Genomic DNA, 144,179 nt, shown 5'->3' on the forward strand with positions numbered 1-144,179 from the left:
TTTCAAACTGCAAACATTTATCTTTACCTCATCGGGAAAAATTAAATATTTTAATATTATCTTTTGTAATGTTGTGTTACACAGTTATTTAACTTCGTTATAAATAGATGTGAATGGACACAATTTAGTATTAATTCTGTTCACGAGCTAAGATGATGTGCAAGTAATGACATCACGGTATTTATATAACTGAACTGCACCACACGGAAATTGCGGTTATAAAACTAAAAGTAGCCTAAACTGAAAACTCACTAAAATTTTCTAAAAATAGGTGTATTGAAGACAACATTATAAAACCGTACGGAAAACATATTCTAACTCAGTTTAAAAATGATAAAAATTATATCTGAAATAATTTAAAATATATAAATTCTTTTAATAAAAGCCAACATTTAAAAATACTGACTCGTTTTGTTTTGATTGTAAGGTTTCCGTCATCTAGGTAATATTGCAGTTTTGAAAAAAACTATTCAATTTTGATATCTGGCAAAATATGTAGCTTTAATCTTTAACAAGATAGTCTACAGAGAGGTTTTACTTTAATAATTTGTCAAGTAAACAGTTCAGACTTCTTGTACTTTAAAACTTTATTATTTGTTTGTTTTTTTAATTTTGCGCGAAGCTCCACGAGGGTTATCTGCGCTAGCAGTCCGTAATTTAGCAGTATAAGACTAGAGGGAAGGCAACTGGTCATCACCACCCACAGCCAACTCTTGGTCTACTCTTTTATCAACAAATAGTGGGATTGAAAATCACATTATAACGCCCCCATGGCTGAAAGGGCGAGCATGTTTAGTTCGACAGGGATTCGAACCCGTGACCCTCGGATTACAAGAAAACTTAATTGAAATTCGTGTTTTTGTTTGCTCGTTCACCACAAAATAGTCTACCTGGACTTTCACAACAAGGATATGGAAACCCATTTTTTTATTTATAAACGTATAGCCTTACCGTTGTGCCTTTGTGTTGTGTGTGGGGGCAAACCCATACAAAAATAGAAAATTTTATTATATTAATAAATTTCTTATATATTGTCAGAAAAAAAATAGTTAACCAATTTAATACATCAACAAATTAAAAATCGATTTATATAATAACCAAATAACGTAATTTGTAACTATTCAAAATATATTTTAAGTGACACAGAATAAAAAGTTTTAACTTATGCCTTAAAATCTAATATTCCAAATAGATTAAAATCTGAAAAATATTCTATAAAAGTTGAGTATTTATGTCAATTGTTATCATATCAACCAATTTGGTCGAAACATGGCGAACCAATTTGGTCGAAACATGGCGAGTCTGTTAGTAACATTACAACTAAAGTTACTGGGATAGCTCTAAGGTCTTTCAATAACTATTGTCACACCAATCAATTTGGTCTAAACATGGCGACCTGTTGGTAACATTACAACTAAAGCTAGTGGGATAGCTCTCACGTTTATAAGTAACTATAATTTTGAATATTGTTATTATTTAACTTAAGGCATAAGAAGGTCTAACAGCTTTGAAGAATTAAGTATAACTGATAAAGTTTAGTTATTTTGGATAAAGAGTAATATTTAATAAAGACTAAAGGAATTTAAGTAATTGAAAACATAACACTATGTAACACAATTTTTACTTTTTCTTGTTCCTGGACAGAAAGTGTTATTTTCAATCTGCTTATGCCTAAAGTAAATGGAAAAACCTATTTCTCTCTTCAAACTTTGCTTTTGTGAGCTGGGACCGTATAACGTAAACATGATGGGAGACAAAATTTGGGAGCTGATATGTGAAAGTGATTTACATTACAGTTGCAAATCTCGAAAAACTACTCACTTCTAAAGATATTTGTATAACTTTAGTATAAATACATGTAAGTCTTGATTCATATGTTGTTTTATTCAGACCTTATGTGAATGAAAATGTGCAAATTTGCCCGTTTTTACATAGAAAATAGGTTAATTTCTAAATTTCATTATCCAGGTGACAAAAGCAAAGTTTGAAGGGAATAATGACCATTTTCTGTACTTTTACAACATAAGCAATTAAAAAATAACACATACTATCCAGGAACAAAATATGTGTTACATAATGTAATTAGTGAAGTTATGTCTTGATTCAACTGAGATTTAGAGAGACTAGACTGAAAATACGTTTATTGAAACTAAAAAAAATATAGTACTTTAACTGAGAGAAAATATTTACAAATTAGACCATCAAACAGACGTCCGGTATTTTTTAGGTCTTGTTAAAAAATAATAGAGATGGTTGTCCATTACAACCTACAGTTTTAAATACTAGAGTTTATAATTATGTTTTGGTTGTTTTTAATTGTTGAAGAGTTTGATGACTTTGAAAGACAATTTTGAGTTGACTGAAGATATACAACGATTAAAGTTTGATAACAACACTTATTGTGCTAGTTTTGAAGTCCAGTCTTTATATACGAATATACCTAGGATAAACTATGTAATTACGTGTTGATTTGATTTTTAAAGCAACTCCAATGATTTGAGCATTTGTAAGTCAGTGTTTTTGAAAGTGTTGAATTTTGATGTGTTAAAGAACCAGATTTTCTTCTTCATGTTGGTCTGTAGTTGGTCTGTTGCCATGTTCTTCATGTTGAACCTGTAATTGGTGTGTTGTCATGTTCTTCATGTTGGTCTGTAGTTGGTCTGTTGTCATGTTCTTCATGTTGGTCTGTAGTTGGTCTGTTGTCATGTTCTTCATGTTGGTCTGTAGTTGGTCTGTTTTCATGTTCTTCATGTTGGTCTGTAGTTGGTCTGTTGTCATGTTGTTCATGTTGAAACTGTAGTTATTTACTCTTTCTTAGGACAGTCTCTTATCATGAAAAATCAGGTTGGGAGATTTTCTGTAGTAATTTTAACCACTGGTACTTTTACACTTTGATACGTTGTTTCACAGCAGTAATTGTCACTTCAAGTGTACAAAATACCAAACAAATATTGTCCATTAGCTTTTATTTTAATTTCACCAGCTTTTTACTAACTGTGTTTAAAACATTTCGAAACGTCGTTCTCTACACTTGTGTCTCCATGACAGACAGTTGACGTCCATTGTACGAAGTTTTAGATGCGATGTGTTTTTTAAACCTTAACGCCGTTTAGATCATTTTTAAGATTTAATAATCGTATTACTTCACTGAAATAATCAACTATTGTTCATAGTTTTATCTTTCATTGCTGTTGACATAGATTGTTTCTACTAAAAGAAAAAACACTGTTATCTTCGGCTAGATAAACATTGTGAAACATGTTCTGGTGAATGTCGTAATCTCAACAACAACTAACCCTAAGTAGATCCATGCAAAAGAGAGCTGATACATAAACTGAAGCTAGAAACTAATCAATTAAGTTGTGCCTTTAAAAATAATGTTTATTTCACATTAGCTATTCTACAAACATATAATTACTTGGTTATGTTTATTTGCTATTGAATACCCTGGTTGCATGCCATACTCAAGTACGTGGCTGGTACAGAGAGTTGTACAAGTTAGTATGTGTTGGGAGTTAATCTTTCCTTCAATATGTAAAATGGATATTATCCCTGACGCAGGTTATGTACAATTTTGATTTGACTGAGCATTCTAACACAAATAGTCTTTCAATATTTCTCCCAGTCCAAATGGAGTCACCTTCTGCCTTCTCTAGTACAACTTTGTTTCTACTGATCTATCAGTCTTGTCGCTCAAACCAACTGGGAGATGATTCAGCTAAGTTCGAAAATTAATTGTTCAAAGTAAGACTGCATTCGTATCTTACATTTGTGTTTGGACATTTCATTTATTATATTCATTACTGTGCAACTAACTGATTTAGAATCTTGTCGTTATTATGATACTTATTACTTGCCTGCTGGGCATCAATGATTCTGAATATACATATTTTATTTGTAAGTTAGCATTTGGTTCTGTGACAGTGGACTATATTTTTAGATGTTTATTATGAAAATGATTTCGTGTCTAGTTATTGTAGATTTTGTAATGTGTGGATGAATAAAAGGTACTGGCTGAGACCACAGAATTTTTCGTAGCTGTAAATGAGATGGAGATACGATGTGAGAGTGCAGTAAGGATTTGGGGATGCATCTTTATACTCACATTCCCAAACCATCCTCACCACTAAGAGGATAAAGGATTTCTAGTAGAAATTCCAGCTTCTGCATCAACTCAACCTCTACTGGTTACTTCACATACATAGAAACATGAGGTATCAAATTTGGATCACAGTAGTGATGACCAGTCTGGACTTTCAAAGACCAGGTGGGTTGGTCTGTATGGGACACTTAAGCATTTGTTAACTAGTTCAGATATCACTAAGGGTTGGTCTGTATGGGACACTTAAGCATTTGTAAACTAGTTCAGATATCACTAAGGGTTGGTCTGTGACCTTTATGGATAGAGACAGGAGTGACATGCATATTGTGGATGAAGTCTGTGAGGAAAAACTATGAATATGTCAAGTGGAGCGTATATTAAGCATTCCGTGGATTCTTGGAGCAGTTAGAAGTTTTCGTGGCTGGCACACCAATAATCCTCTAAAACTTACGTTATAGTTCAGATTAGTGTATAATGCAACGATGGTGTATATCATTAAGTATCGTAATGTTCCAGATTAGTGTATAATGCAACGATGGTGTATATCATTAAGTATCGTAATGTTCTGCTGCTAGCGTTATTTTTGCAAATTACTTTCATTAGGAATAACAGGTCGTTGGACTTGATAAAAATAAAGAAAACATTTCAAGAAGTACTAACATTGTCTCAGGCAAACAGCAATAGATACGTTAATAACAGACATCCACAAATTCTGCCATTCTACAATAATGGTTAAGTGAAGCAAATTCACCTATTAGAGTTTACGTAGATGTACCAGAGGGTCGTGATCATTTATCCAATTTTAAAGTAGTTTGTGTCCTATACTAGTAAGACTCAGGGAAAGATAGTGCAACGTCTGACACTGATTTAGGATGTCTAGCTTTTGATATAACATAATGCTTAGATAAGAAACAACTACGTGATTTTGAAACAGTTTTGTCATTAATTAGTCCCTGAGTACATGGAGAAATAAAGCTGAAAGTTTAAAAACAAAAGCTTCTGAGGACTTGGTCATTTATGTAGATGACTGTCTACAAAGCTCATCTTTTGTGACCTCCAAAAGGGATCCTAAAGCTTAAGAAATTGAGATCTTCTGTTCAATTGTTTAGTTAGCAGCACTGAACAGAAGACTTTGTCGTGAGAGAGACACAGTAGACACAAATCAATTCTATCTGCTGTCATAACAAATATAGGAGGGCTAAAATGTCTGTAGTAACTCTCGAGAATTTAAATTAATGAAGCCTGAGTTTATTTTGGCCCAAAACATCAGGCCCATCGTGGCCAGGTGGTTAGAAGTTCGACTCATAATCTGAGGGTCGTGGGTTCGAGTCCCCATCACACCAAACATGCTCGCCCTTTCAACAGTGGAATAGTTATAATGTGAGGGTCAATCTCATTATTCGTTGTTAAAACAGTAGCCCAAGAGTTCTCGGTGGGTAGTGGTGACTTGTTGCTTTCTCTCTAGTCTTACACTGCTAAATTAGGAACGGCTAGCGCAAACAGCCCTCGTGTAGCTTTGCTCGAAATACAAAACAAACAGACAATATGAGATTAATAAAACAAAGCTCACCAAGCACACTTTCTCAGATCTAGTTGTAACTAGTTATGAATGTAAATGTGAACTAAACAAAGGAAATTTTCTACTTGAAAATTTGCATAAATATTAATATTAATGATATGTATAAGTTTAGGCATCGAATGCGTGTTAAGTGTATGGTTAATACGTATAATTGGTTTTCGTGATTCAAATTTAATTATTTCCAAATAATACAGTACAAACAAGTTTGATATCTTCTTCCCTTAAATATACATACTAATCTTTCTCGTGTTGAATCTACATGTACTTACAAAACTTGTTAAGGAATAACTCCTGTTCAAAGAACTTCCTTGTAAAATCGAAATTATGAAACCAATAATATCATAAATTTAAATATTAATAAGGCTAATTAAAAAAAATATTTATGGTAACTAAGCTTTATTTTCTCAAATTTGTTTTAATCGTAAACTTACAGATCACACGATTCGGCCTAGTTGGTTAAGACTCTTAATGAACAAATCAGTAATGTGTGGCAACTTAACAAAAACAGACTGGGCCTAATGTTTCTTATTTTTTTCCAAAGTGGAGACAGTTTGCGTATCAGATATGTCATTAGAAATTTTACTTAAAATATGGAAGAATAAATTAATATTTTAAATATTATTCTTTCTTAATGTACCAAAAATATTGTGGTGAGTACAAAATGCTTTAGGCTCTATACACAAAATTTAATGCTATGTTTAAAGAAATATCTTATACACTAAAGCAAAATAACTGCTCCGTATAAAATTTTATAATTGTGTCTCTAAAAACAAATGCACATCAATTTACATCTGTGTTAATTAATAATGATACATTTTTTCAAATTTATAGAAACTTCAGCTTCTCTCATACTCCATTAGCCCGGCATGGCCAGGTAGGTAAAATACTTCACATGCCATTTCAGCCGTAAGGGCGTTATAATATTATAGTTAATCCTTCTATTCGTTAGTTTGAATTTTGCGCAAAGCTACACGAGGCTACCTGCGCTAGCCTTCCCTAATTTAGCAGTGTAAGGCTAGAGGGAAGGCAGCTAGTCACCACCACCCACCACCAACTCTTGAGCTACTCTTTTAACAACGAATAATGGAATTGACCGCACAATATAACGCCCCCACGGCTGAAAGGGCGAGCATGTTTGGTGCGACGGAGATTCGAACCCGCGACCCTCGGATTACGAGTCGAGGGCCTTAACCACCTGGCCATGCCGGGCCGTAGTCGTTGGTAAAAGAGTAGCTCAAGAGTTGACAGTGGGTAGTGATGACTAGCTGCCTTCCCTCTAGTCTTACGATGCTAAATTAGGAAAGGCTAGAGCAGATATCCCTCGTGTAACCTTGCGCGAAATTGAAACAAGCAAACAAACACACTCCATTAACTGATTTAAAGTGAGCCTTAAACACAACGCTAGATATTACCTAAAATTACTAACTTAATTAACAATGAAATTATACTTTAAAATACAGTTTACTACAATTGTCATGAGACATTAGTATCAGGCCTATTACATTTGTGAGTTTTCCACTTCCAGTCCCTCAGGGATTTTCAAGCATTATAAGAGTGTGTAACAATAGTATTTCGATAACATTACGTTTGTAGTTTCCGTCGCCGTCGGCGTGTTTCGCTCAATCTAGGACTTACAAGTATAATTGTTACCACTCTTAGATAGCATGTGATAGCGTAAACTTTCTAACACCTGTTGTTGTGTCAAATGGCTTATATAGATTAGTATTCTGTTGTTGTATCCCGGCCTGCCTGAAGGGCGTCGTGGGTAATGGATATGATGAATATAATGGGGTTGAAATACAATCGTTATACACTCGTATAATACCCGAAAATCAGATAAACATTGTAACATTTAAAGATGTAATAAACCTAACATTAATGTATCATAACAAGTATGGTTAAAATAATTCTTTGGTAACTAGTTTACTTAGTTTTTATTTTATTGGGTTGGGATTCCGGATATTCGACATCTCATCTTCTGATTTATTTAATTATATATATATATATATATATATATTTATTTTACACTATTAACAACTCTGTAATGTTCGATATTACAAACACAGCTGCTTTTACATACCCCAACATTCTAATAATATTACAAACACAGCTACTCTTACATACTCCAATATTCTAATAACATTACAAACACAGGTACTCTTACATATTCTAACAATTAAATAATATTACAAACACAGCTACTCTTACATACTCCAATATTCTAATAACATTACAAACACAGGTACTCTTACATATTCTAACAATTAAATAATATTACAAACACAGCTACTCTTACATACTCCAATATTCTAATAACATTACAAACACAGCTACACTTAGATATTCTAACAATTTAGTAATATTACAAACATAGCTACTCTTACATACTCCAAGGGCCTGGCATGGCCTAGCGCGTTAAGGCGTGTGCTTCGTAATCTGAGGGTCGCGAGTTCGCGCCCGAGTCGCGCCAAACATGCTCGCCCTCCCAGCCGTGAGGGCGTTATAATGTGACGGTCAATCCCACTTTTCGTTGGTAAAAGAGTAGCCCAAGAGTTGGCGGTGGGTGGTGATGACTAGCTGCCTTCCCTCTAGTCTTACACTGCTAAATTAGGGACGGCAAGCACAGATAGCGCTCGAGTAGCTTTGTGCGAAATTCAAAAACAAACAAACAAACAAATACATACTCCAATATTCTAATAACATTACAAACACAGCTACTCTTACATACTCCAATATTCTAATAACATTACAAACACAGCTACTCTTACATACTCCAATATTCTTATAACATTAAAAACACAGCTACTCTTACATATTCTAACACATTAATAACATTACAAATATAGCTACTTTTACATACTCCAACAATTTAATAACATTCCAAAATTTAAAAAAAAATCTTTCAAACAATTACTCTTATAATTCCCTTTGATAAATAATTGTTTTAGCACATTTGTTTTACTAAAACGTAAAATAATACAGTATCAAACCTGATATTTCTAGTACACGTAATTTAATCTCACTCAGTCACGTGACTAATTTCGGTACAACTACATCTTTAAGCGCTACACCAAGCCGGGTTTCTGTGCTACACAAATTAACGACAACATTGCGAGTAGAAAGTAGGCGTTCATAAATTAGATAAACTAATAACGTATACGTTTTAATCCTGTAAGTTGTTGTTCTACTCAACAAAACTTTGCCATCGTGAGAACTGAATGTTTATTTACAGTCACTGAGAACAGATCAAACTCTGTGATTATAACTCCTATTACTGGTAATGAAATTCCATTTATAAAATAACTTACTCAAAATGACAAATTATTAGAAATAGTCCAGTCACACAAAATATTTTAGAAGCACGGTTTTAGCCACTTGTTTTTTTTTTATTTTCAATCATTTATTGTCAAGTTTAGACAAAAAAGTGAAACAAATACAAGCACTTACTTGTGCAAAGAGACATCATTGGCATTAAAGAACGGAATTATGGGAAACACATACACTACATATCTCCGTTCAAAAATGTGAGAAGTTAATTTTACGGCAATACCAGAAAAATATATATATATATAAACAATACTTCCGTAACTGATAAACTGTGAACTGTTTGATCATAATGTACTTTTACAAAATTCTATAAAACAAAATACTTACCTTTGATCGTTCAGTAGAAAGAAACGCTTTATGTGACGACAAGAAATAAAAAATACTCTTCATATATATGAGTTTCATTTCATAGCTACTATTGTTAAGTACACTGTGACACGTGACACGTAAGTTTATGATTATAGTGACCAGGTTACTTACTACAAGTCTCTTTTAAATATGTTCACGTGCTTGCAAAAAAAGGAAAATGGGCAAAAACGTCTGGAGTTATTTACTTGGGATTTTGTGTCTATAGTTAAGCAAAAAACTACACAGTAGACAATTCGTGTTGTGTCAATTGCGGGTATCAAAATCCTATTTTTAACATTATAAGCCCTCACACTTACCACTGAGACTCAAATGGAGGCTTATTTATTTGTGACTAACTTACATGTAATGTTCTTTTAAATACATGTATCAATCATAACTTTTGGACAGAAAAAGTCGATCACAAAGAGAAAGCTTTAATTATAAAACTAGAAATTGTTTTTTGCCTAGAAATTTTATTCATATTTCTCTCAGGCTCAGATCCTGAGATTATGACTTTTATTGAGACAAATATTCGATCCATACTTTTATAAAATATATTGAAGCTAGTTATAAAACGGATAGTTGAAAGGCAGGTTTTCGTTTGCAAGAATTGCTAAGTGTGGCGACAAGATGGCTTATATATATATATACATATGTATATATATTTATGTTACTTGACGTATGTTCTTTCATTAAAACAAAGATTCTACTTTAAATAGGCGAAGCTAAACAAAAAAAATGGAATAAAAAGCCTGCAACATTGAAACTAGAATAACAGTCAAGGAGGGAGAAAAAGACCAAATATACACCTGATTGTCCCAGGTCCACACAAGACATAAATTCTGGTGATGATCTATTGGTGTTGGCCTGTATAGAAAGCCTTAATAACCTATACTTCCTGTTATCAGAGTGCGCAAACAACACTAACAGACGGTGGCGTATCGTTAAAAGTACAGATTGACTGATATCAACATGTCTTTCATATTTCTCTCCATTGGGGATGCTCAGTAAAGAAGAACTGTTTTTAAAACATGACGTAGTAATTTGTTTTGAATTTCGCGCAAAGCTAATGTAACGGTCGGTCATTTACATTATTCATTGATAAAAGAGTAACCCAAGAGTTGTCGGTGGATGGTTATGGCTGGCTACCTTCCCTCTAGTCTTACACTGCTGAGCTTGGGACGGCTAGCCCAGATAGTCCTCGTGTACTTTTGCGCTAAATACAAAACAAATTATGTACGTCATGTTTTGAAAACAGTTCTTCTTCATTGAATAATCCCCGTCGCACCAAACATGTTCGCCCTTTCAGCCGTGGGGGCGTTATAAAGTTACGGTCAATCCCACTATTCGTTGGCAAAAGAGTAGCCCAAGAGTTAACGGTGGGTGATAATGACTAGCTGCTTTCCTTCTAGTCTTACACTGCTAAATTAGGGACGGCTAGCGCAGATTGCCCTCGTGTAGCTTTGCGCAAAATTCAGAAGCAAACGAAAAAACAAACAAGCACGTACATCTGTTCAGTCGAATGCGGAATTAACAGTTTGAAACTGGGTATGAGAAACTTGTAGCTTTCTCTCTCCTGAATTGTGACCTAAACCTTTAATAATATAAGTACAAACTTTTCGTGTGGGAATAGTATGTTTAAATAGTTAGGCAAATTTGCTTTGTTGCGTGTAAATAGAGACTGCATATGACGCAAAGGGACATTCATTTCATTAGAAATATTCAGTCAATGTTTCATTACTCAAATTGAATTTTAACTGCAAATTAAGTTCAGTTGTAGATACACGGAGAAACGGATACTTGTTAGAAAATCTTTTGATAATTGGTATTAATGGTATCTGTAAAAGGTTATATTTGTTTGTTGTAAAACGGAGAATTAAAAAAAAAGAATTGTGCGCACGCGCAACATGTTCACTTCTCCAACTTACAGCCGGAGATTGTACAGAAGCCGATATAAAAGCGCGTGAAAACGCTCCCTTATCTAGTATGCCTCCAAGAATCTCTTTCGACGACGGCTGCTGATCGCACGTGTCAGAGTAAACAGATACACAGGAACCTATACATTGTTTGAATATACTTTTAGCATGAATATAGATCAAGTTTAGTTTCTCTCGTCTAATAAAAAAGCTGTATTCTGAACAGTGACCAGAACACAGTCAAGATGAGGAGGTCCAGTCACAGAGGAAAGACTTCTGGAGCTCTATTTCTTATATTCAGCTTGTTGGTCTTATCTGCTGGTTCCCAGAAGTCTCGAAGGTTAGAAACTTATATCTTTATCCATAAGTCTTACTATATTCCTTGTACGTAGATCTTATTGTAAGGGGTTAAAGGTTAATATCTTCGTGTGAGTTTATTTCCTTCTCTATTATAAGAATGATTTACTAATATTACGTGGTTCATTGACAAAAAAAATTTTGTCAAAGATTTAAAAGTGTACATTCCATGTATATTTCAAGTGATGAACAGTTTTTATAGATTATTTTTCTCTGTGTGCGCCTGTTTGTCTGTACACACGTATTTACTCATATTATAAACAATTAGGATCAGAATAATAATTGATTACGTTTAATTATTAACTACTTTTAGCACACGTTCTCTGAGATCCGAGTCAGAAAACAAGTTTTTTTAACGATTATGAATCATACGGGACATTACAGCATGTGCTATAGCACGAGAAACGAAACATACAAATCACGTATTTTCTTTGAACTACGTTTTTTGTGAATTATAGAACTGTTAGTAGAATTGTGTTTTTGCCTCATGATGTTTCATCATCTCCCGAAACGTCTTAAAATAAGTTATTCCAAGAAATTGTTGTTTTTCCTTTCTGATTTTACTTGATCAGATTTAATACGACTTTAAGATAATAACTGATGTTTTAAGAGACGTCATTTTATATTCAAAATATCGTGTACTTAGCCCGATTCAAATGGAATATGTTAAATATAGCAGTGGAGTATACGTTATGTAGCTGACAAAAGCGCTTTTACTATGCAGAAAACTCTGAGAACTTCTGAGCGTTTGGTTCTTTAGTGTTTCATTCTGAGAAGCGTAATCATAGATAAAATTATTTAAGTAGCTTAAGAACATATTGATACTTGTCGATATCTTTGTAGAGTGTTGATGAATCTAAAGTCATGGAGAAAACGACATTGTAGCACAAGCTTATTTTTGTGCTTCGTGCAACCTGTAACAACATTAATATATAATAATAGTTTTGAATGATAATTGTGAGCGTCATTTAAGATAAGAAAATGTTGTAACGCATGTGATAGGTAATATATATTGTAATTAAATAACCACGCGAAGCGGCTCCAATACAATATATGCTTATTTTGTTCATATGGAAAAAAACAAACAAACCCTACAATAATAAGATTTTGATGCAAATGATATTTGACGCATATTTTTTATCTTATAATAGAGAAGCTGAGCACATTATATTAAAAATACTTGGAGTTTTATTACTTCATTACAGACCGTATCGTCCAATAATGGTCTGTCTGTCGTCCGTACATCTTGACAATAGCTCTTAAGCGGGTTTCCATTGTAAGATTGTCATGCGAAAAGTACACCACAACTTCTTACATGGTTTTCATATTCTAGCTATTGTACAACGATGACAACTTCCAATCGTTCCTTTCAACAGTCCGATCACACAGAAAACTATAGGTGCTTCATCGGTATGTCTTACTATAGAATAGCATGAATACCTGTTTCATTTTCCAATTACTTGAGGTATGCGGCGGTTATGCTGGTGTGTTGTAGAAACAGTATCTTTTTATAGGAAGTTGTGTTACTTTTCCAGAGAAAGATTCCTCTTTATTACGTTGCGTTGTATTACCTGCAACACGAGAGTGACTTACAGACATTTCGTGAATTCTCACCTGCTAGAACACATCAAACTATACTTAAAACGACTAGGTTATTACTTGTTTTAAGTCTATTTCCTTTTCCCAAGATGACCTGGTGCGTTTTAAGTAGAAGAAATATTCTAAATCCTGTTTTCACCACAAATTTATATCAGCTCTGTTTGTTACGTGACTTAGTGATCTGCACATTGAAACTCGTTTTAATATAATATATTCTACTATCTTCACTCAATAAAACCTAACGTATACTCACGTCCTTTATATTTTGGAAAACTAGTACATAAAAGTCAAAACATAATAACTATAGAAACACATTTATTTTCAGAATAATCTAATTTTTCACAAACCTGACCTGAACCAAAGTTACATTATAATCAAATATATTAGTGTGTGTGTGTATGTGTGTGTTTTCTTATAGCAAAGCCACATAAGGCTATCTGCTGAGTCCACCGAAGGGAATCGAACCCATGATTTTAGCGTTGTAATTCTGTATATACTCTTCAAAAAAAGAAACGCAAAAGGCAAAATTTGAGACATATTGTTAACAAGTTTATTCCGGGTAGTTCTGTATGACATGTGTGAAACTTTTCACATTGACTGCTGAACATCCAAAGTCTGCAAAGGCGAAGTCCACGCTCACTAGTTGCCGTTTAACGTCACTCAACGTCAATAACGAGTATGCCCCCCGTGAGCATCAATAACTGCTTGGCATCTCCTGCCCATGGAATCGATGAGATAACGAATCACATCCTGTAGAATTGCTGTCCACTCAGCCTGCAAAGCTGCTGCAAGCTGAGGTAGAGTCTGCGGTTGAGGTTGTTGCCGTCGCAGACGTCGGTCCAACTCGTCCCAAAGATGTTTGATGGGGTTTTCATCTGGTGATCTGGAGGGCCAGGGAAGAACGTTGATGTTGTGGTGTCTCAAGAAGACAGTGGTGAGTCGGGCTGTGTGAGGACGGGCGTTGTCATGTTGAAAAAACGTCGTTGACGTTCACCATGATGGGATGCACATGGGGCCTAAGAATCTCGTAGACGGTTGCGTACGCTCTGATCGGCAATCCTACGCAGCCCTGGTATGGTTGAGGCAGTGGACGTCGCAGTTGTGGTCCTATCCCGAAGGTGACGTAACCGGATGTAGCGATCTTGTGCGGGCGTGGTCACACGAGGTCTGCCAGATCGTGGACGGTCACAAGTTGATCCATGTTGTTGGTGACGATTCCATAGCCTTGTGATGGTGCTTGGGTAAACATTCACAGCTCTGGCAACATCTGATCGAGATTCGCCTGCTTCCAAGCGACCAATGGCGTTGTTGCGTTGTGCTTCAGTCAGTCTTGGCGTAACTGTATTGTGTGTCGGTGGCTTAACACTGAGCTATGGAAACCGAGAACCCGTCACTTTTATAGGGATTTTGCACATGTTGCACTTGCAGAACATGCAGATCTCTCAAATAAATTTATTGGACACGAATGCGTTTTGGCGAAAAATCCGATGTTTTCCTCCGTTTTCAAAGTGCACAACTTTTATTGTCATTTTGGTCTGACAATCAGTGCCTTAACACGTGTAACATTACATACTCTGAGCTTGTAACGTTATTACATATATTTCTCTTTAAAATAACAAAAATATCCCTTTTGCGTTTCTTTTTTTGAAGAGTATACTTACCGCTGTACCACCGGAGGATAATATATTTGTAAATAACTCAAGCAATTTGAATTTCCGCAATTAGATTCAGTATTTCGAAACAGAAATCATCAGCTTTTGAATGTATTTTTTTTATTTTCCTTCGTAGACCGTTAAGTAAAGTTTTGTTAGTCAGAGAAAGATAAAACGTTTGTAAGTAGAATAATTATTAATGTAGACCGTTAAGTCCAGTAAAGTTTTGTTAGTCAGAGAAAGATAAAACGTTTGTAATAATTATTAATGTAGACCGTTAAGTTCAGTAAAGTTTTGTTAGTCAGAGAAAGATAAAACGTTTGTAAGTAAAATAATTGTTAATGTAGACCGTTAAGTCCAGTAAAGTTTTGTTAGTCAGAGAAAGATAAAACGTTTGTAATAATTATTAATGTAGACCGTTAAGTTCAGTAAAGTTTTGTTAGTCAAAGAAAGATAAAACGTTTGTAAGTAAAATAATTGTTAATGGAGACCGTTAAGTCCAGTAAAGTTTTGTTAGTCAGAGAAAGATAAAACGTTTGTAAGTAAAATAATTGTTAATGTAGACTGTTAAGTCCAGTAAAGTTTTGTTAGTCAGAGAAAGATTAAACGTTTGTAATAATTATTAATGTAGACCGTTAAGTTCAGTAAAGTTTTGTTAGTCAGAGAAAGATAAAACGTTTGTAAGTAAAATAATTGTTAATGTAGACCGTTAAGTCCAGTAAAGTTTTGTTTGTCAGAGAAAGATAAAACGTTTGTAATAATTATTAATGTAGACCGCTAAGTTCAGTAAAGTTTTGTTAGTCAGAGAAAGATAAAACGTTTGTAAGTAAAATAATTGTTAATGTAGACCGATAAGTCCAGTAAAGTTTTGTTAGTCAGAGAAAGATAAAACGTTTGTAATAATTATTAATGCATCCTGATTTTAGAAGAGCGACATGTAAAATGAAAGTTAAATATGTGTAGAATAAATAGACTCGCAACTCTCTATAGTAGCTCGTGAGTTTTAGTAGAACTCGACCGCTTCCATTATGTTATAGACGAAGCCTTTAACTTCCCTTTATATAAAAGGTAAGCAAATTTACAGTTTTTCTTCGACATTGTTGTGAGACATTTTCCGTCTCAAATATTTTCTCAGTCATGCTGCGTTAGTTATCAAATGAAAGTTCACATGAAGTTGAAGGATAGATACTTTCATAAATAGACCCGGCATGGCCAGATTGGTTAAGACGTTCGACTCGTAATCCGAGGGTCGCGGGTTCGAATCCCGGTCGCATCTAACATGCTCTCCCTTTCAACCGTGGGGGCGTTGTAATGTTACGGTCAATCACACTATTCCAAGTTGGCGGTGGGTGGTGATGACTAGCTGCCCCTCTAGTCTTACACTGCTAAATTACGGACGGCTAGTACAAATAGCCCTCAAGTAACTTTGTGTGAAATTCAAAAACAAGTAAACAAACTTTCATAAATATACTTAAATAAAAACATAGATCAGTGTGAAATGAATTTTAGAGAGTTAAAATTGTTGGACTTTAAGTTATTTTTCAGTAAAGTGACGAAATTAATTGGCACTTGACGTACTTGAATCGGTTTTCTGCTGGAGAGAGGTTGTCAGATCAGCTTTCTACAGTATTTTTAATACTTCATTGGTCGTAAATCTATGAATAATTCGTTTTTAACTTGGACTTGGATAGAGTTTACCAACCGGCTAATCGTAACCATTGTTTAGTTAAATATATGACGAACTTGTCCAACATTACAGCGTTTATAGACCAGTAGAAGACAACCAATAGGTACCACTCGCCATCTGAAGCTGCTACTCTTAGCCAAAAAGCGGGATTCACTTCTCTTTTATAATGCACCTAGAATTGAAATTGTTTAGGATTTAATAGCACGATGTCCCTAACCCAAGACCCAGTGATTCTCCCAAATTAAACTTACCAATAGGCCACAAGAGGGCCTTACTTTTTGAATGTGTATGATTTAAAACTTTACTCCACTAATTATTAAGAAGATAAACTAAATAACTAAATCATATATTTTTTATATTTTATGCGTGACAAGTATTGGTAATAAAAGTCATTGCTGAAGAAATAAAAAGTGAAACCTCCCTCAGAGTTACATTTCATAGACCATCATTTGAACGAAATAGTATGCATAGGTTAATATTTATCCACCCTTTAATGCTACATTTCTTTAAAACCTTTGAGAATTTATCGAGTTAGTGAAACTAATTAGTCCCTAAATTGGTTATTATGTCTTTAATGTGTGGTTTTTCTTTGACACAAAATTGCTAGCAAAGGAAAACTTTAATCTCCAAGATAAATGTTTTATATTTCCGCTTGACAACAAACGTTTAACTATTGTCAGCTTATAATAAGGTGCCTTTGGCTTGAAAGCCATGTTTTATAAATCATCCATTATTTATACAAGTGTTTTAAGACAACAATAAGTACTTTCACTATTATACTTTGATATACAACGTTTAGTATCACATAAAATATCCACTCCGCGTGAAATTAAAAGTTGCTATTATATAAAACATTGTTTATAAGCTCTTTCCATTTCTTTTCTGTGATGGAAGAAACTGCTTTAAAATAAATTGTCATTTGCAAGTAAACTTTGTTATTAATTTTTCAGTGTTTAACGCCAAAAGTTAAGGAAGCATTGTGAAACAAGTTTAGCAACCGTCCTACCCTGCGATGGGTCCAAGTTAGTTCTGAACAAATTATTATTTGTAAAGTGTATTCATTCTGACCTATAACGAGTTAACATTGGTATATAAAAAGTGAATATATCTAAACTATATTCATTCGTACTTGTAGACAGTATTTACCATAATAGTAAATGTTATTTATAAGCCATCTTCATCGTTATACGTGAAAATAAAAGTATTTGTTTAAAGAATCGCCATCTATAGGCTGCTTACCTAATTAGAACCATGGTTATTAGAACCATCTTCAACATCATGTGTAAAGTAAGATTCACTTTAAAGCAAAACGAATTATCTTAAAATACAAGATTCACTACAGAACAAAACTACTATTTGCATAGTTATTTTTGAAAGTCATTATTTGTGTTTTTGTTATTTTTGAAAGTCATTATTTGTGTTTTTGTTATTTTTGAAAGTCATTATTTGTGTTTTTGTTTCGAGAAACAGAAGTACACATCCAGCAATAATATGGTCTTGGCTAAAATGTTTGTATATTTTGTAACAAATGAAATCATTATTACTAAGACAGAATACAATTACAGTTTATGTGTCAAATTGAGAAACACATATTACATTGAACATTTACGTAATTTATTTTTGCAATAAGACATCATTAAGACATCGTTCTATGGACATCATTAACAATTTATTAGAACAGCAACTAATATTATGTGACACCTGTAGAAAGATATGTATTATAGCATTTCACCTGTCACAACTAAACCTCACTAAAACATATAATATGTAATGACAAAATATAACATCAAATTGTTATGAACAACGTCTGTAATCTTATATCAGTTCATATTTAAACACTAAGAACTTGGTTGGTTTTTCTCGTACTCCATAAGGCGACATAGCATGCTGTTAATAAGGTTATTGATGTAATACAGCGTTATGTCATCCCATCTTATCACTAAAAGGCGCTAAAAATCAACTACAGTAGGTAGTTTCTGGTCGTGGTTAGAGATTTTTCGGCTCAGTTCCGCCCAACAGTTCTCAATGGGATTACAATCTGGAGACTTTGTTAGTCACGGCAACATCATAACGTCCTCCTGGTTGAAATAATTCTGTTAAATACATGTAATATGGGCAGTGGCATTATTATCTTGGAACACAAATTATTGCTAATCCTTGTTCTAGCATATGGTGGAAATACAGTCTTCATGACATGTCTGTTGGAGGAGTCATTAACGTTTCACTAGAGGATGTGAATAGTTGCTCAAACATTTACTGCACCGCTTCGTGTGTGTCTCTAGGAAAGACAGCCTTACCTCACCTGTTCAGCAGGACGAACACTCGATGAACATGGATTCTACTATCAGCTTTAGCAAGCCGGAAACAAGGTCGTCTGAAAACATGGCCTGTCTCCAGTGTCCTAATTGCACGTTGGCACACTGTTTTGCATGAGTAAAACAACGACGTCGATGAATTCTGGTCAATATCAGTTTGAAGATAACCTTTCTCGGACATTAAACTTGTTTTGTTAGTCTCCTATTCACAGTTTTTCTGGATGCCCTGGAATGAATATGTTTATGCCATTCCCGTCTTAAGGTGTTGCAAGACATCTTTTGACCTTGATGTGTTAATTTGGTCAAAACATGATCATCTCAGGCAGTGGTTTTCCGAAGTCTACTAGTAGATTTTCCTGGAACAAAGCCAATGATGTTTCAGGATTCTGGATGCAGTATGCTGGGGGCACCTTACTGCTCTGTAAATGTCCGTGTGATTCATATAATTTCTGAACAGTCGAACAATGTAACGCCCTATAACTTCTTGCACTTGATGAAACATGACACCAAGTACAGAGAAACAGTGTGAATAAATCGTTGGTCTGTTTCGAGAATGATCATACCAAAAGCGCACCAGGCCCGGCATGGCCAAGCGTGTTAAAGCGTGCATCTCGTAATCTGAGGGTCGCGGGTTCGCATCCCCGTCGCGCCAAACATGCTCGCCCTTTCAGCCGTGGGGACGTTATAATGTGACGGTCAATCCCACTATTCGTTGTTAAAAGAGTAGTTGGCGGTGGGTGGTGATGACTAGCTGCCTTCCCTCTAGTCTTACACTGCTAAATTAGGGACGGCTAGCGCAGATAGCCCTCGAGTAGCTTTGTGCGAAATTCAAAAACAAACAAAAGCGCACCTCTTATACAAAAATAGGTGTGTATGTGTGTTTTGATGAACAAATCTCGAAACAACTAATACAGACTTATTTAAAATATTTACTTGTTTGTCCAATCATACGCTATCTTCTCTGTTACTACTCGGGCATTTACTCGATAAATATTTCATGCATGTAGACAATAAAATCAATATGGAACAGTATGCAAATATTTTGGCCAATAATATAGAAAGAAACAACAAAGAATCCATCTTGAAACCTAGCTAGCGGAATGTTTGTACGTGCGTACATGCGAGACGTTTTAAAAGATTTATGCAAGGTTGAGCACCAACTGTGTCAGAACCAAAAAAAATCCTGTTCTATGATTTTAAAACAATTTTCCTGTTGAAGGATGTGAAAGAAAAATCAATACATTCGATCAAATCACATATTAGTTAGTAACAAGAATCGCATTATTCATTTTTGCGGTTCTTTTCATAGTTCAACAGTCGATGAACAAAAGAATGGAAAAAGAAGATTTCTCGTGTCTTGCCTCGTGCAAACTTCACACTTCCGAGGTGTGAAATTTGAACAAAATAAAAAACAACAACAAAGAAATGAAAAAAAAACATCTCAGTCTCTTTTTATTGGTTAACACTCCTACGAAAAGACGTTTCTAGTCCTGATTTCTCCAAGCCCGTTCCCCTGGCTGTGGTTTCGCTAGATAGTAAATAGGGACAGTGAGAATCTCGTTAATCCATTCATTAATGGATTTAAATGGCAATTTCATTTAAATACAAAATTATTAGCCTAATATTAATAACCTTTCAAGTTGCTCTGGGGCCTATTAGGCCCCACTTTTCGTAGGAGTGTTAACATAACGTTCACCAAACTTACGACAAGTATTATTGTTTTGTTTTTTTTTACTTCTAAGTTTAAGTTTTAAAACGACCATTTACTCTTACGAGCGTCCTATTTTTGAAAGAATTGTGCACATACATCATTTACTACCAATGTTTTGTGTCATCTTAACTTTTTATTGAGATTCGCTGTTATATGGTGAGAACTATGGCTATTCTTTCGATTCAGTAAAAACCGAACAGTCAGATGTACGCGTTTATTTTATACCCGCGAAAGCAATATGATTTGGTTAGATTCTTTCACGATAATTTATTTTAAGTTTCCAACATATCATTTAAATATTCACTTATTCTCAGTATCAGCACCACATGATTCTTAGCCCTGATGTATGTAAATCATTCAACACGTGACCATTTGAAGACGAAAATATTTGTGTAGACATATTTCCCACATATCTTTATAATATCAGGCATGTTTCTTTTCAAGGTGTTGCTAGAATTTTTTTGACAAATCGCATTTTCATGCCGCATGCACACGAGTTTGTGTCTTTAGCATATGTCACGCGAAAAAAAGGCTAGTGTTTTTATATGAAAGACGGTAAAATAATTTTGATATACATTTCAATTCATCGCTGGTGAAGGAACATACGAAGTAAAACGAAACGGCTAAATATACGAAATAAAAACTGTCATAATGTAAGAAAACTGCTGTGATACAAAATATAATTATGGGTAATCGTCCTCTGGTCTGAACATTTGCAACGCTATTAAGTATAAAAAAACACATAAAGTTTGGTTTTGTTACCGTACTTAACACATGAAATAACACCACCTTTCAAGTGTTGTCAATACGTAAAACTATTTTTTTATTTCAACACATTTTCTATGCATTTTTCCCATCAGATCTTATAATTATATAAAGATATATCCATTGAAAGGGCATTATTTGCTGCAGCGTTTGCCATAAATAATAACATATGAAAGATTGTAGTAGAATCTATTAAAATAATTCCACAACAACCTCAGTTTTAGGTATAAACGCATAAAAGAGAAACATCTAATGTCAGTGACAAACAGTCAGTAGCTGTGACTGTGTCAGTAGTCGCTTCATTGTCAATACTGATGTTTTTTTTTTCTTGGGCTATCCATACGGCACTTAGAATAAGTGGGTCTATAGTACGCAGCCGCCAATAAAAATTTTCTATCATCTAATGTAAAGAGTGAATAAGATTAATTTGGTAACCCTTCCGAATACAACTAGGACTTCTGGTGGTACTTTCCATACACTAAAGCCCTGTTTAGCTATTATTTAACTTAGCACTGTGTAATTTGAGCAACTAAAATATAATACTTATGGAATGTCTACGTATGTTTTTCTAGCTTGTAAAACTAGCCTGGTTTAACTTTTGTGTTTATGCTATTTTCATACACGTACTGGAAATCTGACATTGTCCTAACGTATGTTATTCTCATATATGTACTGGTGTAACTGACATTGTCCTGGTGGTGATGGTGTGTGTGTGTGAAACGTTATTTTCATACACGTATTGGTGCAACTGACATTTGTCCTGATGGTGTGTACTATTCTCTCACACGTGTTAGTATAACTGAACTTTCCCACTTGTATACTAGCCTTTCCTCACGTATGTGCATAACGAATATTTTGCATTAATGAATACATAAGCAACTAGTTTAAGCATCATCATGTCAAATAATTTGTACAATTTTACATCTAGAAATATTTAGTCTCTTCTTTATTTTATAGATCGAACAAATCTGAAACCAAAGAATAATCTATGTAATAATCGATCAAAAAATAAATATGGTATAAATAAAAGAACAATGACTTTTCTACACTTGTAGCAGTTCACTGTAGGTGAACAATATTTGTTATGCATTTCGCGCGAAGCTATACAAGGGCTATCTGCGCTAGCCGTCCGTAATTTAGCAGTGTAAGACTAGAGGGAAGGCAGCTAGTCTTCACCACCCACCGCCAACACTTACTCTACTTTTTTACCAACAAATAGTGGGATTGACCGTCACATTATAACGACCCCACGGCTGAAAGGGCGAGCATATTTGGTGTGACGGGGATTCGAGCCCACGACATTCAGATTACAGTGCAGAATATGCATTCCAAGATTGTTATTTTTGTGGAAAGAACAAATCACTTATTTGCAACGAAGGGTTGATCAGTTTTGATCAATGTGACGCTATGTAGATAATTAACTGTTTTATTGGCCACAAATAATGTTTGAGCGTTGCTGTTGTTTGAAGTATAATTAAGAATTTCAAAACAATAACAGCGTAATTACAGACATAATATTTGTATGAAACAGTCGAGCAAAGTTCAAGTTAAGACCATTAGAGATAATATTTCAATTGTAACCTTAGCAACAATCAGAGGCAAAATAGATCTAACTAGATTTCCTGGTTCAACGCTTCTCTACGTAACTTCTGCAGACCACTGGTTGTCCGCGATATATCTTCAAGTGATTCATACGAAGGATCCATAATTAGGGAAAAGGAAACGGCAGCACAGTGTCGGTGGACTGTAGTCCGTTGAGTTAAGAAAGAAATGAGCTGATTAGCGAACAAAATGGTTTGATAACCGCTGTCCTTGTATGATACGAAAAATACTACCACCTAGTTATTTAAAATGTAATTGGAGGAGACTTTGTTAAACAAAAAATATCGAACAATAAAGGAAGAACAATTGGCTGTTTGTTTTGGTTAATATTCTCAAGTCTAAAACTAAAGATAATGTTATAACATTGTAGATATAATAAAAAGTGGCCGTTCTACATGATCGCAATGCATCTGACTTCTGTTTACTGACTCATTCAATCGAACTGGACAAGTTAGTCACTTCGCTGCATTTCCAAGCATTTGCTTGTTACAGTGGGCTGAGAAGCAATTCGTATACTGTTAGAGAACACGTGGTTAGGGTTAACTCTGTTGGAAAAGAAGCTGGCAAATGTAAGTAATATGTTGACTCGTGTAACTGATCAATCAAATTCAAAAGAGAAAAAGAGTCGTGGTGTTTTTTTTTATATATCAGCGTTAACGGAAGACAGAATTTAATGGTAGATATAAGTCAAAGGGACACGTATATAAAGAAATTTATGAGTATAAAGAAAAGTACGACGTATAAATAAAACATATAATTAGAGAGAGGCAAAAGACAAAACAAACAAACTGTGTATTTCTTATAACAAAACTACATCTGCTGTGTCCACGGAGAGGAATCGAGCCCTGATTTTAACATTTTCAATTTGAAGACTTACCACTGTCCCAGGAGAGAACTCGAACAAAAAAAGAATTAAACCTATAATAATATATAACGGTCGCAGGTTCAAATCCACGTCACACCAAATACGCTTACCCTTTCAGCCGTGGAGGCGTTATAATATTATAATGAATCCCACTCTTTGTTGAAAAAGAGTAACCCAAGAGTTGACGGTGGGTGGTGATGACTAACTGCCTTCTCTATAGTTTTACATTGCTACATTAGTGACGACTAGCGCAAATAGCCCTCGTGTAGCCTTGCGCAAAATTAAAAAACAAACAAAACAAAAGAAGATATGCAAAATAAACATTATATCCATGGATATACGTACGAATCATTAGAGAATCTATCGTTTACAAGTTTAATATACTATACCAAGATAAACTTCACACACGACACATGATTTAAATTTTACATTTTAGAAAAAGTACTGAATCTTTTCTATTACAGTCTAGGTATCTGTAAATTGTAATTGATAAAAGGTATTGGTTATATGTAAATATTTGTTTGTTGCTGAAAAGATGTTCATGTGCAATGTTTGATGCTAACTATAATACTTGTTGTCGTGTGACGACTGGAAATTTGGAAAGTTTGATAGATGGTATTTCTTGTTCCTGCATATAGTCCGAACGCAAAAACTTTAGTTCGATTTCTTTCCACTCTTCTCAAGGAACGGTCTGCGTAGACAGCATTTCCATGAAACTAATGTTCTTAAAAGCAGTCGTACACAGTTGGATTCGTAACATATCTCTCCGAATTTTATTAAATGGGAATGATAAAAAAAGGTAGATCACATTTAGAAGGAACTTTGTTGTGAAGTGATGATGGACTTTCGACGTTTTCTACGTTACTGACGTACATTTCTTGGTTACGATCTAATTAAGCTAACTTTCTGAAAGACGACTTTCCATACTGAACAATACTTGTTTATCTAATGAATTAATATTTGAGAAATTCATTAATGTAATAAAGAAGTTTTATACGTGATTAATTACTCTCATTTGATTAAACTAGAATAATCTGTACATGAGATTTCCAATTTCTCCGAACTTCAATAATATATACCAAGAGGCTACTCAGAAACTATTGTCATTATTAATGTACGTTGTATCAAACAAAACTTTAGAGGTACGTAATTACAAAAACGGACAATATTTATGTAATTTATGACTTTAGTATAATTAAAAAAGAGATATATTGACCTTTAACTGAGTAACAGAGTATTTAAATCGAATAGAATCGGGCGTGGCCTAACGGGTTGGTACAACGGATAGTGGACCTGGGGTTCGAGCTCCATTGCCATAAAATCAGTCTCAGCACTTTGGAACTGTGTCAAGTTATCAATCAGCACTTTGGAACTGTGTCAAGTTATCAAGCTCAAAGGTGGCTTCAAACTTAGACACTTGTTATTATTATTAATTTTTGTGGTTGTCAAGTTTCTCGACTTATTTTTATGTGCTTTCTGATCACACAAATATCCTACATACACTCTGGGCTTAGAGGTGCAAATTAACTATACAAAACTAAATATTGAAGTTATGTTTCATTAGGGTTAATAATCGTTTTGTTTTGTTTTCATGTATCTGATTTTTTTGTTATAGCTAGAGACATTAAAAGATAGCGGTGGTCCGGGCCTCTAAGAGAGGCTGTTATGTTCATAATGAGATACTATGGTGTAAGTGTATTCTAAAAAGCATCTCAGATAAGGCAATGTTCTGTTTTATGTTAGTGCCTTTTTAAAGTAGTTAACAGGGTACTAGTAAACAGTTTCGATAAACAGTTGAGGTGTGTGTGAAAATGGTAAGACATTTGTAAATAATGTTAGCTGTAAACAATGCGTAATTGTAAGTTTACGTAACAAAATAACTGTTAATTGTTTATAACTTATAACTGTTAACAATTCAGTGTGTAACTGAGTTATACTTTACAAAGATCTGCTTGTTATATAAAATAAAATAATATCACGATTTTACACAAATACACTTATATGTACCAAAAACTTTGTATATTCGTACAGTCAGTAGTGCATAACATGTATACAGCATATCTTCTCACAGCAAACATCTGACGTCTCTAAATAAAAAAATACTTTGTAAAGCTGTTGCGAAAGTACGTTGTTTAAGTGCACATAAACATATTGGATAAATGCTGAACATAGCACCAAAAATAGCCTAAACAAACAAATGTAACGATGCTTCAGTTGTTTAATTTTGCTTTTGTAACGTGTTCTGGAACTATAACGTTTTGTGATGAGCCATGTCAAAGAAGTTTTCTTATTATGAACTCTATCACAGAAGTTACTTGTTATAAACCTGTTACAAAACTTGTTATGAACCGTATCACGGAAGTTTTATTTTGTGTAATCAGGTTTAGTTTATTGTATTATACATGAAACTGATAACAAGGAAAACACCTTAAGTTAAATCTTTGTATTTTTTATATGCTCTAAAAATTAAATTGTTAGCTAGGGAAGGACAAAAAAGTCAGACAGATGTAGCTAAATGGAGAACTTTTCAGCATCTATTTTAGGTTTAGTTAAACCATGAGAGAAGGGATTAACATTGAAAATAGCTTAAGGTGACGTGTATGTTTGTCAGCAAGATATATCAAAAACTCTTGATTATATTTGGATAAAAGCTGGTGTACATTTGGATTGTGATCCATCACAGAAGTTTATAATTTCTAAGAAAATCTCACCAGAGTATATGCTTTTGACAAAGAAACGGTTGTTCCGTTGTTCTTTTCACTTGTTTGTTTGTTCTTGAATTTCGCGCAAAACTACACGAGAGCTATATGAGCTAGTCATCCCTAATTTAGCAGTGTAAGATTAGAGGGAAGGCAGCTAGTCATCACCACCCACCGCCAACTCTTGGGCTATTCTTCTACCAGCGAATAGTAGGATTAACCCTCACTTATAACGCCCTCCCGGCTAAAAAGGCGAGCATGTTTGGTGTGACGGGGATTCGAACCTGCGACCCTCAGATTAATAGTACGAGGGCCTTAACCACCTGGCCATGCCGGGTCTCTCTTTACTTAAAATTAAATTTGTTTTCGTATGTGCCTTTCGTATTCCTCAAACATTCTTGAATACGTGTACTTTCTGTATTAGTCTTTCGAAAACCTGCATAATGACTAAAACTTTGTCGTTTCAAAGAACCGTATGTTCCTGCGGTTATGGTTTAATCCAGCTTTGAGAGAGTAAAACAACAGAAGACAACTTAGTTTATGTAAATTTCCGAAACATAGTGCTGAATCAAGTTGATTACATGGCACTAAAGACGTAGCTTTGAGATTCACTTACGTAAGACGAGATAGCCTATAGCGCCAATAGAGATTTAGTTTACTTAAGACCTTGGCCGAAACGAAATATTATTCTTTATGAAATTAGTAAAAAATTGTCTCGAATATTTCTTGTAGAGCCAACTAAAAGGGGGGACGCAAAAGTCTTATTTCTTTAGTTAACCAATCGACCGTTTGAAGTGTCATATGGAAGTGATTACCTTGTGTAGCTACGTCGTGCTGAACACCTGAAGAGACAATCTACTTCAGTTTATACTTACAACTTGTCAAAGAAGTGAAGGATGTGTAGCGTATGGACCTTGTCCTCAGCTTGTACAGAATATAGATGTCGAATTTCTTTTTAAAAAGTAATCTATAGCAGGTAACAGACGTACAGATAATCGATGCTCGAACAAGCGTGATCAGATCGTGGGGTAAACATCTTTCTTGTAAATGTAGTCCTATTCAATGTTCAGTGGATCGTAGGACAACGTTTTCAGTGGAGGTCCTAAGTGAGTCCTTAACAACGTGTGTTCACCGAGTTAAACAAACAAGTTAAGATCGTTGGGGTTTATCGAACTAGCCAGCACTAAACAGAAAGGTTAGAATGCAATTAGCGTGGAGACTTAGAAAACCATGGCTGCAATAATTACGCTCAATAGATAGACAGAAAAACTGACATGTCTTTAAGAATAAACAATTGAGAAAACTACAAGATAAAAACAATATCTTTACATAAATCAATGAAGTTTATTTTAAAAGTAAAATACTATTTTGCATTTAAATAAAGTCATATTAAAAATTTACACAAATTTGCCAGAATTTAAAAAATATTTATTTTTCTCCTGAATAAATTTGCGAAGTTAAGCACTAATTGCGCCAAACATGCTCGCCATTTTAGCCGTGGGGGCGTTATAATGTTACGATCAATCCCACTATTCGTTGGTAAAAGAGTAGCTCAAGAGTTGGCAGTGGGTCCCTCTAGTCTTACACTGCTAAATTAGGGACGGCTAGCACAGATAGCCCTCGAGTAGCTTTGTGCGAAATTCAAAACAAACAAACAAAACAAAGCTTTGTGCGAAATTCCAAAACAAACAAACAAAACAAAGCTTTGTGCGAAATTCCAAAACAAACAAACATTTAAGCACTAATTACTTCTAATTTTTCTACTCTAATTTGTAGTTTATGGTAAAAGTATAAAGATTAGGTTTTATTGATAATACAACTATAAGTTCAAAGAAACAGTGGGTATTTCGCTTTTAGTTTTTGGAGTTAACTTGCATAAAAAATTAAGCTTTTTTTTTTTTTTCAAAGTTCCATATCTTAGTATGCCTAAACTTATTGTTAAAGTAGATCGAGTTTTATAATGCATAAGAAGGATCACTTGTTTCTACTTACGCAATAAAAGTAAATAAGGCTTGTTTTGGGTTCAAAATTTTCACATTCTTTGTCATGGCGAGTTTCAAGTAATTGTAATGATATTTCTAGATTTATTTATTCAGTCGAAAAGTTATTTTTTGGAAGATCAGTTTTATGATTTTATAAGTAGAAAGATTATTTTTATTATCCGTGGCGTCAGTGCATTACATTCGCGTGTAATGTATTCATGACGTCATATCTGCGCCCTAAGAATGGAGTAAAATAAAGTTCTCTGTGACGGAAAACGGAGGTGAAACAGAAAAATCGTGACCCCTATTGCAAATCTACATGCACACAGGATAAAAATTTCATGATGTTGAGGAGTTGCACATCGCGTAATAATAAAGTTTTTCCAGTATCATTTAAGCAAGAGTTCCATTGCAGTATGATATAGCAATAAAGAACAATTTTACTTTTCTCCTGATGTTAGTTATTAACCATGTAAAAGGATTTGATCCATCCATTATTCAGTATTCTCATCTTTTCTCACAGAACAGTTCATTTGTTTGTTTTTGAATTTCGCGCAAAGCTATACAAGAGCTATCTGCGCTAGCCGTCCCTAATTTAGCAGTGTAAGACTAAAGGGAAATCAACTAGTCATTACTACCATCCACCAACTCTTGGGCTTCTCTTTTACCAACGAATAGTGGGATTGGCCGTAAGATTATAATGGCCCCACGGCTGAAAGGGAAAGCATATTTAGGGTGACGGTGATTCTAACCCACGACTTTTAGATTACTAGTCGAGCGCCTTAACCACCTGGCTATACTGAGCCCTCTCACAGAACAGATACTTTTATTTCGTAGATCATTTAAACTGGATGTGTATTAGGATTAGGGCTGATTATAAATTTCGCACAAAGATGCAAAAGGTCATCTGCGCTAGCCGTCCTCAATTTAGCAGTGAAAGACTAGAAGGAAGATAGCTAGTCATCACCATCCACCGCCAACTGTTGGGCTACTCTTTTACCAACGAATAGTGGGGTTGAAGTCATATTATAACGCTCCCACGGTTGAAACAGCGAATATGTTTGGCGTAATGGAGATTCGAACCTACGACTTGATTTTTATAATCCATCTCTGGTCGGACAACGAGTGTTTCTCAAGGACTGCTTTTCACTATATTCAACAGCCGTTGCGTCTATCGACTTAACCTACATATATCTTCGAATGGATTAGCACAAATACCGTTTCATCCACAATCTGTGTCACAAATAAAATGTTTTAAAAATATATCGTGTAAAAAGTTTAAGTACATGTGACTTGTGTCGTTTTTTTCCATGAAAAGATGTTTGTTCACGATGTAGCATACATACTGTTAGTCAAAACACGTCGCTGTTTTTGCCACTGACCTTCGTGTTCGTAGATTCTCTTTAGTTACAAGATGTAGCGTTTTGCTTACTATGGTTGGAGTACAACTTATTGTAGGTCTTTAGCTCTGTGGTTTCAGTGTCCCATATGGATCCATATTTCTTTGTTTTTCAATGTCATTAAGTAAAAAAGATATTTTTCTTCTAAGTTCTAAATCACTGATTTTAAACTAGTTAACGATGCGACAGTATGAATATTTTGCAATAGTAAGGGATGTTAATTGCAATTTTAAATAACACGAAATAATATATCTGATACATATTCTGATACATTCTGTTTCAACACAACTATATATTGTTCGTGATGGTCAAGTGACTTGGAGATTTATATATTCAAAATCGTTTTAACACAGCCTACTCAGACCTCTACATTTTCAATCTTGGGGTTGTATTATCTGACCCTTTTGTTCGTTTCTAAAAGTCAAAATTATGGACCATTTTTTATTATATATTTTATTGTTGTTATTTTTTGCATTAAGTCTAATATTCAACTATTTCTGCACATGAATGATAAAGTTAGTATATTACGTTGCAGTTGAGTTTTTCAGAGGTAGTATAGTTAACGCAAAACAGTTTCGTTTATCAAAATTGTAATACTTCTGTGATGACAGCCTTCAAAGTCTCGAGCGAAACGCCATATTGTTTATTGATACGTTGGCTCGTGTCAGTTCTTTAAATTATTACTCAGTGTTAGTGTTTCACTTCAGTGAACGTAAAAATAAAAATTAGCAGCCATGAAGCTTATGGCGTGATCAAACTGAGGTAAACAGAATACAGTAAAATGTTGCGTGACGTAAACATCCAAATATAACACACTTCAAACTTGATAACGAGGTATTTTCTATATCGGCTTGTGTTCCTAACATATTATTTGAAAAATGATTCAGGTTTAATTGGCTATATTGAATAATAATATTATCTTACTTACCACGTAGTAACAGCCCACAACTTGTCATTTATGTCCCATATATTAATTGGCACTTATGACATGGCACGAAACTAAAGTATGTTATTATTGTCTTTTCCATTGATATACATCAAAATGTAACTCAGATAAGATAAATGAATGAAGGAAAGAACGTGTGGTATATTAAATTGTTTAATAATGTTTGTAGAATTACTAAATGACACGATATACTGGTAAAGTGTATCATTTGAATTCACTTCTACAGACAGCCATTAATCAATTTATATGTAAATTATCACTCACTTCAAGGAAATTATGTTTATTGTATGCGAGACAAAGTTTTATGTGTCGCATTATTAAATGACACACCGGGCAAGGCCACATGGTTATGACGTTTGATTGGCAATCTGAGGGTGACGGTTTGGAGTCTCCGTCTTACCAAACATGCTCACCCTTTCAGCAGGTGAGGTTATAATGTGAGAGTCAATTTCACTATTGATTGGTAAATTGACAGTAGGTGGTGGTGACTAGATGTGATGACTGGATGTGTTATGCACCTACGTGCATTTCTTCTATTCTTTCACTGCTAGGGTAGAGATCGTTAGCGCAGATAGCCTTCGTGTAGTTTTGGGTAAAATTCTAAGCCAAACCAAACCAAGACACACCCACTGCTACTCGCAAAGTTACTCTTGACGGTTGCTCTATTGTTGCTCGCATTCTAGCATAACAATAATTTTGAAATGTTATTTTTATAGTAACGTGTTATTCGTGATCAACCGACTTTCAAACTCTCTGTTGTTTGGTAATGGCGACACAGCTTCTGTAAGTTAATATGTTGCGCGTACGCAAAACATTAAAATGAAGAATATGATGGGTTATATTTTCTAAAACTTTATATAGATGTACGTATGCTGCCAAGCGTAAAGCAACACGATGGGCTGTCTGTGGTGTGCCCATCACGGATACGGAAGACCGATTTTTAGCGTTACAACCTTCAGACTTACCGCTCAACTACTGGGAGGGCTTGACATAGTTAAGTTGTATATTTATTAACATTCCGGTGTCTTGATTATTCAAACTGTTCAAGAAGTTTAAACCCATTACAAAAAAAAAAAAAGAGACATTATATTGGTAAAGGTAAACAAACACGATTCCAATGTCAGTTGTGCATATTTCAGGAAAAAAAAATACCCTGGTTGCGCAGTGTACCAAAAACTGATATCTGTATGGATGTTAAGGGCTTGCAATTTGAATAATGAATAAATTGTGTATTTTCCCCATGGGTCCAAACGTATGAGATGCCCTGTATACATCTATATCAGTTGCATTATGCTCTGTATACATCTATATCAGTTGCATTATGCTCTGTATACATCTATATCAGTTGCATTATGCTTTGTATACATCTATATCAGTTGCATTATGCTCTGTATACATCTATATCAGTTGCATTATGCTCTGTATACATCTATATCAGTTCATTATCAACAATAAATTAGAACTAACAAACAAATTTCATATTTTAATATTTTCACTTAACTTTCAAACTACAGCAGAATATCCTTAATTACATGAAGGCGAAAATAAAACTTTTTTTTTTACAACGTAATTAGATGCTAGAAAAAAATCCTCTTCAAAATTACTGAAGTAAGAATAGAATAAATATCTGAAAAATCAGTTCTCCTCTTTAATTTTGTATAGATCGACCGATACACATATTTATCTTTAATAATTTGACCTATTAATAATTTAATTAATATAGAAATTAATGTATTACGTAATAAGTACTGGCAGAAATGATTAAATACATGTTCTAATAGATAAACAATCTCGTAATCTAAGGCAAACGATTGAATCATTTAAAGAAGAGAGAAATGATTGATAGTTTCCGAAGAAAAGAGACACCAATAGAAGTACTTATAATGTTTGTATTTGCTTTCAGTTACCATTCACCGAGTAAAGCCGTTTCCAAACAAAGGTTGTTATTGTTGTTGTCTTTGAATTTCGCGCAAAGCTACACGAGGGCTATCTATGCTAGCTGTCCCTAATTTCGCAGTGTAAGACTAGAGGAAAAACAGCTAGTTATCACTACCCACCGCCAACTCTTGGGATACTCTTTTACCAACGAATAGTGGGATTTATTGTAACATTATAACGCCTCCACGGCTGAAAGGGCGAGCATGTTTGGTGTGACGGGGATTCGAACCCGCGACCATCGGATTACGAGTCAAACGCCTTAACCACCTGGCCATGCCGTGCCAGCCAGACAAGATCTGTGTTTGTGAAACACATTCTATGTTTTGGTGTTTAAATATTGAACTTTCAGTAAAGGTATATTTCAGTATATACACATATATTCATTTCCCTGAAAGGGAGCCGAAAGCATCCTAAGGAGGTCACCTATTTTAACCTTTCGCACCACTTTACAGTAGTGTATTGTCTGTCAGTTGACACTGAAATGACCTCACACAAGGAACACTTACCGTTGGAATTTATTCTGTTTTGATGCCAGTAAAATTGCGCATGCCATGAGTCATGAGATGAATTATGCACTGTGTAGGCTACAACACAACATGACATATGAAGTGGAAAAGCAAGAAATAAAAATATTTGTTACTCCTAATTTTAGTTTCATTAACACTTGAAACAAAAAATTTGGGGACCCTGCGGAAGTACTTCTGGTACACATGATCATAAACAAATCGATAGACGTTATCAGTAATCTGAAAGCATTTTACTGATACATTTTCTTATATTAACTCTTATAGAAAGGTAACAACCATATTATTGTTCGATTAAAACCTTCGTTATTTCTAGAAAAATTGATACTATTGTTTATCCTAGAGGTCTTTAGATACTTTCTCTATCATTGTTTTGTAAATGCATAATGAACGAAGATGAGTTTCCGTGTAATTTTATTTATTTAATAATTTTCATATATTCCTTGCACTCATCTTACAAGCACTTACCTGTCGCCTTTCCTAAATAAATAAAAGTGTTCTGACAAGGAGTTCATTATCAAACCTAAATATTTCCTACGGTGATGAGATACATCAGTTACACGTACCCAATATACCATAAGTATTTTCTCTGTCTGTAATCTAAGATCACGGTCTAAATAGCTTGAGTTTATTAATTATGTGCCTGTCTTTTTTCAGTTATTAATACACTAATTATTGTTATCGTATATCCTTTAACGTAAATCAGACTACATATCATGAACCACAAGAATGGTTCATAATAAGGTTTATCCAGGCATTTCACAAATCTCCTAGTGGAACATACAAGCAAAAAACATCTTAAAATACAGATTTATTCTTCACAGTCTTTTGTCTCAATGGTTAAGGCTGATAAAATATTGATAATATAAAAAAAATGAATATTTTATCCAAACTTGAGCAAACTGAAAAGAAGAATGCCTGCAAAGGTCATAAGATCTTCTGATTGTTAAACAATATTCAAAATTCATCGATTTGGTCCTCATATTGTTCTTGTTTGACATGCCTACAGACACACGGATATGAATATTTTATCCAAACTTGAGCAAACTGAAAAGAAGAATGCCTGCAAAGGTCATAAGACTATTTAACGTTGATTCTTAAAAGAGAAATGGAAATTTTATCGTTTTTTTATCATTAGTGCCTAAGGTTTTCTTGGAATCCATTCAAACCTTACATGTCTGTTGCGATCGAGATTCGAACCCTCGACCCTCAATTACGAGTCGAACGTCTTAACCCACCTGGCCATGCCGTGCCTTAAACGTTCACTACATTGTTTTAATAGTTATTTTGTTAACATTTCTCTTAAGTTTCAAATACAAGTGATTTGATTTATCCATGCAAACTAAATATAAGATTATTAATAATTATGAAACTTGCTACTAATTCATTATTTTACAAATACCAACTAAAACATACCTCTATAACAAAAACAATAGTAGACTTAAAGTTAAATTCTACATTAGGGGTCTTAGAAATATTCTTTTTATTTTAGTCTACAGATTGTGTTTCTGTGTTTTTTTAAGAATTATAATTTGTATAGAAAAATCTCTTTTCTTACAATATGATTGAAGTAGCTCATTATATGAGAATCTTCTTCGAATCATTCATTAATTGCAAAACACGACGAGAATGAATGTTTTAAAATGATTGGCTTTATAATTTGATGTAAGATTTGAAAGATACAAGAAATAATCTAATTTTTTGGAATTTGTAATATTAAGTTAAGTTTCTAGCTCTTTTTATCGGCTACTGAGATCAAATAAAAGCTCTTATTTAAACTTGAGAAGAAAGAAAAGATAAGAGATTGGTTTGAGAACTTCGCACAATTCGAATCTGCTTTTATTCGGACATGGTTATATCAAACTTTACATCTTAACTGGTTGTTGTACTCACTGATTATGTTGATATTATTTAGTAGGAAATAAACCAAAACTTCAATATTTAAATGAGCATTATTTAAATTAGGGACAGTTTTTACAGTGGGAAAAAAAACCTGTAACTTCAATACCTAAGTAAACATTCTTTAACTTCGAAACAGCTTTCACAATGGGAGAAAAACCGAACCATCACTGTATAAGTACACGCTCTTTAACTCAGACGTGCATGAAGTTAAACACAAAACTACACAATAGGCTCTCTGTGCTCTTTCCATCACGAGTATCGAAACCCAATTTCTAGCCTTGTAAGTCCGAAGACATACTGCTTTGCCACTAGGGGCGCTTTAACTTGGACATAATTTTTACAGAAACGTTCTATTCTGTTGATATTATGCACATTTTTTATATTTAGTTCGAATGCAAAAATGGAATCTTTTAGATTTTAAATAACTAATATAATAGTTATTTTACAATAAAAATATTATGACTATATTTTCTTTGCCCTAAGGTCACAGAAAATGTAAGTTATTTTCTTTAAAATTCTATAAAGCTATTGTAAAATGACAAAACAATGAAACCTGTGTAAAAGTAAAAACCTACTTGAAGCTTAAATATTTTGTGGTAATTCTCGAATTCGAATCGAAGTCGCTATCTCCGAAATCCAGAGCTCAACCACAAGGTAAACCTTTGACCCTTTCTTTAAATAAAACACCACCAACCGCCAACTGTTGGGTTACTCTTTTACCATCGAATAGTGGGATTGACCGTCACATTATAACACCCACACGGCTGAAAGGGCGAGCATGTTTGATGTGACGTGGATTCGAACCCAGCTCACCATAATTTTAATGTAGAACTCTACGAATTTCAAACCCGCATCTCGATGGGTTAAGATATTTTTATTAATATTATAAACCTAAGAGGTCTCAAGATGACAAAATATTTAATTCTTAGACTTTTAAAGTTCGGTACATAAGTTTATATTTGTTATACTTAAGTGTGAATGACATTTGTGGGCACGAAGGTTAACAAGTGAAAAAACAAGACCATAGAATTCAACCCTCATTCAGGGCTGATGATGAAAAGAAAAGGCATACAAGAGCTTTGTCCGTCTTTCAGTTAATAACGGAATCTCTCTCATTCTTCTAACACGCTAACAGCTGAACGCGGCGAGCAAGGTCAGTGACGCTACAGGGTGAATATGGTGATTCTTAGCCCTCAATAATAACGGTGAGAACTCTCCATGCCAATACATAGACGTTGTCTTTATATAGTGAACAAATAAACGACAATGTTGAGTCTCGCTGGTTTTGTATAACGTGGTTTATTTGTTCTCAGCTAACCCTAGATGAAGGACTTAAAATGTCAATAGGAACTTTATTCTGTGTTAAACTTTCATGCATCAACAGCTTCTGGTTGGATTTTTCATCTGGATTGTTGTGTTTATGTGAGACGTACAGAAACTAATATTATACATGACGCACGGAATTTATTTTCTGGATTTTCTCTGCAGTATGCAATTTCCAGTAATGATAGTTTTCACACGTATCTCTTGCAATAGCTGACCGTGGTTCAACGTTTAACGTGTTGAAACAAAAACAAATAATCCACCTCAATTTCAAATATTGTTCGTTCAGCTTGCCATACTTGAATGATTTTTTCTATAGAACGTTCCAAACTTGCCATTCTATATCTTAAGGAAAACAAACGCCCTTGATTCAGATATAACACAAGAGTTTTAAAGTAAAATAATATTTATTTATTGCGTTGTAGATTAGGCGATGTTGTATAGAAACAAACACACGTTAATAAAGCGAGAATATACATCTGAAAATATCCAAGATGTTTATATTTGAAATGATAAACACGAATACAGTTGTACATCTAGCTTGAAGTGTCTGAGATTAATATAATACATACAGCATTTTTATAAGGATAAGGGTTAATTATATCACTTACATTGTATAACCTGTAATAATTTGATTTTATACGAAACTTGTTGGCTCGGCATGGCCAGGTGGTGAAGGCATTGGACTCGTTATCCAAGGGTCGCGGGTTCTAACCCACGTCACACCAAACATGCTCGCCCTTTCAGCCGTGTGGGCGTTATAATGTTACGGTTAATCCTACTATTCGATGGTAAAAGAGTAACCCAAGAGTTGGCGGTTGGTGGTTATGACAAGCTGCCTTCTCTCTAGTCTTACACTGCTAAATTAGGAACGGCTAGCACAGATAGCCCTCAAGTAGCTTTGCGCGAAATTCAAAAGAAACAAACGAAACTTAGTAACTGCTTGATATAATCAAAAATATATATGGCCTCCGAGTGATTTTATTTTACAGAAAACCTCTAACTGGTCGATGTACGCCGAAAACTGTACCTTTGTACTAAAATTTTTGTGGGTTGAAGAATTCTGCTCTTTTATGTTAAGTTTAAAGACATAAATAAACAAACAGATGAGTTATGTAACTCCATCAGAATATCTTGTTGTCTTTAAAAATGTTTTTTTCTCAAAACGACCTTGTTTCTCAGGTTGTGATGAATAACTAACAGTCGCCTTAAGAAACTCTAAAAATATTCTGTTCAGAGCTTACTTAAAATCACTGTTTCTATTACGCCTGTTAAAAGCGTAATATATTGTTTTAAAAATCTTTTGACATTTCACACATATGGTATAACTGGATTGAAAGTTGTCCTTTATCGTTCTTATGAATAATGTAAATAGTTCAGCTAGTTCTATTCAAATATACATCTATGTTTGTTTCAAATGTCCGCTCAAAGCTATACAACAGCATTCTGAGTTAGAAGGCCCTAAGTTTGAGCTGATAGAGCAGACTATGCTTCTCGGCTACTTTCATTATCATTAACCTCTATAACTTTCTTACAACAGCTCACTCGCCCCATTTTGAAAACAAAACAAAACCAAAAAAGTACGAGATCTAATATAATTGAATAATCAATACATTTAACATGAAAAACTTTTGACAGCAAACTTCAGCATAACTGAAATAAAATTCTGAAGTTAAGCATGTTTTTATTACTTTTGTATTATATGTTTTCTGATATTAATTAAGCGTCAAACACGAGGTTGTAAGATATTTATAAGATGTGCTAATAAATATCATTGAAAAAAATGATAAAATATTAAAAGTCATAACAGTGAGAAGAAATGAATATTTTAAAATTTGTAAAGGTAGGAAAGTTAAATCTAATTACAGTGAGTAAAAGATGAATTAATATGAGAAGAAACAGATGTTTCTCTGTCGTAATATTTTTAAGGAAAACTCCATCAAATCATGATGTAAAGATAAACACAACCGTATGTCGCTCCGTCAAATCATGATGTAAATATAAACACAACCGTATGTCGCTCCGTCAAATCATGATGTAAAGATAAACACAACCGTATGTCGCTCCGTCAAATCATGATGTAAATATAAACACAACCGTATGTCGCTCCGTCAAATCATGATGTAAAGATAAACACAACCGTATGTTGCTCCGTCAAATCATGATGTAAAGATAAACACAACCGTATGTCGAAAACTCGTTTTATGAAATGTTTTACTGTGCATTAAAAATAATGTTTTAAATTTGTTTATAATAATTTAGAAAGAACCCTGAACCAGATTATATTACTCATTCACCATGATTCTAATTTCATTAATCCCTGGGTGAACCATTCGCCCAGTTGAAAAGTACCCACTTCTAACCCTTGCGATACTTCGAATGAACTCGTGTAACGTACTGATAGTCTACGAGTTTCCATCAATGGGATACAAACCATGGAACCCTGGATTCGCAGTCCGTCCGCCATGTTAACCTCTACGTGATACCTAACCCCTGAAACTAATTAGGCATATAATTAATATTTGGTAGATTTTATAACTGGTGCATGGTATAAGATTGTACAAAAATATATTTTACCAGTAAATATCTAAAAATTTAGCAATTGAAGTTTAAACAAGCATGCAAATAGATGAAAAAGTGCAAGTTTTTCAAACTAAACTACTGAATTCTTTATGTCATATAGCTAACTTCTCTAAGGTAAATCTTGACTTCCACCGTATCAAAATAACCCACGCATCTTGGTTTTTTTGTTACTGCTTCATTTAACAAATTCAGATTAAATATTTTTTCTGTTGTCGTTGAATTAAGCACAAAGCCACACAAAGGGCTATCGGTGCTCTGCCCACCATGGGTATAGAAACTTGATTTTTAGCGCTGTAAGTCTGTAGATATACAGCTGTGTCACTGGGAGGCAAATATTTCTGTTAGACAGACATGGATAAAGTTTATGAATGGTTCATACTTTAATTAAATTTATATTCTCAATAGATTGTACTCTATTTTTGATAGAAATTGTTACGTATTATAATTTATTTTGGATTTGTCTCCGATTTATTATGTCAAATAGCAGGAAATTTTAATTTTAACTTGGAAGTTAATTGAATATCTATATGTATCAAATACATGATATTTGCCAGTAAAATTGATACACTCAGTTTTCTTCTTAATACATTTTAATATACAAACAACAATACAATTTATGAAAACGTTTATTTCAAATAATGATTTATTTACAAACACTTTACAAACTTACAAAATTTACTCTGAAACTGAATATTTTATCGATGGTTCACGATGAGCGAATTAATTCTATATTGATATTGTTACACTTCACTTAATAGCTAATCATCTAGCTCTATTCTTGGCTGGCATCATGCCGTTTATAAGCTGACTTTTTTTTGATGAAGATATCTAATTTCTCGTAAAATACTAACATTTGAAGTTAATTAACTGAAGGTAAACGGTTTGTAATTTTAGAAATTTCTAAACGTTCCTGCAATTTTTCGGTTAATAAGAGTTTACTAGGTGTAAAGTATACTAACGGTAGCAAACCAACAATGTTCTTAAAACTGTCTCTTGGTGCGTCGATTTATAAACTTTAGGCGAGGTTCTCGAAAGTTCAGTTGGTAACAATATTTTACTAAACACAACTAATACGTTGTTGGTTCTAAAATTTATAGAATAGACAGTAATTTTGCAACAGTTAAATATATATTTAACTAAAACAAAAATCGATATTAAAATAAATATATCATGGTAAATTCTTTACAAAATAAAAATATATTACTTAGTTTAACAACGCATCATCATTTACATCATCATAATAATGTGATGCTCGTTTCTGACGATGTAGGTGAAAAAAAGGCCAATTTCACAATTCTACTACACCGAAAACAATTGTACCTGTATCTATTGTAATTGTAAAACATGACAGTATAATGAATAATATGAATTACTAGACAAATAATCTTATTAACATAAGTTCCAAAGAATTAGAAGGATTTAACATTCGCTTTAAAATGGATAATACCAAAGAATAAAAAAATATTATTACTTCTTATTCAATGAAGAATTTTAATAGATTGTAATGCAAGAAACGATTGCTAAGTATTATATTAACCTTTTTCTCTCTTGGTTCTTGAGTTAAATATGGATCAGTTTATTTTGTTTAAAACTTTGAGCAACAGATTGCAAAAAAAAAAAAAAAAAAGCGGACACCGACGAAAAATTGAAAATTCTTGGTTTTCGTAATCATTTCTCTAGCCTTCCAAATCCTATTCAGTGTGCAAGATGATGGTTTTCCAAACTATATTTCAGTAAACATGACAAGGAAGAGTCCATTCTTACTTCATCAGGAAGTAGAAAGGGGGCTCTTACAGAAATACGAGGTCTGTTAAAAAAATACGCGGACTGACGTCATAAAACAAAATGTACTTTATTTAGAAGTTACAGTGTTTCCACTTGTTGAAACAGTCCTGGTACGCATCTTTTGTAATATCCTCCAGCTCCTTCGTCGCATTTGCCTTAATCTCGGGAATCGTCTCAAATCTTCTTCCTTTCAAGGGTATTTTGAATTTGGGAAACAAGAAAAAATCGCAAGGAGCAAGGTCAGGTGAGTAGAGGGGTGGGGAAGAACAGTGATCGAGTGTTTGGCCAAAAACTCACGAGTTCTGAGGGCTGAATTTCGCAGCAACGCGGTGCATCCTCAATTTTCGGTCACAATCTTGTAACAAGATCCAACTGATATCCCACACTCTTTAGCAAGCTCCCTGACAGTCAGATGTCGATTTGCCCGCACCAGGGTGTTGATTTTGTCGACGTGTGGGTCGTCAGTTGACGTGGAAGGACGTCCAGGACGCTCATCATCTTCAATGGACTGTCGACCATCCTTAAAACGTTCATGCCACTTGAAACATGCCGTACGCTTCATAGCAACATCACCGTAAGCCGTGTTAAGCATAGCAAAAGTTTCAGTCGCAGATTTTCCAAGTTTAACACAAAATTTCAGAGCAAGTCGTTGCTCCTTCAGGTCATTCATTCTGAAATCCGCCAAACGAAAAAAATCGCACTTCACTTAAAACCGCACTTCACAAAAAAACTTAATGAAGATATCTGCAATCGGGAAATGGCGTCGTAATCAGCTGATCTGTGCAAACCTAGCGACACCAAGCGGATTCCCCTGGAACCAACTGGAGCCGCGCAATTCAAACAGTCCGCGTATTTTTTGAACAGACCTCGTATATCGTTCTCACACTTGTCTTCAGTGAATCATAAAGAAATCCTTTTCTTACAGTTCACGTGCCACTTCTTCCAAAGCACGTGACTTGTATCACACGACAGACAGTCTACTTTCTGGTTGCAGTGAACTCAACAAAACTGTGGTAACACGAACAAAGGTTTCCTTCCATTAAAGTTATAAGCAGTTAGATTATCAAAATCGATTAAAAACTATTTTAGTATGTCGGTTAATGTGAAAAACATTAAGCAATTGACAAAGTAGATTTTTACGCTCTGGAAGGCATGTGTTCTTTTACAAAAGGAGATAACACGTGATCCTTACTTTAGGAAGCAGAATTCGATCAAATCGCGGGTTTTTATTTTAACTCTTTCGTTTTATGACCTGAGTTTTATGCAGTGTATGCAACACGGCCTTTAGAAATTCTGGGAATAAGTTTCATTTTACTCTTGGTTGCAAATATTTTAGTTTTGCAATAATTATTGCGAACGAGTCCTCATTAAATTAGCCCAGCATGGCCAGGTGGTTAGGGCGTTCGACTCGCTATCTCAGAATCGCGTGTTCGAATCCCCGTTCCACTAAACATGCTCGCCCTTTCAGCCGTAGGGGCGTCATAATGTTTCGGTCAATTCCATTATCCGTTGCTAATGGAGTAGCCAAAGAGTTGGCGATGGTTGGTGATGACTAGCTGCCTTCCCTCTAGTCTTACACTACTAAATGTGTAGCTTTGTGCGAAATTCAAGAACAAACAAAAGAATGTCACTGAGTTTTTTATTGCTTTGAAGTAAAACTCGATATTGCGCAGTTTCTTCGCGGTGATTGAATCCCAAATTCTAATGTTACAAGTCTTTAAGATAACCCAGAACCACCAAAGCACATACCAATGGAGTACTTTATGTTTTGTCACCAATGCTATTGGAACTAAATCTTTTCATCCAATAATATCTTATCATTGTCTAATTTGCGAATCTAGATTTACTTAGGGAAAAGAGGTTTTAACGTATGCGTTTCCTTATAGCAAAGCCACATCGGGCTCTCTGCTGAGTCCGCGGAGGGGAATCGAGCCCCTGATTTTAGCGTTGTAAATCTAAAGACTTACCTCTGTACTATAGGGGAACGTTTTTTAATATTGCTTGTATCATTTTTATAATTTTGGTCATGTTTAGTTGGAATTAGAAGAAACAGGATCAAACGTATAGTCAAGTCCTCTTTGTTTAAATCTCTGATATTTGTATTCAAGTTGAAATAACTCATAGATCCCAAGTTAGGCTAATATATGTGTAGGAATTCTACTTCAATATATTTTAGACGCCACTTACAATGTTCCTGTTCTGTGACTTGCACTTACGAATGCGTTGAATCTGCTATTCTGCATACATTATATTAATTCCGCTACTTGTTTTCAGAGGTTATTGTTTTTTCATGACACATAGTGGCATAAAATATTTATATTTTAATCGCATTAATTTTAGTAAATTATTTTTATTTTCTAAAATGAAACAAAAAACAACAAGTTAAAGCAGTTAAAAATATTTACACGTTTAATGTAAGACTTCAGTCTCTTAATGTTTTATTTACCTACTAGAAAATTCACAGCATAAGAATTTAACTTACCTCAAACTAATCAACTGCCTGTTGCGGAGACACACGTGTAGAGGGCGACGTTTCGAAAAGCTTCCGCCTTTCGTCTTCAGATCAGTGCGTATCTAAACACAAACGAACTTAGCAGGGGTTTAGTTTAGAGAGAAAGGAGTCTGAAGAATTATCTCCCAAATAGGGGTAGTCAGGAACGTTGTGGTTCCTCTTCGTACCCTCTCGTGAAAGATTATTTAACTTTACGTGGGAGTTTCTATTTAAGATGTTTTGATGATACAACTTAGTTTGTACCTGAAACAAATTCGAGGGATTTTAATGTAATCACAGTCATATCAACAGCAAGACTCTGACTTCACTAATCTCTTCTTGTTATTGGTTAGAGATTAATGGGATATTCACACCAACAGCTATTGGCTGCATTTACTTCTATAGAGGTAGAAATACAAGTACCTGTAGGTGATAATGAACTGAAAAAATAGTTGGACAGGTGCTATATCAAATACCACACACTTCCTAACTTTCACACAACTTAATTATAACATAAGATACTATTTCAGTATTCATTAACGCCTCACGAAAAGTTTTGTAAGCTTTAAACCTCACTACGTACATACTTAAAAATCATATACACTGTGAAATGATCAGGGTGACCTTAAAGAAAGAGGTAGCAGGCAAAATAGTGACGGTAGGTGTTACTCGTCTTTTACCACAGAACTCTTAGTGTGTCCTTTTAAGATGGCTCATCTGATTAATTAGTTAACGGGTACTGCAAGGAGAAATGTTTACAGGCTAAAGTTCAAACGTCACGAGTTAAAGTATGAAGTGGTTATAATTAAAAAAAACGGCTCTTCTTATCAATCTTGTGATGGCTGTTAGAGTAGAAACTTTAGTTGAATGTATGTATTATTGAAATGGTGGAGGTCAGTTTTTGTTGAATTTCTCCGTATACGTATATATACTCTCCACCACACTGCGTGTATCTTGTGCTTTCGAGAACTTGATAAAGTTTTGTTTTGTTTTTCGTGTAAGGACGAGACGCCATTTATGAATATAATTAACGTTAACTAACATCAGATATAATAAATTCTTAATAATATCATTAATAAGGGTGAAGGTGTTATGAATCTTTCATTCATATATCCCTTGTTCCAAACTATAATTTCACAAAGTTTGGTTGAGATTAATCCAACAATCTAAGAGTAGTTACGTAATGGACAGACAAACAAGCAGACATATTTTTTGCGTTATTTATAAAATGTATCGTTTAGGATGTTTCAGACGTTTGAATATTTCCCGGAATGAGTACATTAAGAGGTGGTGTTGGTTCTCCCAAAGGTTTTAATTCCACTTTACCATTATCACAATAGAGTTCTGGCTTTTCATTGTGTTATTTTTGTGCCCTGTAGAAATGGCATTCTCTATATATATTATTCCAACATTATATACAGACTGTAATTCATAATTATGGTTTGGATAATAATGCAGGCCTATGAATTTAAACTTCATAAAATTCGTTTTGGTTTTAAGAACAGATTTTCCATAATTCAGATTTTGAAAATATTTTTTTTTCTATTCTGTATCAAATTATTATTTTTTTTACCAGAACGAACATTTTTTATTATGCTCGTTAAGAAATTTCCTGATGGAACAACAGTAAGTCTTTGCAGATAGCACAATGTGATTTTGCTATATAAAATATTCAAACACAAATGCTTGTTAACAAAAAAAATAAACTGAAAAAAATGGAAGAGCATTGATGTCAAACCAATATACAGCTTTATTCATCTTGTCTTTTTTGTGAAATCTACGTTTTTTAGTCTATAAACTACATATTGTGGATTTTCTTTTGTGAACTGCATATGGAGAATCTTCTTTTAATAACCAACAATTATGCTGATGTTCCTTGATATCATCACTGGCTTGATGAAACCTGACATAACATAACATAAATTTTGTCTTGGTGAAACTTTTCACCTTGTTTTTCACTGACAGCTCCGAGACTTTCTTGGAAATAGTGAACTTGTGAGTGTAAGAAATGAACTTTCAGGCTAATATTACAACCCAAATTTTTGAATTTATCAAACATGTTATTTTCAATATTTTTGTAATTTGGGTTCTTGTTATTTCTAAAAAAATTGTCAATAATATCTTTATAAACAATTCACACTTTGTTTTCAACTTTGCTTACTGTTGCTTCGAACTGTTAATCCTAATCTGAGGCCCAGAAAATATCTTTTCTTTAATTTTCAGTTCTGAAAGAACTGGAAATTGTTCACATAGATACTTGATACAGTCACCATTTTTTGTCTAAAATCTTTACAAAATGCTTCATCAAGTCATGTTTTATGTAAAGTGGAGGTAATAAGACTCTCCTTGTGACAACCAAGTTTTCATGTTCTTTGATTTTCAATCCTGGTATAAAGCTGACATGGAAACTTGGCATAACCGGATTGTTGATCCAGCAACATAGAATATTCTTTTAAGTCTCTACAGAATAGCCAATCATGTTCTTTATATTTGATCTTATTAAAAGCAAGTTCAAGCTTTCCGTACACATCCTTTAAATGAATCGAGTGAGCTATTGTAAAAGATGTATGTATATATATATGTTACCACTATGAAGGAACACACCTTTTAGCCTCCTTTTAGAGAAATCAATGAATAACCGCCACTCACTTGGTTCATAGACTGTAGATCCTAGCATTGGTATCATTTTAGTAATATTGTTGTAATAAAATCAGTGAACCTATAGCGAAAAGTATGGTATAAACTCTTTCTTACAATATCTATGCCATTAAAATGATATCCCTGGAAAAAGTAAACTCTAAGCTCAAAGTATGTACCCCCAAATCTCTGAGGAATTCTTTGGAAGGTCTAGACTTCTTACCCAGTTAGAAATTTACCTTATGTGTAAAATTATGGTTCACCAGACGTTTCAGATTGAAAACAACCCCATTTCCATTTACATCAAATTCTGGTGGAATAGGTACAGGTACATTAGGTCAATGAGTAACAGGTCTTAAAGGAGATTGAAGGTTCAGATAAGGAATTTATTTTTATTTCGAAAGTTGTTGTCTTGGAAATTACTTGATTTATAGGCTCACGACAGACGATTGGAATTACAAAAGGTAAATGCATTTTCCTACCTTTAGTTCCAACTGTTCTACTCAAACAACACAAGCCTTGTGTGGAGTCCATGACTTCTCTTTGTTCCCAAGTGTAATTCAAAGTACATGCAATAGGTTTTCATGACGAATTCTGTGATGTTTTACCTTTGTTTCTTTACAATAAATTTGCCATAGATATAAATGAATATGTTTGGGTCATGCACACAACTTCTTGTTGCTATAGCGATGAATGAATAATATTGAAAAGAAAAAATAATGCCAAAGTGCGCGTGCACAAACAAATACTATCGAGAAATTACACGTTAAGCAGCCTTTTAACCGTTTATATACTAGCGGTGTGTTTCTAGTGGGTTATAGAACAATTAATAAAATTAAAGTCGCGATTGATCTACAGAAAACTATAGCCTGTGATTCTCAACATTTTAAGCATAACAAAATGTGACCCAGTTTCAATGGCGTTTCATTAAAATTCTCTACGTGGTAGAGAAAACTACATATCTTTTTTGTTTCAACGTACAGAAAACACTGTCGAATATGTAAACATTTCAAGACGACAAAACAATGACAGGCTTATGTAATCATAATCTGTTTTAAAATACATTCTACATCTACATTTAGCAGCCATAACTTTTATTTGATCTTGATGTTATCTATCTTGTTCTACTCTAGCAGCAGTTCTGTAACTGATTCTTTCATTCTGCCGCAGTTTCTTTCTAGTTTGGCAGTAGTTTCTTCTACTGTGCTTTTCGTCTAGTTATCATGTCTCTCTGTTAACTCTGCCTTGCAGTGGTTTCATCAGCTGTCTCTTGTGCTCTTTTTCTAGCTATCATTTTCCTGTCTTGGAGTAATTCCTTTTGCCGTTTCGTGCGATTTTCTTTCTTTCATTCTTGTAATTATTTTTCTTTTTTTTTGTGTGAATACAATGACTTCAAAACTCGTTTCAGCACCATGCATGACACATTTAGGTAGGGACACAGTTTGTACGTGTACTTTACAAAGTTCGCTGTTTTGGAATCAACTAAGTAACACTATGTATATAAATATCTATAAATGTAGTTAACTTATGTCAAGTATAATAAAATTTTAATAGCACCAATAATGTGTAGAGAGTTTTGAACTTCTCCCTAACATGCCTCTTGTTTCAAACCAACATCCGATTAAGTTTGTTTGAGGCTGGTCCAGCGACCTAGGAGCAATTATATAATAGAAGGACAAACAGATTTTTTATCCTTTACAAGTATATATAAACAGGTAAATAATTTTTATGTCTGTTGTACTGAATGTATTGCTTCTTAAGTAAGCCCTGTCTGGATACCATAAAATAGCTGGAGGTCTCTAGCCTTCCCTACTTTAATTTTTATTCTAGCAGAGTTTTTACAAATTGCTGAACCAACTGAGAATTTTTATTCCTCTTCAACAAACTATTTGTTTTGTTTTTTTCTCTTTGTCAATAACAATCAATTGTCTTCTCTTACGCATTTGTTTCATTAAGGTACATTCACGCTGTTACAGTTTCATATGCGAAACTCTAGTTCATGTCATTAAAAAAAAAACGTCCATTTTCTGACTGTAGTTTTTGTTCTGTAACATGTGAAACCGAGCTTTCTACTGAAAAATAATTTATAAAGGTCTATGGGGTTTCTTTCGATTACCTAGATGCTGTTACCTTTGAGATAACTCTAGATACTTTCTCTAATTATTATTATTGTAATTAATACACCCGATCAAATATTACCAGATTTCTACTTGTGTTTTCATAGTTGGTTATAATTATACGTGGACAGCTTCGTTCAGAAAGGATTGCTTGTTTGTTTTGAATTTTGCTCAAAGCTACACGAGGGCTATCTGCACTAGTCTTCTCTAATTTAGCAGTGTAAGAATAGATGGAAGGCAGCTAGTCATCACCAACCACTGCTAACGCTTGGGCTATCCTTTTACCAACAAATAGTGGGACACTTTATAATGCCCCCACGCCTGAAACGGCGACCGTGTTTATGTGACGAGGATTCAAACTCGCGACATTCAGATGACAACTTTAACACTCTAACCATCAGGCTATTCCACCAAACATTCTAAAAGGACAGTGACCTTTTTGTCACTCTATTTGTTGTTTTAACTCAGCTAAATTCTTATAACCAGGGCAGCTGGTAACTATTTTCACATCTTGAAGATATGTCTCCACTTACCTTATAATTATTATTAATTATTCTATAACGTTATGTATTTATTTCACATTTCTAAATACATATAACTCATAGTTGGCCTCGGCTGAACACTTCATTTGCACTTAGGTGACTAGGTCGCGAGCGCACCAAGCGTGATTATATTTCCAATTTTTTAAATTCAGTTATTAAAATTACAAAACGGTGTGCTTTACTCTTATTATTGGTTGAATATACAGGTGTGATTTATATATTATAGAAAAAATCATTTAAATTAATCACTACTTTCCTGAGTTGTCGAAATGGTTTTAAAACTACGGTCACGTGGTTCTCTTTTGAGTTTTATTCCTTCAACTTATAGCTGGAATGTCTTTTTGCGTTACACGAATATGTTAATACTTGGTTTGTTTTGAATTTTGTGCAAAACTACACGAGAGTTGTCTGCGCTAGCCGTCTCTAATTTAACAGTGCACGACTAGAGGGAATAAAGCTAGTCATCACCACCCACCGCCAACTCTTTGGCTACTCTTTTACCAACGAATAGTGAAATTGACCATTACATTATAGCGTCCCGCGGCTGAAAGGGCCAGCATGTTTGGTGTGACAGGGACTCTAACCTGTGACCCTCAGATTACCAGGCAAATGCCATAACCAGCTAGCGATGCTGGGCCCAAATGTGTTAAACGAACCTAGTATTGTACGTTCTATTTGCAAAAACACGTGTATACGCTGTAGTGTTTTTGGACAATTAAATATGCCAGTCACAAATCACATAAATACGGTAACAAATATTTTAGAAGGTTAAATAATGTTTGGATCCAACAGCATATTTGAAAATGCTCCTTTCCGGCATTTTTAATTACATTTAAGCAGTTAAACTATTTTTCCCCAAATTTAGGAAACAGTGAGTGAACTTCAGTTTCAAAAACAGAAAACAAAAGTTAAGTGTTAAAACCAGCAAGCGGTACTTACAAAGATTCAACTGAAGTAAGATATGTGAAGGAAGAGTTTAGTACGCATGTCTCAGGCTTCACCTCACTTTCAGTTATCTTTCTTAAAGCTTAGAATATTTGTTAGTAAGTCCTTAATCAGAACATAACATTATTAGATATCTGTGCCCTTGAGCGTAAAGGTTTTGAAAAGAAAACCAAAACGCTTCCTTTTGTGTTTAAGCAGTCTTCATCAGGTGTTAAAATAAATCATTTGCCTGGCAGATGAGGCCCTAAACGTTTAACGCAACGGGTAGGAATATATTAAACAAGGCGACGTAGAACAGATAGTATACACTTCTTAAGATTCAAAATTAATTAAATATTTAATAAATCATTTGTGGACATCAAAGATGTCATAATATTTCTATTAATTTACACAAATAATCAAAATATGTCAGGAAGTTTTCTTCAAGTTTATAATAAGGTTCCTGTTCCTTTGAATTTCAACAATGGTCCCTTAAACGAACAAGTTCTTGACAGTGATACATCAATATGCAATAATGAAGAAAAAACCAAAACATTTGTTTGAAAATAGTAGTTCGTTTAGGGTCATGCTCATGCACCAACTGCTTTACTTTTTATTAGACGAGGTTCTTTATCTTCCTCTTAGAGTCTAAAGCTACGGGCATTTTTCCTTTTGAAAAGACATGTTTGTGAGTGAAAAACAGAAATTACCAGACGCTTAACTTAATGATTGGTTGTAAAGATACAGTTAACAGAGATACACAACACTATGGAAAGCTTCACTGTGCAGTATCTTCCTCGCTAATGTTATATATTATTGTGAATAGAGCTGTTGAAGGCCCTCAAGCATTGCTTAAAGTGTCTAACGTAATACATTATTTGTGTAAAACAACACTCGAATCTAATTCTAGTAGGGTGTATTTTTGAAATGTATTGTTTAGAGATTTATTCCCAAGTTTCTATGCTAACAAAGCTCTTCAAAAGTAAAATGCTGAATTTAAATCAAATCACAACAAATCAGTGATGTCGAGAAAACCCACTTGTAGAGAAATATATATGTAAAAACGGCTTGTTTGGGTTGAGAAAATATTTTACATAGAAATACATTTTAAATATGTTACATAGAAATACATTTTAAATATTTTCTCAACCCAAACGAGCCGTTTTTGCATATATAATCCACAACAAAATTTTTACAAGTCTGGCATTGAGAATTTAATGTGTCTACAATAATGGATTATTTAACGATGGGATGTGTTGATTTCGAAAAACATCAATAATTACAAAAGAGAGAGAGTATGTGTTTCTTATAACAAAAACACATCGGTCTCTGTGCTAAGCCCACCGAGGGGAATTGAACCCCTGATTTTAGCGTTGTGAATCCCTAGACTTACCGCTGTACTAGCGGGGTACAAAGACAGAGACAAATTCTGTACATAAACGTAGCTTGTCTCGTCGTCTTCGTTAGATACAAACAAGTAAACAGTGAATTTGTAAATGAGTTAGGCCTGATATTCTGTTTAACAAAAAATAACTAGATACTGTATTGATAACATAAGGTAAAAGTAAATATTACTAATACAAACTCATCCGACGTTTAACATCAAAGCAACACTTAAATTTACAATAACTTGTTAAGACTAGGCTAAAGGTCCAAACCTTTAGAATGGCATTGATTTGAAAAGACTGATATACGTACAATTTCTTTTTCGATATTCAACTTAACGCGGTCGGGGTTTCTACTCAGTTTCAAACCTGACTATGTATAATGTATCATAAAAACTTTGTGTTCCATAAACTAAGGCTTTAGAGATAGGGAATTTTAAATATTTTAAGTTTCATTATTCAATTTTCCCCACTTAGGCCTAGTCACAGAAGATCTACCCATGGAACAATAAATGACTTAGACATGCTGGACGACCTGCTACGAGATTACGACAGACGAGCTTTACCCACCAGTCATCTTGGTAAGTATACTAAATATCTTTTTTCAGCATTTTCCTTTTTTTATGGTTGAAGGGATTTGTTTATAGAGCAAAGCCGCATTGATCTATTTGCTGTGTCAGCCCGGGGAATCAAACCTCAGATTTTAACGTTGTAAGTCCTTAGACGTGTTGTTGTCCCACCGGAGACTTTAGGGAGAGAGTAGGACAAATTTATTACATTTAATAATGAAACTAAAGCAAATAAGTTGAGGCGTAAAGCAAGAGAAATGAAGATTTTGTCTAAATTCCAGGGCCCCGGCATGGCCAGGTGGTTAAAGCACTCGACCTGTAATCCGAGGGTTACGGGTCCGAATCCCCTTGACCCCAAACATGCTTGCCCTTTCAGACGTGGGGGGCGTTATATTGTGAAGGTCAGTCCTACTATTGATTAGTAAAAGAGTAGCCCAAGAGTTGGCGATGGGTGGTGGTGACTCGCTGCCTTCTCTCTAGTCTTAAGCTGCTAAATTAGGGACAGCTAGTGCAGATAACCGTCGTGTAGCACTACGGGAAATTCAAAACAAACGAAACGCATCTAAATACCATGTTTTAAAAAATGGACACATTTTACGCAGGTGTATTGAAGAAATAAATTTAATGTTTATTAGAATACTGTAAATTTAAAATGAGACTGTCTCTAGTTTCAAATTACAATAATAATATTTATTGTATAAAGACAAAATAAAATACTTCGAAGACAGTTTTATATACTCTACACGGGTGGACATCCTGCTCCACGTAAGTCTACCAGTTTACAACCCTAAAATCAGGGGGTTCGATTTCCCTCAGTGGACATAGCAGCAGGACAAGTGACGTCCTACTGGGTCATTATCACGAGAACAATATTGTGTATGAGTGACGACCTATATACAATTTTGAAAACCATATGGTCAAATATTCACACAATTTATGTGAAACAATTCACTCCACCTATTAATAATATTCCTCTCTAATCCTTCATTGTTACTCAGTTATTTTTGTTAAATTTGATTATCTAAAAAAGTTTACGAATATTATCACCACTAATTTTTGCAAATTGTGCTAAAATAACATTTTTTCATGTTGAATCATATATGCGGGTTCGAATCCCCGTCGCGCCAAACATGCTCGCCCTCTCAGCCGTGGGGGCGTTATAATGTGACGGTCAATCCCACAATTCGTTGGTAAAAGAATAGCCCAAGAGTTGGCGGTGGGTGGTGACGACTAGCTGCCTTCCCTCTAGTCTTACACTGCTAAATTAGGGATGGCTAGCACAGATAGCCCTCGAGTAGCTTTGTGCGAAATTCAAGAAACAAAACGAACGAATCGTATATTTAATTTTCCTATTATGTTCAACTGAATACTAGATCTTTGTGTTGTTATTTCTAAAAATAATGACTTTTACAGTTTCCCATAACGATGCTTCATTGAACATATGTGTACATTATCGTAAGAACTTAAATGAACGAAATCAGTTCTGACTTCTCATAAAACAAGATATTTGTTCTACTGTCCTAATAAATATATATTATTCAGAAATTGGATATAACTATATGTTATATTTTTCTTTACATCAGGTATCCCAACTGTTGTGTCATGTCAAATATACATCCGGAGTATCGGTTCCATTAACCCCGAAACAATGGTAAGCATTATCCTTTATCTTTGTTTCACCAGTTGTTTATAAGTTACTGAAAGGTGAATTATACATAAAGCCAGCTTAAAAACACATTACTTCTTTACAAGCATCTGTTATAGATAAAATATATATTTTTAATTTGTCTGATTTGCAATTATATTCTTTATGTAAATTTTAACATAATACCTCAAGGGTTATCTGAAATGTGAACGTGTGATCAAGTCGTGAACACTCTCTTATATAGATTTAGTGTTGGTTTTCAACATCTGAGGTCTTTAACTTGAGGTTAATGACGTATATAACTATAAAAACGTTGCACATAAAGAGAGGTGTGTTTTTTTAGTTATTGAATTTTATGCAATGCTATTCGAGGGTTATTTGCACAAGTCATATCTAATTCAGAGCTGATTGGCTAGATATGAAGCAGCTAGTTAATAACATTCCTCCCCGCAAACTTTTGGGCTACCCTTTACAGTGAGAAAAGGAACTGACTGTCGCATTATACGCCTTCGTGTCTGAAAGGACGAGCATTTTTAGGAACAATATTCGAAACCGCAACCAGAAGAGTTCAACTCGAGTTAAGCCATATGACGAACAAATAAGGTTTGTATACAAAATGAAATATAGGAAAGATAAAATATATTTAAGTGATTAGGATTACGTAACAGTGTACTAATTTTTTAAGACAAACATCAGAAGAAATCCATGTTTCTTTTATATGCAAAAACGGCTCGTTTGGGTTGAGAAAATATTTTACATAGAAGGTCGAAACGTTGTTCGCTCTTCTATGTAAAATATTTTCTCAACCCAAACGAGCCGTTTTTGCATATAAATTTCTCAACAAGTGGGTTTCTCGACATCAAATCCATGTTTCATAAATTACCTTTCTTGAGCATACCTTGTTCATTGACGTACATTATTAGACCAGTCTTTGTTTCAATACATACGTTATTAGAATAGTCTTTGTTTCAATACATACGTTATAAGAGCAGACTTTGTTTCATGACATACATTATTGGAGTAGTCTTTGCTTCAAGACATATGTTATTATAGCAGTATTTGCTTCAAGACATACGTTATAAGAGCAGACTTTGTTTCATGACATACGTTGTTAGAGTAGTCTTTGTTTCAATACATATATTATTGGAGTAGTCTTTGTTTCAATACATACGTTATTACAGCAGACTTTGTTTCAAGACATATATTATTGGAGTAGTCTTTGTTTCAATACATACGTTATAACAGCAGACTTTGTTTCAAGACATATATTATTAGAGCAGTCTTTGTTTCAATACATATATTATTGGAGTAGTCTTTGTTTCAATACATACGTTATAACAGCAGACTTTGTTTCAAGACATATATTATTAGAGCAGTCTTTGTTTCAATACATATATTATTGGAGTAGTCTTTGTTTCAATACATACGTTATTACAGCAGACTTTGTTTCAAGACATATATTATTGGAGTAGTCTTTGTTTCAATACATACGTTATAACAGCAGACTTTGTTTCAAGACATATATTATTAGAGCAGTCTTTGCTTCAAGAATACGTTATTAGAGTAGTCTTTGTTTCAATACATACGTTATAAGAGCAGACTTTGTTTCATGACATACATTATTGGAGTAGTCTTTGTTTCAATACATACATTATTAGAGCAGTCTTTGTTTCAATACATACGTTATTAGAGCAGACTTTGTGTCATGACATACATTATTGGAGTAGTCTTTGCTTCAAGACATACAATTCCATGCAAAAGTATTATTCTCCTTTCAACAACGTTACAGTTTGATGAAATACAAATAATGTAAACAATATTTTTAATGAACTTGTTTTTATTCAGAACTCTAATGATCAAACTTAACACTATGTGTGAAGAGGGTAGAATGTATATTCAGACTCCTAAGTCAGTATTCGCTGGAAGCACTTTAGCAGTAATTACTGTTGTGAGTCCTTTTGGATGGGTCTCCATCAGATTTGCACAATGGTACAGTGTAAGGTCTGCCAATTTTGAAAAGTTCGTTGAGGATTGTTGATGGACTCCAATCTTCAAATCTTTTCATAAATTGTCTATTGGATTCATGTACAACTTGGACTCTCCAGAACATCTACTTTCTTCATTTGAAACCATTCCAGTGTAGCTTTGGCCTTGTGCTTCAGGTCATATATTTTATCCTTTTAGATCACTGCCATGGACACGTACAGGGGGCATAACGTCTGTTTTGGTCTTGAAAAGTGTGATATTAAGTAAATGTTCTATGGAATATGCAGTAACTTCATCTATTCCAAACATGCTCGCCCTCTCAGCCGTGGGGGCGTTATAATGTGACGGTCAATCCCACAATTCGTTGGTAAAAGAATAGCCCAAGAGTTGGCGGTGGGTGGTGATGACTAGCTGCCTTCCCTCTAGTCTTACACTGCAAAATTAGGGACAGCTAGCACAGATATCCCTCGAGTAGCTTTGTGCGAAATTCAAACAAACAAACAAACAAACTTCATCTATTATACGTTAGTGAAAAACGTAAACGTTCATATCAATTACAAATTTTCTGATATAAGTGCACGAATAATTATATTACTTCTTATAATTTGAGATCATATGTAAAATAAATTAGGCAATTACGTTTTAATACGTCATGGTGATATGACATGCAATGAACGAGATATGAGTTATTATACAACACCACATGCATTTCTGTATGATTCTGGAAGAATTTCTTATTTATAAATGTGGCACTTAAAGATTTAAGTTTTATAAACACGAAGATGATTTGACGGTACAAAGTAACTAAAATTGTATTGTTTAAGGGCTACAACAATGTAGAATGAACAAGTTCAACTAGAAATTGACATTCAACGATACAGAATGAACAGGCTATACTCGAAGCTGACATTTAACGATAAAGAATCAACAGTAATATGTAATCTCTACATATATTCAGTTGCTTAATAATGTAACATTTTGACGAATACAAAACATATTAGATAAAGACTGCGGATAAGACATACACTGCTGGCCAAAATCTTAAGGCCAATGAACATAAAGAAAAAATATGCGTTTTGCGTTGTTAAACTCAACCACGTATTTGAGTAGAGCTTCGAAAGATGAAAATAAGAAAAGGGAAAATAAAAAAAAGTTTTTAGCATTTAATAGGAAAAATGTGAACACTATGAAATAAGCCTAAATACTAGACCATACCAAAAAGAAGTCCTAAACAGAGTAGAATATGCCCAACAAGAACTCTCAGTAGTGAGTTGCACGGCCGTCATTGCGAGTAACTGCAAACATTCGCTTTGGCATGGTCGATATAAGCTTTTGCAGAAGGCTGGCTAGAATGTAATTCCAAGTGGTGAAGATGGCTTCACGAAGGTCATGCACTGTTTGGAATTGACATCCATTTGTATAGACTTCCCTTGCCATCCAACCCCAAACATTTTCAATGGGGTTCAGTTCGGGCGAACACGCTGGATGGCTCAAAAGAATCACGTTATTTGCCATGAAAAAGTCATTCGTCCTGCGGGCATTGTGTTGTTTGTTTTTTTGTTTTTTGTAATTTCGCATAAAGCTACTCGAGGGCTATCTGTGCTAGCCGTCCCTAATTTAGCAGTGTAAGACTAGAGGGAAGGCAGCTAGTCATCACCACCCACCGCCAACTCTTGGGCTACTCTTTTACCAACGAATAGTGGGATTGACCGTCACATTATAACGCCCCCACGGCTGAAAGAACGAGCATGTTAAGCGCGACGCGGGAACGAACCCGCGACCCTCGGATTACGAGTCGCATGCCTTACGCGCTTGACCATGCCAGGCCCCGGGCATTGTGGATTGCAGCGTTGTCTTGCTGAAAGATCCAATTATTTCCACACAACCGAGGCCCTTCAATCAATTAAGATGCTCTCTCCAACATGCCAATTTAGCCGGCTGCTGTTTGACGCCCCTGTATAACCTGAAGCTCCACTGTTCCATAGAAAGAGAAAGCACCCCAGATCATGATGGAACCTCCTCCACTGCGTCATGTAGAAAATGTCTCCGGTGGGATATCCTTATCGTGCCAGTAACGTTGGAAACCATCTAAACCATTTAAGTTGTAGTTTTTCCTATCAGAGAACAAAACCTTATTCTATTTTTCTACGTCCCATGTTTGGTGCTTCTCATCAATGTTTCGTGGAAGGAAGGACACGTGGCCTTTGAAGACGTTTACGGTTTTTAAAGCCTTTCTCTTGTAGATATCGTCTTACTATTCTTGAGCTGCATTCTGCGTCCGTAAGGGCCTTAATCTAGTTTGACGATCGGCTGATGTCTTGCCGGACAACCTGTTGAATTTTCCTGATCAACGCCGGCGAAAGTTTCTTGGGCCGACCACTTAAAATTTTCGTTCCGTATCCCTCATAGTTTTTTAAGAAATTTGCAACATCAGTTTTACTACGCCCAATCTCACAAGCGATGGCACGTTGAGAGAGACCTTGCTTTTGCAGCTCGACAATTCTGCCACGTTTAAACTCTGTCAACTTTTAGCCTTTGCCATGTTTTTACCCAATGTAACACAAGAGATATCAGTGGGAGATGTTTACAACGCTAATGCTTGAACACAAACAAATGACTAAATTTCGTTACGTGTTTACCGATTAACACTTCGTTTCGGTATGGTCTTAAACTTTTGACCAGCTAGTATTTTGGCTAATTTTATAGTGTTCACATTTTTCCTATTAAATGCTAAAAGAGGTTTTTATTTTTATTTTCCCTTTTCTTATTTTCATCTTTCGAAGCTCTGCTCAAATAAGTGGTTGAGTCTAACAACGCAAATGCATGTTGTTTCTTTAATGTTCATTGGCTTTAAGATTTTGGCCAGCAGTGTATTGTAGACCAAATACATGAATTAGTGCAACAGCTGTTAAAACAAAAACAAAAATTTCATATCCTTCTGAGAATCTTTTTAATTTATTCTATAACTGAACTCTTCTATTAACTAACGTGATAAATCATGTATAGTCTCACATATAAAGCAAACGATTTATTGCTTCTGTCAGAGTAATAAACGTTCTTCTTTTATTATAACGACCACAACTAGTTTTAACTATATAATTAATTCTAACGTAGTTTTAAAACTGTATAACTGAGGTAAGTGACGTGAAAATTAATTTATGAACGAAGATGTCTTTCATTTTATATTTTATCAGCATATTTAAAGCATTACCGAAAAACGTGGAAGTAAGAACTCCTGAGTTCCTACTTTGAGATTCATTTTAACAAACAAAATAAATTGTTTTTGTGGCTAAAGAGTGTATATTCTATACACGTATTTATACTTTATCACATGTTTTTAATCTGAAGAAAAAAGTTTTTCATCTAAACCATGCGAGAACTGTCATTGCTTTGAATTCTCTGTTCTCCGGTTTCCTTTAAATTCAGAAACAATTTGCTCAATAGAAATGAAAATTTCCGATTTAAGCCTTTGGAAAGCAATGTTATTTGTTCAGATTTTTGTTAAAAGGCGAATTCATGAGATTTTTCTACTCAGTGAATTTATTAAAAAGAAAAGGTAAAAGCACCGAAAAGGATTTACATACCAGTAAATGAAAGATAAATATTTCTCTTTGGTTACAATTTATGTTCTCACAAGCTGTTGGAATACGTTTATATGTGTTAACTTTAATAAACATAACACGTGGTTTTCTGTAAATTGATTAGTGAGCAATTTTATCTTGGTTAATTACTCTCTTACATACTGTACTATAATCTTTTTACTACAGCTGATATAAAAATAAGATACTGTTTCTAGAAGTGAGTAAAAGACAGATGTGAGAAATGACGTAATTAACACTAGGCACGTGACTCAAATTGAAATCATTTTATAATTATTATATTTTAGACCGTATAGAAAAGATGCTTCAGGGACGTATTTGTTACCCACGTATATATATATATCCACATTCACACACATATTTCAAAATAAAGATATACTGATTTTTCTTTATCGTACTTTTGTTATTTTATCCTATCATATAAAAGTAAATAAAATTCGATTTAATTTATTATAAAATTAGTAATAAACCGACGAAGTCGAGAACTACGGTTATTTAACGCCAACTATAAAATGGGTCAGAAAGTTAGAATAACTCGTCATTATGTTGAGTGAGTTATTGTTTCTATTTCCACTTACGTATCTAGTCACGTGCCAGAGTAATCACCAAAGCATAATATCAATAACTAATATTTAAAAGCTCACTTCAAGTCTTCCACTCTAATAACCATTAGTATAACTACGATATGCACATTTATAGCAAACTTCTCAGTACATATATCACATATAATGTGACGTATTAAACCCACCATATTAACACTGGTCGATATTTTCGCTCCCTTCTTAAGTAATACGTTTTTTTTAGGATGTGTATGCGTTTGAGCATGCTAGAATTATTTTTTATCATTTCTCTTAATATTCATTGTCATTTCTCTGTATGTAACATTTAACTTTAAATATTTAAATATGTACATAAAATGTACAGAAAACTAATGTTAAGAACAGAGCCTATTTCGTGATTGTAAATAAATTGTAAACCTTATAAAAGGAATCAATATTCAAAACAAACTTGTTAACTGTAAAGACGAGGAACCAAAACATTGATCAAAACATTTCATTATTTTTTAACTGTCAAAAATACCGACTTCATGAAGTTATCTCAATTCATGATTAATCAGAGGTTATTTTAGGACATGAAAAGTTATTTCCCTTAGTTTTATCCGTTGAGGTGGATTCCTGTTCGTGGTGAGAGGACCTGTCAGGGAAGTTTGTTTGTTTGTTTTTTTGAATTTCGCACAAAGCTACTCGAGGGCTATCTGTGATAGCTGTCCCTAATTTAGTAGTGTAAGACTAGAGGGAAGGCAGCTAGTCATCACCACCCACCGCCAACTCTTGGGCTACTTTTTTACCAACGAATAGTGAAATTGACCGTCACATTATAACGCCTCCACGGCTGAAAGGGCAAGCATATTTGGGCGCAACAGAGATGCGAACCCGCGACCCTCAGATTACGAGTCGCACGCCTTAACACGCTTGGCCATCCCGGACCTTCTCAGGGAAGATTCTGTATTTTTAATTTATCTTCTCTTGAATATGAACATTCACCGCGTGTTTCTGTCTGTGGCGTTCCGTGATGGGGAGGAGAGGATCCACTTTGACCTTAAATAACTATAGATGGGTGGTCTTGGGGTTGCCATCACCAGGATTAATCAGCTGTTTTTGTTTTTTTTATTAAAGTCAAATGAGTACCATTGTTAGAAGTTCTCAAGGGGTGTTGTGGACATTGTGTCTGATTCTTGTGTTTGGGTGAAGCGCTCACGAAACCTTGGCGTTAATGCAGTGTTCTTGTTTGACATCGTAGTGGGTTCTCTCGTAGTACTCCATGGTTGGTGGGGTAAATGAGCACTGAATTTTCCACTCTTTATCATGGATTGAGCAGTCTTTGAAGAAATAAAGCCATTAAAAACACGTAATTGGTGAACGACCACGCATAGATGACTCTATTACAAAGCCACAAGAAAACACACAAACATACACACGCGTGTCAGGAAACTGCGCTCTGGAGACATTTTTGTGAAAACATCTACACCTTATCGTGAGTTACCATTGAGATTGAAGACCATTTTAAGATATATCCAGTGAGGTTAGTTCAAATGACACTTTGAATTCTTCCGGATGAGTGATCGTTGAGAGAGATTTAAAGAACATTCCCGAGTTGGAAATCCTCGCTGGCTTCTCCAGCCAAGGCGTTACTGCTGTGAAACATATCTCCACCCATAAAGAAGAAATTATGATATCGACAAATACCTTAACGTTTGTGTTTACATCACCACATTCACCTTTCTCTTTCAAGGCAGGTTATCTGATCTATAAATGTGGCTCTACGTTCCTAAACTTTTCACATGTTTCCAATGAGTGATTTAGACATTCAAAGGCATTTTGTCGTGGTTCTTTGACGTGTGCTCATTGTAGTGACAAATAAGACTATGATACTTACGAGTTTCACACGGACACTCTCTGTGTCCATTGCGGTGTATCACACTCTTGCTATTGATTTTGCTCTAAGTGGGTGGAGAAGGAAGTACAATGTTTAAGTACTGTCCATAATATATCTTACAATGACGCGGGAAGTTATTGTTTCCAATTCCATCTCGGACATGTGCTGCTGCACTACGTTCCACTGCTACATTGGGAGGACAGACAAATGTTCTGTGTCTCCAAAAGAGTCGTTCTCTAGCCATGTGAGGAGTCTTTTGCCCTCTATAGATAAGCGAGTTGACAAGTCAACATCTACTCCTGTCTTTGTCCCTACTAGTCTCTCCAGCGACTTCCTGAGACCACCTTTTTTTGGCCTAAAAATTTAGAATAATTATTCGTTCGCGCTCTTAGTCGCTGGAATCCACGTCTACTGTTAGAATCTGCCCACTCAACCTAGGGCAGGATCCAAGAAAGTCAACAGACCTCCTTCTACTAAAGAAAAACAACATGATCGTGAAATGAAGAGTTCTCCATCCATTTTTTCTTTACTTTGGTATAAATGGACAATTTATTACAGCGGATTTGTCAAGGTTTTCATTCTCATTTGGAGTTCATTAAGGTATTGATTAATTCCTGTCATTTTACATGTCTCTCCTTAGAGAAAACAATTCTGAAACCTGCCAATAGAGTCATCTTTTGGGTGTTTTATTTATACTGGAATGACAGGTTGTGTGATGGACGAGTGCATGGAAGGCTGATACCTCCTGACCAACCAGTGCATGCCCCATCTGTCTTTGCCACACGATACATCCCAGAAGACTGTAGCAATCTGTATTTCCTTGAATCATACAACTACTGTCTGTTTTCTTTACCTTTAAGATTGATCTTACCTATCTCCTGGTGATCAATCAGGCCTTGATGCTCCTATTGAACAGTCGCCATTTCCCTTTTTTACTCTTGAGAGTGGTGCTAATACTAATGGGAGGGGTCGTTCAATTGAGCATATGGTCTCGGATCGTGACCTTTCTCTCTTCAGTATTAATTATTTTATTTACTTTCCTGCACCTAAACAGTTTTTTACTGCCATTGACCTCTCATTCTACTCTCCTACCTTCATTTTTCTCTCACTTTTCTTGGAGGGTTGACAATGATCTACAGATAAGTGATCGTTTTCCTATCATTTTGAGGGAGATTGGCTGTGGTCGATGCCACCAGACCCATGGCCTTAGTGGATGTTGGACCAGGCCAACTAGCCCTCTTTCACCACGCTCTTAGAACTTGACCCTGCCATCATCTGTCTGCTATTGATAGATGACTACGTAGTAACATTGACTAATTATATCATCCAGGCAGCTGTTCAGTCTATTCCTAAAACCTCGATACGTTTTCCACGGTATTCTTGATTATGGCAGAGTCTTGCCTGCCAGGAGGCATGGAAAGCTCAGAAATTGACCTGGGATAGCTTCTTACAGTATCTTTCTCTTTCTAACCACATCCTTTATTAGTGGACCCGTTCCCACGCTCGGAAAGTCAAGTATCGAAGGCAAAGAAAACTTTGATTTAAGTTCACAACTAGAATCTCTTTTACCACCAATTCTAAACTCACCTGGGATAAGATTCGAAAGGTCCGTGAGAGTTAAACTTTCAATCCCGTTTCCATCTTGCTCTTCAATGCACAGGATGTTGCTGATGCACATAATGTTGCTGATACTATTAGTAACAGCTTTTCACGTGCATCCTGAAATTTTGTTTCTTACTCCGCCTTATAGGCCATCAAGTTCTGAGCATAGCGATCTCGTTTACACTAGTGAAGCTCAAACTTGCTTTTCATTGGTCTGACAGTGCATCAGTTGGACTTATTGATGTTCACTATGAGGTGCTGTGCCATCTCTTTCCGGCCTCTTTTTGCTATTCTTCTGGATTTTGTAATTGGATCTGGCAGGAGAACGTTTTTCCTGACGCTTGGCGTCGAGCTATTATCGTCCCTTTCTCTAAGTCTGGGAAGGATCATAAAATTTCTTCTACCTATTGTCCAATTCCCTTAAATAGCTGCTGTCTTTGTACGATCTTAGATAGGATGCTCGTCTTGTTTGGTTCCTCGATTCAAATAACCTCCTATCGCCCACCAAGTGTGGTTTATGTCAACAGTACTCCACTGTGGACCACCTTATTCAGCTTGAAACATTGATCAAGAAAGTGTTTCTCAAGAGGGAACATCTTGTTTTCATGCTCTTTGTTATCTGACTATGTGGAGGTACGGCATTTTGCGGAACCTCTGTTCGTGTAAGTTGCGTAGCTATCTACCTATTATTATACAGAACGTTTTTCTGGACAGGCGTTTCCAATACCGTGTAAGTTTGACACGTTCCTGTTCTTTTCCACAGCAGCTTGGAGTCCATCAGGACTATGCCTTTAGGGTCACACTTTTAAGTATCAAGATGAATGCTATCACTACACATATTCTTCCTACTGTTGGAAACTGGCTTTATGTCGACGACTTCCACATCTTGTGTCGGTCGTCAAACATGAAGTTTATTGAGCAGTAATCTCAGTCTGTCCTTAACTGATTGTTGAAGTGGACAACAACAAACGGTTTTACCTTTTCTTTTTCCAAAGCCATTTGCCTGTATTTTTGTTCCCAACAAGGTCTATATCTTTTTGTTGGTAATGTTATTCTTTCCATGGTCTCTGAAGCCAAGTTCTTGGGGCTATCTTTGACCATAAGCTGACTTTCATTCCTTGCATCAAGAGTTACGTGTCACCTGTGTCAAGTGTAGGAGGGCACTGAATATCCTCCATGCCATTTCTTTTATCTCTTGGGAAATGGATCAATGTTCTATACTCAATATCTATTGTGCCCTCATTCGATCCAAATTGAAATATGGGTCTCTGGTCTATGGTTCTACCAGAACCTTGACATAGAAGACTCTGAACCCTATTCAGCATCTGTGGCTTCGGCTTTCCACACTTCTTCAGTCCAAAGACTGCACACTCAGTACAATGAATTTTCTCTTCACCACTACCTGTGCAACTTTCTTTGCAATATACCATTAAACTTCTATCCTTACCACAACATTGCACCTGCGGTTATGTCTTCCTTTATAAGTGGGCTTTTCTCTCTCAGAATAGATAATCTGCCATTCTACCCTTTGGCCTCCATATCTAGGTGCAGCTAAATGAGTTGGATGTAACACTGGATGACGTTGCTGTCTCCACTGATTAGTCCATCCCGCCATCGTTTATTACCATCTCCACCTATGACCTTTCTATGAGTCATCTGAAGAAAGCGGATATTCCCGATTGGAAGTACTACCTTCTTTCTTTTTGCTGAGCATCTATCGAACCATTCTTTTATTCCTGTTTATACAGATGTTTCACAATCAGATGACTTAGGTTTGCTGTGTTTTGGTGGTTGCTCACAGAATCCCCTTTACAGGTTCTGTGTTTAATGCCGAGTTTTATGCCATTTCTATTGCTCTGGATTACGTACAAACTATGCAGCACACCAATTTCACTATTTACATTGACTCTCTTAGCTCTCTTCTAACTCTGCAATCTTTTTGCACTAGTTCTAACCGTGTTCTTGTAGATATGCAACAACGGCTGGCCAATTTTTCTCTGTCTTCCATTCGAATTCACTTTTTATGGATAACTAGCCATGTCGATATTCGCGAGAACGAGCTCGCTGACACCGCAGCTTCTTTAGTGTTATCACGGCCATGCCTGTAACACACATGAACTACGGTCCAGTATTGAAGGCTCGGTTCCACACAAGTTCGCAGTCGACTTGGAGTTAAAGTAGCAACATTGTAACAAGCTTTTCCAAATCAAGTCTTTTGTTGTTCTTTGACCATCTTGTCTCCGTAAGGATTTGAAGGAGGAAGTTGTCCTAACTAGGCCATGGATTAGTCACAGATTTTTAATACATCATTATTTTTTCTGGAACTGATCCACCAATGTGTGGCCTTTGTGACACTCAAGTCACAATAGCCCACGTTTTACTGAGTGCCATCGTTACGACCGTGAGTGACCACACCATTTTGACATGTATTTTTAATGGGTTTATCTCTGACGTTGGACATTATCACTGGCGATAGTGACACTGTCCAACTTCCTTGTGTTTGTGAGTTTTTACGAGCCCTTAGCCATTTTAATTCTATCTCAGTATTTTGTATATTGTTTCGTTTCAACGCGATTTATTTTTATATTTTACAATAATTTTAATTTTACCTTTTCTACCGCTTGTTTGGGGAAGATAATATATAATTGCTAATATAAGCCAACCAACCAACCCTCAGTTCTAATTGTAAAAAAAAATAAATAAGGCCATAAAACTGCAATACACAAATGTTAATCTGAAAATTTGTATTTATTTTCCCATGGACCAAATGAACCTCCATACAAATTTTGGTAAAGATCAATCCACACTCTACGGAGTAGTTACGTAGATATAAAACAGAAAGTATTATTATATTTATGTAGATTTCTCACCGAAGTAAATCATTATTTGTGTGAAATACTTTAAGTTCATCTCAGTTTCCCAAGAGTTATTTGTTTAAAACCACTTCAGAAAAAAACAAACAAACTAGAAAATGAAGAAACTGTTGAACTACATTGTCCACAGATAACTCTAGTGAGGCCCGACATGGCCAGGTAGGTTAAGGCGTTCGACTCGTAATCTGAGGGTCGCGGGTTTGAATCTTCGTCGCATCAAACATACTCGCCCTTTCAGCCGTGGGGGCATTATAATGTGACGGTCAATCCTACTATTCGTTCGTAAAAGAATAGCCCAAGAGTTGGCAGTGGGTGGTGATGACTACCTGCCTTCCCTCTAGTCTTACACTGGTAAATTAGGGACGGCTAGCGCAGATAGCCCTCGTGTAGTTTTGTGCGAAATTCCAAAACAAACAAACAAATAAATCTTGTGTGTACTTCACGAAACAACTGTGAAAACAATTGATAAAACTAAGGACAATATCTGAGCCGTTTCAAATACAAGACTGCAAATTAAAGTAATGTAAAAATTTGTCGTTTGAATAAGCATTCTTCATTGATGCCTGCTTTAATAGAAGTGTAACTTATTATTCTGATACATTATAACTGGAGAAATCATTGTTCACAAGATGAAAAATAATCCTCTGTGAGATGCAACTTTTGAATTCATTCAAAAAATGAGGGATGTTTGAGTGAAAATTAGGTCATGGGTAGTAATTACTGTTGTTTCAGCGCAAGGCTACACAATGCCATATCAGCGTTCTGTCAACCGCGGGGAATCGAGCCTTGAACTTTAGTGATGTGAAAGTTTAAACTTACTGCTGCCACTCCCCCTGTGGATAGGTTATGATCAAAGCTATGAAAATTGTCAGAAATAGATTTTTTTTAATTCTCAGTAAAAAATGTATTTATAAATTTCCAAATGCAAATTTTAATGACAACCTCATACAAGCTACAAATTAACAACTAAAAGTTGTTGCGGAAAACTGATGGCCCTAATTATCACGGAAACGTAATTTCTTGAACTATTTTCATCAGTATTCTTACAACTTTATAGATTTGTCAGACTGTTAACATTTTATCACGACTGTAAGTAGAAGAAACAGTCATTAATCTATATTTCCATACAAACAGAAAGTTAAAACATCTTAGTAGAACTTCAATATAGAAGTCTAATTTCCCAAAAATAAAGGTATTTTTTGCCTTGTATTTTTTCCGAGGAATCCATTAATAACAACCTTTACGTATATTGAAGACATACAAGTAAGTAAAATTGAAATGTCATTTTTTGAGCCTTGTCTGAACTCTTTAAAAATAAATACATATGAGCTAGTTTACTTTATATGTAAAACTCTAATGGCGAATCTTCAAGCGTGTGATACAGCTGTCATCAGACCTAAGAACCTGCCACTGAAGTTACCTGAAGCTAAAAGTTATTATTTGTTTAGTTATGTTATGTTTGGATAGTTTGCTGTTTTAAGGTTTTTCGAAACGGTTGTAAGATTGAATAGTTAAGAATAAAGTCAATGTTCTTTCTGTTTGTAATATTTTAGGGGAAAATATCATAATTATGCGAAATTATGTTTTAAAATACATTCTATATATTTGCACGTCACTGAAAAATTTTCAGTTTTATTCGAATAGTAACTTAGTTGTTTATTACAGGAAACTGTGGTTGTTGTTGTAATATATAAATGTTATTTAATATTATGAACAAAAATTATTTTTGTAACACAAATACTGTTTATTATAATAACAAGAGTTACTAGCAAACTGTTTGTTTTGTATGTTTTTTTTAATTTCGCACAAAGCTATTCGAGGGCTATCTGTACTAGCCGTCCCTAATTTAGCAGTGTAAGACCAGAGGGAAGGCAGCTAGTTATCACCACCCACCGCCAACTCTTGGGCTACTCCTTTACCAACGAACAGTGTGATTGATCGTCACTTATAACGCCTCCACGGCTGAAATGGCGAGCATGTTTGGTGCGACGGGGATTCAAACCCGCGACTCTCAGATTAGTAGTCGAACGCCTTAACACCCTTGGCCATGCCGGGACTAACTGTTAGATTGGGCTTACAATGCAACTTTAGTTTTAAAATTTATTATGGATACATTATGTTATAAAATAAAAATAATGTATCACTTATATTATTTATACTGGTTTAGCTACACCTGTGAAATAGGAGAAATAGTGTGATTTAAAGTTTCTGTTACACATACTTTGTTTTAATACCTCCGTCAGAGGGCGCGACGGAATAAAATAATTTTAAATTTCTTTATCACATAATTTAAGGTTTTAAAACTCATTTGATAAAACGTTGGAGCAAATGCAAGAGGTACAGTAATCAATAAAAACTATATATCATTCGTAATCAATACGCTTTGAAAGCATAAATTTTGAAAACTGCAATGGTCTAACTTCAACCAGAAGATATTAAATTGACGTAGACAATTTTTTTTCTTATAAAGTTTTTTTTTTTTCGAATTTCGCAGAAAGCTAGAAAATGTTTTTCTCTACTAGCCGTCCCTAATATAGCAGTGTAGAGGAAATACAGCTAGTCATCACCACCCACCACTAACTCTCAGGCTACTCTTTTACCAATTGTTCATTAATTCGGTACCCACGCTGAAGTAGGTATTTTCGATTGTAAGTCCAATATATTTTATAAAGTTAAGCCAGCTTACAAGGGACAAGTTATTCTTAAATAAAAAAAGGAAAGTGTAACATAGCTGAGATTTCTTGTCTTTGACAATTCATACTTGAATTATTAAAAGAAAACAACTAATTGCAATGTTTCATTGTATCATATAGTATAAATTAACCCTTAGCTTGTATTTGTACAGAAGCGAAATTTTTGTTCACCGTAAACAAAATATAATTTCATTTGATTTTAGCAATGTTTTACACTTGAAGTCTCGTCATATGAGTTCGATACACTCAGCGGACACAGAGTAGACAACCCATTATGTCGCTTTGCATTTGTAGGCTTGTAACGGCGGCAGGATACACTTGGCAGACAAGGAGCGGACAGCCCGTAATACAGTTTGGTATTAAACGTCCATAAAAAAAAGTCTGTTTTATTACTGGGACTGCTTCCAAATCTATATAATACCTGTGTATCGGGTTTCTTTTTTTCACAATTATTTTTTTGTTTTGTAGGTATACTGTTATATTTTTCAGTAGGACAGAAACATAGGAACTTCGATGTTTCAAAACAGAAATAAAAAGTGACAGTTTTTCTTCTATGGCTGTATACTCATAGCAAGTGTCAGAAATAAAGAATAAAACAAATGACCTTAAGTTAATAAATGATATATTTTAATAAGGTTTACGACAAATTCAATATCTCAACTATCGCTTTGCGAACATTTTTAAAGATATATGTGTATTCATACGCATACGACTTCCGAGTTCGATCATCTCCAAGTCGAGCGCCTTGACCACCTGGCCATGCCGGCCGTGTGTCGAGAAAGGCCAACGTTGGTTCAGACTACTGTATACAGTCGCGAGAATGACCATTTGTAGACTAGTCTACTACAAACTAACGTTGAGAATGACCAGTTGTAGATCAAGCTATGTAAACTAATGTTGAAAATGGCCAATTGTAGATCAGACTATATAAAACTAACACTGAGAATGACCAATTGTAGACCAGATTATTGCAAACTAACACTGAAAATGACCAATTATAGACCTGATTATTTCAAACTAATGTACATAAGAACCAGTTGTAAACCAGGTTACTATAAACTGACTGAGTTTAAGCATTTTAACTCATGTATGGCTCCTATATTTCTTTAAACATCTTATCTGCGTACTTGAAAGCTTTGAAAATGTTTGTGGTTATAACTGATTTAAATTGTGTTTGAAAATCCTTTTGTTCACTTTTCAGTCGCATTAAAGGCGGTATAAAACTACTCAGTCAATATTTATCTATCTATTCGTTAGCATAGTAAGACGAGTAACTATGATTAGTCTTTACTAACAGAAAGTGATGTAAAGAAACATATTAGGTTCTAATTTAAAATAACGACTCTGTTTCGATCCAAGATACTGGGCTGGTCATGGCCAGGTGGTTAAAACACTCGATTCGTAATACGAGGGTCACGGGTTCAAATCCCCGTCGCACCAAACATGCTCGCCCTTTCAGCCATGGGAGCGCCATAATGTGACGGTCAATCCGACTATTCGTTGGTAAAAGAGTAGCTCAAGAGTTGGCGGTGGTTGGTGATGACTAGCTGCCTTCCCTCTAGTTTTACACTGCTAAATTAAGGATGGCTAGCGCAGATAGCCCTCGTGTAACTTCACCCGAAATTCAAAAACAAACCAACAGACTGTTTAGTATTAGTTTTTAAATTTTGTAAAGTGTTTAGTATTTGATGTTAGGCCTGGCATGGCCTAGCGCGTAAAGGCGTGCGCTTCGTAATCTGAGGGTCGCGGGTTCGCGCCCGAGTCGCGCCAAACATGCTCGCCCTCCCAGCCGTGGGGGCGTTATAATGTGACGGTCAATCCCACTATTCGTTGGTAAAAGAGTAGCCCAAGAGTTGGCGGTGGGTGGTGATGACTAGCTGTCTTCCCTCTAGTCTTACACTGCTAAATTAGGGACGGCTAGCACAGATAGCCCTCGAGTAGCTTTGTGCGAAATTCCAAAAACAAACAAACAAACAATTTGATGTTAACTCTGAGGTAAGGAATAGACTGCCATATATATCCTTACGGTTTGTGTTCTGTAGTTCCTGAGTAAAATCCCCAGCCGATAAAAGTTTTCACATTTGCATTTAAAATACAGCACATGCCACAGAAATCAAATACAATGATATGGGAGTCGATAAATCCGCCAGTATTTTGAAAGGATATTAAAACAAACTCATGTAACATCCCTACCTGGCCAGGCATAACCAGGTGATTAAGGCACTCGACTCGTAATCTGAGGGTTGTGGGTTCGAGTCCCCGTCACAACAAACATGCTCACTCTTTCAGCCGTGGGAGCGTTATAAAGTTACGGTCAATCACGCTATTCGTTGGTAAAAGAGTCGCTCAAAAGTTGATGGTGGTGGTGATGACTAGATGTTTTACCTCTAAATTAAGGACGGCTAGCGCAGATAGCCCTCTTGTAATTTTGGGTGAAATTCAAAACAAACATCGCTATCACATAGTGTATTCAGCATTACCAGTTAACAGTTAAAACGCACGTTTTCTGATGAATTTTGTAATTTACCAAAAAACTTACGTCCTAAAATACAATCTCAGATGATTGCGCCTTTTTGCATTTCAGTTTTTAAATCGCAGCCTGATTTACGTAGCTACTGTAATAGAATATAATTCATCTATCATTTTATAGTGTGTGTGTGTGTGTTTTCTTATAGCAAAGCCACATCAGGCTATCTGCTGAGACCACCGAGGGAATATAACCCCTGATTTTAGCGTTGTAAATCCGTAGACTTACCGCTGTACTAGCGGGAAGCATTTTTAGGGTTAATCGTATCTGCATACTTGAAGTACAATCAGAATTTTTCTCTACTTAATTACAAGCCCCGATATGTTTGAGTGGTTCTACTTGAAAGTGTAGGTTCGTCTGTTCTATGTTAAAACCCCTATGACTGCATTACAAGGGTATCCTAAGCTGAAGCTTAGTTACCACTATAATGAAAATTCAAATCTGATTTCTCAAAGGCCAGGTCATATGGATTTAAAATTCGTGGACTTGAAACTTTTAAAGAACTTGAACTTATGTTTTATTTTTCCTAAATATACATTTATTCTTTCTCTTGGGCCCGGTATGGCCAAGTGTGTTAAGGCGTGCGACTCGTAATCTGAGGGTCGCGGGTTCGCATCCCCGTCGCGCCAAACATGCTCGCCCTTTCAGCCGTGGGGGCGTTATAATGTGACGATCAATCCCACTATTCGTTGGTAAAAGAGTAGCCCAAGAGTTGGCGGTGGGTGGTGATGACTAGCTGCCTTCCCTCTAGTCTTACACTGCTAAATTAGGGACGGCTAGCGCAGAAAGCCATCGTGTAGCTTTGTGCGAAATTTAAAAAATCACAAAAATCTTTCTCTTGTTCTTTTTTACACATTCACTTGGTTTGTGGATGTCATTTAACGTTTCCTCTTAACTTGGTTTAATTACAAAGAACATTTTTGAATTTTTTTTCCACATACTCGCTAGATAAAACACATTGTCCAACAATCAGATTGTCTTCAGTCAATCACATCTTCTAATAGTTAAACATTCTGGTAAACATTCTTTTTGACGTTATAGAGCACGAGTTACGTTTTTTTTGGAATGTTTGGTCAGTTATTTTTGTTTGTTCTTTTTTTTTTTAAAGAAAGAGCTAATTTGCTTTTTACGTGAAATCTCTATATCAAACATAAAAATATTTCGTTTTTCGCCGTAAAAATATAAATAACACTGTGTATTATTCATTTGAAATATGTATAACACTCTTAAGTTTCTGCTAGAAACAAAACGCAACTAATTCTGTCTCCACTGTTTTGGCAGTTTATGTACTTTTGTTTTGTTCGAAAGACTCTTGGTACATTTATAAATTCGATACTTTTCACTCTCAGGATTATGAAGTGGATCTGTATCTACGTCAGATGTGGCACGACAGTCGTTTACAGACACATAACTTGTCCAGACCACTCGATCTGAACGATCCTGTCCTGGTTAAACGAATATGGAAACCGGAGGTTTTTTTCGCTAATGCAAAAAATGCAGAGTTCCAGTATGTAACTGTCCCTAATGTATTAGTGAGAATCAACCCTTCTGGAGAGATACTCTACATGCTCAGGTGAGGATGAATGATACATTTAATATGAACAGTAAAAGGTAGTTACTTATTCTTGCTTTAAGTTAAAATTGAGATAACATTTTGTTTCTTTGGTTTTGGAATGTGTTTGCTCCGTTTGTGGGTGTTAAATAAGTATGCGACACGCTTCAATGCAGTAAATGCCTGTGGTTGGTTTATTCTAAAGATATCATGACGTTCGAACTTCTCGAACTATTACACTGACAGCTAGATGGAAACATGTTTGTGTTCTATTAACGAATGATTACAAATGTTTTTTTTTATGTTACTGAAAGGACGAAATGTTGCTGTTCTGTTATATATTGATTAAAATGTTATCTCTCTGTTACTGTTTGCTTAAAATATTAATTTTATGTTATTGACTTCTTAAAACTTTTACGTTCTATTACTGGAGAGTTAAAATGTTCTATTTTGTTATCCAATGACTAAATGGTTGGCCATTCTGTTACCCAATGATTAAAACGTTTCTGTTATCCTACTATGTGGTTAAAATGTTACTGTTCTGCTACAATGTGGTTAAAACTTGCTGTTTTTGTTACTTAATGGTTAAAATGTTGGTATTTTGTTACTGACTGGCTAAAAAGTTAATGTTCGATTATGCATGGTTAAATTTTTACTGTTTATTTATTGAATTACGAAAATGTTACTGCTCTGTTTCTGAATTGTTAAAATGCTGTTATTCTGTGAAGTAATGGTTAAAATGTTGTTGCTCTGTTAATGAATCGTTAAACTGTTGTTGTTCTGTAACGTAATAGTTAAAATGATACTATTCTGTTAATGAATCCTTAAAATGTTGTTGTGCTATGACGTAATGGTTAAAATGTTGTTGCTCTCTGAATGATGATTTGTTAAATTGTTGTTGTTCTGTGACGTAATGGTTAAAACGTTATTGCTTTGTTAATGAATCGTTAAAGTGCTGCTGAATAAAATACATATAATTTTTAGTGATAAAATCAAAACAAAAACACTGTACATATGAAGAGTCTGTCAATGTCCAAGCTACTAAACATCAGTTATAAAGATTGGTAAGAACGTTAACATATAGCTTTGTGAGTACCATACTGATAAAGGTTGTTTTTCGTTTCCAAAAGTAATTCATTTCTTACTTTGATATATTTGGCTATTTCTAAAACAAATAAAATAAATATCATTAATAAATTGCATAACAAGAAAAATAAGTTTTAGTAATACGTTAGATTATTCATACTTTGTTACATGCAGTACTGTGAAAAAGTGTTAGGGCAAGAGAATATTTTGTCATTCTTTCTATTTTATAGCCTAATTCTTCCATTCCATTACAGAATGTAAATTCCCACACTATGGTAATGCTTCACTGATCTCTCTCGACAACAGAGTGAGCTTGCGCGAGGACACTTATATTTCTTTAGAATTACCATATACTTGTTCCAAGGGCATGTCGTAAGGGTTCTATTGAATAAACATACTGATCAAACTTGGGGTCTTAAATAACTGTCATGTTATCCTATGCAGTGTTTTAACTTTATAGAAAGAAGATAGCATATGGTTCTGGTATATGCAAGAAGAAATCGATTTAGTGGCACTACACAAATAAACTTTGATAAAAAAAACAATGTTTAATACTATATATTGTTTTGTTGTTATGCCAGTGCCCAAAAAACGTAAAGAATTGTCTGTAGAGCAGAGAATTTATATAAAAGCCTTGCGTGATGCTGGTTAGACTCTCCAACAAATTGCTTCAGACTTGAAATGCTCCCCCAACACTGTCAAGCACACCCTAGATCTTGAGACCGAGACAAGTAACTTTGAAACCAGGAAAGGAAGAGGCAGAACACCTAAACTCAATTATACTGATGTTAAGTATCTTTGTTTATGTTGTATTTGGGACATAAAGAAGACTGCCACTGATCTCAAGCATGAGATAAACGACCATGTACCAAATGACAGAAAAGTATCCCGGTCTACAGTGTCAAGAAAACTCTATGAGAATGTAATATTTGTTCGTGTAGCAGTTAAAAATCCTTCACTTCAATCTCCAATTGTTTTTAAGAGACTGAAATTTGTTTAAAAAGTATAAAACTATGAAAAGAGTGTTCTGGGCGAATGAGTCCAAGTTTAAAATTTTGTTTTGAAACATAGACTGTACATTATGCAAAAGAAAAGTGAAAGATACTTACTGCAATGCATATCACCTATCACGAAGCATGGGGGAGGTAGTGTGATGGTGTGGGAGTGTTCGTTTGTTAAAGCGAGAGTAAGTGTTTGCAAAATAGATGGAATAATGGACAGCATATTAATCATCAGATACTGATCTCTCATGGTATAATCCTGTTGTGTGCGTATTATTTGTAAAGGATTCTACAATCAAAAAGATAATGTCTCATAACATTCAGCCAATCTGTGCAGAAATTACTTAGCTAAGAAAGAACCTACTGGAGTCATTCAAGTGGTGTAATAGCCATCACAGAGTCCAGATCTCAGCCACGTCGAGCATATTTGGAAGTTGATAAATCAAAAACTACTTTCAAAAGAAACTTTGATTAAATATATTATAACAATGAATAAAAAACCGTCTGCAGTTATTAAAGTATAAACAGGAACACACAAAATATTAACTGTTTGCTGAACTCAAACGATTCCACTGTTGTAGTAAATATAAAGATAAATAATATCTTGATGTTCCACCTCTGATTTATCTCCTATTGTTCGTTGAAAGAAGATTGAGATCTAGTTTTTGACTTTGTCCTGGTACTTTTTCACCATACTTTACTCTTTGAATAAAGCTGTTAGGTATTAGTATTTTGTGTACTTCCAAGAATCCTGTGGTTATCGGAAATATCAGACATTTTCCACCATCTAAGTACAAGAATAGCTTGAAGGAAATCCTACCTTTTTTTTGTCTCTCTTTTCAAGAAACCCGTTTTTCGAAAAGGAACGTCGTATCAGGTTTATACAACATTTACTGCTTAACTTGGATTCGAAAATGCACTCGTATGCCTCAGACATGCGACTAGAGTTGATGTTACGCTGTTAGTAGCGCTTACTCTTGATGTAATTTAATTCTTTATTTTGTTATTACTACTGGATAAATGCGATTTTCTACTAAATAGAATTGAAAGCTAAATCTTTTGCTTTCGTTAAAGTAATAAAACTACTATGCGATACCACTAAAATATAAACAATGATCAAAATAAAAGTTAGAACATTTCTTTGTCTTAGAGTAAAGCCACATTGAGTTATCTGAGCTGTTTACCGTAGGGAATCAAACCTTGGCTTTAACATTGTATCTCCTTAGAATTACCATTGTCCCATCGGATAAAATGTCAGAAAAAAAGTTTGAATTTTCAGATTTAACTAAACTGTAGACTCACTCGGTACACAATGGTTAAACTTTAGCCAGAGTCTTTTATATTCTTCCTATTTGAACAGTTGCCTTCTTATTAAGATACTGATATAATCTTATGTATCTTGTTAAAAATACATAAAGAAACTTAGGGAAAAGAAGTTAAACCTCAGATTATCGACTGGTTTTATATTATGATCTACTTGTGGGGATTTATGCAGTACATAATACTGATTATTATGTGTTTTTGGTGTTTGTGTTTGATCCGTAAGAAATCCCTGCATGGCCATGTGGTTAATTCGTTCGACTCGTAATTTTAGGCTCGCGGGTTTGAATTCCTGTCACACCAAACATGCTCGCCCATTCAGGCGTGGAGACGTTATAATGTGATATTCAATCTCACTATTCGTTGGTAAAAGAACAGCCCAAGAGTTGGCGGTAGGTGGTGATGACCAGCTGCCCTCTCTCTAGTCTTACACTGCTAAATTAGGGACGATTAGCGCAGATAACTCTCGTGTAATTTTGCGCTAAGTTACAAAATAAAACAAAACAAATTGACCCGTATGATACAACGAATTCTGTGACGAATAAAGAATGAATCCGCTACTTAGTTCATAAATATTCAATATAACTTAGTTTAGAAACTAATGTCCCCATCAATAATTTTAGGGAGTATAAAATGTAACATTATTCTTTATTTAAAAGTTTGAAAATACATATATATTTTGCCTATGTCGTCATATGTATTATTTATGCACGTGTAAATGACATTATTAAAATTCTCACATCATACGTACGGTATTCAGACAATATACCAGCAGAGACAACTAACAATATTTTACGGTGACCATATCATTTTGAAATTTAATAAATAATGCACACAAGCTTTGTTGTCAATGGCTCAGAATAATAGCGACAATATTTTAGGCTTATGTCTTTTTTCACGAGAGTATAGATAGGTGCTATGAAGTGTAAACAGCATTTGTTAGAATTACTAGAAAGTAGAAATTCATAGCCTGTCAGATGTGTTGCTATAGAATACTTAATGGCTTTCGTGGACTGTTTCTTATACTCGACGAGGCTTTGAAAAACAACTTCAATCCGATGCATGACCTTATCAGTTCTCTGGATAAAGAAAGAAAACTTTAAATATAAAACATGGTCTTCTAAAAGAGAATGTTTGTACATTGTTAAACGAAAAGCGAATCCACCCCTTTGTGGCTTGTGGCATCTTATTATAAAGCTGAAACGGTATAGTGATATAAAATTTAACATCGAATAATGAATCTCTTTCAATTCTTGTTACAGGGTTGTGGTATTCGCAAGTGAAACCTGTTTCCCGACAAGCATTGGTAGATAAATTTGTAATAATAGCAGAGTTTACGCTTTAAGTTATGAAGGTTTTTGTGAGATATAATTTGACTTAGTAGTCCAGAATGAAGCTGAAAACCTTATAAACAAATGGGCAAAGTTTTTCTTTTAGGAGATAAATAGAAAATCTTTGTATGTAACCACTTTTAAGACAAACAGTTCTTTCCTTATCAACATGACCTTAATTTTGTCGATTTCTTTCTTTCAAACTTTGTTGTAACAAATTAAAACACTATTATCCAAACAAAGGAAGCGAATACATTTTATAGATAACGAAATGACCGAAGAAAACGTGCTCAAATCTACAATGTAAATTCACTTTCTTTGTTATCTTATCTCTGTAATCTCACAGTATTGGCCAGTTATTATTTTCATTCAACCTTATAATGGTCAGCAAATGATATTTTACTATCAATCTGTTCAACTCAGATTCTCCACAAAATACTGAGAAAGGAGACGTCACCTTCCAGATATAACAAAGAACGAATTAAGCAGAACAAGGTAATGTTAAAAACTTAGTGGACCACGTATCACCGTCATCACAGTACAATTTTTTAAAGATTCCTATAATCCTGAAGACAGTAGAAAACATATGGTATGATTGCATATCACGGAAATGTAACTACAGATTCTGCGCAAAGAAATATAAACTGCCATTGTGAACACTTCACATAAGAAGTTGGTAATAAAACCACGTTTGTTTTGAATTTTGCTCAAAGCTACACGTAGGCTATCTGCGCTAGCCGCTCTTAATTTAGCAGTGATAGACAATTAGTCATCACCACCCACTAACCTTTTGGCTACTTTTTTAACTAAGAATAATGTAATTGATCGTCACGTTATAAAGGGCGCGTTTGCGAAACGAGCGTCCTAGCTATCAGACCATCGCAGGCAGTTGAATACCAACTTACAGTTTAGTATATTTTCATTCATACACAATGTAATAACTTTGCATTACCTAAGGAGTCAATTTCATTTCACATTTCTCAAGAAAAAAGTAATTATTTTCTCATAATTGTATTTTAAGTATAAACGTGCTCTGTCAGAAACAACGTGATATCATACTTTAACTCCTGGTGGTTTAAAATTGTACTTCGTATTTTTCTTCTATTTTTGTTTGGTTGGGTATAGTTTAATATATTTAATATTCGGGTCTGGATTAACTGCGATTCGAAACTTATTTAAGTTGTTAAGTATTTCTAGATCCAATTTACATTTTACAGTCATTGTACACAGATTAATATTGGATAGATCGCTTGTTTCTAATAAGCAGTGTACTGGACAGTACAATGCTCTAGACCAGTGGTTCTTAACCTGGGTTCAATCGAACCCCAGAGGTTCGGTGAGTCAGTCTAAGGGGTTCGGCGGAGGTCAAGACACATACACTTTGTATGTGTCCATTCTGTTCACCCCACTCGTATGATTCGTGACGTCATGCTCCATTTGGCCATCATTGGCTGCGGCTGATCACGTCACATCACTTGGCCTTAATATCTGTGCTGCAGGGAACTTCGTGTGCTTAGCAGTCGACTTGTGACAGTAATAATCGTGCGTCATTTGTGATTTTTTCCTAATTTTTCAATCCCTTCACACTAACTATGTCGAGCAAAAACAGAAAGTGGTCGGATGAATACGTACAATATGGATTCACATGTATAACGGAACATGATGGGAGTCAGCGTCCTCAATGCATGATTTGCAATGCCAAGTTGAGCAATTTTAGTCTAGCACCGGCAAAACTAAGAGAACATTCCCTAAAGCTGCATGGAGATGGGTAATACAAGAACACAACGCTTGCTGAATTCAAGGTAAAGAGAGCCGGGTTCGATGAAAAGGCTACTTTGTCTGTTCTCGGCTTTGTACCCATCGACAAACCGATCCTCACAGCATCGTACGAAGTTGCGTACTTCATGGCAAAGCAGGGCAAACCACACACCACTGGTGAAGCACTCGTAAAACCAGCTGCATTGAAGATGGCGAATACCATGCTGGGAAAAGCTGCTGAAAATAAGTTATTCCAAATTCCTCTTTCAAATGACACCATCAGCAGCAGAACAGATGACATCTTGGCTCAAGTAGTTGCAGATCTGATTTCAAGCCCAGCAAAATTCAAGCTTCAACTCGACGAGACCACCGACGTTTCTAAGCCAGCTTGTTGTATTCGTGCGCTGTGTGAAGAACGACGAGATAAAAGATTTTTTATTTTGTAAGCCTCTTACAACAACAACTAAGGCAGCCAACGTGATGAAACTTGTGGATGACTTCTTCAGAGACAACGATCTTTCGTGGGTTATGGTTCGGACAGGTTGTTCGGACGGAGCTCCAGTCATGCTGGGACGAAACTCTAATTTTGGTGCGCTGGTGAAAGCCGATGCATCACACATCATTGTAACGCACTGTGTTCTGCACAGGCATGCGTTGGCAACAGAAACTTTGCCTTCAAAACTGGCAGAAGTATTAAAAATTGTAGTGGAATGTGTGAACTTTGTGCGAAATAGTGCCCCGAAGCACCGCATCTTCAAAGAGCTGTGTAATGAAGTGTTCTCTGAATTCGAGGTACTTTTGTACCATTCTAACGTTCGGTGGTTATCCTGGAGAAAGGTGCTGAATCGTGTTTTTGCCATGCGTGTGGAATTAGCCCTGTTTTTGCGAGAGCACCAACATTATCATACAGATTGCTTCAAAAAATCTGAGTTCATTCTCATTTTGGCGTACATGGCCGATATCTTCAATGCTCTCAATCATCTCAATCAACAGATGCAGGGCGGTGGAGTCAACATCATCGAAGCGGAAGAAAACCTGAAGGCTTTTCAACAAAAGCTATCGTTTCCAGAATGATAACTTCGCAAACTTTTTCCTGCTGGACGACTGTGTAAGTAAGATCGAAGATGTGTCTGAAATCGGAGATATTTCTGTACCCGGGGAACTAAAGTAACCAACTACCATGCACTTAGATGAGCCCGCAAAGTCTCTCGACGGATGCTTCCCCACCAGAGAGTCATATCCAGCATGAGTAAGACAGTCATTCACGTTTAGAGTTGCGACAGCAGATGTCATTGATGAATACCTCGACGAAATCATTGAACTTCAGCAGAGCCAGGCTCAACAGCAACTTTTCAGAACAACAACGCTCTCAACGTTTTGGTGTTACCAAATCGTAGCGTACCCTCTTATTGCTAAGAAAGCCCTTGAGATACTCATACTGTTTGTTACAACGTATCTTTGCGAGCAATCCTCTTCGAGGATGGTAGACATAAAAACGAAGAAAAGGAACAGACTTTGTTGCAAAAATGATATGAGAGCGGCAGTTGCCAAGGTGAAGCTACGAATTTCTGAACTTGTCTCTGAAAGATAACAACAAAAGTCACATTGATTTGCAGTAACTATTCATTGAGTTATGTTTTTGTTTTTGTGCGAAATTCATGTTTTGTTGGTTTTGTTCTTTGAACACAGTGATATTGTGTGCAACTGATGCGTGGTTCATTTTGTGCACTAATAAAATATCTACTTATGTTTTGAATTTGAAAAAAATCATATTTTTTTTTCCAATTACGAAGGGTTCAGTAAATGCAAGTACGAAACTTCCGGGGTTCAGTACCTCCAACAAGGTTAAGAACAACTGCTCTAGACATTCTGTCACATTAGACTTTTCATGTATGTTTCACACCATACTGTATCCTTTCTGTCACGTTAGATTTCTCATGTATGTTTCACACCATACTGTATCCTTTCTGTCACGTTAGACTTCTCATGTATGTTTCACACCATACTGTATCCTCTCTGTCACGTTAGACTTTTCATGTATGTTTCACACCATACTGTATCTTTCTTTCTGTTTCACACCATACTGTATCCTTTCTGTCACGTTAGACTTCTCATGTATGTTTCACACCATACTGTATCCTTTCTGTCACGTTAGACTTCTCATGTATGTTTCACACCATACTGTATCCTTTCTGTCACGTTAGACTTCTCATGTATGTTTCATATGTATGTTTCACACCATACTGTATCCTTTCTGCCATAGTAGACTTCTCATGTATGTTTCACACCATAGATCCTTTCTGTCTCATGTATGTTTCACACCATACTGTATCCTTTCTGTCACGTTAGACTTCTCATGTATGTTTCACACCATACTGTATCCTTTCTGTCACATTAGACTTCTCATGTATGTTTCACACCATACTGCATCCTTTCTGTCACGTTAGACTTCTCATGTATGTTTCACATTCCATTACTTCTCATGTATGTTTCACACCATATTCTATCCTTTCTGTCACGTTAGACTTCTCATGTATGTTTCACACCATACTGCATCCTTTCTGTCACGTTAGACTTCTCATGTATGTTTCACACCATACTGTATCCTTTCTGTCACATTAGACTTCTCATGTATGTTTCACACCATACTGTATCCTTTCTGTCACATTAGACTTCTCATGTATGCTTTTCACCAAACTGTATCTTTTGTGGCAAAATTTCTAATTTTAATACCGAAAGAGCTGTAAGTATTCAGGATTCAAATAAATATCATCAATAAAGGTATAACGCACCAGTTTCATGTTGTCTTTAACATCAATAAAAATAACTGGTTATAACTGAGATGTTTAAGTACGATTTTCATTTAATACAAAAACAAGCCTGGCACATTCGCACTCATAACAGTTATACTTTACTAGTTGTATGTTTTTGAATTTCGCGCAAAACTACACGAGGGCTATCTGCGCTAGCCGTCCCTAATTTAGCAGTGTAAGACTAGAGGGAAGGCAGTTAGTCACCACCACCCACCGTCAACTCTTGGGCTAATCTTTTACCAACGAATAGTGGGATTGACTGTAACATAATGACGCCCCCGCGGCTGAAAGGACAAGCATATTTGGTGCGACCGGGATTCGAACACGCGATTCTTGGATTACGAGTTGAGCGCCTTAACCACCTGGCCATGCCGGGCTTTTACTATTTGTGAGTCACGAAATCTTCGTTGAAATCAGTTTGTAAATCTTTTAGATGTTTAAGTGGGTTTGATTTAAAAGCGTTGGTAACGGTCTTAAGAAATAAAGCACGCTACGAAAGTAATTTGTTAACTTAGAAGTTTTACGAAATATTGTTTTTATTATCAACAGAACGTTCACCACTTCTTATATATTATTATAAATAATTGTCTGATGTTCTCCTTACAAAAAGTAAAATACAAATTTAAAATCGAAAAACGTCGCTGAGATACCATTCTCGATAGCTATAGTCCTCGCCCAGACTTTCTGGCCTGAGGCGATCTGAAAAGAGTAGTTTTGTTTGCTTGAAGTCTGAGAAGCAGAAAATCATTGCTCTTTCTCAGCTGTATATCTCTCACAAAAATTGTCTGATTTTTTTGTATCAAATAATCACTTACACCATTAAACAAATTTCCCTTTCGTGAGATACGAGTTATTGATTAAACGTAAGAATAATTTTCCAGTTTATATACTTACAGTTAGGGTTAGACACAACACAGAGAGCGCATAGTATCGTTTTCTGTTTAGCAACAAACATACAAGTCTACGTCCCATTCTGGCGTTATAATGCATGTGAAAATATTTCTTATTCACAACCTTGTAGTAATTCAAAAACAAAACTAACAGTACGGTTGAATCAAAAGGTTTTTATGGAAGTGATTCATCAAACGTACTGCGTTACTTTCTTACAAAGCCACGTTTAATTTCGGTTATTAGTAAGAGTTACGAGTTTAACTGACAGTTCGATCTTCTTGCACAGTGTTATCGCAAATACTGATAATTGCAACTAAACTATAACTGTGACATTTTGTTTGTTTGTTTTTGAATTTCGCGCAAAGCTACTCGAGGGCTATCTGTGCTAGCCGTCCCTAATTTAGCAGTGTAAGACTAGAGGGAAGGCAGGTAGTCATAACCACCCACCGCCAACTCTTGGGCTACTCTTTTACCATCGAATAGTGGGATTGACCCTTACATTATAATGCCCCCACGGCTGAGAAGGCGAGCATATTTGGTGCGACGGGAATGCGAACCCGCGACTCTCAGATTACGAGACATTTTGCTTTAATAATGCAAAAGATTCCCATGAAAAAGAACAGAAAAGCATTTTTACGAAACATTTTTTTCCCATTAACAATAAAATAACCAAAATAACTAATGTTTCTCCTTACTTACCAAACTTACAAATTTTAATTCTCATGTTTAGTATGAAACTACATAGGTAATTCTATTTAATAACGTAAAACTTTGGTTGATATTACTTTCGACGATTACAGATAAAACACAATTACTTCAATGGCTTCTTATGAGGGTACTGTTAATTACCTGTTCAGATTTTTCACCGCATCCGTGAAAGATTAATACTTGTTGTCCACTGTAATTAATATGAAACTGATCTTTTCGAGAGTTTAATCCATGAACGTGAGTCTATTGATAGTAAACTACCATGGTTCTTTCTTCGCAAGTGTAATTTGATCCAAACGTCGTGCTTAATTGAATCTTTTGTTTAATTAGCAGTTTCGTTAAAAACACTGCACTTGTAGTTGACCTAAATTTAATCAAATTGTTTCAGCTACAACGTGAACTTACTAGTACGCATACTGATTAAAATGATGTTTGTTTGTTTTTTACAAGCATCGTTATTTCAAATTATTTCTCTATTCACAATGCAATGCAACAAAAAAACTGGTGTAAAAGTTAGGCCTACTTACAAAGAATATTTGAATTACACTGAGTAACATCGTGGCGTCACGTGTGAGAAAATATTACTTATAAATAAGAGCCTGTTATGGCCTAGTGATTAGCATTCCTGATCTTTAAATTTGAGTGTTCACTCTTTGCGTCACGTTGTTGTTGATATCCGCTCCATACGAGTGGGATTCAATCCTACTGTTGCTCAGAGCAGAGTATTTAAGAATAGGTGCTTTTGACCAGCAGTTTCCTCTAATTTACTGGTTCAAACTTACAAACAATTGTACATAGATAACGTTACGAACATTTCTTAAAATAATAAGCTTTTAAACAGACCTATATTATTTTATATAAGTTGCGCTTAATGTTTGTGTCACAGTGTGTCCTAACGAATATCTAAGTGGAAGTATTGATAGTAAATATTTCTTTATCAAATATGGAAAAAAATTTCAATCAGAACTTCGTACGTAAAATATATATGTAGAATATCTACATTGTAGATATGTCCAGTCCCAGAGAAACCTGTTTCTCAATATTAAGTCTAAAGACTTATAACGCTGCAACCGGCTTACATAGCACTGCACAGAGATCTTTGAGCTAAACATAAAATAAATCGAAGTTAAAATAACGAAGTAAAATATTTGAAGTAATATGTGCGGCTTCATCGAGATAAACTCTCTGGAAAATACGAAGAAAAACGAAAATAGATATAACATGAAAAGGAATACATGATCAAAGTTTGGGCAAAAATCTTTTATCAGGATTGAAATATTAACACTGACACTAAATAACTGACAACTACTGCTGTTGCTGTTTCTCTTAATGCTTGTTACAAGCTGACGTACCCATTCAGCGCACGAGATGGGCAAATATAAACCCCAACCACTTTCTGCCACTCCCCAGGGCGCCCTGAGGGTACAAGTTAGATTTGTTAAAAATCGGTGACGTTGTTTGCCAGTTGTATAAGAACACATACAGACTTTTAGCAAATAATAGTTTTGATACGCTTTGCAATTAACGTTTCTGTTAATTATGGCAGTTTTAATTAGTTCGATAGGCAAACTGGAGCAGCAAGATTTATACCATAAGGAGTGTAATAAACTCAACTCCGCGCTCTTTGTCACTTTCAAAAAACTTTCATTACATTCATATATGTTCTATGTGGTGTTTTAGTTAAAGGTAAACCAAAGTTAAACACCTCAACTCCGCGCTCTTTGTCACTCTCAAAAAACTTTCATTACATTCATATATGCTCTATGTGGTGTTTTAGTTAAAGGTAAACCAAAGTTAAACACCTCAACTCCGCGCTCTTTGTTACTCTCAAAAAACTTTCATTACATTCATATATGTTCTATGTGGTGTTTTAGTTAAAGGTAAACCAAAGTTAAACACCTCAACTCCGCGCTCTTTGTCACTCTCAAAAAACTTTCATTACATTCATATATGTTCTATGTGGTGTTTTAGTTAAAGGTAAACCAAAGTTAAACACCTCAACTCCGCGCTCTTTGTCACTCTCAAAAAACTTTCATTACATTCATATATGTTCTATGTGGTGTTTTAGTTAAAGGTAAACCAAAGTTAAACAGCCTAGTATCAGAAATATATTTTACAAGAAGTCAGCTTTCTCAAAAGGTTGAAATTGGGATAAAATATTTATTTTTATTTAACAAAATGACACTGAATGAACTTATAGCTAAAACAGAAGGCAATAATTAGTTTGATAACTTTAAAAAGAAAATTTAGCTTTGGTGGTGAGTTGTTGATGGTTACATGTAAATATGCTAGTGTCCTTATGTGGACAGATCAATCCATGTTGGTTCCATCAAAAATTTAGATAACTGATTTAAATTCAATGTTAACATGTTAACTATAGACTCTTTCTTTTTATCCTTAAACAGAGTGAAAATATGCTCAACTAAACTTCTATTTTCAGTTTAACTATGCAGTGTTTCCTTTCTATGATAATATCTGTGTAATAATTGAGTCAATATCTGTAAATATCGTAGCAAAAAGTTTGAATTTTTTTTGTTATTTTTTCCTTTTTCTTTTATATTACAAAAACCAAAATAATGGTGTCAACAAATTTCAACCAGGTGACATATTTTGAAATGTTAACGTCAGAAATATTGGAAAAACAAAGGAATTTTATGCCATGAAAATAAAGGGCATATTAACCATAATGAGACAAATTCATGTTCTGAAAAAGTCCCTCACTGGTACAGCGGCAAATCTATGGATTTACAACTTTAAAATCAAGGGTTCGATACCCTTGGTGGACTCAGAAGATAGTCCGATGTAAGAAACACACACACACACGTTCTGAAAAGAGAAACAAACAACAACTTTGACTTCACATAATAATTTCATTCCTCCATAATGTTTTTCATTCATTTTTTCTTTAACTCTATATAAAAAAGACGTAATTAAACTAGATTAAGCTCCTTTCTTATTCGCGATTTTCTGAATCGTAAATTACAGTGGGCCTTCCCAATGTACTTACTAATGTATGATTTCTTTTTCCTGAAATAGACTCTTTCGTTGACAGAAACGATGAACATTTCTATCCTGTAGAAACAGCTAAGAACTATTAAATAAAAAATAAACAACCACTGTATGTTTTGCAATATGCTCCTTACGGGTCAGACGTAGCTAGAGTTTCCGAGTCAAATTATTAATTTGAGAGCTTACGATTCGGGTCTCGTTGTCGGAACAAAGAAAACAAACAAACATGCGCTACCCCACTTTGAGGTTATTGGTTTTTGTTTTGTTTTTTTTGGAATTTCGCACAAAGCAACTCGAGGGCTATCTGTGCTAGCCGTCCATAATTTAGCAGTGTAAGACTAGAGGGAAGGCAGCTAGTCATCACCACCCACCGCCAACTCTTGGGCTGCTCTTTTACCAACGAATAGTGGGATTGACCGTCACATTATAACGGCCCCACGGCTGGGAGGGCGAGCATGTTTTGGCGCGACTCGGGCGCGAACCCTTAACGCGCTAGGCCATGACAGGCCTGGAGGTTATTGGTACATTATGAAAACGACTGCCAAACCTCCCTCTCATGTTAGTTAACAGTAGCCAAAGAGTTAGCTGTGGATGCTACTGACTAACAATTTTTCCTGCAGTCTGTCTACTGAAAATTAAGAGACATCTCTTTATTTAGCTTTGCGCGAAAAATCTGAAACAAACACTTAAAAGCTATATGATGAAATAAAGTGCTCCGAGAGACAGGGTAACCAGGATTTTTATAGCCAATAACGTTTCTTATCGTTGGTCACAAGCTTAAGGGTACCAATGAAAACGTACGTTAAGATAGGGCACTACTTTTATTGTTCCACATTTTCGAAATTTTGCCAGTAAAACAGGATCATACTTGTATATCACGATAATAACTATGTTAAAAATAACTTAAGTAACATAAAAATACAATGCTATTAAACGAGTCTTGGTAGGCCCCTCGGTGAATCAGCAGTGTAAGTTTACGGATTACAACAAAAAGATCTAGGTCTCACTTCCCGTGATGAGCAAAAACTATTTAAATTGTGATTTTTTAAGGAACGTAGTGCTTTCATATGTTTTGGTCAGTAGTTATTGGTTGTTGATATCTAGTGAAGGACTTTCATCAAGTATATAGTATATAGACGAGAGAATGTCAACGTGGGAACAGTAGAGCTAGTCGTTTGTTAAAGAAACTTTGGTGAAGTGATAAGTTTATTATACAACTAATCACAAGTTTGTTTGTCCTTCACGTTTCATTATAAAGTAGCTGATAAAACCGGACATTTAACGTGAATTACTGTTCACGGCCAAAACCCTTTTATTTCTTGATACTTACAAACTTGACCGAAATGACGTACGTGGTGTGGTTAATAAAAAAAAACAAACAGGCTTCACAATCAAGACTCGACACAAAGTAGTGTTCCCTAAAGAAACCTTTAAAAATATTTTCGTTTCTCCGGTAGGGATATTGTTGTGTCATACAGGACTAGCCAGTCACGAATAGTCTAGAAACGGTGAATACTTCCATCCATGTTGTTTTCTTAGTTCGTCAAATATTTTATTTATTTTGCCTGTTTCTCGAAACTTCGCTTCTTGAAATCGAGATACTGATGATGACCAGTGAGCTTATGTTCGCTGGAGATAACCTGGAGCTACAAGAATATATGTTCAGTTGACGGTTTGCAACAGGAAAATACGTTCCAGTACCACTTATCTAACGCTATACACAAGCGGAAGAAACTTTATATAAACAGCTCTGAAGAGTTATAACGTAGAGTTTGAACGTTCTTAGACAGTGGCTTTGATGAAGATACATCCTCTTTGGTCATATCTATTTCGGGATGCTGTTACGAACGAATGTGTTAAATGTTTCTGGTGACATTACGCGCTTATCTTCAATATGATCTAACCATTAGTTTTTAAATACGACACAAGTTAAATATGCAACCAAAGAGTTGCTTTTTTTAAGAAGAAAAAAATACGACGGAAAATAGACTTTGGGGACAAAAATACACTAAATGGCAGTATAACAAAATAAAATAAACTTTTTTTCAATTGTTTTGGATAAAAAAATGGAGTGGGGAGTGTGGTGTGGGTTTTAGTTTTTGTGACTCGTAAGAATCCTCAAAGATCGTTACGTTGGCCTCTTTTAAAAGTGGGTCTTTCATGAGTTGGAACTATGTTTCAAACGGGTCTTTGATTCCTTTCTTAGTACTAACAGCACAATTCTTATTTACATATTCATATATGTACTTCTTTACTGGTTTAGTAGAACGTATCTCTTATATTTAAAAATTCACATATAAAGACTAAACTAGTCAACACTAGCATCGTCAAGATCAAACTTGCATCTACATTTACCTTATTTGCATTTATAGCTAGTTTAGTTCTGTTTACATCTAGTCTATTCATATTTATATTTAGAATATTTGTTTTGACACAAAGAATAGTTTTGTTTGTAGCTGGTTTACTGCTGTTTACTTTTAGTATATTTTTGTTTACAACTTGTTTATTCCTGTGTACTTTTGGTATATGGGTGTTTCTATTTTACATACAGTATATTTGTGGTTAGAGTTATATTTTGTTTACATTTTGTATATTTGTGTTTACAGATACAGTTTTGGAACTTAAGTTACTTCTGTTACAGCTAGATTACACGTGTTCATATGGCGGAGACTTAAAATCAGTTAACATAATTACAAGTTTTGCACTAAGCTATCTCGATACTGATGTGTTTTTTTATTTAATACTTTAGGTTGAAGCTAACTTTCTCGTGCATGATGGATCTATATCGCTACCCACTGGACTCTCAAGTTTGTACCATTGAGTTAGCATCGTGTAAGTATTGTGACTTTTAACGCTTCTTTCATTTAATATAGACAACAGAGACATATTTTTCACAATTTTAGTTATTCATAGCTTTCTAGATTAATTTTGTAATCTGACCTCAAATACTATTTACTCCTAATAAAGGTGCAGTATAAAACGTTTCTGTATTTTGTAAGAATGTTCAGGTGAGAATAAGTTTAATCTTATTTCTTGTTTAGAAACACTTTGAGGTTTTTTTCATCAGGAATAAAAATGACATTGAACTCAAATCGACGAGCACAACATTAAACGCACAGGCTTAATTTCAAGTTTATTTTATTGTATCTATAGTTTCCAAGACAACAGAGGAACTAAGCCTCAAATGGGCACTTCAGAATCCTGTTCAACTATATGATAACCTAAAACTCCCTCAGTTCGAAATCAAGGAAGTGAACACTTCACTGTGTAGTGAGAAGTTCCACATCGGTAAGTTGACGTCATTAATTCACCGCTGAAAGACTGCAGAGGACGTTTTCGTATCAGAAACTACTGGACGTTAGATTTAGATAGCTTTTCTTAACGATTGTTTGTTTGTTGTAAAATGCGGTTATAGGTTGGTAAAAGCACCAATCCACATAATTAATACATGTGACCTCATGCGTTCTTGTTTTTAATCTTCAGGGCTTGTGATAGCTTTTAATTGAGTATTAGTAAACGATTTAGTTTAGATCAGACCAAATGAATTGAGGAACTTTGTCAAAAGAGGGATCCTTAACTTGTTTCTATATTGTTCAAAACTAACTCATTATTATTGTTCACAGCTGTTTATTCTGTCAGATTAAAATAGCTTTGAAAGACTATTGTACGGTAAATAATGTGGTAAGTTGTTCTACTTTCTTATCTAATCAGGCGCGGCATGGCCAAGTGTGTTAAGGCGTGCGACTCGTAATCTGAGGGTCGCGGGTTCTCATCCCGGTCGCGCCAAACATGCTCGCCCTTTCAGCCGTGGGGGCGTTATAATGTAATGGTCAATCCTGCTATTCATTGGTAAAAGAGTATCCCAAGAGTTGGCGGTGGGTGGTGATGACTAGCTGCATTCCTCTAGTCTTACACTGCTAAATTAGGGACGGCTAGTACAGATAGCCCTCGAGTAGCTTTGTGCGAAATTCCAAAACAAACAAACAAATTCTTATCTAATCCAATTATTAATTTATTAAAATATTTTTTTTAGTTAAGTGGTCAAAAACTTTGAAGAGAAATCCCCATATAACAGTCTATAATTTAGCAGTGTAAGGCTAGAGGGGAGGCAGCTAGTTATCAGCGCCCAGTCTATAATTTAGCAGTGTAAGACTAGAGGGGAGGCAGCTAGCTATCAGCGCCCAGTCTATAATTTAACAGTGTAAGACTAGAGGGGAGGCAGCTAGTTATCAGCGCCCAGTCTATAACTTAGCAGTGTAAGATTAAAGGGGAAGCAGCTAGTTATCAGCGCCCAGTCTATAATTTAACAGTGTAAGACTAGAGGGGAGGCAGCTAGCTATCAGCGCCCACTACCAGCTCTTGGACTACTCTCTTACCAACGAATAATTTACCGTGTGACGGGGATTCGAGACCGCTACATTCATGTTACGAATCGAGCGCCCTACCACCTGGCCATGCCAGACCCTCTTAGGGGATAAAAAAGCTTGTTACATACAAGGTTGTTGGTTCACAAAGGGTATAAGGCATAACACTAAAGAAAGTATCACAAATTTAAGAAATTTAAATTGATTGGATTTATAGAAGATTTAGAAGACCAAACAGGAAGTTAAAACATCTGAAAGGACGTATGAAAAATTGGACTGAAACAAAAATTAGCATTAAGGATTTTTAAAAGTACAATTTAAGGTGAAGACGGGACTCTTGGAGGATAACAAAGGAAGACTTTCTGATGATTAAGAAACGGCTAAGTTACTAATTTAAATTTTTCCTTCACTTTTATCGATGAATACCCAAGCAGTATTCCTCATCTTGAACAACTGATAGATGAAAACAAAGTTTAACAAGACAGTTGGATAAATTCTGAGCTAGTCAAAATACAATTGGAAAGTTTAAAGAATGGTAAGGTTCTTGAGCAGATAATATTTCCCCGAGGGTTTAAAGGAGGTCAAGAATTGGATATGTGAACCACTTGCCAAAATGATTTTGTAAATCCTTGAACAGTGGACAAGTACCAACAGGTTGGAAATTACCTGATGTAACTGCTAACTTCAAGGAAGGTAATAGAAATCGTCTCTGTAATTATAAGCCTATTAATCGTACAAACCTTTGTTTGGAAAGTCTAATGAAAGATACTATACAAAGTCATTTAACAAAGTTTATAATTTTATCAGATGATCAAAATATTTTCAATAACGTAAAATCTTGCCTTACAATCTTTTTTTTACATGTTTTGAAAATGTTACAACATATGTAAATGATGGTGTAGATTTTGTGTATCTAGATTTTTAGATAGCATATGACAAAGTGCCACATAAAAAGCTTCCAAAAATATATTCTCAATAGGTGTGGGGGATGAGTTAACTAAATAAATTGAAGAGTGGCTTGATGGAAGAAAATAGAGGGTTTTTATAAATGGAATTCACTCCAACAGGATTAATATTGCAATTGGTGTACCTCAAGGCCCAGTCTTAAGACTAATGCTCTTTTGTAATTTACATTCATAACATAGATGAAGGAGTGGTCAATAAATTACGTAAATTTGCTGATGATATTAATATCTGAATGTTGCTGGCTGTGAAGAAGATACTGCTCCTTTACAAAAGGATTTAGATCATTCACTGAGTTAGACAAATAAATGGCAGCTGGGTTTTAATTATGATAAATGCAAGACATTGCATGTGAATTACCATAATTTGAATTATAAGTATGATTTGGATGGGAATAAACTTAACAGTGTCATGAAAGAAAATAATCTTAATATATTGGTTTTTTCTAAGTCATTTAAGCAGAATGGTAGAGTAAATATGATTTTAAGCTGTACCTACAGAAATATTGAATGCAAGTCTAAAGAAGTTATAATTTGACTGTATAGTTCACTGGTTAGGCCACATTTGAAGTATTGTGTTTAATCACCTTACCTTACTTAGGAAAGACATTGAATTGTTGGAAAGGGTTCAGATGAGAGTTACTACAATGGTACCTGGGATGGAGAGTTTGTCATAAGAGAAAAGATTAAGATAAGATGATTATATTTTGAAAAAAGAAGAGTTAGAGGGGATCTGATTGAAGCGTTTAAGATTGTAAAAAAGAGCTTATAATGTAACAGCAAAAATTATAGAACTTGGATACATAAGTATAGATTTAGGCAAAGTAGAAGCTGTCTTCAGCTAAAACAATTTTATTTTTCAAGTAGGATGTTTGGCTTATGGATTGAGTTGCCTTCGGATGTTGTGGAAGCAGTAAATTTGAGTGAATTTAAAAGAAAGCTTGATAGGCGTATGGATGATAATGGCTGACTTTAAATTTCTTAAAATTTATTTATTTGGTAGTTTTAGTTTGTCTCAGAGAGTGGAACAGCATAAATGGGCAAAAAGGTCCATTGTTGTCCATAAACATTATACTATGCTGCAGTTATTAAATATTTCAAGATAGTCCGAAATAATTCTGGGTAATCGACTCTGCATATTTGCTTCCCATTGGGACAGTTTGTCCAATTTTAGGTTATGGTTTTATAGTCAACTAACTAACAAACTTTCAGGCCAGCCTCATCTTCTTTTACTTCAATCGATTCCTTTATTAGGACACCGCAAATATAGTTGGATAAGATACCTTAAGCTCTCCTTAATATGTCAATTGATAACCTGTCCTAAAAATGGTATTATGTAATCGTGATAGCCTGTACTGTAAATGGTATTATGTAATCTGTGATAGCCTGTCCTGTAAACAGTATTGTGTAACCAGTGATAGCCTGTTTTGTAAATGGTATTATATTATCAGATATAGCTTGTCCTGTAAATAGTATTATGTAATCAGTGATAGGCTGTCCTGTAAACAGTATTATGTAACCAGTGACAGTCTGTCCTGTAAATGGTATTATGTAATCAGTGATAGACTGTTCTGTAAACAGTATTATGTAATCAGTGATAGGCTTCCTGTAAACAGTATTATGTAATCAGTGATAGACTGTTCTGTAAACAGTATTATGTAATCAGATATAGCTTGTCCTGTAAACAGTATTATGTAATCAGTGATAGGCTGTCCTGTAAACAGTATTATGTAATCAGTGACAGTCTGTCCTGTAAATGGTATTATGTAATCAGTGATAGACTGTTCTGTAAACAGTATTATGTAATCAGTGATAGGCTGTTCTGTAAATCGTATTATGTTATCAGATATAGCTTGTCCTGTAAACAGTATTATGTAATCAGTGATAGACTGTTCTGTAAACAGTATTATGTAATCAGTGATAGGCTGTTCTGTAAATGGTATTATGTTATCAGATATAGCTTGTCCTGTAAACAGTATTATGTAATCAGTGATAGGCTGTCCTGTAAACAGTATTATGTAATCAGTCATAGGCTGTTCTGTAAATGGTATTACGTTATCAGATATAGCTTGTACTGTAAACAGTATTATGTAATCAGTGATACACTTGCCTGTAAACAGTATTATGTAATCAGTGATAGTCTGTGCTGTAAACAGTATTCTGTAATCAGTGACAGTCTGTCCTGTAAACAGTATTATGTAATCAGTAATAGCCTGTTTTGTAAACAGTATTATGTAATCAGTGATAGTTTGTGCTGTAAACAGTATTATGTAATCAGTGATAGACTGTTCTGTAAACAGTATTATGTAATCACATATAGCTTGTCCTGTAAACAGTATTATGTAATCAGTGATACACTTGCCTGTAAACAGTATTATGTAATCAGTGATAGTCTGTGCTCTAAACAGTATTCTGTAATCAGTGACAGTCTGTCCTGTAAACAGTATTATGTAATCAGTAATAGCCTGTTTTGTAAACAGTATTATGTAATCAGTGATAGTTTGTGCTGTAAACAGTATTATGTAATCAGTGATAGACTGTTCTGTAAACAGTATTATGTAATCAGTGATAGCCTGTGCTGTAAACAGTATTATGTAATCAGTGATAGACTGTTCTGTAAACAGTATTATGTAATCACATATAGCTTGTCCTGTAAACAGTATTATGTAATCAGTGATACACTTGCCTGTAAACAGTATTATGTAATCAGTGATAGTCTGTGCTGTAAACAGTATTCTGTAATCAGTGACAGTCTGTCCTGTAAACAGTATTATGTAATCAGTAATAGCCTGTTTTGTAAACAGTATTATGTAATCAGTGATAGTTTGTGCTGTAAACAGTATTATGTAATCAGTGATAGACTGTTCTGTAAACAGTATTATGTAATCAGTGATAGACTGTTCTGTAAACAGTATTATGTAATCAGTGATAGTCTGTGCTGTAAACAGTATTATGTAATCAGTGATAGCCTGTTTTGTTAACTGTATTATGTAATCAGTGATAGCCTGTGCTGTAAACAGTATTATGTAATCAGTGATAGACTGTTCTGTAAACAGTATTATGTAATCAGTGATAGTCTGTGCTGTAAACAGTATTATGTAATCAGTGATAGCCTGTTTTGTTAACAGTATTATGTAATCAGTGATAGCCTGTGCTGTAAACAGTATTATGTAATCAGTAATAGACTGTTCTGTAAACAGTATTATGTAATCAGTGATAGCCTGTGCTGTAAACAGTATTATGTAATCAGTGATAGACTGTTCTGTAAACAGTATTATGTAATCAGTGATAGTCTGTGCTGTAAACAGTATTATGTAATCAGTGATAGCCTGTTTTGTTAACAGTATTATGTAATCAGTGATAGCCTGTGCTGTAAACAGTATTATGTAATCAGTGATAGACTGTTCTGTAAACAGTATTATGTAATCAGTGATAGCCTGTGCTGTAAACAGTATTATGTAATCAGTGATAGACTGTTCTGTAAACAGTATTATGTAATCAGTGATAGTCTGTGCTGTAAACAGTATTATGTAATCAGTGATAGTCTGTGCTGTAAACAGTATTATGTAATCAGTGATAGCCTGTTTTGTTAACAGTGTTATAAGTGATGAATTTTGTCACAAACTATTAATAAGAGTAAACATCCAACCCCTCCTCTCGACTTTCAAGGGCATGATTGTAGTGAGAGCTATACAGGTAATGAATAAAGCACCTAGACATCCCAGTATTTGTGTAGTATACTCACAAGCCTAATCAGTTGTCGGTTTTATATCTACTTAAGAAATTTGTTTCCTTTTATACTCTGGCTGACGAATCTGCTCTGAGAACTGAAAGAATAGCTTCCTGGTTCGTCAGCTTTTTAGAATGATAGTAAACGTAATTAATAGAATATAAAAAGACTAGGAATAAATAATTAATTCATTTTAAAAATATATTTCTTAGATATACTTTATAATAATTACAATTCACTTTCATAATATGGTTCACAGCATAGCAGTTGTTATTTATGGTAAAATATGATATACCTATATAGTACCTAGACCACTACTAACTTTTTTTATCCAACAGTAATGGTAAGCTCTGGTATTGGCAAATAGGCTTTGTCGGCACGTGTAGTATGATGATACATTATAGCATGTTATTGTTTGCTTTCGCTCATGTGCTTTTATAACTAATTGCCTTTCCTTGATTGGCTTTCCAACAGAATTAGTAATCAGAATTTATTGACAGCGCTAATGGAAAGCGAATATGTTTCGCACTAGGAACAATTATGGTCATTAACTGCTAATGATATATCGAGGGAAAAGATGAGTGAATAAGTTTGTAAGTGCAACAGAACTCAAGTTGTGTTGTGATTGGTCGATTACTCCAACAGTCGTGATAACTTGCACATTCTGAAATTGTTCTACGTCATACAAACAACCAATGACATTTATCTCAGATGTAAAATGTTCAAACTGCTGTAGTTGGTGTAATGGTGGGAAAATAATTTTCTTTCATGGTTTACATTCTTTTATCTGTTATTAAAAATTACAACTTACTCATAGTAACATGAACATTGTTTAAGACGATTATGCAATTGTGAATTGTACACGTAAGCATCACACTTGCTATCGAAACCATCTGACAATATCCAGGCATCAAAGCTTATAATCTATAGCCCTTGACTTTTGCAATCAAACATAACATCTTTTGTATTTTATGAGGTGTATGCTACTCATAGTCTAGGCTATTGTTGTAGAAAGATAACTCAATCCGATAATGAATGGAGATTAGAAAAAAAAACAGGCCAGTTAATTTATTTAAATTTTATCAGATGTTTAGATAGCTATGTTTAATAAACTTTTTTGAAAAGTGCTAACCTAGGGTGTACAAAAATCAATGTGTGAGTTATATATGTGTTAATAAGCCTCAAGAATCATTTACTGTTTGTTAAAGAATCAGACCAGTAACAACGACGAACAAGAACTAGAAATTCTTGAATTCATGTTTCAAACACCCTAACCACTAGATCACACCCAGCCAAACAGTTGAATTACTATGTGATTTTATAGACATGTAATTAAAAGACTTCTCTGAAAATCTTCTTATGTGGTTACAATTCTTTATAAGTTGGCACTAATCTTAAGTCTTAAACGACAGAAAAAAGTTGTAATTCAATGTATAGGAAATTATAACATGAAGTGTTCGTAATTTGTTATCTGTTAAAATTAGTTTAGAGGCGAGTTACGTCTTTGGTAAAGAACATAAACAAACACATATGACTGGAAGTTAATATATTAGGTCCTAGTCTTTCTTCTCAAATTACTTATGGCATATTTAATTAAGATGTGTGTCTGTTCTTTGAAAGTAGCTATTTCTACTTGCGCGGGGCTGTCACGTGAATTGGTAGTCGTAATGGAAAACCTGTTTACTTGTTTCCTCAAGCGATTAAACAATGTTGAACATCTGAGGTAAGAGTAAAAGTAATTGAATTCGACAACAGGTGTGGATAGGCTTATGAAGATTGTTTTATATATATAATTAAACAGTGACTTCGGGGAAAAAAAACCTTAGTTATATGAAGGTACGTCAACATTTGCTGTAACAATTTTGTCAGTTTAATTGTGGAACCAGTTTGAAATCATCATTTTTTTTATTTTGATTTATTAGTGTAACTTTAATCTATATAGGTTTTCAAACAAGTGGAAAAGATATTTAGTTTTCCTACCGCTAGGTATAATTGCTCGTTTTTGTGTATGAAATAAAACAGTAATAATAAATTAGTATCATATACAGAGAAAGGTTAATCATAAATTAGTATCACATACAGAGGAAGGTACATATTAAATTAGTATCACATACACAGGAAGGTACATATTAAATTAGTATCACATACACAGGAAGGTACATATTAAATTAGTATCACATACACGGGAAGGTACATATTAAATTAGTATCACATACAGAGGAAGGTACATATTAAATTAGTATCACATACAGAGGAAGGTACATATTAAATTAGTATCACATACACGGGAAGGTACATATTAAATTAGTATCACATACACGGGAAGGTACATATTAAATTAGTATCACATACACAGGAAGGTACATATTAAATTAGTATCACATACACAGGAAGGTACATATTAAATTATTATCACATACACAGGAAGGTACATATTAAATTTCCTGATGAAACATTTTGTACTCTCCTGAATTTTTTTATCATTCATTATTTTCTGGGATATTTTCGTTTTATCCCTCGTGTGATTACGGTTTTATACTAAAAATACCGAAGAAAAATATTCATCTTTAAGTTGTACTTTTTTGCCACAATGCAAAATATTTTTACATCGAGAAAGCGACTCAATTTTGAAGTTATTTTTATAAACGTACTCCACGATCTGTTCAAGAATTTCAGAAATCAATGTAAACATTTGCTTTATTCAAAGCAGTATACTAATTCCAAACACACTTATGTACATATATATATATATATATGTAAACAAATGTAACATCTTTTTATCAACGCTATTTACCGCAGTAGCTCAGCCGTAAACTTGAGGGCTTACGTGCTAAACTTAAAGTTTGATATCCGTCGTGGGCACAGAGCGGATACTTCTTTGTATGATTTTGAGCTTAAACACAAAAACAAACAAATTTCATCATTGTATTTTTGTCAATTTATTTACTATTTTACAAAAGCGTATTTTACTCAGAAAAGTAAATATTAAATTTGTTTGTTTACTTTCTGTACAATTAGATGTAACTTCGAAGAATATTTAAGACGACCTAAAGTCGATTTAAAGTTATTTAAAACTTAATGAAATATGTTCCTCAAAATGAAGAAAACGAAATATCTGATTTTACAAGTGATCAAAATAGAAATAAACTTCCCATATAAATTTTAAATTTATTCCTTGTTATTTTTATGAAATTATCTAAAAAAGACAAAAACACGTCATAAACAAAAACCTAAAAAACAAGTTAATTAAATAAACGTCCTCTGGTGGGTTAGTAATAATTCTGCTAAATTAAGACGTTAAATCAGCACTAATAGAAATCGAACAAACAGTAAGTAAGTGAAACGGATATTTACTTGTCTCTAGAATTGCAGACAAGATAAATGATATTTTGAAAAAAATATTTTATCAGTATTTCAATTTCTATGAGTCGTTTTTTTTTTGGTTAAGTTGAAATTGAATAATAAATACTGTCGCACTTTTTTTTGTATGGTTCTTACGAGACTCAAATATTGAAACACATTCCGTGTTCTTAGCCAAGAATTAATCCATAATGTGAAGAAACCCCCACAGCTTTATTTAAATAAAAACAGTAAAATATCTACCATTTAAAATATTAAGTAGGCATATTAAATATATATAGTTCTGAACAATAATTCAGGCCTCTTGTTGCCTTTTGAACTACTTCCAACGTCGACCATGCTCAAGCTACGTACTTTGCCATATTTATTTGTTATCATTTAAATTATATTCCATTCGTCGTCACAATAACGTTTTCGATCCTGAGGGTAACGTCTGTGACTATACCCTTCACCTTGTGAGGTCAATCCTCCGGCCAGACTGAAGGTGTAATTTCGGAGCTCTTTGTTTGTTTTGAATTTCGCGCAAAGCTACACGAGGACTATCTGCGCTAGCCGTCCTTAATTTAGCAGAGTAAGACTAGAGGGAAGGCAGCTAGTCATCACCACACACCGCCAACTCTTGGGTCACTGTTTTACCAACGAATAGTAGGATTGACCGTCCGTCACATTATAACGCCCCCACGGCTGAAAGGGCGAGCATGTTTGGTGCGACCGGAATTCGAACCCGCGACCCTCGGATTACGAGTCGAATTACGTGCAGCTTTGCATGAAATTCAAAAACAAACAAACTTCTTCATAATATAGACTCTGAAATGTAATTAGTTTTTGAAGAATTTTCTAATAAGCTTACCACTTTAATGTGATGTAATACAACTACAGATAACGAATTTCTTGGTTATTGTTTTCGTCAGAGGCTCAGCAATAAAACGTTGAACTTGTAAACCTAAAATTGGAATTCTGATAATCACGTTAAGCAAAACATAGACAGAAGATTATTGTGTAACTTTGTACCGAACACTACATAAACAGTCTTTCAGGTTTTAAATAAAAGAATTTCGTTTTATCTGGAGGAAGATGTTCACATTTCCAAATTTGATGAAATATTTTTATGATTAAAAGTAAATATAATACAAAGGAATACTGTGAAACAAAAGTTAAACTGATACTTAGTTTATCAAGACAAACGAACTCATGCTAACCAACAGACAAACACCGTCCTGCCCTTTAATGTATACATAATGAAAACACAGCCTAATTTTATGTTGACAAACAGATAAGTAGCATTTTAGTTCCATATCGGGCCCAGGCATGGTCAGATGGATTAAGGCGCTCGACTCGTAATCTGAGGGTCACGGGTTCGAATCCCCATCGCACCAAACATGCTCGCCCTTTCAACCGTAGGGGCGTTATAATGTGACTGTCAGTCCTACTATTCGTTGGTAAAAGAGTAGCCCAAGAGTTGGCGATAGGTGGTGATGACTAATTGCTTTCCCTCTAGTCTTACACTGCAAAATTATGGATGGCTAGCACAGATAGCCCTTGTGTAGCTTTGCTTGAAATTAAAAAAAAATAACAGAGTTCCATATCAACCAATAAACGAACAGTATGCCGTTCTAACACAGAGAAACAAAATAATGATATTCTGATTTTATAATTATGGACAAATAAATAACACTGTGGTATTTTATTGAGAAATTAAAAAAACGAAATTATAATGTCATGTCGACAAACGAACCAATGACACCCTGGTCTCTTAATGACAAGCACACAAATACTATCACAAACACATGCCGATAAATGAACAATAGACATTATAGCAATATAGATACAAACAATCTTAAGGCCTAACTTACATATACATACATATAGTGCAGGAGGGCAATAATGACATCTTTTCTTTTCATCTCTCCAAACAGGAGAATACAGCTGTTTGAAATCTGAGTTCAACTTACAGAGATCAATTGGCTACCACCTTGTCCAGTCGTATCTCCCGACCATTCTTATTGTGGTTATCTCTTGGGTATCCTTCTGGCTGGATGTTGAGGCCATTCCGGCTCGGATTACACTTGGAGTAACCACACTACTGACTATTTCCTCCAAGGGTTCTGGGATCCAGAGTAACCTACCCCCTGTATCGTATGTAAAGGCCATCGACGTGTGGATGGGTGCCTGTACTACTTTTGTCTTCGCTGCTCTACTGGAATTTACTTTTGTCAACTACTTGTGGAGGAAACGAGTGATCATGAAGACCCCTGGCGATGGGACCAGGGATCAGATTTCTTTGAAATTGGTAGGTATTATTGAATAAACTAATATTTCCTTTGTTGGTAATATATGATTTGAAAAGTGGTAAAGGATGCTTATTGGACAACCAAACCACCAGGTCCCCCGTCCATACTTATTGGACAACCAAACTATCGTGTCCCCTGTCCATGCTTACCTGACAACCACACCACCAGGTTCCCCGTCCATACTTATTGGACGACCAAACTATCATGTCCCCTGTCCACGCTTACCTGACAACCAAACCACCAGGTTCCCCGTCCATACTTATTGGACGACCAGACAATCATGTCCCCTGTCCATGCTTACATGACAGCCAAACCACCAGGTGCCCCGTCTATACTTATTGGACAACCAAACTATCATGTCCACTGCCCATGCTTACCTGACAACCAAACCACCAGGTGCCCCGTCCATACTTATTGGACAACCAAACTGTCCTGTCCCCTGTCCACGCTTACCTGGCAACCAAACCACCAGGTGCCCCGTCCATACTTATTGGACAACCAAACAATCATGTTCCCTGTCCATGCTTACCTGACAACCAAACCACCAGGTGCCCCGTACATACTTATTGGACAACCAAACAATCATGTTCCCTGTCCATGCTTACCTGACAACCAAACCACCAGGTGCCCCGTCCATACTTATTGGACAACCAAACAATCATGTGCCCTGTCCATGCTTACCTGACAGCCAAACCACCAGGTCCCCCGTCCATACTTATTGGACAACCAAACAATCATGTTCCCTGTCCATGCTTACCTGACAACCAAACCACCAGGTGCCCCGTACATACTTATTGGACAACCAAACAATCATGTTCCCTGCCCATGCTTACCTGACAACCAAACCACCAGGTTCCCCGTCCATACTTATTGGACGACCAGACAATCATGTCCCCTGTCCATGCTTACATGACAGCCAAACCACCAGGTGCCCCGTCTATACTTATTGGACAACCAAACTATCATGTCCACTGCCCATGCTTACCTGACAACCAAACCACCAGGTGCCCCGTCCATACTTATTGGACAACCAAACTGTCCTGTCCCCTGTCCACGCTTACCTGGCAACCAAACCACCAGGTGCCCCGTCCATACTTATTGGACAACCAAACAATCATGTTCCCTGTCCATGCTTACCTGACAACCAAACCACCAGGTGCCCCGTACATACTTATTGGACAACCAAACAATCATGTTCCCTGTCCATGCTTACCTGACAACCAAACCACCAGGTGCCCCGTCCATACTTATTGGACAACCAAACAATCATGTCCCCTGTCCATGCTTACCTGACAGCCAAACCACCAGGTCCCCCGTCCATACTTATTGGACAACCAAACAATCATGTTCCCTGTCCATGCTTACCTGACAACCAAACCACCAGGTGCCCCGTACATACTTATTGGACAACCAAACAATCATGTTCCCTCTCCATGCTTACCTGACAACCAAACCACCAGGTGCCCCGTCCATACTTATTGGACAACCAAACAATCATGTCCCCTGTCCATGCTTACCTGACAGCCAAACCACCAGGTCCCCCGTCCATACTTATTGGACAACCAAACAATCATGTTCCCTGTCCATGCTTACCTGACAACCAAACCACCAGGTGCCCCGTCCATACGTATTTGATAACCGAAACACTACGTTGCAAGTACTATTAGTCATAGTTTTGCTTCATTGGTTAAAAAAGACGGAATTTGGCAAAACTTTTCAGTTAGGTTAATATATAGGTTTGTAAAGAATGGCAGTAAGTAAATTCTAAGATTAGCAAACCCATAATTATAGCTCAAAAGTACTGCTAACATCTGTTTTAAAAACTTTTGAATTTAAACTGTGATTTAAAATTGTTAACACATGGTAGCCCCTCTAAGCCAAGTCCCTTATCTTACTATTCACAGAAACGTTTTTGAATTTAAACTGTGATTTCGAATTGTTAAGACGTGGTAGCTGCTTGAATGGTTACGACACCATCGCTTATCTTACTCTTAGCATAAACGTTTTTTTTTTCTCATATGTGAAATTGTTTTACTCAAAATTTTACCATTTCTGCTATAAATAAAAACTGATATTTCAGTGTTTATGAAACAAAAAATTTGTATCATTGTTTATTTATTGAATCTTTAAAGTATTTTTTTCTTACTTGAACATTATTAGCAACCAAAGAGTGAAGATGAACGCGCCAGAGTTTCTCCCCATAAACTGGGGAATTCACCTCCCACAGTGTTTAACACAGTATACTTTGTCTTACCTTTTTATTCTACATTAATTACTTTTATTAGAAGTATAAATTGAAACCTCGTTAGGGCTTAACTTCTCTAAATCAGCTGTATAACATTGCTTAGCAGAGAGAACGTTTCAGAAAACACAGAAGAACCCATGTTCAAAGATAAGAAGAGTGGATGTGACAACTTTGATTGTGATAAATTACACATATAATGCTTATCCACTTAACGGCATCTTTAATGATGATCTATCATGACCAAAATCTAATGACTATTGTTTGTTTTTTTTCCTTCGCTTTAGCTAACCCATATCAAAACCTGCAATGGAAACCAGGTAATTTTTATTTATATATTTATTTATGTTTTGGGTTTGCCATGGCCTGTGGTTAGGGCGCTAGATTCGTAATCTGAGGGTCGCAGGTTCGAATCCCCGTCACACCAAATATTCTCGACCTTTCAGCCGTGGAGGCATTGTAATGTATGATCAATCCCACTATTAATTGATAAAATAGTAGCCCAAGAATTTGCAGTGGGTGGTGATAACTAGCTGCCTTCTTTCTAGTCTTACACTGATAAATTAGGGACGCTAGCGCAGATAGCTCTCGTGTAGCTTTTCACGGAATTCAAAAAAACAAACTTATGTTTTTAAATAATTATCTAAAAGGCCGGAAAAGTTTGTAGTTAGTCCTTCAATAATAAACAATTCCTTGAAGCTATGACAAACATAGGTATTAACTTAAATGAAACTGTACATTTTTATAGGTGTAGAGTACCTCTAACATTTTTATTGGTGTAGAACACCCCCAATATTTTTATAGGGGTAAAATACTTCCAACATTTTTACAGGTGAAAAATACCTCCAACATTTTTATAGATTTAGAGTACCTCCAACATTTTTATAAATTTAGAGTACCTCCAACACTTTTATAGGTTTAGAGTACCTCCAAGATTTTTATAGGTTAAAGTACCTTCAAGAGTTTTATAGATTTAGAGTACCTTCAACATTTTTATGGGTGTAAAGTACCTCCAAGAGTTTTATAGATTTAGAGTACCTCCAACATTTTTATGGGTGTAAAGTACCTCCAACATTTATATTCGTACCTTTCTGGTTGGGAATGTTTTGTATACATTTAGCGCTTTTATTTTATATTCACTCTCTTCTTATTGGCGCTAACGTCGAGTAATTTAAAGAAGCAAAGTGATGAAACATACATTGTTGTTTTTTAAATATTCGTTTATAATTGATTAACTGTTTTTGTCTCTTACGAAAGATACTATGAATTTCATTTCTTCTACCAACATAAACCTAAAAATCGAACTGAAAGTGTTTCCATCACGTCTGGCTTCTTAGCGACCAGACACTTAATTTTGTCCATGTAGAATTCCATTTTGTAGGCTTATTTTGATTATATCGAAACAAAATTACAAACAAAGCAGTTTTTTACAAACCGTTTCTTGACTATAATAAAAACAAAGCAGTTTGGTGATTACTTGTAATCTTCCTGAAGAACAATAATCAATTTTGGGTCTTTTCCAAATGTTTTTATTTTACGGTTTACAGTAAGGCATGTACGCATATTCGGTAAATATAACAAAACAAAATGTTCTTTACCTCAACGTTCTCTGTATTGATACAAGGATGTCTTTACCTAAACATTCTCTGCATTGATACAAGGATGTCTTTACCTAAACATTCTCTGCATTAATACCAGGTGCTTCACGGCTTCACAAATGCATGTAATGTTTTGTTATTAATTACTTATTGGCTCTAATTAATATATTAAGTGTGCATTAAATAATTTATTTTACAAACCCCTGAAACTACGTATGTGTATATACTAAAAAAAACATTATGTTATACAAAAGAAATACATTTTCTTGAAAATTTTCATGTCCTCGTATGAGATTTAGTTTTTTTTTCCAGAGGCAAAATCTTTGTTAATCAGTGTATACAGTACCAGTTTCTAAAAATGTTTATGAACATTTTAAATCATGCCTAACCTGAAAGCACTTTACGTCACACCAAATATGCTCGTCCTTTCAACCGTAGGGGCGTTATATTGTCACGGTCAATCCCATTATTCGTTAGTAAAAGAGTAGCCCAAGAGTTGGCAGTGGATGGTGATGATTGGCTGTTTTCCCTCTAGTCTGCTAAATTAAGGACGGCTAGCGCAGACAGCCCTCGTGTAGCCTTGCGTGAAATTCAAAACAAACAAATAATCACAACTCGTTACGTAACTTTAAAGCTATAAGTTCTAGTCTATTTTATTTTAAACCGTTAAATTCTACGTTGTTTTTCGTTGCATACCTCTGTTTAATACAAAACTATTGTGGAAGGGTTTTACACTTAAAATTTTTATTTAAATTCTGGTTAGAACTTGTGTTTACTAAAACTTTTAGAATTCAATTTCACTTCCTATATTCTTTTATGACATCCCAAATTTACCCCTGAATCATCTTTGTAAAAGATCACACGTGCTGCTTTTTTCTTGTTTTTTTTTTCAATTGTATGCCCCTATGTAAAGGCCCCTAGTATGTGTATGTAATAATGAAACTTACATCAAATAAAAGTGAGTTCGTTTGTTTAAAGACCCTGAATGTGTGAATAATGTGTAATAATAGAATTTCCGATAGTTATTAGGAAGTGTGTTTGGTTAAGGGTCCTGAAGTGTATACTTTTATTGTACATTGTTATATACCCCTGAAGATTTGATCCAATGAGTTTGGTAAAAACTGATATTGAAATTCTTTTAATAAAAAATACTTTCTTTGACTAACCAAAAATGAGGAATAAGTTTTAACAATTGGTCATTTTTAGAAAACAAAATAGTTGAGAAATATATGATTTTGAAATTAACTTGGCAAAAGATAGTTTTGAAAAGGTTTTAAGTGTTAAGACTGAACTATTTCTGGTATTTATTTTGCAAAACTAGTTTCAAAGTTTATGTAGTGAAAACTATTTTTAAGAAATGTTTTCACTAAAAGTTTTACAGTAATGGTTAATAAGAAACTATTTTTGCTACTGGTTTCAAAAGAGTGTTTTCTGAAATAGCTTTTGCAATAACAAGTTTTGAAAACGACGATGATACATTTTTCTTTTGAAATTACTTAAGTAAGAACCTGTTTTTGATCAACTGCATTGAGAAATTGTTTTCATATTGACGTTATCAAGAAAGTGTTTCCCTTAGGGTTGGATTAAGAAATGGTTTTTAAGATGACTTTAGAAAAACTGTTTTTAAATATTAGTAAGAAAGAAAAGTTAGTAGTTACTCGGATTAATTTGCATCCAAAGAAGCGTTCGCAACATCATCAGTGGTCGATCAAAAGGTGGGAATGTCACGTGACGTCATAGTTTTACAGAGTGGCGCTAGAGGGTAGATAGTTTCAATACGTGACAATATGGTGGATAGTTCCAAGATATCTTGCTGTTTTGTTTTGTTTTTAATTAAGCACAAAGCTACTCAATGAGCTATCTGTGCTCTTCTCACCACGGGTATCGAAATCCGGTTTTTAGCGTTGTAAGTCCGCAGACATACCGCTGAGCCACTGGAGAGCAGATGTCTTGCTAGACTCAGACATTTACAAAGTATGTTACGAAGAGTGAGTTATGAAATTACGGCCGAATATTAATTTAACTTGCAATTTAGTAAAGATTTGTTTTTCATATTGACATAAAATAATGAAATTCTAAACTTATATCATATGTATTACACTACGAAATAAAACAAACAAACTTACATTTCATTTCATAATAGTTATTACACGGTATTAACTTCTGCATTGTCGTGTATAAGTTGAATTCATTAATAATTATAAATAAAATATTTTATTAAATACACAAAATTATTATTAACTCGTTTGCTTTGCCCAGTGTAACAAAATTCTAGATGTGTATTCATGATGTTCTTTCTCAGATTTGGTACTTCTGAAAAGGGTCTTTAATTATAAATCATTTATCAGGCAAAATCATTATTTTTGAATGATCTGTATCTGTTATTTTTTCTGTATTATTGACAGATACTTATCTGAAAAAAAAAGTATAAAGATTCTTCCGAACTCCAGTAACCTAGTTAAATAAAAATTGCAGAATATCGATCACTCAAATAAATCAAATCCTTTATACAAAACATATAGGGTAGGTACTCTCCAGTGTTATTGGATATAAAGTAATTGTCAAATGTCTCTTCATTTCGAAAATTTCTGAAACATGCCACATACTTGAAGCCCAAATTATGGACGGCTAATTAACGACAATATTAAATTAGGTTACATTTGTATCATGCTCTGAGAGAAAGGAAACCTTACGTTTACAGTGTAATAGGACAGACAAACAATATGTGCGGGGTCTTCGATCTAGTTACTTGTTGTACGTTCAGTATTGCTTAGTTATCATTATGACTGGACACACAGACACTAATTCTAACCCGCTGTAGAAATCTTGCAATATACCTCATGGTCCAAGAAGACTTGTTGTTGACACATTCTGTGTATCCTTTGGCGTTTATGAGTTGTCAGTTTCTGGCAGATGACTAATGCTTGTAGGTCATAAATCTGAATCTAACTTTCATCTTATACTTAAGAAACTGAAAAATGAAAAAAACAACAACTAAGTAGCAATGTTCAGTATTATTTCTTGACGTTTGTGTATCATGTTAATATAATGAGTGGCTTGTTTTGAATTTTGATAAAAGCTACACGACGACTATTTATGCTAGCCGTCCATAATTTAGCAGTGTAAGACTAGAATGAAGGTAGCGTCATCACCACCCACTGCCAACTGTTGGACTACTCTTTGTCAACGAATAATGGGATTGACCGTCACATTATAACGCTCCCACGGCTGAAAGGGCGAGCATATTTGGTGTGACGGAGATTCGAACACACGACTCTCAGATTACGAGTCGAGTGCCTTAATCACCTGACTATGCCGGGCCAATAATAAGTGGCACACAACGTTAAACTAGGTACACGTTTAAAACCATTTTAATTAAGTTCAATATTTGACCAGTAAAAAGTTGATCCTTCATGTTTCGGCGTTATAACTTCATCTTCAGGAGTCAAAACATGTAGGGTGAGCTTTTAACTGGTCATATATTGAACTTAATTAAAATGTTTTTAATTGTGTGCCTATTTTAGTGTTGTGTGCTATTTATTATATTAATAATAAGTTGATAAAAATAAAAGAAATAGTAGTTGATAGCGACCCACAGATTGCCAGTGAAATACTCTGGCCACCAGGCTGCTTGTGTGTGTCATAAACGAGACCCCTCAAACTTTGTCACGCATACAATAGACATAATTTTTTTAAAATAAATAATAATATACATGTAATTTGTTTAACGGTTGTCTGGCTCCTTAACCATCTCTCCATCAGGCCGAATCTGATGAGATACACATGTCATTTGTGACAGTGTTAGCTTGCCCTAACATCAAAATTAAAACATATGTAAGATATTTTCCTATCGTTTATGTTAGATATATCGATTTAACTTGATAAGAAATTTAAATACCGTAAATGGGAAACGTTTAATACATGACTATTAAGAAAATATTTCTGATCTGTCTATATTAAGAAACTCTTATTATAATTACTTTAGCACGAAAGTATTTTTATCATAATATATGTTCCTGATGTTACTATTAAGTTGTTATGATCTGACTGTGTTCAAAAACATTTGTTTATAATGAGGTTATTTATAAATAACATGTTTTTACCATTATTAAGGTACGTTCCTCAAATGTTATCAGGTTGTTTTTGACACGACTGCATGAAGATCTTTCACAATAACGTTATAAAAACAGTGTTTATACAATTATTAAAATACTTTACTGACGTGAATGCGAGAAGCTATCTTTATATAAAGCCCAGTAAGAAATGCAGAAATAAAAGGTTTAAATACAATTTGTCACTCAGTTTCTGTTTTCTTCTGGTTGTTCTCGAATGAAGAGCTCGGAAGAAGACAGACAAGAGACAGAAGTAGATCAACTGAACTCTACCCTGGTGCCCCCTGCTGACCATAAGATAAAAGCCAAACGGATTGACCGAACATGCCGCGTCGGGTTCCCATGTTTATTCTTCATTTTTTGTGTTGTTTATTGGCCATACTATCTCTTGTAAAGAGGCTTTGGAGGAAACCGTGGATGGAAAAGTATGGATTTTATAACGTAGTAACTTAAATTTTTGTTTTTGCTGTTCTGGTCATCATAATTTATAATTATTTTGAGAAAATCAAAGCCAAACAGGTAACAGTTGAAAAGTGTGTATTTTAATAACATATTATATTTCATGAACATGATTCGACAACATAAATGTAAGCCAACGCTAATGTCTGGATAATTTTTGTAGGTGTAATATTTTTGAACGAATCAAAATGCTTGCTCTTAGTTCTTGATTTACAAACATCCGCGCTTAACCCTAACTGTATAGACTATTATTAGTTAAGGTAAATAATTGATAAATAGTATAAGTACATTATTATGATTCTATAGAGACACTAGCGGTATACAGATGACGTAAAACAAACTTTCTAGTCTTTCAAGTATGATACAACATGCTTGGTGTAGTGATACAACATGCTTGAAATAGTAGAAATTTGCATGTTAAATGATAGTTAATGTTCGTTTCATTAATAGTTTTCGAATATTGTTACGGATTCTTAACTGTATAGATGTGCTGTGGTTTAAATAACAGAGTGCGTGTCTTAAACCCAATTAAATCAAACATATGAAGCTTCTTACTCGATGATGTTGGGCCCTAAGAAAATATTTTGATAATTCCCCATTGGCTTGCTAGAGGGCTTTAAGCGTTGTGAAAAGGCTGAGTATATATTCTATTACATATCCGATTACGTATCGAAAGAACTGGTATATGCGTCTATAGTTTTGGTTGTTGAACATGAAGTTTGTCTTTATCGTGGTGAATTCTATGAGGGTTGCTAACTGGTTACTGGGAATGTCTATAGTTGGGTTAGGGTCTCGGATATAGACTGCAAAGATAGCCTTAGAACTCTATATCCGAGACCCTAACCCAACTATAGACATTCCCAGTAACCAGTTAGCAACCCTCATGGTATATGCGTCTGTTTCTCCAAGCAAAACTGAACTTCATCCGTGGAATTATGCAAATGAACCTGTACGTGTCGCTGCTCAACCACACGTTGAAAGAGTTTCACGCAGAAAGGACTTAGATGAATGAAATAGAGTTATTAAAATTGAGATAACACCACGTGATACCAAGGATAGAATCAAATAGTTATAAAAAAATTCTTACAAATGGAAATATAAAGTGACCTAACTGTAGACAGTAGTTATCCAAGTGTTGAGTATTTAGCAAAACATTTATGAAAGAAAACAATCACTTTTAAAAGATATTAAAAATAAAAATTCTAAGCAGAAGCTGACAAATTAACACGTGAGATTAAGTTACTTAATAAAATATATAGCAAAATACATCTTGAAAGTATAACTTACTTAACATCATGCATAACAAAGACGCTGGAAAACAGATGAAAGAAAACTTTGTTTCTGTGAGGAATAAAATTGGAAGAGAGAGCGAGTTGAATTTTTCTATTCAGGCATTGATTTATTGTAAAATAGAGCCCAGTATTTTTCAATATAAAATACTGTGAAGGTCAGAATTATATTAACTTTGACGAAAAGCAGGCTTTAGTAGAAAGTGTGTGTGGTGTAAAACTCTATAAACATTATAATATACAGACTTTATTATAAATGTTATAACTATAAAAATAACAAAAAATAGTATAAAAATCTGATGTGCTATATCATTATACAGCGCTGACAAAAAATATTATAACTGTTCTTTCGACAGTACTCGAAACACACAGTAGTTTGATTTAAGACAATACAAAAACAGAAAACCTGCTTAGTATGTAAATAACAACATAGAAATGCAATATTCAAAATTAAGTATCAATGATAAAAATTTAAAAACTGACTGTGCAAGATAAGGAATATAAAAGTTTAGAAATATATTTTTTACTATAAAACTTTCAAATATCATGATCTCGAAATGTTCTTGCAGTAAAACATAAAACAAGAGAAGAAAATAGCTTTTATTTAAAGCATTGAGAAAACTATTTTGCCGTCATATACCAGAAAAACATTTGATCTAAAATCTAACTTTAAAATATAGAATATTTCAACATAGAAACTTTTATTTAATATCCTATAAGATACATAGGTTAGAAAGGCACTAGAAAGAAAAATCTGTAATATAGCTTTGAAATGATAAAAATACATATTCCTACAATCTAACTTTAAAATAATAAAAATACTTATTCCTGTAATATAGCTTTAAAATAATAAAAATACTTATTCCTGTAATCTAGCTTTAAAATAATAAAAATACATATTCCTACAATCTAACTTTAAAATAATAAAAATACTTATTCCTGCAATCTAGCTTTAAAATAATAAAAATACATATTCCTACAATCTAACTTTAAAATAATAAAAATACTTATTCCTGTAATCTAACTTTGAAATAATAAAAATACTTATCCCTGTAATCTAACTTTGAAATAATAAAAATAGAAGTGTATGATCTAATAAATAGTATCATCTTGAAAGTTTATCCTGAAACATGTTGGTTATTGAAAGAATGAAAGAACCTTCTCACTATAGAAAATAATGTGTATAGTGTAAAATTCTACAAAAAAATATTATATACAGACTTTATTATAAATATTATAACTATGGAATAACAAGATAATGTTTCGACCATACTTTTAGTACAAAAATACATATAACTTTCTTAATCTAATGTGCTACAACGCTATAAACTAGAAATAGTCTTCGCGGTAAATTAGCACAAATATATGACCCAGAGAATGTTTTAGTTTTTACATAACAAAAATATGTGATTTTCCTTTTTATAAATAAAATCTAGTGAAAGTATTATTCAGGAACATTGAAACTATAGAACAGCTAAAACTGAAAAATAGATTTCTTCTACTGTATGACGTAGGCCAAGCATTCACGTTATAGCCTAACTGTTCCACCCAGCATGGGCTTATAATACGTCAAGGTACCTTAAAAGAGTACTACATCAGACAAATCTAGAGATTATGTCGTAAAATTTAAAAATATATCGTCAGAATAAATAAATTTTCTTACAGCTAAAACATAGAAACTATCATTTTATAGATTCTAGAAAATACCAGCAATGAAATACTTTTTGTGCTCTACAAATACCAGAAAAAATAGATGAGCATTATTCGTACTGAGAGATAGTTATAGATGAGCATTATTCGTACTGAGAGATAGTTATAGATGAGCATTATTCGTACTGAGAGATAGTTATAGAGATGAAACAGAAAGCAAATCATTGTAAAATGATATAAAGTAAAACTGCAGAAAACGCTTCTTATTGATGACTCCAAAACTTCTTATTGTTAAATAGTAACAACAATAGGTAGAAAGTTTAAACACGAAAATAGGTTTTTCTGAATGCAATAACAAAATTGTAGATAAAAATATTTTTGAAGAAATGTGGAGTCAAACTTTTTACTGCACACACCAAGAACTATAGAAGAAAATTGAAAACGAAAGAGAAACGTTTTATGTATATTCTTGCTATTAAATATATACATATATATAGATATATACATATACATATATATATATATATACATAAAAACAATTTAGGTAAAGGATTTTTGTTTCTTTTTTGAAAAATCGAAATATAAATATAAAACAACGTCAAACTTTTGAACTATATAAGAAACAAACGTACTAATGACAAGTTATGGTATTTTGTATTGTTTTTCTTTCATAATTGTTCTACTGTATTTTTAAAAATTACTCAAACTTTCTTCCAGGTACGATTTTTGGCAGTAATTTCCTCGCATATGAATTATTTCTTCGATACTATAAAAACAAATTATACGCCATTGTGTTAAGATTGTGTTGGTAACATTCGTATTTCTTAGAACTTGTTTTAAAAAAAATAATTTAAATGGAATAACATTCCTTTTTATCTATTTAAACTGGATAATTTCCAATATAGTTTTGTATAGATTTATTTAACTTTTAGAAAACATTTGTTAGATTCTAAAAGAAGTAAAAGTGAGATATATATTTCAAAGACTTTGCTTTCTTGTTTTGACCACAAGTTTGTTCCGTTTCTCTTTTTTTTTTTAACCTAATCCAAAACAGAATCACATATGTATCGCTACACAAGTAAGAAACATGATCCAATAAGAATGTCAATAAGTTATTGATGTTGTATTTGGGTTTGATTTATTGTTTACGTGTTAATATAGAAATGGAATGTATTAGGTTGAGGAATAATTCGTGAGCGTTTTTAAATAATTTCATTCAAGCATTACATGCAAGACTATACAATACTTCAATGCATGAACACATTACACCCAAAACATTTATTATGATACTTTATTTCATGTAATACCTAGGTATATTGTATGCATTGTTTTAAACGAAATTGCAAGAAATTAAATGCGAAAAGCAGATGGTGTCGAAAATGCTCGATTTTGTCCACTTGACATTCCATTTAATGAGCTGAAAATTAAAGCAAAAATTAAAGACATATGAAAATCAAACACACCATCTATTAGAGCAAAAAATTATCTACCAAATGACATGAAATATTTTGCGAAAGCGTTTCATTTATGAATATATTTATTTAACTTGAAAAAACGCTCACGAATTATTCCTCAACCCAATATATTTATCTGATAAGACACTCAATAGTTTTCGTCAGATGATAAGTCGTTTGATGTTTGTGTCAACTGTGACCATGCATACATTCGCAACATGAGAAGTAACGCCGTACTAGTGAACTTCGTAAAATATTGTGACTTGTGAAGTAACAATTAACATCTGGTGTTCGCAGGTCTTGTAAACATTTATGACAAAGAACTGGTAATATAATAAATTTAAAAAACGACAAGAGATGAGTAAGTCCAAGTTTTAAAAAAAATATTAAACTCTAGAGAATGACAACTGGTGGTTTAAAACTAAGACTAATCTAAGTAGTAATAATACCCAAGGTAGTGGAAAGTAAATAGAACCAATTGATACCTGAAGACATTGTAAAACTAACGAATAACATTTTATTGTGATGAAGTAGAAACTAACTAGTGACAAATAAGAAGTAACGACTTTTAAAGAGTAGTAACATTAACGAATAATTCCTGATACCTGAAGATGTCATAAAAATAACTAGTGGCATCAAATACTAAAATATAAAAATAAAATAGACGACTAACAATTAATACTAAACAAAAGACATGAAATGATTGATTGATTGATTGATTTAGTGTTTTATGGCACAAAGCAGCGAGGCTATCTGCGCCAACATGAAATGTATAACTTGGTTTAAGGCAACATTTAAAATTCTAATGAATGAGCCTGGCGTCATAAAATTAACAAAAACTAACAAATAAAAGTGATATTGAACGAAGTAAAATTAGCGATTAAGTCCGATATCAAAATAAAATATAAAACTAACAAATAAAACTGATATTAGGAACATAGTGAAACTTGCGATCAAGTCCGATATCAAAATAAAACAGGATATTAATAAATAAACCGAAACCTAAAGTCGTAAAATCTACCAGTTAGTTTCGATATCCGAAAATTTAGTAAAAGAGAGGTAAATATGATACCAGCGCTACTAAAGTCGATAGACATAGAAGGATAAAATTGAAAGTTCAGTTTCCCACACAAACAGCAGATAGTCCAATATAGCTTTACCATAAATTAAAAAGCACTAGTAACAGATGATAATTTAATTATAACACCCGATGATGACGTAAAAATTAAAGCTCAAATATCGTATGAAAAAACAACAACATAAAACTAAGCAGTGCATTACGTAGAAACGACGAACACAGCAGATAGCCCACTGTGGCTTTGTTCTAAGAAAACACACACACATTACGTAAAATATCAATAAAACTAAATTGAAACATCGTAAAAACCAAAAACTAAATCTATAAAACTAAATAATAGTATAAAAAAACCAAAAGATAAGCCGAATATATAACAACAACTATCAACTGAAGTTATCATTGTTGATTTAACCCATTTAGACAGGTTACAAATGTGAAGAATTCAAGATCAGTGTATAACGTGCTTTACTTTATCTTCTAGACCTGGTCGAACTAAACGTGTCTCGTAATACTGAAGGACAGAACTCGACAAACCTTTCAGGCAATTAGATATGTTTTTTTTTACCCATCACAGCACGTATATGTAATAAGTCGCATGCCTCAAACAGTTACAGAAAACAAGTAAAACATTAATAAATAATAAATAAAGCTCATTATAATTAATAAAAAATGTATTAAATCACATGCATCTCAGTCAAACACAATCTGTTTCGTGATAAACTGTTAAAATATGTCGTTAATTCGTAACAATTTAAGAATTCGAATACATTTTTGCAATGACGTTGCGAATATCACAATAGCGTATACAGCCCTTACCGTGATTTTTTTAATCTACTGTTGCTAGAGCAAAAAGTTACACAATTCTTTTCAACTAGTGTTCAATGCGAGAGCAGAGAAACCAATGAAATAAACAAGAAAACTGAGTATGAAAAATCTTATACGTAAGACCCACATCAAGTTTGTGTGATGCATGACTTGTCTAAGGGTTATTGCGTTTATCTTTGTTAGGCTTAACATACTTCGTTACATTTAAAATATAATTGTGTACAATTTTGCGAGTTTTAACGCGTTAAAAGTAATCAGCTTTGCTCCTTTATATTTCTTCTGTATCTAAAGAGTTGTTAATACGATGTTATTTATTATAAATCACGTATACGTTTTGATTATAAGTTACGAAACTTCCACATATAAGAGCAATTCTCACCACATTGTGTATTTTTATTAAAAATTACAAAAATATACTGAAAAACTTAACCGCTTCCTGTTTTGTCCATTTAGTAACAGCTACACTCTTCTATAGGGTTCCTCTCAGAGTCAGTAAATGTCTGATATCAGATTAAAGGTGTACTAAGAATTCGAAAAAGAGATTTCGGTTTAGTACATGAAACAGCCACTAAAGAAAGAAAGCGAGTCAACAATGAAACGTTTCCAACCACTCAGTCCCGTTTATTATAAAATTCCAATCCACCCATCTGTTCGTTTTGACACAGAAGCTTTACAAGATTTATTCACAGGGCTTAAAACGTTGGAATTCAATTAATCTATAGTTCATTGTACAAATAAATAACTATTTATTGTTTTGTTATATTGCTTCATTACATTACTTATTATTGTTTACATACCGTAAAATTTATTTATGTTCAACTTAGTGATAACGAGAAATATTGTGAATTTCTATTGGAAGTAAAGATTATAGTTACTTAGCTTTACAAAGAAGATACTTTTTAAATGTAATAGTTTTAGTCGTATAAATGTAACCAGTTTTGGCTTTTCAATGATATTTTCAACTGTACTGTTATTCCATGTAGATTATTACGTATTCGTTTAGCATAATTGTGTGTATAACTTTAGTAGTGGAAATACTGTAAGTGCTGTGTTGAAATATTATACAATCAACGCATAACTTAGTAGTAATCTTATGAAGGTTGAACGACAGTATCCATTAAAAACCTTACGACATTGCTAGTTGTACGACTTGTGATGGTTTGAATGAATCCCGCATGGTTCTGACGTACAATATAGGATTATCCTCGCTCACATTATCAGGTTTATACAGGATGTGCAGTTCTTTAAGAACAAGTCGAAGTCGCGCTTAAAGTACGAAACGGCATGTTCAGTTTGTGAAAGTAAATTCACAGCTGGTAAAGCGCCTATAGGATTTAAAGAAAAACTTTGTTTACACAGGCGTAACTAAAGATAGTGCTTTACCACCATTTTTAAGCATTTCGTGAAGACATATCCACGAAGAACGGCTACCCTAATAATAATGGCTCAATAAGAAACAGGATTGTGTTAGAATAGTACAACAAAAATTAGACTCAAGAACTGTGACGAACTGCATGTACTCTAACGAAAAGTCTGCGTATGTACAGATATGATTAGATCGTCTGTTTAAGCTGTAGAAACATGAATTTAAAAGGAAGGAAATTACTAATGATTAAAAATAACACATGAAAAAGCATATATATGGAAATTGGTTGAATGGCATGTTACGCTGTGAAGGGTTTTTGACTCTGATCGAAATATTTTTAATATCAAACATTACCTGTGAAATGTGTCATTTTGAAAGTCACAAGGCAAGCGTTTCACAGGTATCGTTTCAGTTTTAGATAACATCTAGATATTTTTGGATTACACACGTTGTTAGTTTCTTACGAATATTGTTGATTCAAGGACTGGATGTTAGGCTATGTTTAAGAAGTTCTTTAACTATATGCATATATACATATATATGTTAGATATTAGTTTAACTTGCGACTATCTTTTCTGTAAATTAAGATGTAGATTTATAGAATTTAGTCAGTACAAGTGTTATTTAATGACTGATTAAAATTGGTTAAATCGGTTTGCGTTTGTTATGTAACAAAGTTACATGGATATAAAAGTGTAACTAATATTTTGCTTGTATTTGGAACCATTGTAAAGTTCTGTTGTATTTAGCTGAGTGTTACATTTATTTGCACTACGAAATACACACTTGTATAGTATTTACATTGCAGAAAAGCACTTTAAGCTGTACCAGTCTGTTAAAAATAAAGAAAATTCAAAAAAAAAGTTTGTGTGAATCATTGTTACACTTGTTAAACTCAAAGAAAGCAATTAATCAAAAAGTTTTTATCTGAGTAGATTCATGAATATCCTTAACATTGATTGTGTTACACAATACGTTGTAAGGTTTAGACATAAAGGAGCTTTTTTGTTTTTTAAATTGCTTTGTTATCAGTTTGCTACGATTCTTTTATCATCACTTTGTTATGATAATGGCGTACTGACACTCTATTTTCCAATCAACCTAAATAAAGACTGTATATTCCTATCAGGAGTTGACTCATACCAATTTAAACGTGACATATTTCTTTACGAGAGTTTAATGTTTGTAGTACAGGGTGTTCGGAAAGTCATTGTGCCCTTTTGTAATCATATTTTATTCAGTCTATTTCAAGCCAGCAACTGATAGCTGTGTTTAGAAACAAAATAAGAAGGATCCAAGCCTGTATTGATGCCAGCGTGGGTCACTTTCAACATTGTTTATAGTTGTCATTCATATTTGCCTCCTATATTCAATATTGAAACGTATGTTAATAAATATACAAGTGCTCCGTGACTTTCCGAACACCCTGTACAAACTGGAGAATAGTATTCATTATTAAAAATATAAACGAAACACGACCTGTCATTCCAAAAAATAAAGTGCGTTTGTTTAAACCAATTATTCGTCATTAAGGTTTTATTGGTACAAACAAGACACTTGATAATTGATTTTAGGTTAATAAAAAGTTCGAAGTAATTCATCCTCATAACAAATATCTGTTTATTTCTATGATCAATAACACATTGATTTAGAGTTAGGTTTTGTTTAGAGTTAGGTTTTGTTTCGAGTTAGGTTTTGTTTAGAGTTAGGTTTTGTTTCTAGTTAGGTTTTGTTTAGAGTTAGGTTTTGTTTCTTACTGACATCATTTTATCTTCTTCTTTAGTTTCTCTAATATCTCTTGGTCTTCTTTCTATTACGTTGAACTCTTGTCTTCTGTATTCCTTTCTTAAGTTCATGTTTAAAAAGACCCTTTGCTGTATATTAGATTACGTATTATAGTCATACGAAGTTCCACAATCCCCGTACCGGATTCACAAGAAAAGTGTCATCTCTCTGTAATCATTTTTAATGACTTGAAGTGCTCGAAAATTTCCTAATCCTTTAGACAATAATAAATATTAATCCATTTTCAGCTTTCTCAACACTAACCGATGTTCTGACTTTATAACAATCCCGTTCCACTAAAAGTGTTTTATGGTTGTTTTCTTTTGTGTACTTTAAATAAAAGCATGTTTTTGTATATCAGGAAACTTCATGCTAAAATTGTTAAATGAATAAAAAAAAATTAAACGTTTATGATTCAAATCTCAAATGTACAATATTCTCATTCGTTTATGGACCTTAAATCAGAGACTCAAACTTTTCAATGTTTATATGACATTGCTTTTGTTCTGAAGTCAGAACAAACTGATTGCAAAAAGAGTTAATATCAGCAAAACAATTATCCCACGTGTATATATACAGTGCCTTGCAGTGCAATTCGCCCTCTACCAATAACGTTACATTTTAATGAAATACAAATAATCTAATTTTTTTTAATGAACTTGTTTTTATTCAAAATTCTGATGATCAAAATTAACAAAGTTTTGTGTGAAGGATGTTGAATATAAACAAAACCTTCAAAAAAATATGTAAATTGAAATTTGCTGATTGCGTAAGTGCTCAGGCCTCTAAGCCAGTACTTGCTGAAAGCACTTTTGGCAGCAATTACTGATGGGATCCTTTTCGGTTAGGTTTCTGCCGTCTTTGTATAATGAGATGGTATAATTTTTGCCAGTTCTTCTGGGCAAAATTACTACATTTTGATAAGTTCGTTCGGAATCTTGATGGACTGCAACCTTCAAGTCTTGCCAGAAATTTTCTATTGGATTAAAGTCAAGACTGTGACTGTGACGCTCCAGGACATTCACGTTCTTTTTTTTGAAACCACTCAGGTGTGTTTTGGGCCTTACGCTTTAGGTCTTTGTGTTTCTGAAATGTACATTTTTCGATCAATTTTTTGTTTTAAAATTATTAGCTGATTCAAGCAGGTTTTCCTCTAGAATTCGCCAGTACTTTGCATCATTCATCTTTCTCTCAAACCTGAAAAGCTTTTCAATTCTTCCGGATGAGAAACGTTCCCATAAAGTGCTGCTGCAACCACCATGTTTGACAGTTTAAATGATGTTAACTGGATGATGTATTGTGTTGGGGTTGTTTGTTTGTTTTTGAATTTCGCACAAAGCTACACAAGAGCTATCGTATCAGTATGCGAATAATGGCTTGAACAAATGCCTTTGCTCTGAAGTACAATTAAACTACTTTGATTACACCCAGATAGCAACCATTAAACTAGTCTTGCGCCCTTTCAAACCAATCTTTTGAACTTGAGATAATCTAGGGTTACCTTAACAAAGGGGCTGAATGCTTATACAATTAAGAATATTATAATTTTCTTTGAAACTTTAACTTATTCGTTATGTCAGCGTTTCATTTAGCTTTCTCGGTTTGGAGTCGATTGTGTATATTCTAAATATAATATTTAAATACGAAACGTTTCATGATTGCAAGCTCAGACGGCAAACAAAAAAGGAATTTGTGCATTATGTGAGTACTTTTGTTAGGCTCTGTATCTTGTGGAAAATAATATAACGTTTCAAAGTGAGGCAAAAATAATACTTATCCAATCATCTCTGTGTATAAGTAAATCTCTAACTGTTTAGTTGGAGAAGCTAGTGTAATTTATGTATATTTTTACAGTTTAATTAAATATATACTGATCAGTTTCAACCAACACTTTATAACGTATACACAGACCAAGACTGATCTATGATCTTTATCAGTATACAGTCATGTGAAAAAGTTAGACACCCTATGAAAGCCTGTGCATTTTTGTAACATTTTTGGATATATAGATATTTAATCTCAATTTTAACAATACTGAGAGATTATAGGAATATAACTAAACAACTGAAAAAAAAGACTTTTCAAGACTCGCCCAAGCAAGTTCACCCCGAGAGCAGACCGCAAGATGCTAAAAGAGGTCTCCAAACACCCTAACATGTAATCACGGAACCTACAGCAGGCTTTGGCTACTGTTGATGTGAAAGTGCATACCTCTACAATCAGAAAGAGACTGCACAAGTTTAACTTACATGGGAGGTGTGTAAGGAGGAAACCTTTGATTTCTAAGATAAACATCAAGGTCAGACTGAAGTTTGCCAGAGAGAATGTAGACAAAGACCAAGACTTCTGGAATAATGTACTTTTTCCTCAGACACCCTATCCCCTAATAGCTAGTGTTACCCCTTTGGCTGAAATAACTGCAGTGAGACTCTTCTTGTAGCCATCTATGAGTCTCTGACATCGGTCTGAAGAAAGTTTGCTCTACTTCTCAATGCAGAATTCTTTCAGCTGTGAGATGTTTGAGGGTTTTCTTACATGCACAGCCCATTTCAAGTCACCTCACAGCATCTCAATGGGATTACGATCTGGGCTTTTGACTCGGCCATTTCAGTACTCTCCATTTCTTAGTTTTCAGCGAGTCCTTGGTGGATTTACTGGTATGTTTTGGGTCAACCTCACAGCATCTCAATGGGATTACGATCTGGGCTTTTGACTCGGCCATTTCAGTACTCTCCATTTCTTAGTTTTCAGCGAGTCCTTGGTGGATTTACTGGTATGTTTTGGGTCATTGTCGTGTTGCAGGGTCCAGTTCCGCTTCAGTTATAATTTTCTTACAGATGATCTCACATGATCCTCAAGCACCCTGTGATACACAGTAGAATTCATGGTGTATTCCATGATTGTGAGCTGTCCAGGTGCTGCTGCAGCAAAGCGGCCCCCAAACCACGACACTTCCACCTCCATGCTTCACAGTTGGTATGAGGTTCTTTTCCTGGAATGCTGTATTTGGTTTATGCCAAACATGTCCTCTTTTCTGGTGTCCATATAATTCAATTTTGAACTCATCTGTCCAAAGAAAATTATTGCAGACGTCCTGGTCTTTGTCTACATTATCTCTGGCAACATTTAGTCTGGCCTTGATGTTTCTCTTTGAGAGCAAAGGTTTTCTCCTTGCATACCTCCCATGCAAGTTAAACTTATGCAGTCTCTTTCTGATTGTAGAGGTATGCACTTTCACATCAACAGTAACCAGAGCCTGCTGTAGGTCCCGTGATGACATGTTAGGGTGTTTGAGGACCTCTTTTAGCATCTTGCGGTCTGCTCTCGGGGTGAACTTGCTTGGACGACCAGACCTGGGCATGTTGGCAGTTGTTTTGAAAGCCCTCCACTTGTTGACTATTTTCCGAACAGTAAAATGGCTGATTTCAAAATATTTTGGGATCCTTTTAAATCCCTTACCAGACTCATAAGCTGCTACATTTTACTTTCTGAAGGCCTCAGACAGCTCTTTTGCTCTCACCATGGTGTTCACTCTCACTTCAACAGTCAGGAGCACACCAAACTAAATGTCTGAGGTTTAAATAGGGCAAGCCTCATTCAAAATGCTGAGTAACGATCTACTAATCGTGTGCACCTGGTGTGATACACCTGTGTGTGAGTTGAGCCAATTCAAGTGGGAATAAATGTGGGGGTGTCCTAACCTTTTCCTCAGTTAGAATATGCATTTTTGTAGAATTACATTTACAGAAGATCTTGAAAAGTCTTTTCTTCAGTTGTTTAGATATATTCCTATAATCTCTCAGTATTGTTCAACTTGAGATTAAATACCTATATATCCAAAAATGTTACAAAAATACACAGGCTTTCATAGGGTGTTCTAACGTTTTCGCATGACTGTATACAGCTATATTATGTTGCGAATCTAAATTATTTTTCAATGAATTTTGAAGTGCTTTTGCCTCAATTTCACAAAACCTTACAAACATCCTTTAGGTTTATTCAGTCTCGTGGTTTAATTTAAACAAAACGATTGAACTGCTAATGCAATATCGAAATATTGGTTAATGATAGAAAATTTGTTAGATAACATTTTATGAGGTGAGAAAAGGATTTTAGACAAGTGAATCTTTTACCTGCATGTCTTAATTTTAAATATGTAAATAATGTGTGTGACCTTAAAGATTAACCATGCCGATTAAACTCATTAAAACAAAGGTCCAACGTTGTTTAACACAGCTTTAAACAGGACTTGCTTCTAAATCTTTGGGCCTGGCATGGCCTAGCGCGTAAGGCGTGCGACTCGTAATCCGAAGGTCGCGGGTTCGTGCCCGCGTCGCGCCAAACATGCTCGCCCTCCCAGCTGTGGGGGCGTTATAATGTGACGGTCAATCCCACTATTCGTTGATAAAAGAGTAACCCAAGAGTTGGCGGTGGGTGCTGATGACTAGCTGCCTTCCTTCTAGTCTTACACTGCTAAATTAGGGACGGCTAGCACAGATAGCCCTCGAGTAGCTTTGTGCGAAATTCCAAAACAAACAAACAATTCTAAATCTTTAAATACAATGAAAACATTTCTTTAAGAATCTGTGGATATTTTAAATTATAAATCCTTTTGAAATGTTACCTAACTGAAATTTAAATAAAGATCATATACAAAACAATCTGAATAGAAAATTTATAATTTTATTGACTGAAGAGTTTTTAATATTATTACATTATGCACTATCTTTCCTGAAAACAATGTTGATAATTCTCGATTCGTGTGTTGCACTTGCCTAATTACGTTATTCATTTTTACTCTGCTGTTTAAAGTAAGAAAAAGAAACCAACTGATGTACTGAGAAATCTCAACGTGTTACAATACTGAAAAACCTTAAAGGCAAAATAAGAAACAAAAAATACGATATTTTAGTAATTTAATTGAAAATTAATATAAATATTAGAAGATTTTATCAATGGATCTTTAAAATTATGTGCTAAGAATTTAATAAATTTTCAAGAAGAAACCTTTGACGGAAGTAAAATGTGAATATGTGTTTAACGTAGTAAATAGCCCAACGAAGATGAAACACGATGATACAGTTCTAATAAAAATACGTTAATATAGTTCTAAAAAAAATACGTTTATTTTTCACATTAGTAAAGAAAACAGCATCAGATGGTTTTAAACGTTCCATGTATAAGCCCATTTATAGGACCCGACATTGCCAAGTGGGTTAAGACGTTCGACTCCTAATCCGAGGGTCGCAGATTCGAATCCCCCGTTGCACAAACATGCTCGCCCTTTCAGCCGTGGGAGCGTTATAATGTTATGGTCAATCCCACTATTCGTTGGTAGAAGAGTAGCCCAACAATTGGCAATAGGTGGTGATGACTAGCTGCCTTTCCTAGTCTTACAATGCAAAATTAGGGACGGATAGCGCAGATAGTCTTTACTAAATCCTTTTTTAACGGCTATAAAAATACCTTAGCACTAGGATGATGGAAGCCATGTTCTCAGTGTTTCTAACTCTGAAAATCCTAGCCTGCTAGTTGAAAATTATTAATTTGCTAAAACCAACTTATCAGGTAATGTTATGATTTTTGTATTATAATTGCCTTTTCTTTATAGCATACGTACATTATTTTTACGTTTGATAAAAAATCCAATATAATATCTAATTGTTAAATTCAGTTAATTTTAATGTTATACAACACTATGTAACACAAATTTTGTTCCTGGATAGTATGTGTTATTTTTTAATTGCTTATGATGTAAAAGTACAGAAAATGGCCATTATTCCCTTCAAACTTTGCTTTTGTGATCTGGATAATGAAATTTAGAAATTATCCTACTTTCTACTAAAAACTGGCCAAGCGCGTTAAGGCATGCGACTCGTAATCTGCGGGTCGCGGGTTCGCATCCGCATCGCGCCAAACATGCTCGCCCTCCCAGCCGTGGGGTCGTTATAATGTGACGGTCAATCCCACTATTCGTTGGTAAAAGAGTAGCTCAAGAGTTGGCGGTGGGTGGTGATGACTAGCTGCCTTCCCTCTAGTCTTACACTGCTAAATTAGGGACGGCTAGCACAGATAGCCCTCGAGTAGCTTTGTGCGAAATTCTAAAAACAAACAAACAAACAATCTACTAAAAACGGGCAAATTTGCACATTTTCATTTACATAAGGTCTGAATAAAAAAACATATGAATGAAGATTTGCATGTATTTATACTAAAGATATACAAAAATGTTTAGAAGTGAGTAGTTTTTCGAGATTTGCGACTGTAATGTAAATCACTTTCACGTATCAGACCCCAAATATAGCCTCCCATAATGTTTTCGTTATTCGCTCCCAGCTCACAAAAGCAAAACTTGAAGAAAAAAAATAGGTCTTTTCCATTTACTAAAGTAAATGGCATAAGCAATTGGGAAATAGCACTTTCTGCCTAGGAACATGAGAAAGTAAAAAAAATGTTACATAGTATTACTGTTGTTTATGGGCTGCTTTATAAATTAAGAAAAAAAATTAATTTTGAAATTCGCGAATCTGTTTGTATTTTTAATTTAAAATACTTTTCCCTCTATTACATACGCTTAGTTAGAAGATCATGGATTTTTGGTTTTGTGTATTTGCATCTTAGATCGTTATGCGAAAAAAACAACTATGTAATTCTGGTTACTGAACGTCAAAAAAGAACCAAACAAGACATGGATGAATGTGGACATGTGACTGGATCAGCTAATGATCACAGAGCAGACTCAGCTGTCTCATCTGTACATGAAAAATGCAATTCCTATATTACTGACTTCTCTACTTGGTCAATCGAAAGTTTGGTGTTTGAATAGACTTTCGGTTTTTCTCATTATACTTTTCCTTTAGTTTATTTTAGAATACTACTTTTATGACTTTTTCACAATATTACGTTACATTTTACGATTGAAATTTCTGCTTCTATTTGTTTTGCCAGTGAAAAATCCAGTAGTGTAGAGATTTTATTCTCTGTGTAAAGTCGAGACAGGTTAGTCTGTAATGTGATTAATAGTCGTATATGTTCACTTCCATCCTATATGTTCACTTCCATCCTATATGTTTACTTCCATTCTATATGTTCACTTCCATCCTATATGTTCACTTCCATTCTATATGTTCACTTCCATTCTATATGTTCACTTCCATCCTATATGTTCACTTCCATTCTATATGTTCACTTCCATCCTATATGTTCACTTCCATTCTTATCATGTTTGGTTCGTTTTTCAACTTCAGTGGCCCTACACAGTTTTTTTTCTATTTACCGATAATTCTTTTTCCTTGTACCTATTTGATCACTTGAAAAAATGGCGTACGTGGATTACTAGGTTATAGAGTGTATTCTAAAGATTTATAAATTTTGCATGAATAGTAATAAATCAGGTAGTCAAATGTCGTGAAGATTGTTTTGCTGCATCAAATAATGTTAAAATTATAGTTAAAGCTAGAATTTGGTATTCGCTAGGCGTATTAAAGAAAGATGATGGTGAAGGAAAATAAGAAATCTCGGTTTTAGCTCATTCGCCATTTTTCGACTGTGGGACGCTCTGGATAGCTGAAAAGCGGCATATACGTCGAAAATAGAGCGACTAGGACAGACAGCTCTTCATATCTAACTTCTGAAGACATGTAGTTAAGAAAATCCAGATTGCCTTTATACTGCTTTAATACGGGTGTTCGTTACAATCCTTTCTAGAGAATGCTAGAGTACTGTCCAATAAGAGTTACGTATTCATGAAAAACAATTAGGATCTTCGGTTTACATGTGTTGGCAATTCTTAATTTCTTCTTTTGATTCTCAGTTTCATAAACTCTGAGTAAAAGCTTTAAAAACGTGTCTTTAGTGAAAGAGTACAAAAAATATAATTTTAATCGTTGCGAATCACTTTAAATGAATTCAAGGACTGTATTTTATTCGTTCGACGCTTGACTACTTCATGAATGAATCATTTTTAAAAATATGTTGTTAGATTACTTTTGTCCCGCAATTCCAAAGTCCGAAGAGGCACAGCAGTATGACTGCGATCTTAAAACGCTAGAAACCGAGTCTCGATACCTGTAGTGGGTAAAGCACAGATAGCCCATTGTGTAGCTTTGTGCTTGACTTCAAACAAACAGGCAATTCCAATAAAGAACTAGCATTGAGACTATATATTTCATATGAGAATTTGCTGTTAATATATTTAAATAAGAAAATTCTCTGTAACCTTGTTTTCATAACTATTTTCATTAAAACGTGAATTGCCCCACAATAGCTAAGTGCTAACCTTGAAGGTTTGTAATGCTAAAATTCAGAGTTCGATTCTTGTGCTGGGCACCAACTAGATAACCTATTATATACATTTGGAGTTAAAGAATCAAAAGCTAAACTTCATACTTTTACATTCTCTTAGTTTGAGAGAAATATCTTTGTCACAACAATTTGTGGGCCATGAGTGGTATATATTCACTCACCTCAAAATAAGACATTCTCTGCGATCTTATGTTTTGGGGTATGTGTATTCGATGGTCACCTGTTTTGAGAGATACTCACATTAAGGTGGGAAATAAAGACACATTCGTATATTATGCATAGTTTTGAATAATTACTGTGCTGTAATGTTTAATTAGAAAATTTTCAGCAAAAAAAGTAATGACTGTGTCACTTCTACCCTTTGTGTTACATTCCCAACATTTAAACTATCTAATTACATAAGTTAAAAACTTTTCCAAACTTGATTTTCAAGCAAAGCTATAAATACAAAATATAGTTGAATATTTTATTTTTCCTGTACTGATTAATTTACAATCGCATTAAACGAACTTGACATAAAACGTGAACACATTTATTTTCTCGAAAGATGCAGAAAATTATATCTGACAGATTACTTCTGACTCAAGGAAAACAGCCTCTTAAAACACCAATAAAATGAAAAGAAACCTAAGTAGACTGCTTATTAATACTTAATCACATATCTTTAGCCTCGAGTGCCTATTACCTAAACGTATGTGGTCCTACTTCTATACGATACACTCATGACGCAAATAAAACCAGCTTTCTAATACGGCCGTTCTTCTCATGCACAATAATATTCTGTTCTTTTTCCATCTCGAACCTATCGACTTAAAAGAGGTAGACTGACGCACAATGTGAAGGGGTAAAATAAGTGCTTTGCTATTACACGTCAGACAAAGTTTATTCGTTTCGGGTCTTTTTCATTTCTTTCTATTATTATACTTCTATATGGCCTCTTCTAAACAGTCTAGTTATTTCCTAGATGTCAATTGCTGAATTCTCTTCAACTTGGAGAAATCCATCGGGTACAGTCATGCGAACCAGATCGTCTTCCGGAAAAGCTCAAAATTAACATTTTGATGAACAAAGTTCCCAAGATCAATTGAAGAAGATATTAAACTTTGAAGATTAGAAACTGTTCACCTTTATAAGTAGCTTTTACTTCACAAAACGCTATCAGTTTCAGATTTTTAAAGGTAATATGTTTCATGTCATTTAAGATTAGTCCTTTCTCGAAGAAAATAAAAAAAATTAAAACGATCAGTTTTCAACATTCTTAAAAGGTAGCGGATGTTATATATTTTTTCATTAACAGCTGAACGCATGTTTATAATGCCATATAAATGTGTGTATATACGTTTAATTAACATTTTAAAGCGCGGGTTGACCCTTTGATAGAGTTTTGGATTTTTCATCTAGCAAGCCAGTTTCGAATCTGTATGTGATTCCATCAAATAGTCCCTGCACTTTCATATGCAGGTGCGTTATAAGAGAGACAGTCAATTCTTTATTGGTTAATAAGTAATAAGGTGCTGCTGACTGGCTAATTTCCTTCTAGCCATAGATTAAAGTTGTGGACAACAATAGAAACCTTTGTAGCTTTTTCATAAATACAGACGTATCTTTGTTATACATAGAAACGTTATGATCAATATTAAGGTACCTCTCTATACACGAGTACAATTTTATTTTAAAATAAAAAATCTTTACCTATTGGAAAGTATAATGTGATAGTTCATACACTACTTCTGCAGTTTATTTCTATTTCTAAACAAGGGGCTTCCATTGGTTTCAGAAATCATTTAGAAATACGGTGATAGTGGATGATACAAAAAACTACTTTTTCATGTGGTTTGCAAGATATATTGTATTATTTCCTTTATTTTATTAAAAGTGGTTGTTAAGATATTTAACTTACAAAATAATTCATTATTATTATGTTAAATTTTTATTTTTTATTTAGCCTTCATTGTGAGGAGTATGCTGTACTTCTACTTAATACATTGACTTAAAATAATCTGCATCATATACACTGACCGTATTCCTTAACGCATTGGGCCCCGACATGGCCAGGTAGGTAGGACGATCAAGTAGCAATTCGAGGGTCTCGGGTTCCAATCCCCGTCACAACAAGCATGCCATGGTGGCGTTATAATGTGACTGTCAATCTCAATATTCGTTGGTAAAAGAGTAGCTCAAGAGTTGGTGATGATTAACTTCCTTTACTATAGTCTTACATTGTTAAATTAGGGATGGCCAGCGCAGATAGCTCACCTATAGCTTTGCGCAAAATTCAAAACAAACCAAACTGTAAGACATTGTTAAGATTACGGACGAAAACGTCACTACAGTGAGGACACCAACTAAAAGTTAAAAGTTTTTATTTTACGGCCTTCCATACTACTAATTAGTCCGGTATATTAAATTATCTGTATTTTTTTAGTTTGGATTTCTCTACAGTGGTGGAAAAAAATGTTTCGTCACAATTTTTCCACACATTTCTCGGTTCCTGCAATTTTTTAAGAGACTATACATCATGGAAGTGTTAGAACTAATGGGAAACGGTTATGAATATTTTATGATGTAAGCTGGATGGTCACCCTAAAACATACATACATTTTTCTCAGCGGACTAACAGTAACGAACATGTCACAGTAAGCGAGCATCAAACATTCGGAAAATACTAAAACGTGCTCTGAGTGAGAGAACTGAAATTTAAAGCCAGCAGCTCTTAGTGTAACTGACAAAAAGTGGTTACTGAGTGCGTTTTTTGTTTTCATATTTGATTGTGCCTCTTTTGGCCTTCATAATTAATTAATATGAGTATGGTATAGACTGACTGTAGCCAGGTGTTTCTTCATGATGTCGGATTACGGTTTCATGCAGTTCCAAGTTGCTTCTTCGTTTCTTCTCTTTGATTTTCCTACCCGCTACATTTAGTTTTCTATAGGGTTGGGATGTGGTTCGTTTAAGATAATCCTTCACCCGAAACAAGAGGGAATCCTCAGTAGCCGCAGCTGTTAATATAACTCAAAGCGGTCAAGAGATGAAGCTATGAGCCATAAGTTTTTACTTTTAAAAGAACTCGGAGCTATTGTTCTATGAGTCACTAAGCCCCATTAAAAATGAAATAAAAAAGTTGTTAACAGAACTTTTAAGTGACTTAAACAAGAAACATTTTTGCATTTTTTTTCAATAACCATTTTCAAGTGTTGTTTAGTGCATTTTCTTGCTGAGAACAAAACATTATTTGTTCAAACTTTGTTCTTAAAGTTTCTGCGAATCAAAGCACTTTTATGAATCCTATTACGGTGCTTAAGATCCTAGGATGTTACAACTACTTTTGTTTTCAGGAAGTTGCAATAGTTGTTGTTTCTAGGATGTTACAAAAACTGATATAATTAGAATGTTACAGCAATTGATGCTACTACAATGTTACAACAATTAATGTTTATAGGATGTCGTAACAGGTAATGTTTATGGGATATTACAACAGTTAATGATTTTAGACTATTATAATAGGCAATGTTTTTAAGATATTGTAACAATGAAAAGGAACATATTTTATCTGCAACTTGTGAGCTTACCTGTAGAACATGAACGAATAAAATGTTCACATATATTTATATGTACATTTTCAATTACCATTTCCTTCAACAGTTATTAAACTGCGATTACTGTTACTAGATGTAATTTTAATTCGTCGCAGAAACGTGTGTGTTATTTGGTAAGACTGATCTCACAACAACTATGTAAATAGTACACTTCTGAATTTTTCGGTTAGTGTTCAGAGGCATATGGAGGCTAAGAAAGTTTCAAAATCATTCCATAGTGTTGTTTTATCTAACATGAATAAAATCTTGAAAAATATAGCACTATCTCTAAAAATGGTTTTAATTAAGGCTACGAATGATATTTTAATAATATTTCTAGTCTTACATCATTGATTCAAATTATTTTATGTTTGTGGGTATTTCTATACATTATGAGGGGTATATGCTAAGTTTCGAAAAGGTTATTTACGTTGGCCGTCCATAACTCTAAACTATATAAAAGACAGATTGTCAATAGCACCCACCACAAACTCGAGGGCGACTCTAATAGAATAGTGCAATTTAAATATTACTCCTTTGACGTACCCAGCCCCAAAATGCCGAACGCGATTTTGTGACAATGACACGCGAACCTTGAACCCTTGGGCTAACAGCTAGACTACATCCGATCTGTTTATATATGTATATATATATTGTAGGTCTATATATTGTTAAAATACAGAAGAGCTAAACATTTTACCATAGAATCCCAATTCTTCGACATGTAATACTAAGCATCTTCAGATCGTACAAGCCAAATCGTTTTTTACAACAAAATATTAAAGGTGCTGCCTCCAATTTCACTGTAATTTGATTATTTTGTTGAGCAAAATAAGGTAGTTTTTCAGATGAGGTTTCACTGTATATATTTTGTCCTTATTGGTTTATATAACCTATTTTGTTAGAATTATATTTAGCCAGTTTCTGAACAACCATTAGGCATATACTTTCCAACATATGATGCATTTTAGAATTCAATACTGATATGGTGAATAAGAAAAAGCAATATTGAAACACTACTTAAATTATCTGTTAAAATTAAACACGCGCGGAATTTTTGCAAGTCGTACACTGTATACAGCAGATGCGCATTCAACTGGCGAAGACAGACAGTAACGTATGTGGCGAATCAACGATGGATTAATTATGTTAAAACCAATCAGTTGAATTTCGTCTCAATTGTAGTGTGTTAAGATGTTCGATAATCCAATATCAGGAACAGTTACTTTGGTAATTGACAACTAAAACACGTGTAACTCTGAGTTACTCAATTATTCCATACTTTATAACTGGCAATGTTTCACCCAAATGTCATATTTCGACATGCAGTTTATTTGGACGTGTTGTTCAGTACAAGAACATACAATGAATTCGATGTGCTCTGCCCACCACAGCCAAACCACTGACGGCCTGACTGCCTCAAGAGTAAACAATTTCAGTGTCTTGTTTACGTTCAGTATTAAGCCTTAGTATGATGCTAACATGATATTATTTTCATATTATAATGCATTACATCAGTGACCAGACTCTCAATACTTCTGAATTCTTTCGGTTTATGTTCAGAGGTATATGGAGGCTAAGAAAGTTTCAAAATCATCCCATAGTTTTGTTTTATCTACATAAATTTATATAGTACTATCTCTAGTATTGTTCCTGGATAGTATGTGTTATTTCTTAATTGCTAATGCTGTAAAAGTACAGAAAATGGCCATTATTCCCTTCAAACTTTGCTTTCGTGACCTGGATAATGAAATTTAGAAATTGACCTATTTTCTACGTGAAAACGGGCAAATTTGTACATTTTCATTTACATAAGGTCTGAATAAAACAACATATGAATCAAGATTTACATGTATTTATACTAAAGTTATACAAAAATGTTTAGAAGTGAGTAGTTTTTTCGAGATTTGCGACTGTAATGTAAATCACTTTCACGTATAAAGTGATTAAATATAGTCTCCCAACATGTTTTTGTTATACACTCCCAGCTCACAAAAGCAAAGTTTGAAGAGAAAAATAGGTCTTTTTCATTTACTTTAGGCATAAGCAATTGGGAAATAACACTTTCTGCCCAGGAACATGAAAAAGTAAAAATTTTGTTACATTGTATAATCAAAACACACTTTAAGATGTTAAAACTATTTACTTAAGAGAGTTAAAAAGTTAAATAAATACAGTCCCACTAATTTCTTCTACTCAACAGTTAGATATACAGAAGTTATAAATTGCTGTAACCTTTAACTTCCTTCAAGCTCTATGTTGATTGACTGAACCAGATACTTCATTTTGTCCAGTTTCTATACTATCTCATTATTTTCTTTATTGCATGGGCCTCACAGGACGTAGTGATTAGGACACTCGAATCATAATCTGCAGGTTCAAATCCCTGTCACCGCAGTCATTCAGTCGTAGGAACGTTATAATGTGACGGTCAATCCAACTATTCTTTGGTAGAATGTTAGTCCAAGAGTTGACGATTGATGGTGTAAATTAACTTCTTTCTCTCTAGTCTATCACATCTAAATTGGGATGGCTATATCTGGTAACCTCCGAGTAGCTTTGAGTTAAATTCCAAAACAAGCAAATAAACCTATTTTTGTTATATAACTCTATAATTCTCTTCGTGTTTATGGACTTAAGAAACACTTACATATGTCGTTTCAGGTATATTAACGAATATTTATTAGCAAACATCGAGTATAAACAGTTGGGAGAGACGGTTAATTAATAATTTCAATCGTATTGTTCAAAATATCAAATGACACATAATACAAGAGATAATTGTGTCATTTATTATTCTTAAACTGTCAGTATGAGCTGACACAAAACCGGGTAATAGAAACTCAGTCTAGTTCCATAATAGTGTAATATTTAATCTCTTTTTGGAAAATAAACGTAATCTTAGCTTCAAAATAGGTATAAGACTCCCAATATAATAAGCAGATATTCATTTAGAAAATGAATACACCCCTTCTTCCACGTATATTCAGTTTCTTTTTCTCCAATATGAATATAGGTTATCTGTTATCAGTTAGACGTTTAACATAAACTACAAGTAGCTAACTGCAAACGATATTTCATTCCTACTATAGGTTCCCTTTGTATAATCAGGACTAGTACACGTGCCTGCCTCTCCACGTGGCCTAGAATAGTCATTGATTCTTGAGATCTCACATAATGGAGAAATGCACCTAACGAGTCTAGTCTTTTGGCGTATGTCGTGAGCTATTTGGAAGAATATAATAGAACTTGAAGTTCATTATTTTTCCACGAAAAACGAGTATTTGGTTCACTTTCTTTTGAGCTTTTCGTCTGTTCAAATGAGTTCTTAGATGCCTCTTGTTTACCTAAGTTGCGTTCATTTCTAGATACTGCTTACGAGTTGCCCCCCGCTAGTACAGCGGTATGTCCACGGATTTACAATGCTACAATCAGGGGTTCGATTCCCCTCGGTGGGCTCAGCAGATAGTCCGATGTGGCTATGCAATAAGAAAAATACAAAATATATATGCTTATGAGTTAACGGGTCAGTGGTATATCTAAAACTTAGTGCTCGCCCTATGTGTAGCTTTACACGTAACAACAAACAAGTAAAGTGCGAGTTATTCTGAGAATCTTCCAGAAACTAAGGCGCGTTTTGGATACTATGAGACACCTTACGTCAGTTATTTATTAATAAAGGGTTTTAGTTTTTTTTATGGTGAAACAACTGTGTCACTAACTTTTCGTTTTGTCAAACTTTATTTTGTAAAAAATTTGTATGTATTTCTTCTGAATCTCTTGTTATTGTAATTTTACTACTTAACAATCGGTTTTTGATATTGGCTATCTCCATGACATCTTTTAAATCTCAAACGTGTAATACAGTTTGTAAATATTATTTTGGAGCAGATAAAAATATACTTCTTTTGTATAAATGGAATATAAATAGGGACATTATGAAAATTACCGTAACATGAAACTTCAAACAATGCATGTTTGAATGCATCTAACTATCTAACTAACTACAAGATTTTATTATGGTAAATTAATATTATAACTTTCTTTGTGAATAGAATAAACTAGACATCAGTATTTACAGCCAAACTGCAAATCTTTATAGTCCATTATAAGGGAAGCCAGTAAAGTCATGTGACACCATGTGACACAAGTTGTTTCTTTTATTCTTATACATACGAATTATTCTGTATCTGGAAATTCTGCCGTCATTTTATTTTAGTTTTATAATATACGTTAGCATAGATAATTAAGCTTTAATGAGTGAAAGTACCCAGTTAAGCCTACAACGCTAAAATCAGGGGTTCGATTCCCCTCGGTGGGCTGAGAAGATATCCCCATGTGGCTTTGCTATAAGAAAACACACACACAATCTCGAGTAATTTAATAATCGGGCTGAAAAAGCTTGATGAAGCTCTTTGAATATGTAAAGATGGTTCATGATACTCTAACAGCAGTAACTTTTGATATTAGTAATGAAATATTTCATTCAGTATTTTCACTCTTCAAGACAAAATCCTTAAATTATTCATAGCTTAAATTATACCAATCTCGTTAAACTATTTCATGGAGAGAAAATTAAATCTAAATTTATGCTGGTAAATTTAATTTGTAGTGTACATATGAATAATGTTTCAAACTAGGAAACTTTAATTTAAAAACAAAGTTCAAAACTTTATATATGCACTGCAAAAGGTGGTCGTCTACCCTTTGATGTATGAAGATTATCCACAAAGCTTTGAAGCTACACTACAGAAACTCGTCGGATGGTTTCGTATGTTTAATAAGCACAAGGCTGCACAATGGATTATCTGTGATATTGCACCTCCCAGTGGATGTCGAAAATTGATTTTTAGCATTATAATAGGAGGTATATTAATAGTGTGGACACGTAAAAAATGATGTACTAACATTATAGATTATTTAAATATGAAAAGGGAAAAAAGAAAGAGGTATTATAGGCTGCGAGATGTATTGAAAAAACACATTGGTAATAAATTGTGTATGAATTTACAAAATAATAAAAATAAATTAAACATAAGATAATCTTTAAAAATAGTTAAAAGCAAAATGAATTTAAATAGAGATTTAAGTCATTGTGCTACTGAAGGGATTTTCTGAATTATATTTTATAAATGGCGCCACTGTACAATATGCTAATTGGACACGTGCGTTTACAAAGTACGTAAATGAACTGCGCGTGTCTTTTGTTCTCTCATGAAGACGGTGGATTGCATTGTCCACAGAAACAGGTTGTTTCTTTTATTCTGTATGTGGAAATTCTGGCGTCATTTTATTTTAGTTTTATAATATACATTAGCATAGATACTTAAGCTTTAATATAGTAAACTTAGCGATTTCAGCATTGTAATTTTATAGTTTAATATTTGGGGTTTTGGGTTATTCCTTATGTTCGAGCTATTAAAAAACAGCGTATTCGAACATCCCAAAGCAATCACTAAACAACTTTGGACGGTAAAGAAATCAACAAAACGAAAAGAAAAATCACTGTTTATGTAGTATGATTGTTTATTGGTTTACATAAAGTTATTAATCTGATGGATTTTGTAATTGGTGTACAACAGGACTATTAATTGTCCCTAAAACAACTGGATAAAACACTAAAGCTTAATTATAATGTCAAACTACTTTACACTTTTAAAACGTTTAAAAATAACTAATGTGTTAATAAAGCTAACAACATAATTAACAATCTACACAATAAACACACCCAAATAACAGATCAATATATCCTACTAAAGAATCTAAACGTATTATTAAAGTTTGTAGAATCACGACGAATCTAAGATTTTGTTTTAGGTTCTAAAATGTAAATGTCTAACAGTTACAGTTTAAATAAAATCAATAATGAGCACTGGAACACAATTCTTTTTACCATTGCGTCCAACATTCAAAAGCCTATTACAATGATATAAAGTAGTTACTTCTCTGTGGTTACTTAAGTGCCATCAAGTTGACGTCGATTCTGGTGATCCGATGAACTAACTCTCCAAGATGACCTTTCACCATCTGCACCCCAAACCTGCTGCAGAGAGACACTGGAGGCTTCTCTGATCCTACCCATTCTCCTTGTTTTCAAATCTACTTCTTTTGTTTCCTTCAACTTTACTAGTCGTGACCATCTTTTCCATTCCGTTGTTAGCCTGAATTAGATGTTCAAAATATAACAGTTCCTGCTTCAACGCATCAATGGAACAAAGACTTTATTTGGTCCAGGATTAATTAATTACCTTTTCCTGCTGCCCGTGGGATGGTCCAGCACCACTTCTGAACTTATTTACGTACGTTAGTGCCTAACTAAGAGGTATAAATGCCTTTACGCGTACCATCTTGTGGCAGATTTATGTTCGTTCCTTCTGAATATTTAACCTTGTAGTCTACTTTTTATGCACTTTTGTACTAAAATAATGCATAACTACCCGACCCTAGTGGTACAGCGGTATGTCTGCGAACTTACACCGTTAGAAACCGGGTCTCGATATTCGTGGTTGGCAGAGCATAAATGGTGTAGCTTTGTACTTAATTATAATCAAACAAACATAACTAGCTTTACACATACCAACTTGAAACAGATTCAAATCTATCTCTTCTAGGTAGTTACCCTTCTAGCTTCCAGTGTTGGTAGAAGATACGGTTAAATTGATATATCTAACAAAAATATCTCTTACTAGTCGAGACAAAGATTGTTTTTTTTAATTTCGCATAAAGCTACATGAAGGCTATCTGTGCAAGCCGTCCCTAATTTAGTAGTGTAAGACTAGAGGGAAGGCAGCTAGTCATCACCACCCACCGCAAACTCTTGAGCTACTCTTTTACCAACGAATAGTAGGATTGACCGTCACATAATAACGCCCCCACGGCTGAAATGGCGAGCATGTTTGGCGCGACGGGGATGCGAAACCGCGAACCTCAGATTACGACTCGCACGCCTTAACACGCTTGGCCATGCCGGGCCAAAAGTGTCGAGACAAGGAGCATACACGTCTTTCCAAAAACATCACTTTAAAGAACAAAACAAAATAGCTGTAATTTTCAATCTCGACTTTACGCACAGAAACTCTAACGTATCAAATACAGTCATCCTAAATTTGTAACCACTAAACCAGAAGGAAGACTGCCAACAAGTAGCATACGCCGTTACAAGAGCTTTCTTTGGCTATGTCAATGAAACAAAAAGATTAGTTTTATAAGTCAACAGCTGAAAGTGTGGAGCGCCCTCTGAACCCTCCAGTTCGATACTCAGAACACACCCGAAGGTAGCTGCTGTATGAAAACCTAGTAATGTTATGTTACAACTTTTGATAAATTGTGTGATAAAGATATACATCCACACTACTGTTGTCTTCGACCATGTAAAGTGCATTTAAAATATAGATAACTAGCTGGAATACCTGTCCTCTGGACAAAGGTTATGATTAGTAAAAGGTTATCTTATGACATGAAAAGTTGCTTCTGTTATAAGTATTTGTAACAAAGGTAAATAATTGCAAAACACAAAATTTGTAACCGTAAGTTTCATCTTTTACTGCATAAAGCCAACGAACTTTCATGCAAACTTTAATGACGATCCATCCATCAACTGGGGTCAAAGTGTTGGTAAAAAAGGCAAAAACGTCTTTAAAAATCGCAAAACTGAAACTCTGTATCTACCCAAACAGTACTATTAAAGTTATATAAATTAACCGAGCAACAAACTAACCGTAAAACGAATTAAAGATCGATAAATAAAGAACAGTACAATTCTAACAGGAATTAACTTTGTAATAATCGTAGAAATTTACTTTCAAACCTGAATAAATAAATCATTTCCTGATTAGTTATGGAGTTTATAGCTATGAATACAAGGTGATCGAACGATGCAAGTTGGTTTATGAAGGCTAGGTTTGAAACCAATTACAGAGTTCATACTGTAGAAAATACTGAGTTGACGTCACAATCTTCTTGCCAAACTGTACGATAAAAATACAAGACAAAATGTCACAGATAACGTAAGTACTAGCAGGTTACAGGGAAATGATTTTCTCTGCACAAACCAAGACTTCATAATACTATTAATATAGTTAAGTTGATAACACAAACACAGTTTTTATCTCAGGCTTTCTGTAACGCTGTATTTTTAGACTAAATCTGTTTTGATAAGATGTGAATATTTAGGAATGACGTACACAAATAATGAATTGAAATTATTGAAGAAATTGTTTGTAGAAAACTTAGAAACAAATATTCCGGAAAAGGAAAATATAAGTACATATCTTTGACGTGGTACTGTAATTGGATTTGTGTCTATATTTATGTAAGTATAAAATCTTCACCTATTAGTATCAGTAATATTTGTATATTTAGTACCAGTAAAACGAATTAAAGATTATTTACTGAAGTGAAAAGTAATTTGGTTCCATCACTAATATATTCGGATCCCTTGTTTTGCTACTGCTCAATAACGAAGTACGATTGAGATAGAATTCTTGTCGCAAACTAAAGCTAAGTAGAGCACGTGTCCACGTGAAGGTTGGTTTACATTACAGCTTAACAGATGACTGTGATTACCTTTCTTTTACAAAACAAATATTTGCGATATTCTGAATACTGTCTCCTAAATTACGATTTTACGAACAAATTATTTCTTAGGTAAATTACTGTAAGTGACAAAATCAAAGAGTTGCTTATTAGTTTATAACTTGCCAGAATCCATTACGTTGCGATTGGTTATTGTTCCTATGCACAAACCAACAAATAGACGCTCTATTTAGTATCACTAAACAAACATAGAACAAATATTAAAACATCGGTATTTAGACAGCTTTAACCCACTGTTTCTCGTGAAGTTGTCGTTTTATGCAGAACATAGTAGACCTCTTCGAGTGATATCATGGTGCACAAACAAAACTAATTATAAAAAAATAAATGAATTCTACACTCTTATCACGTGACACGCAACGGGGAAAGCATGTCGTAGTTGTGTATTCCAATATCAAGTTGAAGCAGAAATGTTGGATGTATGATCATTATCATATGTTCCATGTGATTTGCATGTCTGGAATACAATAGAGCACAATCAAATACAATGTATTTTTAGCAGAAGTCAACACTCGATCTAATTGGACAGTATGAAATCCTTCTAAACGTGGCCCGTGACAATAGTAGGACTAGGCCACACAAATACAAATTTTTGCAAGGTGGTAGTTATCTTCAGTTAAGAGAGTTTTGTTTCTCCAACAAAGTTCTTTACCTCTAGAATTTCCTCTAACTTTTCGTTTTTCAAGAACATGATAAATAATCCATCCCACGCGCTATTCTAGTAACCCTTCTCTGAACTACCAACAGTTTAATGTTTTTCTAAGCAAAGGAGTCCAAGAGTGAACTTTAGACTTGTATTCAATACTTCTGTAGACACAACCTAAATTCCTATTTGCCCTACCACTAGCAGTAGCATACTGCTTGGATGGCTTTAGAAAGTAATTGACTATTACATCAAAATAATTCAGATTATTAAAACCCACATGCATTATATTGCATTTATTTAATTAAAACGCATCTGCCATTTATTTTCCCAGCTCAATACATTAACTAAATCCTTTTGTAAATTAGCAGCATTTTCTTTGCAGCTAACAACGCCCAGTATTTTAATATCATCTGTAAATTTAAGTAATTTTTCTGACTATTCCTTAATCTATGTCATTGAGATAAATAAAAAAAGCAAAGGTCCTAAGACTGAGCCCTGAGATATACCACTTGTGACATTATTCCAGTTTTATTAAACTGTATTTGTAACAATCCTCTGCTTTCTTCAATCAAGCCACTCTTCTATCCAATTAGTTAACTTATCCTCTACATATAAAGAGATAACTTTTTACGAACCTTCTGCATGGCACCTTGTCAATTGATTTCTTGGCATTATCCCTGACTAAATTATGTCATGGCCTTTTACTTTAAATGCCTTTATCAGCTCCTCGTACTTATTAATTAGCTCCTCTGACCTACCTTTCCTCACATCATTATCCCCTACACGCACCACAAAAACTGCATCACTACAAGCCCCTTTATTATATCTTCTGTTCTGTCAGTTATATCCTCCACTTGTGCGCCTGGGTAGCATAATATGATTCTTTTCTCACTGTTTACCCCGCAAACTATTCTATCCAAATGTCTTCTCAAGGAATCATCTTTAACTAAAACCTCTTGATCATCCACATCCTTTTCTGATCCCTCTGTTTTCCTTCCTTCCAATAATTAAAATTTGTTGCTTAAAAGAGTAGGGTAAGTATAGCTAAATTCACAACTTTTACTCTAAAAGTACTCTTTCTAACTTCCTGAAAGTCACTGTTAGCAGATGTATCCCTTGTATGTAAAATCTTAAGCTCCTTCTGTTCTCATTTCCCACAATTTACACTTTCCTTTATCTATTGTTTCCTTTACTTTGATTATGATAGCCTCCAACCTCTTCTCCAACCAACAAACTCTACATAAATATTGCACATCTTTACTACTAGTTTCCTTAAAAGCACATACCGGTCCAGAGTTCTCATCCACTCATTGCAAACTATAAATGCTTAACTTTTACCCTAGTCTTAACCATTGTATTTATACAAAGATAAAATAATTCTTAAAACACCAAGAGACAACAAAGTAGTTTTTAGATTGTACTTGTTTAATACAACAATGTATTTATCCTATTTTACGGTTTGCCAGTAAGAAAACATACCCGAGCCTAAAGTACTGTCACAAGCACTAAGCATATTTTAATGTTGTAGTAAAATTTACACTACAAGTTCTAACTTTGACCGTCTGACTTTTATTTATCAGAATTACCATATATTGTTATTATTCTGTTATATAACCCAAGTTACTACAAATTAAAATAATAATATTAAATTAAATAACTTTCAATAATATTAAATAACTTGTGGAATATGAAGAACACTTTTATTACGTGTAGACATAAACTTTCAGTAACAAACTGTTACTGAAACATGAACAAATCAAAAACTAATACAATAAATAAAATTTACAAGCCTGCTACCTCTTTTTATATTCATTTTTTGTTGTTATTCAACTTTATTTCTGTTACATTCATTTCCGGACACCCTGTATATATATATTAGCAGAAAATCAACCAACCTCTTTTCAACATACTATTACCAAGACTAAGGCTATTGAAATCTTGAGTCGTGAAAGATTCTAACGTCAAGAATGTAACAAACGACCTCAGAAAACTTGTACGATGTAAGGCTGTATTCGCCAACTGTTAGTTAAAGGCGTTTACTCATACTTCCTTATAGTATAAATATATACTATATATGTTTTTGTTTAGCTTAGGATTATTCTATAGTCAGTGTCTGTGACTTGTTGGCAATAAATTCAATGATAAATGAACAGCACTCACTACTTATTTTCCAAATAATTTATATATTCAGAACTAGTTTACACTAAAGAGATAAGTGAGATATAATAAACACTACACAGTTCTCTTGTTCTTACCAATAGTCCAGTTACTTTACGATTTCAGAAGACAAACCGAACTAGCTTTCTCAATTTCTTTCACTTTTTGAATTCTTTGTAGTTCATTTACAACCGTGGCACGAATTACTAGTAATTCTTTGATCTTCTTTCTTTAAAATATTCTGTTTCTTTTGTCAAAGTGTACTCAGGCTGATTCAGTTAATTTAACATAACGTCTTGACAGAATAAATTCTTCTAATTATTTCCGTTTCTACTGTTACCGTGTTTCACCGAAAATAAGACAGAGCTTATATTAATTTTTACTCCAAAATATGACACTAGGGCTTATTTTCGGGGGATGTCTTATTTTGGTATATTAAAAAAATGAAGTTACAAAGTAAAACTATTAAACTAACCATTTAAAATAAACTATTATTAAACTATTAAACTAACTGATTAATACTTAAACAAACTAATTAACTAACTATTAAACTAATTAATAAATTATTTTTTTTATTTCTTTCCTCTTACTGCCACTCTTAACTAGAGCTTATTTTAAGGGTAGGGCTTATATTAAAACTATCCCCAAAAATCACACTAGGTCTTATTTTATGGGTAGGTCTTATTGTCGGAGAAACACGGTAGTCATCCTTAGGCCTATCTTTAATCGTTAAGCCTATCACTTATTCCAAAGTTAACTACACACTCCTGCGCTATTGTTTACATCTCTTTGCTGTTTCCTGCTCATTTCACACTATTTATACATTTATTACTAAATCGTCTGCCCCTATGTTCTCAACATCAACAAATCACAAACACAATTTCCAATAATCGTCTGCTTTTTTACTCCCTTATAATAAAAAACAACAATTAAACAGTCATAAATATGCATTCGCAAACAAAAATAATAATATCTAAAAATAAAAATATCTAAATGTAGGAACTCGTAAGACACAATCTAAATTTTATAAATTTATAATTTACCCAAAAAAGAAATAAGTGAAATCTCCACAAGTTGTTGTTGAATGTTTTTTTTTTTATTGAATCACTAGACAGAGTTTTGAACTTGAAGATACAGTTAAACCGTTTGCACAAGAAATACTTGGATGTTTAATTTCAGTATTAATGTAAAGGACATAGAAGGTATTACAAATTCAAAACAATATTAACGTGAAAGGCGTAAAACTTAGTACAAGTATAAAGTTCAAAATAATATTATCGTGAAAGATGTAAAAAGTAGAGAAAATTTAAAATGATATCCTCGTAAGAGACGTAAAGGTGGTAGAAGTTCATAATAAAAGCAACTAATATCAAAGTGAAAGGAGTAACAAAAGACTAAAATGGTAGTACAAATTCACAACACTATCAACGTGAAAGATATAAAGTATAGCACGATAATATCAATGTTAAAGCCGCAAAGAGTAGTAGAAATTCAAAATAATATCAAAGTGAAAGACGAAAAGGGTTACTATAAATTCGCAACACTATCGACGTGAAATACATAAAGAATAACACAAGTTCATGATAACAGCAACGTATAAAAGTAAACAAGCAATATCAACATGAAAGACGTAAAGGGTAACACAAGTTCACAATAAACATATTATCAGAACTCTTACGACTAACACGGATGTTGTATCAAAATTATTTACAATTAGTTACCTTACCTTTTATTGTTAACATGTTTAAACTGTTTGATACTACTGATAGACACATGTATACATTTGAATTTGTATGTATAAACCATAATTGAAATAGATACGTTAATAAATTGAAGTTGCTGATGTGGTTTAATTTTTCATTTCTAAGTTTGAAATACCCACAATATAAGATACCACAAGCTATGTTTTCCTTCACTGGATTACTCGGTTTTATA

General features: G+C 34.3%; 1 protein-coding gene across 3 annotated transcripts; it reads left to right on the forward strand.

Annotated features, from left to right (window-relative positions):
• The first annotated feature begins 11,355 nt into the window (after positions 1 to 11,355).
• Positions 11,356 to 118,034, forward strand: LOC143249809 (glycine receptor subunit alpha-2-like). 3 transcript variants are annotated; one of them, XM_076500288.1, is made up of 10 exons: positions 11,356 to 11,612; positions 51,481 to 51,584; positions 53,156 to 53,223; positions 72,283 to 72,506; positions 89,152 to 89,234; positions 89,556 to 89,690; positions 100,735 to 101,108; positions 103,639 to 103,671; positions 109,285 to 109,486; positions 113,177 to 118,034. In XM_076500288.1, the coding sequence occupies exons 1-9, from the start codon at positions 11,518 to 11,520 to the stop codon at positions 109,453 to 109,455; spliced, it is 1,287 nt and encodes a 428-aa protein (XP_076356403.1). In that variant the 5' UTR covers positions 11,356 to 11,517; the 3' UTR covers positions 109,456 to 109,486; positions 113,177 to 118,034. The 3 variants fall into 3 exon arrangements, with proteins under 3 accessions (XP_076356403.1, XP_076356402.1, XP_076356404.1); XM_076500287.1 differs by lacking the exon at positions 113,177 to 118,034 and having other exon boundaries at positions 109,285 to 111,649; XM_076500289.1 differs by lacking the exons at positions 103,639 to 103,671; positions 113,177 to 118,034 and having other exon boundaries at positions 109,285 to 111,649.
• Positions 118,035 to 144,179: the final 26,145 nt, after the last annotated feature.

This window comes from Tachypleus tridentatus, chromosome 4 (genome assembly GCF_004210375.1).
Source record: "Tachypleus tridentatus isolate NWPU-2018 chromosome 4, ASM421037v1, whole genome shotgun sequence".
Taxonomy (NCBI): Eukaryota; Metazoa; Arthropoda; class Merostomata; order Xiphosura; family Limulidae; genus Tachypleus; species Tachypleus tridentatus.

What these genes read in the sequence shown, in the direction of transcription:
- LOC143249809 (XM_076500288.1), top strand. Translation starts at nt 11,518, where the DNA reads ATGAGGAGGTCCAGTCACAGAGGAAAGACTTCTGGAGCTCTATTTCTT. An exon ending in GGTTCCCAGAAGTCTCGAAG is followed by an intron (nt 11,613 to 51,480) that starts GTTAGAAACTTA and finishes TTCCCCACTTAG; the next exon opens with GCCTAGTCACAGAAGATCTA. An exon ending in TAGTGAGAAGTTCCACATCG is followed by an intron (nt 89,691 to 100,734) that starts GTAAGTTGACGT and finishes CTCTCCAAACAG; the next exon opens with GAGAATACAGCTGTTTGAAA.